At 35.4% G+C, this 144,179-nt stretch overlaps 5 protein-coding genes and 2 long non-coding RNA genes across 31 annotated transcripts in view; 4 read left to right on the top strand and 3 right to left on the bottom strand.

The window, feature by feature from the left end:
* LOC106874703 (importin-13) overlaps nt 1-49,497 on the top strand; it is a 64,188-nt gene extending 14,691 nt beyond the window's left edge. For all 7 annotated transcript variants that reach the window (XM_089350809.1, XM_089350810.1, XM_089350806.1 and 4 more), the window contains exons 5-29: nt 725-833; nt 3,832-3,930; nt 4,697-4,750; nt 6,522-6,594; nt 7,991-8,204; nt 10,015-10,099; nt 12,301-12,432; nt 13,426-13,506; nt 14,429-14,567; nt 15,680-15,729; nt 19,080-19,175; nt 20,066-20,213; nt 23,513-23,694; nt 27,405-27,431; nt 27,675-27,809; nt 31,217-31,363; nt 33,343-33,423; nt 33,890-34,027; nt 34,491-34,587; nt 35,093-35,145; nt 40,029-40,098; nt 41,369-41,427; nt 46,972-47,061; nt 48,308-48,489; nt 49,334-49,497. In XM_089350809.1, coding sequence (XP_089206935.1) covers nt 725-833; nt 3,832-3,930; nt 4,697-4,750; nt 6,522-6,594; nt 7,991-8,204; nt 10,015-10,099; nt 12,301-12,432; nt 13,426-13,506; nt 14,429-14,567; nt 15,680-15,729; nt 19,080-19,175; nt 20,066-20,213; nt 23,513-23,694; nt 27,405-27,431; nt 27,675-27,809; nt 31,217-31,363; nt 33,343-33,423; nt 33,890-34,027; nt 34,491-34,587; nt 35,093-35,145; nt 40,029-40,098; nt 41,369-41,427; nt 46,972-47,061; nt 48,308-48,489; nt 49,334-49,448 — 2,656 coding nt within the window. In that variant the 3' untranslated portion in view covers nt 49,449-49,497. The remainder of the gene's footprint in view (nt 1-724; nt 834-3,831; nt 3,931-4,696; nt 4,751-6,521; nt 6,595-7,990; nt 8,205-10,014; nt 10,100-12,300; nt 12,433-13,425; nt 13,507-14,428; nt 14,568-15,679; nt 15,730-19,079; nt 19,176-20,065; nt 20,214-23,512; nt 23,695-27,404; nt 27,432-27,674; nt 27,810-31,216; nt 31,364-33,342; nt 33,424-33,889; nt 34,028-34,490; nt 34,588-35,092; nt 35,146-40,028; nt 40,099-41,368; nt 41,428-46,971; nt 47,062-48,307; nt 48,490-49,333) is intronic.
* A 3,281-nt stretch (nt 49,498-52,778) lies between these two features.
* LOC106874713 (small ribosomal subunit protein eS12) lies at nt 52,779-63,434 on the bottom strand. The gene is made up of 6 exons (XM_014922540.3): nt 63,309-63,434; nt 63,146-63,178; nt 62,788-62,913; nt 62,443-62,545; nt 56,458-56,559; nt 52,779-52,897 (listed from the first exon to the last, which is right to left on the bottom strand). The coding sequence occupies exons 2-6, from the start codon at nt 63,160-63,162 to the stop codon at nt 52,835-52,837; spliced, it is 411 nt and encodes a 136-aa protein (XP_014778026.1). The 5' UTR covers nt 63,163-63,178; nt 63,309-63,434; the 3' UTR covers nt 52,779-52,834.
* Nucleotides 63,435-63,534: 100 nt separating this feature from the next.
* On the top strand, nt 63,535-70,531 carry LOC149136061 (uncharacterized). Its single transcript, XR_016241520.1, has 2 exons — nt 63,535-64,794; nt 65,021-70,531. It is a non-coding gene; the product is annotated as an uncharacterized LOC149136061 (long non-coding RNA).
* A 4,097-nt stretch (nt 70,532-74,628) lies between these two features.
* LOC106874699 (uncharacterized) lies at nt 74,629-84,115 on the bottom strand. 3 transcript variants are annotated; one of them, XM_014922508.3, is made up of 4 exons: nt 84,033-84,115; nt 82,721-82,863; nt 78,855-79,030; nt 74,629-75,841 (listed from the first exon to the last, which is right to left on the bottom strand). In XM_014922508.3, exons 3-4 carry the CDS (start codon nt 78,873-78,875, stop codon nt 74,978-74,980), a joined length of 885 nt encoding a protein of 294 aa, XP_014777994.1. In that variant the 5' UTR covers nt 78,876-79,030; nt 82,721-82,863; nt 84,033-84,115; the 3' UTR covers nt 74,629-74,977. The 3 variants fall into 3 exon arrangements, with proteins under 3 accessions (XP_014777994.1, XP_014777993.1, XP_014777995.1); XM_014922507.3 differs by having other exon boundaries at nt 83,934-84,078; XM_014922509.3 differs by having other exon boundaries at nt 82,808-82,863; nt 83,934-84,078.
* A 40-nt stretch (nt 84,116-84,155) lies between these two features.
* LOC149136060 (uncharacterized) lies at nt 84,156-91,440 on the top strand. The gene is made up of 3 exons (XR_016241519.1): nt 84,156-84,275; nt 89,209-89,352; nt 91,336-91,440. It is a non-coding gene; the product is annotated as an uncharacterized LOC149136060 (long non-coding RNA).
* Nucleotides 91,416-124,361, bottom strand: LOC106874710 (uncharacterized). Of its 8 annotated transcripts, XM_052967092.2 has the most exons (4): nt 107,080-107,526; nt 103,928-104,057; nt 97,271-97,432; nt 91,416-92,850 (listed from the first exon to the last, which is right to left on the bottom strand). In XM_052967092.2, exon 4 carries the CDS (start codon nt 92,694-92,696, stop codon nt 91,470-91,472), a length of 1,227 nt encoding a protein of 408 aa, XP_052823052.1. In that variant the 5' UTR covers nt 92,697-92,850; nt 97,271-97,432; nt 103,928-104,057; nt 107,080-107,526; the 3' UTR covers nt 91,416-91,469. The 8 variants fall into 8 exon arrangements, with proteins under 8 accessions (XP_052823052.1, XP_089206938.1, XP_089206940.1 ...); XM_089350812.1 differs by lacking the exons at nt 97,271-97,432; nt 107,080-107,526 and adding an exon at nt 124,224-124,361; XM_089350814.1 differs by lacking the exons at nt 97,271-97,432; nt 107,080-107,526 and adding an exon at nt 109,302-113,689.
* On the top strand, nt 113,713-141,795 carry LOC106874711 (uncharacterized). Of its 10 annotated transcripts, none has more exons than XM_089350821.1 (5): nt 113,713-114,677; nt 117,210-123,492; nt 128,964-129,019; nt 130,269-130,314; nt 136,404-141,795. In XM_089350821.1, exon 5 carries the CDS (start codon nt 136,756-136,758, stop codon nt 137,584-137,586), a length of 831 nt encoding a protein of 276 aa, XP_089206947.1. In that variant the 5' UTR covers nt 113,713-114,677; nt 117,210-123,492; nt 128,964-129,019; nt 130,269-130,314; nt 136,404-136,755; the 3' UTR covers nt 137,587-141,795. The 10 variants fall into 10 exon arrangements, with proteins under 10 accessions (XP_089206947.1, XP_089206943.1, XP_089206950.1 ...); XM_089350817.1 differs by having other exon boundaries at nt 128,964-129,052; XM_089350824.1 differs by lacking the exon at nt 128,964-129,019.
* The last annotated feature ends 2,384 nt before the right edge of the window (nt 141,796-144,179 follow it).

Raw genomic sequence — 144,179 nt, 5'->3', positions numbered from 1 at the left:
ATGGTTCCCTGCAATAGAACTGAACCTGAAACCCTGTGGTTGGGTAGCGAACTTTTTAAATGTTTCATTTTATATATGGTCTATCCTTTTTTTAAAACAGTAGGGGGAGATTTGGCTACTATTTCTAGCAGATAAAGTAAGTATGTGGTAGTTCCTTTGTTGGCTGGTCATGAAGGTGAGAAAATGATGTGTCCTGTCCATAGGGACAACAAAACAACCAGCAGCAGATGTGAACTAATGACACATAATTTGCTATTTCAAATAACCTCAATGATAAATAATGGTCTGATAGACAGAAAACTTCAGTTTAATTCATTTTCACACTTACATTGTAGAACTATCTGTCTTTTTCAACTAATTTGTAATTTAAACTATAAGTGTTGAATTTGAACCCAGGTTTCTCCAGAAGACCTCTCATATATTCATATATAAAACAAGCCATTTAGGGAGCCTCCGTGAAGTTGCTTGACTTACTAGAAATACTGACTAAATCTCACAACTCACATAAACAATGAAAGACACATTAGATAGACCACTAAAAAGACATGTTGGTTACAGCTGAAATGTTTTGATATCGGGTTTTCTAAAGAAGGTCTACCTGGTGCTAAGCAACAAAAATATATCAATATAAATATTTTTTATTTAAAAAAGAAATAGCAAAATATTATGTATTTCATTACATTATTTGGATTCTATTTTATAGTTTTATTGATTTATTTTAAAGGCATGAAGTTCCTCAAAATGATTATGAAACTTTGAAGACCAAGTTATTAGAAAAGATTATCGAATATGCAAATGGCCCCCGACTAATTTTTACAAGATTATGTTTAGCAGTAAGTAATGCTCATTTCATTTACTTAATACAGAGAGTGATTATGTTTCTCCTACTTTAGTTTAGGATGAGAGCTTTTACCTCTATTGGCAACCAAAAGTCACTCTCTCTCTGAGTGAAAGGAAGATTGTATGATGCATGTGTATGAATTGCAATGCTACATAGTAGTGTGACATGGACCCTGGATGCAGAGGATATGCATAAACTAGAGAGGAACAAAGCTGGTACACGCTGTTGTATGTGCAATGTCATTATACATGTTTGACAGTACATTAGTGTATTGGGAGAAAGTTAAGCATAAGAGTAATTATATGCAGTGTGTAAGAGAGGAGACTGCACTGATTTGGTCATATGATGCAGAAAATGTTATTAAAAAAATAACCATTTTTATGAAAGTCATGATCATCCAAATTGGGGGTGGGGGCAGAAATCTGTAGTTATGCCAACAAATTTGACACTTTTCTGGTGGAAAGGTTAAACTCCCTGCAATCCAGAGCCATTGAAGATACTGTTGTCATCAACTGACCAAGATTCCAAGCACTTCCAAAACAAAATTAGACATTACAGTTCTGCACTACAGATGACATCATTTAGAGCTACATGAGATATAACTGAGCCAGGATTCATGCAAACTTTCAAGGTCCAAGGTCAGATTTATCATCGGATTGGCTCTCTACTACCTCTGTCAAATATATCACCAGAATTCCTTCAAATATATTTTATGGGTGATTCTCAACAAGAAGGGCAAAAGAGGTGCAAGAACATTTCCGGCATCAGGATGAACATTGTAGTCTCTCTACAAAAGATGCTGCATAACAACAACAACCTGATCAGAAGCTTCAAGATTGCACTTGAAACAATTTCACCTGACTCTATGGATTACAAGGTAGTTATCAGATCAGACAAGAAATCATCTGCTCAACATGGAGGGAGGTTTCATGTGCCAGCAGCAAATGAAATAGCTGTGTTTCTGGTTGAGCAAGAACATGACAAGCGTGACATTGTCCTTCATTTCAGAGACAGCACATTGACAGACACAGTCTAACTACAAATGGAAGCTTCCAAAAATACCACACCCACAGCATTCTTCAAACTCTGTCAAGATGATGAATTTGCTACAAAACTGCTATACAATAAAGTTCCACAATTCTATACCTGGTACCAAAACAAATGGGAAAGACATGCACTTGGAGCACCCGCACATCATCTGGGAATCAAGAAATCAGACACATTTGGCAGAGTCTATGTTGTCCATCCCAACTACTCAGAGTGCTACTATCTAAGGCTTATATTACACCAAATCATTTACAGCTTTATGTACAGTTGATAACACAGTATGTCAAACATATCACCAGGCTTGCCATCTCAGAGGTCTTCTGGAAGATGATGCACACTGGGATGCCACTCTGACAGAGACACAAATGTGCAAGTCTCCTATGCAGCTGAGAAACCTCTTCTTGATCATGGCAACATGATGGGTGAGAATGTCTTCATTCCAAGGATACCTCTCATCTCAAATGATTTCCCCTTTCAGTTCAAGAGACTGCAGTTTCCTGTCAAACTTAGTTTTGCAATATCTATCAATAAAGCACAAGGTCAATCTCTAAAGGTGGTGGGACTTAACCTCCTTCAACCTTGCTTCTCACATGGTCAGCTGTATGTTGGATGTTCTAGAGTTGGTGATGAAAAGAACCTCTACATTCTCAGTGATAAAAATGGCAAGACAGAAAACACAGTATGAGGCACTTACATGAATAGTAGGTCCATGTCATATACAGAAGTGTCCATGTCATATACAGAAGTGTCCATGTCATATACAGAAGTGTCCATGTCATATACAGAAGTGTTAAAGTATTACTATTACACTTTCACTTTTCGCCTGACATGCATGAACGTATATCTGTGTGTATAAAAGTGAAGCAATGTGATACATTCGCTGTCTGTTTGTGTGTGTGAGTGTGTACTCCCCGCATGGCTTTCATTGTTTATAATCTGTACCTGTTTTTGGTTACAAAATAAGTTAGACAGACGTGTGTTTGTGAAATAAGTTAGACAAACGTGTGTTTGTATACATATATGAGTTGAAAACTTTCTTTTCACATTTCATTTAACGTCTATGTTCCATGTTGGCATGGGTTGGAGAATTGCATAGAAAGTTGGTATCTCAGCTACTAGCAGTTGAGACCTGCATAATCTAGATGGCATTTTTAAATTTCATTATTTTCTTTAACCTGGGCAACACTGGGTATTTCTTCTGCTAGTATATGTATATAGTGAGAGAGAGAGAGACAAAGGAAAAGAAAACATTGTTCAATATAGACATACAGAACAGTTTTATAGCTGAAAGATTTGAGGAAGGATGATTTCTATCATCACTGAATTAGTTAAGAACTCTGGTTCTCAAAGTGAAAAATACCAACAGCCTCTCTCCCAATACATTATTAGTTCTTCCCACCTCTCTGTATTAACAAATGTACTGCTTGTTTATTTACATTGTTTTAAATTTATCATGCATTATCTCATGGCTTCAAGATTTCGATGATGTGATTGTTTATTTTTAGAATGACATTGTAGAGCAAGTATGAGATGTTTGAACATGAAAGAGGCAGAATATTTTGGCTGGATATAGCTAGTTTAAATGCTAGAGGGTTACACAGAAAACAAAATAGGAGTTTGTATCTGTATAATTATTTTTTTCTCTACCGTGGTATTGGACAAGTTTAAAAAGTTTTAAATCATCTTCATTTATTGAATTTGGCAATGTTTCTTTTTCAATCTCCCTCCCACATGCACAACCACGTGGAGTGAGGTGTCCCATCCATGAGAAACATTATTTTAGAACATACCTGAATGCATATTTGTAACATATTACAAGGAGTAGTACTAATCACTCACCTGCATGGAATTTGGCAGTTAAATCTAGATAAATATATTTTATGAAGCTAGAATACATGTGTGCTAATACAACATTCTTTCTATTTCCATGTTTTCTTTTTTAGTTCTCCTCATTGGTGCTTCAAACAATACCTAGTATGTGGCCCAAGCCAGTCTCTAATCTCAGGGAAACGTTCAGTCAGTCTAATTTTCCTAATGTCAGTGTAAGTATCTTGAAGTTTTTTATATAAATAAAATTTATTTGAACGAAAGTGCAGGCATGGCTGTGTGGTAAGAAGCTTGCTTCCAACCACATGGCTGGATAGATCCTGAGAACCTTCATGGCTTGGGATAAAAATTGGCCCCTTTCCTTCTTGTATGAGGAATACCGAATGTCTTCATGCACTACCTGCCTGATAAAAACTCAGACACTCCCATGTCCCTGGTGATGGACCTGATTGACTTGTAGGGATTGTTGTCAATCATGACCTGGATCTCACCAAAAATTCAGTTCTTTTCTTATGAGAGTGAATTTTCTGAGCTGCTGTACCTTCGTAATCACCATTAGAACCATCCAACACTTTCCAAATCCTCTACACTGTCCTCAGATTGACACCCAAACACTCTAAGACGTTTGTATTGGAACTTCCATTGTGAATGCCAAGCAGTACAGCATGTCGTTTCCAAATTTCTGGCAGAGTGATTTGCGTCATGGTGCTGTTTTTCTTACAGACAGTGCCCAACTGTCCCTACTATATTGTGTAGTCAGCAAAATCAAAAACATTTTTAAAAAATCGCATGTTTGAAATTAAAAATATAAAATGCTGACAATTTACCCATTTTTCTCTCTCTCTCTCTCTCTCTATCTCTCTGTATATATACACACACACACACATACACACACATGCAAGTATTTATATACAAAGTTTGTTATTGGTGGTCAGTCTCATAAATAATGAACTGAAAGCATCTTTGTTCTTTGTTTGACAGGAATATAATTTATGTGAAGCTTTAATTGAAACTTTGACTGTTATTCCAGAAGAGGTATGTTTTTTTTTTACATTTTTATGTTATTTTCATTAACTAAATCTCTCAGATTTCTTTTCATTTATTTAGATTTTAAAAAAATCCTAGATTGATTTAAATAATCACCTAGGTATTCTAAGTCCCCAGAAAAACTGCTATATCCTTTGGTTAATCTACAAGAAAGGAGTGATTGAAGTAGTCCTTGTATATTTTTAATTCATAAACAGAACATAATAATTGATAAATCCAACAAAACAGCCAGAACAGTTTTTTTTTTGCAAAACACATCTGCAGTTATGGTTGTGTAGTCAAGAAGTTTTACTTCACAATCAAATGATGCTTGGTTTGATCCTATTGCACCGTATTCTGAATATGCATTTTCTTCTATATCCTCAGGTTACATGAAGCTTTGTAACTGAATCTAAATAGATGAAACTGCATAGAAGCCCATTCAGTTCTTAAATAGTAGGCATAATCTGTTGACCTGTTTAATACCACCAGTTGACCCTTTGACTCCTTTTGTAGAGTCCACTCATTTGCAAGCATCCAGACTAGGTCTCTAGTCTGAGTATAACCCATAGTTTCTTCCTCCTTTTGCCTGGCTATCTTCACCTCTGAATAGAGCATAAAAAAAGGACATAATGAACAAGGAAATAGTTTTATTTAATATGAAATATAAATAAAACTTATAATATAGTAATGTATGAGTCACGTCATCATTGTCATCATCATCATATATCTGTTTTCCATGCTGACATGAGTTGGACAGCTTGACAAGAGCTGGCTTCCCAAAGAGCTGCACCAAGCTCCAATTGTCTGTTTTGGCATGGTTTCTATGGCTGGATGCCCTTCCTAGTGCCAACCACTATCCAATGTTCTGGGTGCTTTTGAAGTGGCACCAACATGGATGCCTTATATATGGCACTTGTACAGGTGCTTTTTATGTGGCATCAGCACCCTTGAGCTCACATAACAAGGACCTCTTGGTAAATGAGGTTGTGGTAGATCTGCAAGGGAAACAATAAAGTTACATTGCAATTGACATATGGCTTCATACTTCAAAATTTAAAGTGTGTTTAAGTGAAAAAAAAAGTGGTGGTGGGGGATACAAAATGAAAGATTTATATTTTTCATCTAACCATTACTGTAACAGAACCTGTTATCTCAAACTTGCAACAATTTTTATACCAAATTTATATAAACCTGTATCATCTGTTCCACATATTATGCCTTATGAAAAGAGTTTTTTCATAGAAACAACATGAAGATCAATTTTACTTGCATAATAAGGAAGCATTATATATAAAAATACAATAACAAAGTACTAAAACCTCAGAACCTAAATGTAACTAAAAATTGAATATTTCCTTACTTTTACACTAAACACATTTCTCCAATTCCTTTTTCCTTCATAACTACATCACTATGGAACTCTTCTTGCTTGCATTTCACCACCATCAATTTATCTATTTGTAATTTGATGATAATATTAATTATGATTAAAATCTTTAAATTACCTGTACTCAGGCTAAATTTTAAAAATGTTATGGGCTAATAAATAAAAGCTAATGAGCAAAAAGCACTTTTAATTTTTAATGACAGTTTTTGAAGGAAACTGATCAAAGATGTGAATTCTGACAATATACTTGTTATAAATAACATATAATTCAAATTACTCAGTTATCAGATATATCCAATTGACAGAATACAAATTTGAATGTTTGTGTCATCTTCATATTATGTTTTTTCTATTTTCTTTCTTAACACAAATTCTATTATGTTCTATTAGTTTTTTAGTGTTTATCTCCCGCAATACAGAAAAGGAGTTGTAAAGAACTATCTCAGCAATGAACTTAAGGATGGTAAGATTTTAAATTTATATGAAAAGTTTATCAACCTAAAGCAAGAGTGAATTGAGTGTGTTCCATTTGATGTAGATTATTAAGCTATGAGAAATATTGGTTTCAAATTTTGGTGCGAAGTCAGCTACCTCTAAGGGAGTGGGTTGGTCAATTAAAATCCCGAAATGATGAAAGGTAGAGATGACCTTGGTGGAATTTGAACTCAGAACATAAAGACAGATGAAATGCTGCTAAAAATTTGCCTGGCATGCTAATGATTCTGCCTGCTCATCGCCTTGAGCTATGAGAAATATTGAATACGATTGAATTAAAGCACTAACTAGGCTTTGACAGATATTTGCATACATGAGACTAGGTATCTGCATGTAATAAGAATGGACAGTGCACATCAGATGAAAAAGTGAAATGACTTGACAGTGGAAGGTTCTCTCTACTAGAGGTAGATCCTAGAAAACTTAGAAAGTGTTAGGTCTCATAGAAGAGACTATTTAGGTTTGAGACGCAACTAGAAAGGTTGTATTACACATTCACGTGACCCAGGATTTAAATCAATGATAGGAGAAAATGCATGCTATACATGAATGAATGCAGTTACAGAAGTTTTTTCTTTGCACCTTTGAAACTTTCATTTTCATAACAACAGTATTTATGCAAACATAGTGCGCACATAATGTAATGACTTCATTAAATGTTTATGTTCTTTTATCATCATTATATATGAGAAAGTAATTTAGAACTATAGATATCAAATCTATTTAGAAATTCTTAAAGGGGAACACTATCTTTTTCTGCTATATGGCTGAAAACATGGTCATAAGTTCAAATTTTATTATAATACAGACAAAGAGTTAGATTTGCTTGAATTACCTCAACTGAAGACCTAATCTTATTTAATAATTATGTAGTTAGCAGTATCAGCTATGAAAAAAAAAGCATTCCAATAAAGGATAATGCTGATACAGAAAAATTTATGTAACAAGTGAAGATTTTCTTTATTTCATCTTTATGATAAAATATATTTTTTTTTTTCCTTTTTGAATATAACTTAAAGAAAAATAGTTTATGAAAAAGAAAAGAGAACAGTAAAGATATAGAGTTGAAATAGTTGTTGGGGCCTTGGGCAAGTGTCTTCTAATATAGCTGCAAGTCAATTAATGCCTTGTGAGTAAATTCGGTAGACAGAAACTATACAAAGTCGAATGAAAACTCTTTCACTTGAAAAACAAGTAATGGTTAGCAATATAAAGGATATCCAACTGTAAAACAATACCTCAGTAATATGTATTCACCTAACTCATGCTAAGATGGAAAAATGGACATAAAACAAACCAATGAATTACATTTTATGAACTGAATTTCTTTTTATTTAGAATATAACATTGTTTCCTCTCTACAGTAATTACATTACTTGAAAATTTAATGGCTTCTTCTCCAACTAATATGAAACTGGAAACTCTGAAATGTATTAATAGTTGGGCAGAATTTGGAATTCCACTTCATGAAGGAGAGGAGCTCATTGTACATCTATTTAAGATGATGCAGAATAGCGACCTGTTTGAAACAGCTGCTGATGTTTTGTGTGCCATCTTAGCACATCCAGATTCCCACAGGTAAGTTTTCTTTGAAGTTGATTAGCTAATAGAAGAAAAAAAATTAATTTAGACCAAGTAGTTATTAAGAGCTTCAATTATTTCACAGTTATACTGACTTAGGATACAGTATTGACTTATAAAGCATTTAATGTACTTCATAGTATGTTATGGTTGCATAACAAAATACAGTGTTCCTACAAGTAATTGAAGAGGAGACCCCCTTTAGTCATGAATGACCATGGGATTGCATCTAGAAAGTTACCCTCCGAGGCACAAGTCAGGGCAAGATTGTTTGTGGAAGGCTAGCAGTCGCCCATGCATACCAGCCTCCCTTCTCCACACCACTGATGTTATCCAAGGGAAAGGCAAAGGCCGATACAGCTTAGCACCAGTGATGTCACAACTCATTTCTACAGCTGAGTTAACTGGAGCAACATGAAATAAAGTGTCTTGCTCAAGAACACAACACATGACCCGGTCCAGGAATCGAACTCGCAACCTCACAATCGTAAGTTTGATGCTCTAACCACTGAGCCATGCACCTTACAAGTAATTAATATGTACATAACAGTGCACTGTGTACATAGCAATACTTGACAGGACATAATTATATAGGTACAGTTATGGTTGTGCAGTATAAGAAATTTGCTTTGCAACCATGTAGTTTTGATCCCATTGTATTATACTTTGTGCAAATGTCTTCTACTTTAGCCTTAGGTAGACTAAAATGTGAGTGAAATGTGATTGACGGCAAAGTTTTGTATATTGCACTTACCAAAAGATGTTAAATGCAACATCTCAACCCTTGAGTCATTTCTGTTTCATTACAGCTAAGTAAAGATATGTATACACTTATTGAGTTCTATTTTTCCTGTTTGTTCCAAGAAACGTGTGTGTGTATTTGTCCCTTCATGTCTTCATATTTAATCATGCTTGGGCTATGATAACATTTCTATCCTCCATGAACAAAAACTGGTGCAGCTCAGTGATTTGATGTGTGATGACAGAATAAAATACCTTAATTGAAAACAAATAAGGGTTGGCATCAGAAGGTGCATCTGTCCATTGGATAGTCTCAGGATGTCACATCCCACCCATATCTGCACAGAGAAGCAGACATGTGATGATGATTCTTTTACTTGTTTCAGTCATTTGACTGCGGCCATGCTGGAGCACCGCCTTTAGTCAAACAAAGTGGTCCCAACTCTTATTAGTTGTAAGCCTATTACTTATTCTATCAGTCTCTTTTGCCGAACCGCTACATTACGGGGATGTAAACACACCAACATCAGTTGTCAAGCGATGGTGGGAGGACAAACACAGGCACACAAACATACACACACATACACAAACATACACACACACACACATATACATATATATATATATATATATATATATATATATATATATATATATATATATATATGATGGGCTTCTTTCAGTTTCCATCTATCAAATCCACTCACAAGGCTTTGGTCGACCCGAGGTTATAGTAGAAGACACTTGCCCAAGATGCCATGCAGTGGGACTGAAACCGGAACCATGTGTTTGGTAAACAAGCTACTTACCACACAGCCACTCCTGATACTATGTATGCTATAAATCTGTCAGGTTTCTTAATATAAACATGTTTGAAGGTTGTATTACCTGTAAAACAATTTGTGTGTAAATGTTAGTTGTACATATAGATGTGTGTGCAGGTAGTGTGTGTGTAGTACTCTTGGGTTAATAGCGCTTGATAGTCATTGAAATATTGAATGGTCTTCTGTGTGTATATATATATATATGCATATGAATTACATGTTTATATATATCTGTATTTCAGATTTCCTTACACTGTACAGAAATTATTGCCCCATGTTATACAGCTACAGCCTGTTCTAAAGAGAGCCATTGATGAAAAAAATATTGTAAGTTATTGTTTGAGATTTTCTATAAATGGTGGTAAATTTGTTGGAAACTAAACCTAGAAGATTGAAGTATTGAAAGAAGAAAAGAATGAAGAGCGCCACTGTGAAAGGTTGCTAAATGAAGAGAATGAATGGGAGAAAGAGAGTCTGCTGAATGTCGATCCAACAGAGGGACCAGCTATCCGAATTGACAGTACCTTGGTAGATAAAGCAATTAAGGCAGGGAAAGCCCCCAGTCCATCAGGAATCACTGCAGAGATGCTTAAAATATCTGGCAGTGTTGGCTATAGTCTAGTCACCTGTATAGTCAATCAGGTGATACATGAAGGAGTCATACCCAATGACTGGTGTAGCAGCACCATAATCAACCGCTACAAAGGTAAAGGTGATGCATTAGATACGAATAATTACAGAGGTATCAAGTTGTTGGATCAGGTAACGAAAGTCACAGAGAGGGTCATAGCCCAACTAATTAGGGAGAGAATCAGTCCAGACGCGATGCAGTTTGGGTTTGTGCCAGAGAAAAGCACCACTGATGCTGTATTTCTGGTAAGACAGCTGCAGGAGAAATACCTGGCCAAAGATAAACCTCTGTATCTGGCCTTCATTGACATGGAGAAAGCCTTTGACAGGGTCCCCCGATCCTTTCTCTGATGGACAGTGCGGAAAATAGGGATAGAAGAGTGGTTAGTGAGAGCAGTACAAGCCATGTACAGGGATGCTGTCAGTAAGGTGATGGTTGGCAACAAGTACAGTGAAGAATTCCGTGTAGGGGTCCACCAAGGATCAGTCCTCAGCTCCCTCTTATTTGTCATAGTCCTCCTGGCAATAACAGAGGAATTCAAGACTGGATGCCCCTGGGGGCTTCTCTATACTGATGACCTTGCTCTAATAGCTGTGTCACTATCAGAACTAGAGAAGTTTCAGGTGTGGAAGCAAGGTCAAGAATTGAAGGGCTTTAGAGTCAACCTAGCAAAAACCAAAGTCTTAATAAGTAGGAAGGCAGACAAACCACGAATCCTTTCAGGTAGGTGATCCTGCTTAATTTGTAGAAAAGGTGTAGGTAGAAACTCCATAAGATGTACCCAGTGTAAGCTATGGACACATAAGAGGTGCAGCAATATCAAAGGAAGGCTAACCAGCCCCCTTGCCCTGACTGGCTTCTGTGCTGATGGCATGTAAAAAGCACCATCCGAACGTGGTCAATGCCAACACCGCCTTGACTGGCTCCTGTGTTGGTAGCACATAAAAAGCACCATCCGATTGTGGTTGATGCCAGCCCTCTCTGGTCCCTGTGCCAGTGGCACGTAAAAAGCACCTACTACACTTTGAGAGTGGTTGGCATTAGGAAGGGCATCCAGCTGTAGCAACATTGCCAGATCAGACTGGTGCCTGGTGCAGCTTCCTTTCTTTGCAGACCCCAGTCGAACCGTCCAACTCGTGCCAGCATGGAAAACGGACATTAAACAATGATGATGATGATGATTAATAATTTGCATTTACATTCATTTAGTATTGGATTTTTATTTTAATCCTTTTGATACCCATTTGAGATCATCCCTGTTTCTATGATACAAACTTTCTGTTTTAAAGTAATCTGTTAAGAAAACCTTCTGTCAAAATTTCGGGTTCATTTATTTTCCAAACTTCAACTTAACCCATTACCTCCCATAATTCTGTTAACTGGAATTTTTTTTATGAAACTTTGATTTCTAGCATAAAACAGCTTTAGAAACATGCTGGAATGATCAAAATAACATTTCAAAATAACATTTTAAATAGAAATAAGCGAGATATTGGGTGAAAAATTAGCAAACCTCATTTGAATATCAGAGAAATATACCTAGTAGATATAGCCAAATGGTTAGATATCTGTAAATATTGACAGATAATTACGAAATTTGTAATGTTTAAGTGATCTCATATGAGATCACTGGTAAGTATATTATTTATGAATTGTTAATTGAATCTATTGGCAAATGGTAGAATTTGTAGAATGCTAGAAAAAGTTCTTTGTTGTATTTGGTTCTATTCAAATCTTGATATAGTCAGTTTTCCTTTCCATCCTTCATGATAAAATAAGTGCCAGTGTTGTACTGGCCATTGATCTAAGTTAGTAATACCTTCCCACCAAAAATGTTTAGTCTTTTGCCTTTGTTAGAAATTACCATTTTGTAACTTGTAGGTTTTTTATCTTTTAGGAAGTCTGTAGCATAATCTGTCGACTTGTGGTGTCCATTGCTGAAACTCATTCCAAGTTATTAATTAATTCTTTCCCTAATGGAGATGATATACAGAAACAAAATTCTTTGAATCTCATGTATATGGTAATGGTATGTTTTCAAAATTTTTAACTTTTCAACATTGGTGATAGGTGTGTTTATTTTTCTGTCTTACATGTAAAATGTATCAAAGAATTTATGATGTTCATTAATGCAAGATTACACAAAGATATTTATACAAGTAATAGGTGCAGGCATGGCTGGTTGGTTGAAAAACTTACTTCCCAAACATGTGATCTCGGGTTCAGTCCCACTATGTAGCACCTTGGGCATATGTCTTTACTATCGCCCCAGGTCAAATAAAGCTTTGTCAATGGATTTGGTAGATGGAAACTGAAAGAAGCTCATCATGTGTGTATATTTATATGTGTGTGTACTCTTGTCTTGATATCATGTGATGGTTGTATATGAGTATTGCTATCATACAGGCAACACTGTTCATTTCTAGTCTTCTGTGGAAAACATGTCTGGCCATGGGAAAACATTACTTTGCTTGGAAACAGGTGAGGGTTGCTGGCAGGAACGGCATCTGGCTATAGAAAATCTGCCTCAACAGATTCTGTCTGACTTATGCAAGCACAGGAAAGTGGATGTTAAATGGTGATGATTGTGATTAGGAATGTCAAAATGTAGCAATGTCTAACTTCACTTTTCAATGATGGCAAACAAGCTGAGGAAGTGTAGAGTCATAAGGTCCCTTTTGTTGTATTTCACTGATGATTTATTGACCTCTCTAGTGCTGGTGTCAGTGAGAAAATGCACACAATACACTCAGTAAAATGGTTGATGGTAAGAAGAGCATTCAAAGTGAGCTTAAATTCCATGTATGAGTATTAGTCAGTGATAGTAGTAGATCTAAATAAGAATTAACTCAGAATATGATAACCTGTTCAATCCATGCCAGCATGGAAAGCAGACATAAAATGATGATGCTGCTGATGATAAGGTGTTGGTGTCTGTGGAAGCATCATCATCATCATCATCTAATCATTAGTATTCCATAAGTTTGTTTATATTTTGCATATGTGTTTTTTTCTTTATTAGGCTTGCACTGGTTTGCCTGGCTATTACCCTGTTGATGAAACTTGTAGTGAGCTGACCTTCACATTTTGGTATGCTATCCAGGTATGATTGTCATGTATTTCTCTCTTGAATTTCAGCAAATTAAATTTGAAATCTATTCCTCTATCTGTTTTTATTGAAATTCTTAGTTTAAACATTCTGGTAATTTTCTCTGTAAAACATTTAAGTTTATTCAAATAAAACACAAGTCCCTTTCACACAAAATTTTAATATTTTTTGAAGTTTTAGTACTATAATCTAATGACCTATGTTTCCTCCAGCATACAGTAGTTGTTTTTAACACCAGGTTTGTTCTTACCAAATAGTCATATGACCAAAAGTATTCAAGCTTTCACCATACTGTCTTTTTCTGTGTCAGGGATTTCACTGACTGGTGTTACCTTTACTTAAGACAGTAGGGTATGATTTGAGGGAGGTTTGGCTGCTATTTCTTGCAGTTTGAGTGTCTGTAGAAACTCCATCCTTGTATTATAATAATATAATAATGAACTTAATATTTACAGTTCTCAGGTGTGCTATAACTCACCAGAAAAAGTAACTAAAACTGCATGAACAGTACATAGAGTATGCACAGGAAGTGAACAGTGAATAAGTTTTTAAAAGAAAAAGACAGGCGTGGGATGCATTGGGTGTACTCTTGGCAAATTTCAGGAAACATGGAAGTTTCAAAGGAATAGCTAAAAAAAATGTAGGTAGTTTATTCCATGCTTCAGCAATTCTGAGCATGAAAAAATGTTTCCGAAAGTCATGGGTGCTGTGAAGTTATGATTAATAATCAGTTTGTGTGGAATATGTAAAACGTGTGATACTAATTAAAAAAACTATAATGGAAGAAAAATCAAATGCTTTTGTTTCTTTAATTCTTCTGAGGTTTTTTTATTTTTATAGATCATCTTTTCATTATTCAAAAAGTTTCTTAGTATTTTTATAAACTACCTAAAAGTGTTCAGTAATTTTTTTTTAGGATGAGCTAGTTGAGCTTGGTTCTGATGCTGATCCACAGTTGATGCCAATTTTTCGAGAAATATATTGCAAATTGGTTGAAGTGTTACTAACAAAAGTGCAGTATCCACCTGACCAGGAGTACAATTCTTGGTCAACAGGTAAGCTGTTTATTATCTTTAAGATTGAGGAGGGTGAAAAATAATGAGTTTTGGTACCTGCTTTTATATGCATCTCATTTAGTTTCTTTTAGCAATTAGACATTTGTTTCGTTATTTCGTTAGCTAAAAATAATTAATGCAATACTAAGTGCTAACTTAGTATATTTTAACAGATCTTCCAGATTTTCGTTATTGGTGTTACATTTTATAAAACATTATAAATCTTTAGCTTTCTAAATTTTGATGTTTATATATATGTTGCTACATTTAGTTAATAGTAGATGTTTTAAACATTTGAATGAGAAATATTTCGATTTGAAATAATGTACTGAGGTTGATAAAAGCTCTAGAATTATTGTTGTTTTTTAAACGTGTTTGTATCTGCACCATTATTGGTTTAATGTGCATTTTTATGATTTTTGTTGTTTGTTTTTATGCTATATGATGTTTCCATATCTGAACAATATTTTTATTCAATTGCTATTTAAACAATTATTGAGGTAAAATAATGGAATTCTTTTATATTATCACTTTACATTTCATTGAAAATAAATTCTTAAAGTGCCTGATTAAGCTGTCTCAAAATGTTAATTTAATTAAATGATTTCAGTTTTCTTTTTCTAAAACTTTATTTTCTACTTCAAAAATTAAACCTCTGCAATAAAGAAAACTCTGTTTTAGTGTATGTGAATAAATATAATTTCTAGAGCCTTTTATCCTCAGTTCACATTAAATTTAAAAAAAAAAAAAAAAAAAAAAAAGGGAGCAATTTTTTCAAAAAGAAAATTGCTACACTGTGCTATGCAATAACTTAGAATTAATTTGCAGAAAACAGAATCTTAAATTAGTGAAATTTTATGATAATTTATCTTGAAAGTTTGATGACAAAAACTCACTAAACTTTAGCATTCATACTTGTAAAAATAAATTATTAATGAATTGTAAAAGAGACTAACTTATATAATGTATATTTTGTATAAAGAACATTAGTCTTGATGTTTTATATTGAATTCATAGAAATTATTATAAATTAGTTCTTAATAAACTTTATTTATATTTTAGAATTTACATTTATGTTTGGTATTTATTGTTGTACATTCTATCCATTGTAGAACAAAAAGAACAGTTCAGGTGCTATCGACATGACATTGGAGATACTATGGTAATTTGAATTATTTAAAGCTGTACTAAAAAAATAGGATATGAAAATAGTGTTGTTTATTGTTTTTTATCTCACAAAAATGTCCAGTATTTTACATAACTCTGTGAAAATTAATTAAATTCCTTTTACAAGTAAATGTTGATTTTGTAACTTCTTAGAATACATAAGTCTAATATAAAAACCTTCTTTGAGATGAGTTTATTTATCATTACACTACAACTAATTTTTAGACATTTAGTAAAGAAAGCAGTTTTTAACTAGATTATTATCTTTATTTCCACTTCTGTTGATTTACAATGTTTTTCATTTTGCCATGATCCTCATTAATTTTTTTAATTTCAACAATTTTTTATGTTATTGTAGCAACGTGTTTTAAAAGAATTCAGTTATATTATTTATGTACAGAATATGTATTATGGGAATACATATAAAAGTATTAAAAGAGTAAATTATATATGTATGTATATATATATATATATATATATATATATATATATATATATATATATATATGTGTGTGTGTGTGTGTATGTATATATATTGTATGTGTAGGAATGCTTAAATAATGGCTGCATTTCCTATTATATATTACACAAACCTAAAACATATATCAAATAATTTCAAAATATCTTTATTTGGTTTGACTTCATTATTACAACTATGTGTGTGTGCACACGTGTTTGTATGTATGTTTTCTCCATCTCTAAACATATCCCCCCTCACACTCTTATGGGACACCCTATCCTTACCCTCTGTACTACTTATACCCACTCCCCAATGTTCACTGTGGGTACGCCCCAATACATTTCCAACACCATCTATTTCTCTCTGTAACTCTATCCCTATTTTCTTGTTCTACAAGGGTAGCCAAGTATCTCTTCTTTAGTAAGACATCTATCCTTGTCCCTCTATGATACTCTAATCTAGGGGTTGGTGAACCAGGGTGAATTACCCCAAGTGGGGTAAAAATGAAATTCTTGGGGGTAATGAGGACTCATTAGACATAAATAAAATTACATAAAAAACATGTTCCTTGTTGTGACAGGAATTTTCCTTCTGGTAATATTGCAACTGTCCAATGTAATGGATGTGTAAATAGATTCAATAAACCTTTTGAATTCAAAGAATCTATGATTTTCTTCCTTTTAAATCAAGGGAATAATGTTGACCCCTGCTCCAATCTCTGCTCTGACACACAGCCACTTCCCACAGTTCCACTCTCTCTCTCAATTAAGTCGTCTTTTGTCTTACAAGCTACTTGGCAACCCTCCTGGTATTGGTACCATGTAAAAAGCACCCATGCTGGTGCTATGTAACAAGCAGCCTGTACACTCTGTAAAAAGGTTGACATTAGGAAAGCATCCAGCCATAGAAACCATGCCAAAACAGACAAAACCTGGTGCCAGTGCTTGTCAATCCATCCAACCCATGCCAGCATGGAAAACAGGCGTTAAATGATGATGTTGATGATGGTGGCGGCGGTGGTGGTGGTGGTGGTGGTGGTGGTGGTGGTGGTGGTGGTGGTGGTGGTGGTGGTGTGTGTGTGTGTATATTATGATCACATCAGCTTTTCCATGCTGTTATGGATTGGATGAACCAATTTTGACATAGCATTTCTCCTCTTGTCATAATCCTTTGTCACCTTTGTAAGGTTTGGCATCTTGAGATCAACTCTTGCTTCTTTTGCCTATGTCTATTAGTCTTCTGTTTCCCAGGCCCTTTTTCATACTTCATATTCATGCCATTATAGTCTTCTTTCTTTTCCACTCCAGCAAATGCTTCAAATGCTCAGTTTTCTTCTCAATACACTTGTACTCTGTTATTCATGCAAGCTGACATAACAAATCTAGCTGTACATACCATTTTGTTTCTTTCCATCCTTTGAAAGGGTGATGAATATCTTCCACATTCATCATCAATGTCTAGTTACTATAATATATTACACTTCATACATAAGCATTACAGTCTGCTTTTCATTCAAATAATGAAGTCCTTTATTCTCAGCAGAGGCAATAATTAGTGGACTCTTTCCACTTTCCCTTACTTTGGCTACTACGCTTTTACAATACCCACCTCTACTGTTGATTAAGCCACCTAAGTAGCAGGAGCTATCAACTTACTTCTAACAAATCTTTTAGGAAATTAAGAGACTTAATTTCTTGGATGCTCTTACTGCTAGCTACTATTGCTACATATGAAATGTTGCTTTATCATCCTACTTGAGATCTCACTCACTTTCCCTGTATTGTTTCTGTGCTGTATACTCAGTACAGAGTTGTTGCTCTCTCTATGCATATCAAGCATTACCATTTCTCAATTACTAGTAATGGTCTGTTTTCTTACTAAGTAAAACTTTTGTCTTTGCTAAAGTGGTATTAGACTCCTAGACTGAAAGCTCTTCTTACATGTCAGGAACATTTCTTATGAATCTTCAACTGCTATGAGAACTAGCATGCAAGAGTTTCTGTAGACAACCTGTCTTAAATTTCTCTATTATAGCCTAAGGAACTATAATAAACAGGAGACTAAAGTTTCTTTATCAAAAAGAGGGCATGGGTGGTTCCCTACCAAGGCACAAATTCAAAATCTATCTCATTCCAGTTCTCTTCTGTATTAGCTTTGTCTAACTCCCTCTTCACTTTCATGACTTGGTCCTTTACTTTAATATCTGTAATTTCTAAAGTATTTCCTCTGCCTTGTGCTGCTACTCCAATTATCGAGGATACCACGTCACTGCAGTGCCTAATTAATTATGCAAGTAATCTGTGGAACCAGATATTTTCAGAACCTTGATGACAAATCCTGATAGTCCACCTGGTTTTTTCTTTTGTTTTGCCTTTTTGACTATACAGTAGTCAACCTCTATAATGGGCCCTCTGTTGGTCCACTTAAAGAAATTCAACTTTTACCCAAAAATTCTCCTCATTCTTCAGCTGCACATAGACGCATTTCATGCCTTTTTCTTCTCAGTACCAGCCAGGGCAAGTATGTTGCTTCCATTTCATATGCACTTTATGCCAGCAACATTCAGATTTACCTTGACACTTTGTCTAGCAATCCAAGTATATATACAAGCATACATATGTACAGTCTGTGTGGTGTAGAATTCTAAAACAAATGTTCGAGTTCTTCAGATATATTGCTTATTAATAATTAAATACTTACAATTTAGAACTTATAGTTTTTCAAGTTTTGAGTTTGCACTATCAGATTGCACTATAGACACTGTAAAATACTGAATTTTAAATCAACAATAAATAATGATAATAAAGAAAGAAATGACAATAATTTATCTCATCTACTGTTAATTGGTATATAATTATATATTTATCATTGCTTTTTTCTTCCAGATGTATTCTTTTACAATATTAAAAGATTTTATCTTGCCTTATTTATGGTCTGTATTGAACAATTCTGCTCAAGCTACTCATGATGTACAATGGCAGGTAATTACTTATTTTACCTTTACATTTAAATTAGACATTATCTACTTTTGTTAGTGTCAAGAAAAATAATCTTTCTACTAATCATCATAGGTTTTTTTGGTGTCTCATTTTGCCAAACTGACAATCTTGTGCCATTTCCTCCATAACACCCAGCATCCTGATATCTAACCTTACCACTTTTTCTCACATCCTTCTTGGCCTTACTCTGCCACCATTACTTTCCACACTCAGTACAAGTTAACTTTTTAACTCAGCACTCACTTTTGGACTTTTGTATTCCATGTCCGTAGCATCACTGTCTTCTTTTCTACATACATTAGTTGATGATCTGAATAACTGACAGTTTTTTCTGATCACATGTGCTCCAGATTTTACTCAAGGTAATAAGGCATGCATAATGAATCCTTTAGAGAATACTTATTTTGTTTGCCATATTCTAATATTTAAAGATTGTTTAGTCAGGATATTTTGTGAAATGAATGATTCTGTAAATTTAAATGTAGCCTACAGTTTACACTCTCTCACTGTTCCATCATTAAATTATAATTCACATTACTATTGCGTTATGTGTTGTATTATAATATCATAATGCTGCATGAATATTTAATGAATATATAAGGTGGTGAGCTGGCAGAACCATTAGCTTACTGGGCAAAATGCTTAGTGGCATTTTGTCTATTCTTATGTTCTGAGTTGAAATTCTGCTGGGGTCAACTTTGCCTTTCATCCTTTCGGAGTTGATAAAATAAGTACCAGTTGAGTACTAGGGTCAGTATAACTGACTTACCCAACCACCCGAAATTGCTGGCTTTGTGCCAAAGTTTGAAACCAATATTTTATGAGTATGTTATCTCAAGTTTCATACATTCTAAATTTGATTCTACTTTCAGGTGTTTGAAGGAATTTTTTTCATCTACAGTGCCATTGCTGAAAGAGTTGAATTGAGTGAGAAAACTTATTTGCCTGCGTTATTGAACTTTCTACCACAGTTAACTTTTCACCATCCAACACTTATATCAACCACATTAGCAATGATTGGTAAGTGATACTTGTAATAGAGGATAAACATTAACAAAAGTAATAAATATGAACTTCATATAAACTTCATTATTATCTATGTTTTATGTTCTAATACATGAATAGTTCCACACATTTAAAGGAAGAACATCAGTAAAAATAGTAAAATAGGAAATTAATCACACAATATGTTCTGTAACTGAAAGTAGAATTTCAAAGATTTTTTATTATGGAGTAGTTTTGGTGAAGCATTGTGTGGTGTAACTTTAACCCTTTCATTACTAACCCGGCTGTAGCCGGCCAAAAAAATTTTTGGTTCATAAGACTAACCCGGCCGTAGCCGGCCGAGCGTACCCATTGTTATTTAAATGTATATTTGAACCCAAATCTCGTTAGTATATTCGTTAAAACACCTGATTTCACTTTGCAAACAGTTGAGTTATTGTCTCCCACATTGTTTGGCGTGATATTTGAACTCAGTGAATTTTGGAAGATTTTTTTCCACATTTTTGCGGCGTTAATTTTTTTCAACTTTGAAGATGGAGAGGAGTTTCATGCTATCAAGCAGTGATTCCGAATTTGAAGGTTTTTCAACAGAAAATATGGAGATATCGAAGAAAAGAATGAATGAGCTACAAAAGCACGTGGTGAACGATAATGAATCGGATATTTCTGTATCCAAAACTGAAAACAGCGATTCTGAAAGCAGCGACGGCGACAGCGAGGATGATTTTACACCAGAAAAAGATTTTAAAAATATTTTTATCAACAATTTTTCTGAGGAAACAGGGTCTACCCATAGTCTTTCTCAGGAAGCGAAACCTTTAGACTTCTTTTTCATGCTTGTTTGAAATGATTACTGCGTAAACAAACCGTTACGTAGAATGTAAACAAACCGGAGAAAAAAGATAGCTCGTGGTTTCCTGCAACTGTAGATGAAATACAGGCATTTTTTGCCATAAATATTATTATGGGTATTAGACAGTTACCCAGAATAACAAATTACTGGCGCGATCAGGAACCTTTTGGCGATGAATATATTTCCAGTATTATGAACGAGTACGATTCGTGAAGCTGAACCAGTATTTACATGTGAGAGACACTAGCAGTACACCCCCCCTCCCAGTACGTGGAGAACTTTGAGACAAAAATTATGCAATAGAATTGATTAAGAACCCTTTCTTTAATTATGTTCCAAATATCACATTAATATTTTGATAAATAAAAAAGTTACAGGTGTTTAACGAGACTAGTCTAAATTCATGATTATTTTAGAATTTAATTGAAACTCATGAGGGGTGTATTTTGGTCAGAAATATAGTAACGAAAGGGTTAAAGGCCGGAACAATGCAAGAAAGTATAAAGTAAACTATAAAAGGAAAAGGAAAACAAAACAAAAGTTGCAGTTTTATCTTAAATTTCTATATCTGGGGGTTATGACCTTTCTTTATTATCTTGTTTATTCTCTTTTCTTATCATCTAGTAATTCATTTTACCTAAATGCAGCAATAGACTACATTGATAGTTTGGTAGGGATATTTGAGTTATATGTTCTTACTTAGTTTGTTTCTGAATGGAACCAGTGATCTCCCGTTGGTAGAAAATGGTTCAAAGAAAGTTTGTTGCCAGAAAAAGGATTTTCACCCCATAAATAAATTCTTTTCTACTCTAGGCATAAGGCCTGACATTTTTGGAGAGTGGGGCCAGTCGATTAGATCGACCCCAGTATGCAACTGGTACTTAATTTATTGACCTCGAAAGGCTGAAAACAAAGTTGACCTTGGCGGAATTTGAACTCGGAATGTAAAGACAGACAAAATACTACTAAGCATTTTGCCTAGTGTGCTAATGTTTCTGCCAGCTCACTGCTTTCACCCACAAGTAAATTATCAACCTTTGAGCATTTAAATTGGCCATATCTGGCCCAAATATTCTACATGTTTATGTTCAAATCAGCCAGGTCCAGCCTCTCACGCTTACCTTACAATGTTATTCTCAAAATAAGCAGTCACATCGAGAAATTATAGTTATAACATAATGCATGGTTAATTCAAAATAATGTGAATAATTAAGCATTACATTTGATAAAATAATTTGAATGCTAAAGGGTTAAACTGTATCATTTATAAATCATACCATCTTGTCTGATAGGTCAAGCTTAAGGAATTAAACCTGTCATATCGCTTTGTGTTCTGAATTCTAATCTCTTCTTGGCTATTTGGATGATGATAAACTTAACTCATTGCCTGCTTTAACGTGACCACCTGGTCTTTGGGTGTCTTTAATGGAGCATTGAAGTTAAATGTCCAGTGGTTTGAAAATATCTATCTTCCCTCTCACACACCAGTCATAGAGGCCCTGGAAAGGGTCATGAATACTACCCTTCCCTTTTGACTAAGTGAAAATTGAAAAAAGAAACCTGTATAACATTGTCAAAATTTATATTCTAAAATCTAAGCTTCTTCTGTAAAACAAGAAGATATTTCAGCACTGGTTGGTTGCTAACAAACTTCAAGTGGGACCTACATTGGAGCATTGCTTACATATTTTAGTCAGTACTGCTACTACATACCAGCAGTCTAGATTACATCTAAACTATGAACATTCGACTGACTGGCAAAGACTCATTCACCAACACAATACTACTACTGGTTCACAGACACAGTGTTTATTTATTCTCTCAACTTTACCATTCGTCATTTTGGAGTCAATAAAATAAGTATTAGTTGAACACTGGGGTCACTGTAATCAACTATCTATCTCTCAAAATTCCTGGCCTTGTGCCTATAGTAGAATTATCCTCTGTTGAGCTGCAATCTTCTGGAGTTCTCAAACTGAACTTCAATCACATCAACCTCACCAATCTGGGAAGACTTATAAAAGTGATAGACACTGCTTGCCTTTCCAAATGAGCTAACACTGGAGCTTCTACACGGTTGCTTGACCAGCTAGAAACAGCAGTGAAATTGTCCTCAGATTACACTTTAGCATCTCAAAGAAAAAAAACTAAATGTATAAAATAAACATTGAGATGATCATAGCTTGAATACCTTTCATCATAGACTTGTTCAGGGTCCTCTTGGGGTTAAGCAAGCAGCAACAACAACTAATTAAAAAATAAATTTTTTTGTGTAATTTAATTCATCATAATTGACTATACTACTATATTTAAGATGATCATTTGTGTAAATGTAAAACTATTTTTCCTCTCTCTGTCTAATATAATTTTTAAAACATACATGAAAGTAAAAGAAAAAATGTGAATAGAAAACAAAATATTTTCTTTTAAATCTCAAAATAAAAAATTCTTTCTGTTTAAGGTTCATTTGCTGAATGGTTGAACTGGAATCCAGATGTACTTCAGTCTGTAATTCCAATGTTACTTGAAGCCCTACAGAATCCTGAGGTTGTGACACCTGCCTCTTTGGCTTTGAAAGATGTTACAAAAGAAACTCGAGATCATCTTCCACCTTTTGCACCCCAAATTCTAACTGCTTGTCAAGTAAGCTGTTTTATGTTTTTTCCAGACTTCTGATAGTATTTGTTGAAAATCAGCTCTTGCTGATTTTCAACAATATCTGTTATTTATTTATTTAGGTACTTTGTTGAGGGAAATTTGGCTGTTGCATTGTGCAGGTAATGTAATTATGCAAACGTTTCCATGCTAGCTTGTGTAGAAACTCCTTCATTAAATTAAAACAGAGTCTCTCCCTCGTTAGCTTATGCAGAAGCTCCTTCATTTGCTGAATTTGCTTTTCTTGCAGTTGAATAGTTTGTACTGAGGAAGACATCTATCTATAGAGATTTTTGCTTATGTCAGTAGTTTATGTGAATATCCTAAATCAAAACAGAATTCAATTCATACAAATATGAAACACATTTTAAAATATAATTTCATACTTTTTTATATAAAGCTTTATAAAACTATTTTAAATGTTTAAACTGGAAGGGAATTTAGCAGAAAAGTAATGCATGTAAAACTAGCACAGAAACAAATTCCTAAATTTGTGCAATTATCTAGTTAATAGTGAGACTTCTATGAATGACTGAGGGAGGAATTTTACTCAATGATGGATGCCACTGCATTGTATACTTAAAATAGGAAATTCTGAAATTTGCTAAATCACTGGCAGTAAACATCAATTCAGTGTCATTTACTATATCTCACGTTGAATGTGAAGGAATATGGGAATAATTTCAGTTTATTTTTCATATCTAACAGATTTGAGGATGTATTAGACAGAAAAAGCTCTCATTATCCTACATGCTTATGAAGTCATGCACAAACTGAGTGAAAGTAGGGTGACAACCACAATGTATACAAACATGCAGAGCATAAATACTTTTTGCATGATTCTTAAAATGAAACGCTTGAAATTACTAAAAATAAACAAGCCTTTGATAGTTTTAAAAAGAAATATCTATCTTAAGCCTTCAAGATAGTGATATGCTGGCTTCATTGAAAGTGTTGTCCTTGATAGCATTTAAGCCTTCAGCTATGTCTGTCATGATACATTACAACATGTACAGATGTTACTCCTTTTGAACCAAATTCCATAATGTTTAGCTATGTCTCCTGCATACTTTCTTTTATACATTGATGATCTACTTTCTCTCACTGCTAATCATATACATTCTTATGAAGATGATACCCCCTTTCACTACTCCTTAACCTTCAACACATACATCATCTACATGTAACATAGATACCTCAAGCATCTAATGACTATATCATTCTTCTTCCTTAAACATCCTCTAATGATTAGATATCCCAAAACATCTCCTTATGAGCATAAACCCTACAACATTCTTTAATAGGGATATGACAACCTAGTCTCTTTTAACAGTACAAATGCATAATTGCCACACTATACCCATCTGGTGCAATACATGGTTAAAACTCTCAAAGTTACTACTATGCTATTTATCACAATCTCTGATGATCGCTCATGTGAATCTCATATATATATATATATATATATATATATATATATTTACCTGAAACATTGCCGCAATTGCACCACAAATGCTAAGCTTTCACTTCAAGACCTGAAGATGCTTTGATTAGTGGCTATCTACAAAACTCATGTGTGATTCACATTGAAGTACTCTACATATATCTTTGAATGCTGCTGTTGACACACACCACATAAAAAGTAAGCCTTTCTGTTGAATGACAAAGAGTCACTTACCAAAGCAGTGCAATTACTGGCTCATAAACATATTTGTATGTTCTAATATTGCTACAACAAGCCTTTATGAACTAGCATGCTACTTACTCCACTCAAGCCTGCCTGACAATTTTCTCATTCTTCATCTCATCACTCTTTCTTTGTCTCAAATTGTGCGCTAAATATTTTGATAACTCATCCTTGTTTGAACTGAAACTCTCTAAAATTCACTCCTACAAAGTTCTCATTGCATTTGTCAAGATATAGATGTTCCAATTGAATACATTAACAGTTTAGGAAGGCTTACAAATGTGATTGACTGTGGCCCTTCCCTCCTGATTAATTAGCAACAAAATAATAGAATAAAAAAAATGTATAGTAGATTTGAATTATTCAATCATTCATTGTTCTGGATTTGAAATAAGTAGCTTATTGAATAAATAGTTAAAGTAATTGATATGTGGAAAATGTGAACTAGCAGTTATTAGTAACTTCTTTGCAAGAAAATTTGTGCAGAAATACTTATTGAGATTTGTCATTAGGTTTACCTAACACAGTTGCTATGCATACCAAAGAGAGTTTTGTGACCTTGCTCTCCTTACACATGAGTAACACACAAGATACAACCCTCACATAAAACATTGACAAAACTGCTATCCAGAAGACTAGAGTTCTTCCTCAGTGCCAGAAAATACCTTGAGCCTGATCTGTTGCTTATCCTCTACATCCAAGGCAACATCAAAAGAAAGCTATTTAGCCTATAGGAAAGTGGTTATACGCCATTAGGTGTACACCCGCTTTCCTATATTAAATTCTAAATAATAACGGAACGCAGAACTCTGAACTATCAACACAACAATATTTATTTATGGAGGAAATAGGCTTGGTTGCTGAGACGTTGGAATGAGCTGTCCCCAGAGTTGGAATGCTGGAGAGACAGCTTGACCCGTCCATGCTCATGGCCGGCCGACCGAGAAAGAGAATGAAAAGAGCAGGAACGTTTAGATGTTGAATTCCACGCATGCGCATGAGACTCTTCCTGTGTTCCTTCCGGAACTATTCCCTGCGCATGCGTGGATGAAAGCGCAGTAATGGCGACTGTATTTTGGCGCCAAATGACGTCACTACAAGCCAATTAACAAAAACTCACTTATCAAGACACTACAACTCACAAACGTGTTGTATCTCCTCTTTACATCTTCTTTCAGCACTACAACAACAATAGCTACTCTATGAATTAGCAGTTTACATATCTCCCTTAATTATTTCTACCTTGTTTTTGTAACCCTCACTGTGTCTTATCTCCCAGATCCTGCACTATACACTTTACGAAATTATTCATCTCTAGGACTGCAACTCTCTGGAATTCCTACTCAGACGTTGACCTTCAAATGTTTAAACTGTGCATAAATCATTGTTTAAAACACTGCTTTTCTTTCATAACTCACACCATTTCACATAGGTTTGATAATTTCCACATAAAATTAATATCAGTTTTAACAACACATTCCTATAACATTGTATGAGACACAAGTACAATTCATATTAGAGTACTGCTCCAACAAATAACATCAAAATGCGTAACTCATTAGTAAAGGCTCATTAAGATACTACAACCACCATGACACAGTAACCTTAAAGTTGAAGTGGTTGTCTCTGGATAAAGCATATAACTTTTCTTACTTCAGTCTGCCTGTTTGACTACAGGTACTGCTTTTACTATCAAGTAGTTGACAGTAGGAAACGCATAAAGCTCTGAAACCCATTTCCCTTGCAATATGCAAATGTCCAAATTTACAAAACCATCCTAGTGTGGAAAAATGTATATAAAAGCTTTAAAAAAAAATCTATATCTTTATTAAAGAAAGATTGTAAGCTGCTGCTAATTTTTGCTAAGCAATTTAATTATACTAACCTTTTGAATAATTTGGAATAACATTAAACTTCTGTTATTATTTTGTTTTGTGCATTCTTATATGCATTTTTCATAGAAATTTTATAAGATTTTACTAAATCACTTTTGAAATTTTAATAATTTCAGAATGTTCTGGAAAGGAAAACTCTTAAGGTAAGATTTCAAATATTTTTATTGAGACATTTTACAGTGAAAACTTAAATATTCTGTAAAAATTAGTTTCAAGCTTCTCCTGGTGAAAAATAATCCTATGAAATTTGCTCCAAGTATTAATTTTTAAAATTCTAATTCTTATTTTCTCATTGATATTGCAATGCCTTGATGCTAATCAACACATACCTATATAGAATTGCGTCATATAAAACATTAAAATATGTTTTAAAATATTTTTTGCAGCCTAAAGAATTGACAAGAATGATGGCTATAACAGGACATGTTCTCAGTGTTCTTCAGTTCCAGGAGATCATGTTATATTTGGATAAATTGATCAGCCCCCAGATTCATGAACTTGAACTTCTAACAAAAGAAGAGGTGCAGCTACTTTTATTATTTTATTTTCAAATGTAATGTATGTATAAATATATCTTCATCATCATCATCATCATCATGTCCATGTTCCATGCTAGCCAGAGTTAGATGATTTGACAGGACCCAACGGGCCCTAGGAGTGCATCGTGCTCCAGTGTTTCTTTGGCATGGCTTCAATGGCTGGATGCCCATTCTAATGCCAGCCACTTCACTGCTTACACTGGATGCTTTGTGCCACTAGACTATGAACTTTATGCTTGGCAGATATCTCTCTCTCTCTCTCTCTCTCAAGTTTATAGCTCAGAGTTACAGTAGGTATTGTTTACTGGGAATGTAAACATCACTGTTTTGTTCAAACAGTGTGATGTGAAGAAATGTGGACTGCAAATATTCATGTGCACACACATAAACACACATGCACTCACTGATATACATATGCACACATACACATATACATGCATTATACTTTGTTTTTATTTCAGTCATTGGACTGTAAACCATTTATGGTCACTGCCTTTAATTGGTTTAGTCAACCAATCAACCCCAGTACTCATTTCCAGCCTAGTATTCTATCAGCCGCTTTTACTGTATCAGTAGGCTATGTGAATGCAAACCAAGCAACACCAGTTGTCAAGTGATTAAAGACAAATGCAAATGCATTTTCACACACACACGCACACGCGCACACACACACACACACACACACACACACACACACACAGAATGGTCTTACAAGCAGTTCCCATTTCCTAAATTCGTTGATGAACCATTGATTGGCCCACAGCTGTTGTGTAATACTCTTGTCTCAGCTATTGCTGAACCTGAAACCATATGGCTGGATTGAACTGCTTAACTATACAGGTATGACATGAACATATATATATGAGGGGGTGCTGAAACGTTCTTGGCTTTAGGGTCATTGCGAAAGGCTTGGTTCCAAGCTCTTTTACAGGGCTTAGAAAAACTAAAGGACTGCTGCAATAAATGTGTGAATTTGGGAGAGAAATATGTTCAATAAAATCATACTTAACTGATCTTCCTGTATTTTCTTTCGCCTAAAGCCAGGGACTTTTCAGCACCCCCTCATATATACGATGGGCCTTCTTTTACAGTTTCCATCTATCAATTCCACATACAAGTTATTGGTTGGTCTGAGGCTAAGCAGAAGATATTCACCCAAAGTGCCATGCCATGGAATAGAACTCAAAATAAAACCATGTTGTTATGAAGTGGATTTTATATCCACATACTCATTTTATGTTTGGATGTAAATTCTTATGAAGACCATATATACATATGTACACACACACATGCACACACACACACACACACTGTAAAAGTTAGCAGGTATGAGAAGTGAATATATGTTTATATAATCACATGACATCCTTAGGGTTACAGCCGTTTTGCAACCGTCTTCATGTAGTGTTAATTGTGGAAGAAATTATGTTTACATGTTTGCATTAATATGCATGCTTGGCACTTCTCTGTATTGGATTACTGTGGGAACAGTTAGACAAGTCCATAAGAGGAGCTTGGTGTGATAACCACATGATTCTCTGAATCCATACCTTACACTCCAAATTTATATATACGCACACACACATTATATATATATATATATATATATATATATATATATATATATATATATATTTACATACATATATATATATATATATCAAGGACACATATTCAAGATGTGCTAGGTATGTGCTGCACACCCATCAAAAATAGCAAATTCATTATAAATATTAATCTTACTCCTAATGGAAAACTTTTGTTTTATTCCTGCTTGAAATTTGGTGACATTGGGTGTGGCAACATACCCAATACTACAACCAATATGCACCACTGATATCTATCTATATATATATATATATATATATATGACATCCAACTGTGAAAAAAACCATGCCAAACAGACCTTACTAGTGTCACATAAAAAGCACCCAGTCCAATCTGTAAAGTGGTTAGCATTAGGAAGGGCATCCAGCCATAAAAATCATGCCAAAACAGACAGTGGAGCTTGGTCATCTAATCCATGCCAGCATAGAAAACGGATGTTAAATGATGACGACGATGAGGATATATCATCATCATCATCATTTAACATCTATTTTCAATGCTGGCATGGGTTAGATGGTTTGACTGGAACCGGTAAGTCCAAGAGCTGCATCAGGTTTCAGTCTGATTTGGCATGCTTTCTACAGCTGGATGTCCTTCCTAACACCAATCACTCCAAGAGTGTAATGGATGCTCTTTACGTGCCAGTAGCATGGGTGCTATTTACATAACACTGGCAACTGCTATGACTTGATTTACATGACACTGGCAATGGACAATACTATGATTTACATGACATTGGCTTCATAAGTCTTCTCAAGCACAGCATATTGCCAAAGGTTTCAGTCGGTTGTTATTGTCTCTGTGAGGCCCAACATTCGAAAATCATGTTACCAGCAACAGCCACAATTATGATTTCATGGGTGCCATTTACATGACACCAGCAACAACCATAACTACGATTTCATTCGGTTTGATGAGTCTTCCCAAGTACAACATATCGCCAAAGATCTCGGTCACTAGTCATCATCTCTGTGAAGCCCAACATTCGAAGATCATGCTTCACCACATCATTCCATGTCTTCCTAAGTCTACCTCTTCCACAAGTCCTCTCCACAGTTAGAGGTCAGCACTTTTTTACACAGCTGTTCTCACCCATACGTATCACATGACCATACCAGTGCATTCATCTCTCTTGCATGCCACATCTGATGCCTCTTATGCCCAGTTTTTCTCTCAACAATAAACTATTCGAATCTATTTTAAAACGGGGGGGCCACATTTTTCATTAATGTTTTATGTAGTGTTTTTGGTACGGAAAGACTTTCAAACTTCGTATACTTATCTATTTTGTGTTATAGAACAGAAAAATATTTTTGTATTCGAATTTATTTCATGTAAAAAATTGTCTTATTTCGATAATTTCAACCAATCACTGACAAGTATTCAGTTGTTTACATTTACTCCTTTGGCTGATTAAGCGATGTAAAGCGTATTTAATCTCCATACCTTCGTTTTATTTGCTTTTTTCATTTTAAATTTGCTTTAACCCTAACCCTAACCGTAGGGTTAGGGTTAGGGTTAATTGTTTCAGAATCGTTTGTTTATGTAGTCGGCACTTAATGTATATCGGCTGAATGGACGTCAGTGATTGGTTGAAATTACAGAAATATGACAACTTTAACATGGAATAACTTATGGATTTCTTTTTTTTTTTAAGAAGACTAAGAGAAAAAGATGTTTTATATGACACATTCTACCAGTGTTCCAAGTTTCAAAGTGTTTCGTTAATGAAAAATGTGGCCCCCGTTTTAAAAAAGATCCAACTATTCTGATTATTTTAGCCTTCCAAACCTATATGGGAAGCCATTAACCAAAAGCTTGATATGTTAAGTTGGCTAATTTCCACAATTAATACTGAGAAAACTGACTCTGAACAGAGTGTGTCTGAAGAGGCTGAGAAAAATTCAAAATCAAACCAACCAAATCCAGTAAGTAGGTCTTATTTCTCAATAATTTGTTTCATGCTATTTCTTCTGTCATTAATAGCATTTTTTGTACAGTAAAGTTGATTGCTTTGCACTTGACACACTGCCAGTGTTTGGAGGAGAGGAATATTGTTTGACTGCTTTAGTCTATCTCATATTCACAAACACTTACCATTGAATTATCCACCCTGCTGTGCCATCTATCTGTTGTTCTACTACTACTACTACTACTACTACTATAATGAACCCTGCATCTCAGAACATGCCGACTGTATATGAACTCTACCTAAGCACATTTGATGTACTTGCCATTAATTTGAACTCAGACATAAATTGTATTGACCTCATTCTGTTATGGTCCCCAAAAGAAGATCCTCAGTAAAACACTTACATTGATTCCTTAGAATAACAGTTAAAGTTAAATGAATCAATATAAAGTTTACTCTTTCTATTGAACTTGAGAAGATGTGAAATGAAGTTTTCCTGAATCAGTAGATAATTGTGACACATTCAATTATTTGATAATTTTTAATATTCAGGAAACACCCCCACCTCCATCTTTTTTTTTTTTTGAGCCGTTATAGATACATGAATGAAGAAATAGTTCTTGAATGAATATGATAATATACTTTATTACATCATTTTTATACTCATTACTGTTGGCTGAAATTATAAAGTACCAGCTTTCTTGCCAAATCTTGGGTCTCTTTTGGCATAGCTTTTTTTGAAGCTACACAATAACAGTTGTGCTTTGCACTAGGTACTTACTTAATTATATTTTCTCTGAAGATAAGCCACTTCCAGATATGTGGCTGACTTTCTGTTTGATAACACCAGTCAGGCAAGATTGTTCTTCTATAAGTATTTCATGATTGATAGATATTGCCCTGACTTGTGTCATTTAGAATTATCTAATCAGATAAATGGAGCAAATGGAAAGATAATGCCTTAGCAAGAATCAGTATGAGGTTAGGGCATAATTAGCATCAGATAAAGGCTTTATTATCTAATGATTTAAGGTTGGATATATTGGCATGGCTTTCTATTGCATTTCTTTAGCTAGTATAATGATGCATATTAACAATCATTAGTTATATCATTTCCCTCACTGCTTACAACAGTGGACTATCTTTTACTACTTACAGTTAGGCAGAGTGGTAAATGAAAGTTGAGTAATATTAAGTTAATAATTTGGCCAGTAAGCTAGTACCTTATAATTTCAGCCAGATGTAACATTTAGAAATAATATATCAGTCAGAATCAAATAGATTGTGGCAAATTAGCATAGAAGCACCACCACTTCTCTTTGACTAAACATATATATATATATATATATATATATATATATATATATATATATATATATATATACATATATATATATATATATATATATATATATGAAACAAATCAACATAAGGGTTTTCCTGAATGGGTTAATCAGTAAAATAATAAAATTTGAATCATATATAGTAGTATATTTTCTGAATAATTTTGAGCTTTCTGAATGATATCAATAAATTACAGAGTATCTTAGAATGGTCTTTCAAGTCTGTCAAAGATGTGGGTAAATCATACTTTTGATGGATTCTCTTTTGTGTTACATTTTCATACGAAATAATCTCTATAGCATTCGGTATATAATTTAGATAGTAATAAAAAAAGATTAACGTGTACAAAGATACATGCAGGATGAAGTAAATAGCTAACATATTGCAATTGAAAAAAAATTCAAGAAAAGAGTAAGGTAGAAAATTACTGACCATGAGTTCAAACATTACAATAGCCATTGTGTTGTATCTGGTACATAACTCAGCCACTTTCAGTTTCTGAATTATAAATCCCAGTTGAGCACTAGGGTCAATATAATCAGCTTATGCCCATCCTCCAATATTTCTGGCCTTATGCCAAACTTTGAAACCATTATTAATGTATTTATTATAGAATCATACTTATTTTTAATATTGTTGTTCTCTTTGTAGGTTCTAGTTATAATGCAGCATATTGCTCCAATATTGCAAAGTATATTAACAAAATGGATTGCAGATGCCACTGTGATTCAGGTAATGTATATTGTATCTTTTTTCTTTATAAGCATTATATAAGATAGATAATAAGTCAATCTTCTTTTCCTACAATTAAAGAAACTATATTACAAAGATAAAGCTAGAAAAGTAGGTAAGTTAAAACAAAATAGTGGAGAATTAACAGCTGAAGTTTAATACAATATTTAAAGTTATCTATCCAGAAAAGAAAGAAAAATAACAACAGCCCAAATATTCTTCATGTTTTAAGTTCAAATTGGCTATATCTGATTTCTTACACCTACCTTACAATGTCATTCTAAAAATAAACAATCACAGCATCAAAGCCTTAAAGCTCCAAGGTAATGATTAATTCACAACAATGTGAATAAATAAGCATCTGAATGCTAAAGAGTTCCGGTTCATGTTTATTGTTAGAATTCATTTAGTAAAATTTTGTAAATGAATTTAATCATCAATTTGCTGCTTTCTGTTTCTATTTCAGGCAATCTGTGAATTATTTAGGAAAGCACTTAGAGTTCTCATGGATGGATTTGCTCCAATAGCACAAGACACATTCCAGATATTAATTCACATATGCCACACTTTCCCTCATTCTTGCATCCTTAGCTTGGCAAAACATGTAAGTGTTTGTGTAGTTCCATTCATATTAACAACTTTCTTATGTAAATTTGTTTAAATATTGTTAATTTAGTTTTGCAGATACATTCACGTGATGGAATCTAGATAATGTATCAATTAAATATTTATTTATTTTACTTTTATCTGAATGTTTGATGTAATAGAATTATTTATTTAGTTGAAAAATATCCCACAACTACATCACCATGGTTCTTAAAATGTGCACCACCCATTTAATAATGGTGTGGCCAAGATGGATAGAATAAGCTAATGCATCTGCTATTATTTAAAAGAAGTGAAAACTAATGGAAGATATCTTATGAAAATGTAAATAAATCCTGGACTAAAAGTTGAGGCCTTTTTTCTTCCTCAAGTTTGCATCTTTTGCCTGAATTTTTATTCACAGTTTGCTCATGATTGGACACATTTTAAAATGTAGCTTATTTTGTTTATTTCTGTTGTAGATAATTTTAATGTTCCATCATAATGAAAGTCTCAAATCTTCAGTCAAAGAACTTTTAGCAGTTCTCACTTCTCAAAGTCTGGCACTATTGCAAATTGGTAAGTACAATTTGTTGTTTTGTCTTCAATATAATTTATTCAGTTGCATTTAAGTAACTCTTTAAATGGAAAGATGTTTTCTCTAATAAGATTTTAATTTATTTAATTATTTCCGAAATTGCTGACAAATATATTGTAACAAAAATTCATTTTTCTATATTAACAAAGAAAATTTAAGGGAAAAATTATTCTGATTAAGTAGCATCTGTTTGTGAGTGGATTCCTCTTTTCCTTAACTTTCAGAGCCATATAAGAAGAAGGTTACTCTGAAAACTGTTATAAGCTAATATTATATTGTTACATAAGAAAAATGACCACAGACTAAATGCTTGGGATTAATGAGAGTTAGTATATTCAGTTCAAATATCTTGGCACTATAAATGTTAAGAGCAAAACAATTTTTACATATTTAAAAAATGTAGCATTTTTGAGGCAAAAATTACTGTATGTCAAATGTGATGTTCCATTTTTAGCTTAAAATGTAATTACTGAGAATTGTTTTCAGAATTTCGAGAACATACTGATATTGTTGAAGGTCTTATGAATCTTTGGGCTCAGGTAATTTATTTTTACAGATATTTATAATTGAAATTTTTTATTTAGAAATACTAAACTGAAAATATATTAATCAATATGTAAAATGTAATATATATCTCATTTAGTGTAGTTAGCAACTCATAAATAATTTCTACTCAGAGAAAATGACATGAAACAAAGTTGTTTATCTTATGAAACATATTCAATATTGCTGTGAAGATTATTTTAGATTGGAATTTAAGATGATTGAAGTTTGAAGTCATGAACATCATTTGTTTAATGTCTGATTTTCCATGCAAGCAAGGCTTAAATGGGAATTGGTTTTGAGGATGGATTTTACAGTCAGATGCTCTTCCTGTTACTAACCCTCACCTGTATTTTAGATAAGGGATTTTTATTTAAATGCAAAATGACTGATGATAATGCTAACATCACACTACTTTGCCTGATAAGTGAAATATCAATATTTATGCTTATTTGCACACACACGTACATGTGTATGTGTGTGTGTGTATGTCCAACCCATGCTAGCATGGAAAGCGGACGTTAAACGATTTGAAGAAAAGCAACAAAAATTCAATAGGTTATAGCAGTACGTACGTTTCGTACAAACTTCATTTATTCATGTAGTGAGAACACTACATAAAATGTGCATTTTATGTAGTGTTCTCACTACATGAATAAATGAAGTTTGTACGAAACGTACGTACTGCTATAACCTATTGAATATTTGTTGCTTTTTTTCAAATTTTATTCACCAAATCTCTTGATTGTGTTTTTGGTTTTTACCCTACCAAATTCTGGTGCCTCAAACATTTTAAGTACCACATTTAATCTATTGATTAAATCTATATTATATATATATATATGTGTGTGTGTGTGTGTGTGTAAAAACATTTTTTCAGGATGAGATAAAAAACTAAGGCTGTGAAGATTTTAGAACATTTATAAATAGGTCTTACAGCTGTATCCAAGATATTTATTATATCCCTTCATCGGAGACGGTGTGAGAAAATGGTTAAGCATTTATGGTCTATCCATAGCACTTACTCAGCATTACCTGACACCTTTGGGTCTTATTGACACCATTACCTCTCATAACCTCTCTCTCTCTCTCTATGTATATATATATATATATATATATATATATATATATATATATATGTGTGTGTAAGACTGTGTGGAAAGAGGTTGTTCTTTCCTAAGGATATTTATCTAAGTGTACACCAGTTTAACTCCATATCAATTAATGATACTGGAAATTCCATATGTGCATATGTACTAGTGCTTATCAGTTGGTTCTTCTCTGATAATTAGTACCTTACATTCTTGAAATTCAAGTGATCACTATAGTTGTCACATATTTCGATCTGGGAGCTCTTCTATGCTGATGACCTTGCTCTAATAGTCAAGTCACTGCCAGAACTAGAGATGAGGTTTGGAAGCAAGGCCTAGAATCGAAGGGCCTTAGGGTTAACCTAGCAAAAACCAAAGTCTTAGTAAGTAGGAAGGCTGACAAATCACAAACCCCTTCAGGCAGATGGCCCTGCTCGATCTGTAGAAAAGGTATGGGTGAAAAGTCCATATGATGTACCCGGTTTAAGCTATGGACACATCATTTCTTTGAGGGTAAGGCTCGCTTGCCCTCTGTAATCTTTGTGGCACCCTTCACACCTTATGACATAAAGTAAATTCTTTGATGCACAGGTGAAGTTATTTTTTACAACAAAAGTGTGTCCTAACTGGAATTGTATATTGTTCCTTCAATGAGGTGGATGCAATCCTGCAGTTGGAACGACCATACTTTTTGATGGTGGGTGGTGGGTTTGTGTTGAGTAATTTTGCATTGGTGAGTAGGTTTTTTAGGGATTTGGGTTGTCTTTTGCTTTTTATTATTTTATGGGTTGCGAGTACTTTTTTTTAGGTGTGGTTCTTGACTCAGCTGTGGGATGTGTGGGATGTTCTTGTATATAATTGTGTAAGATTCTGCATTTCTTGGATTGTGTGTTGAGAGATATGGGAGACTATTTAATGTACTGTGAGTGTGTTTCAGTTTTCGTAAGTCTTGGGTTAGGGTTAGGGTTGTTTTGGCCCATTCTATTCCATTGTCAACTAATGATGTTGGGTAATGTCTTTCGAGAAGAATTGCCTTTACTTCTTGGAGTCTTTTATTTCGTGTTCTTTAATTTGAGACAATTGTACAAATTCTTCTTGCTAGGTTGAAGGGGATGTTTGTCTTCATGTGCTTTGGGTGATTGGAGGTGAACAGAAGGTATTGTTTGGAATCAGTTGGTTTGTAGTGGATATCGGTTTCAATGTTGGTGCCTTTTTTTATAATAAGAATGTCAAGAAAAGGAAGTTGGTCTTGACTATATGCCATTGTAAATTGGATATGGTTGTTGACACTGTTGATTAAGTTTTTAAAATCAATGAGTTGGTCAAGTGTGTGGGACCATAGAATGAGGCAATCATCCAAGTAGCATTTCCAATTCTCCAACAGGTATTTGTGGAAAGACAAGCCATATTTAGATTTGGATTCTTCATAAATTTGTCTAATTATTAAAACATTGATTTAATGATTCAGCATTAAGTGCTGCAACATGCATTTGCTGATCTTGAGAAAAACTCATCACTCTTCAGACTCTTGCCTTCAGTTTTCTACAATTCTCCTTGCTTGTGGGACTTTTTCTACAATTCTCCTTACTTGTTTCTGGAAAGATTACGTCATTTCTGTGTTTCTCCCGCTCATTCCGTAAAAATTTATTTGAAGGGAGCAGAAATTGAAAGACGAGAAAGCGAAAAGAACAGGAAAATTAAGTGAAAGATCTATGTACATCTATATAAAATGGACAAGCGCATGGACATGTGAGAGAGAGAAAGAGAGTGAAAAAAGAGAGATAGAGAGTGAGTGAAGGTGTGTGTCATGATAATTGATGTCTCTTAGCGTACACACACATATAGAAAATGTGACGTCATTGTATAACATGTTTACGATAGTTGATTTATGGAAAAGATGATAATGTTAAATTTTTGAAATGCAAATATGTGAATGGAAATTAAGTTTAATTTGTAGCTGAAATAGTACACTGAATCTTTTGATACCCCATACGTCAATATCTGTAACTCGGTTTTGGAATGCATAAGGAATATATATAGGACAGACTTCTTTCAAATTGAAAGTAATATCTCACATTACAATAGAGACATAATACTGAAATAGTGTAAGATATAAGAGATTGCTCTGGGCTCACATTAGGCAAGAAACTGGAAATTTTTTTGGCCCATGACACTGCATGGACCTTGGCTTTTGTATCTGACGACTGTTACTTTAAGTATTTTATTTCGATTTTATGAATATATGTATGTATGAGCCAATGAGGGAGACCCCTACATGGTAGTTAGACCTGGTAGAAATAGCAGCCAAATCTCCCTCAAAACACCCTACTGTCTTAATCTGACAATTCTGCCTATTATGTAGTTTGAATGAGAAACTGTAACTAAAGGTTAAGATTATTAACCCCAAAATTTGAGGCGTTTTAATAGCAATCAGTTTTTTTCTCTTTTTCGCATTGCTTTTCATGTCAGCTGTAAAGGTGAAGAGAGTTAACTTGGACGGTGTTAAGTAGTGGAGACGTTTGGTGATTCTATGTGGTGGTTACTTTTGACTGTTTCTCCTCAATAAGGATAATTTATTGTTGCTGTGTTTATGCCCCCAAAACTTAGCCGTTTAGCAAAACACCGATAGAATAAGTACTAGGTTTACAAAGAATAAATCATGGGGTCTGCAATCACATGACAAGGAAAACAATAAAAAGCTATGCTATTTTAATCCTGAGCAATGCTGGTTATCTCTGCTAGTAATAAATATATTGATTATTCTGTGTACACTTTCACCATTTTCTTTGTGTTGTTATATATATATATATATATATTAAAACATAGGGTAAAAAATCAGATATTAATTAATATCGATTTATTACCAGGAAGCTAGCACATTGAAAGAATCAGAGAGATTCAGAAAAAATATCTGAGATCTTAGGGGATTAAAGTATATTTTTATATATAACGATGACCACTAAAGTGGACATTTAATGTGCTAGAAGAACATCACATGTTGTGCTAAGTATATTATTAAACCCTTTATATATATATATATATATATATATATATATATATAAAAAGGGTTTAATATACTTAGCACTTAACACATTCACTCTCAAGGCATTGGTTGATGACAGTTGAAGACACTTGCCCAAGATGCTGTACAGAAATGAGCTTGAAATCATGTGGTTGGAAAGCAAACTTCTTAGCCACACAGCCATTTCTGTGTGTTGACTATCATAATCTAAAAGTATAAATTTACTGATACTCTTATCAAGCTTAATATTCTTGATTCACATGCTTTTTTGAATTTAGACAAGACACCTGTTTATTTTGAATTTGGTAATAGTTTGACAAGAACTTAAGTTAGCGATACCTTTTACCATACTGCATGTGATGTAATTTATTTTATATATGTAAATATTCTCAGTCTTGTTGTGACAGTTGTTTTTATTTAAAATCTAAGTCAATGAGAGCATGTGATTATAAATCAGACTATTACATTTGTGTTTGTTTAGAATGCCTTCAGGCCCAGTATAAAAGTAAAAATATCTTTAACCAGAATCAGTCTTTACAGCAAGATTAAGTATGTTTTTGAATACATAATGTACAAAGAAATACATACCAAGACTCATTCCATCTGACTTCTAGTTTTGGACAGAAAGTTGAAGTAGAAGAGAAACCTCAATTAATTTCCCATTTAATTCTCAAAAATGTTAACTGTCTCAAAAAGCAATAGGCAGATTTTTGTCAACTATTATAACATACTTTTTCATCTCGTATTTTGTTTTATTTCATTTTAGGTAATCAAAAAGTCTCGTCATTTGATTTGTGAACAAGGAAATTTTGACATTGACAGTCTATTTCAAACAGGTAAATAATCTTATTGAAATTATTACGAAAGTTAATATTACTTATGGAGGAATAAGCAATAAAATCCATACAGTGCATGTACAACAGTTTGCCATTATAATCCTACTTGTACTTTACTTAGTTCATGAAAGTTTGAGATTTTTTTGAAGGAAAAAAAAAAAAAAAAAAAAAAAAATCAGGCAGCAAGCTGGCAGAATTGTTAGCACATCCAGTGAAATGCTTGGCAGTATTTTGTCTGTCTTCATGTTCTGAGTTCAAATTCCACCAAGGTTGACTTTGCTTTCATCCTTTTGGGGGTCGGTAAAATAAGTACCAGCTGAGTACTGGAGTCGATGTAATCAACTATCTCCCTCCCCAAAATTTCAGGCCTTGTGTCTATAGCAGAAAGAATAGAATTTAAAAATTATATATTATTATTATAATAATACATATTTTTATTATATATATAATTTTTACACTGTATTGAAGCTGATTTCACAGAGTACAAAGTGATTTTGGAGAAACCCATTGACTTGCTGCTTGAGTCAACCTATCTGACTTTATTGTCAACTCCTTGTCCATATCATTGTATCGACTTGACTATCAGGTGTTGTTATACACTGCTGGTCATAACACCCTTACATTGTTGTAACTTTTTAATGATGCCACCCTATCAACTGAGCAGAACACCAATCTGTTGCAGGGTTACCCATTTACAGCTGAGTGGACTGGACCAATGTGAATTGAAGTGTTCCACTCAAAAACACCATGCACTGCTGGTCTTGGAACTGAAATCATAATCTTGTGATAGTGAGTGCAACATCTTAACCACTGGGCCATGTGCCCTCACTTCTTGTCCATATATGGATTAATGATAAGAACAACATCTAAGATAAAAAAAAAATACTTGCTTAAACAACTTGCAACTGTCAAAGTTTTTCAGAAGCCAACACACTCATATTAACTTGGGAAAAATGTGAAGAAAAAAGCAAAAGAAACCAACTTTGAGCTACTAAATGCCATCATCAACATTTAGCTTCTACTTTCTATGCTGGCATGGGTTGGACAGTTTGACTGAAACTGGTAAGCTGCACCAGATTCCCATCTGATTTGGCATGGTTTCTATGGCTGGATGCAAATATAATTTGTAATGGCAGTTTCAACTATAGATTATAATATAAATCATGAATTTGTACCTGAATACATTCAAAGGTTATTTTTTATTATTCATATTTATTTGACATAATTTATAATTTTATTTTTAAATTGACTATTCTTCATATATTTTCAGCTGTTCTTGGTCTTAGTCTTCCTGAAAATTTCACTGTTAAAGCATCATCTTATTTTTTAGTAAGTACCTTTACATTCATTTTTTTTTTTGGTGGGGGAAATCCACCAAATCAGTTAAATGTCTATCAATATATCAGTAGCTAGTTCACGAGTGTGTTAATAATCTTAATTTAGAAAAATAACAGCTCCTACATTGAAATCAAGATGTACACATCCAGGAATATGACATGTGATGGTAGAGATCAAACCAATTAAAACTATGTATAGATGTATATATTTTAAAAAATCACTTCATGTCTAAAAATGATATTGACATACTGAAAAATTATAATCTTATTGTTGTCATTTTAACATCTACTTTTCCATACTCACATTGGTCAGACAGAATTCAATGAGGTAAATTTTCTACAACTGGCTGCCCTTTCTGTCACCAACTTTCACCTGTCTCTAAGCAGAGCAAAATTTCCCAACGCCAGAAAATGTTTTAATGGAGAACTGGAAATGAATGACACCACTTGAATGTTGGTGATGTTCATTTACGACCACTGTGTGATGTCAAGACACGGAGACACAACCACATACTCATATATATGTACATGTACACCCACCATATATATATATATGTATGTATAAGGGCGGCGAACTGGCAGAATCGTTAGCACACCGGGCGAAATGCTTAGCGGTATTTCATCTGCCATTACATTCTGAGTTCAAATTTCGTAGTAGACGGAAGAAACTGAAAGAAGCCTGTCATATGTGTGTGTGTCTTTGTGTCTATGTTTGTCCTCCCACCATTACTTGACAACCAATGTTGGTGTGTTCAAGTACCCGTAACTTAGTGGTTTATTGAAAAAGACTGATAAAACAAGCACTAGGGTTACAAAGAATAAGTCCTGGGCTTGATTTCTTTGACCAAAAAAGGTGGTGTTCCAGCATGGTTTCAGTCAAAAATGACTGAAACAAGTAAAAGTATAAAAGGATATATATATATATACTAGCAGAAATACCCGGCGTTGCCCGGGTTAAAGAGAATAATGAAATCTAAAAACGCCGTCTAGACTACGCATCATCTTTATATATAGAGATGTATATACACACACGCACCCAAACACACATATATATATGTATATCAATATAAATATATGAAAGTCAATGAAGTTTCGTAAAAGAAGGTGATCATGTACATACTTTCTTGCTGTTGTGATTATAACACCTCATTGTAAACTATGTTCCTTGTTTTCCCTTGTGGAGCATATACAAATAGGTTTTTTGTTGCTGCCCACTCTTGAGCAGCCAACATACAGTTGTCCATGTGAGAAACAGGCCTCTTCCAAGAGAAGACCAGCTACAGACAGTGTTTGACCCTGATATTTGTTTATGGACATGGCAAAAGTCACACGAAGGGGGAATTGTAGTCTTCTGAATGTAAAAGGAATGTCTGCTCCTGATGGAGTAAGAGGAATTCTTGGAATAAAGACGTCATCCCCTTTTGCACATCCAGAAAGAATGGTAGCCTCGATAACGTGTGACATCATTTTCTAAATAATGCTCATCTGTTATGTTCGGGTTAAAATTTCATCAACATCAAAAATATATGAATTTTCATGGGAGTTATGGCCGTTATGCAAAGAATATAATTTCCAAATTTCATAAAGATCCATTCAGTACTTTTGACGTAGTTTTGGATAAGAAAACAAATGACTAATGTGTGTGTTTGTGTGCATGTGTATGTGTGTGTGATGGGTGTATATATGTATAGATATCTGTATGCATGTATATATGTGTACATATTACATGTACATCTATATATATATATACACATCTACACATATGTATACATATACATGTATGTATAGATCTATATATATATATACATATACGTGTACATCTATATGTATACATATACATCTATCTCTCTCTCTCTCTCTCTGAAAGTATTTGTCATTACAGTATCGAAATGGTGTACATATACATGTATATGTATACATATACATCTCTCTCTCTCTCTGTGAAAGTATCTGTCACTACAGTATCGAAATGTGATTGTTTCAGTTAGTGGAATAGTTTCATTTTTAAAGTGAAAGTATTTGACATGAGTGTTTTTGTTTCACTTTTGACACGTAATACTTAAATAGTGGAGGAGATATTATGTTGCTGTGGGCTCGAACTCTGCAAGAAGTTAATAATTTTTTTTGACTAAAACACAACTGGAACCCTAAGTAAGGCATGTGTAAAATTTGAATGAAATTGGTTGCGTAGTTCTCGAGTTTTAGGGATTCACATACACAGACAGACAGACACACATTCTCATTTTTATATCTATATATATAAAAATGAGAATGTGTGTCTGTCTGTCTGTGTGAATCCCTAAAACTCGAGAACTACGCAACCAATTTCATTCAAATTTTACACATGCCTTACTTAGGGTTCCAGTTTTAGTCAAAAAAAATTATTAACTTCTTGCAGAGTTCGAGCACACGGCAACATAACATCTCCTCCACTATTTAAGTATTACGTGTCAAAAGTGAAACAAAAACACTCATGTCAAATACTTTCACTTTAAAAATGAAACTATTCCACTAACTGAAACAATCACATTTCGATACTGTAGTGACAGATACTTTCACAGAGAGAGAAAGAGAGAGAGATGTATATGTATACATATACATGTATATGTACACCATTTCGATACTGTAATGACAGATACTTTCAGAGAGAGAGAGAGAAAGAGAGAGAGAGAGAGAGATGTATTTGTTTACATATAGATGTACACGTATATGTATATATATATATATGTATATATATATATATATAGATCTATACATACATTTATATGTATACATATGTGTAGATGTATATATATATATATATATAGATGTACATGTAATATGTACACATATATACATATATACATGCATACAGATATCTATACATATATGCACCCATCACACACACATACACATGCACACAAACATTAGTCATTTGTTTTCTTATCCAAAATTACGTCAAAAGTACTGAATGGATCTTTATGAAATTTGGAAATTATATTCTTTGGATAACGGCCATAACTTCCATGAAAATTCATATATTTTTGATGTTGATGAAATTTTTACCCGAACATAACAGATGAGCATTATTTAGAAAATGATGTCACACGTTATCGAGGCTACCATTCTTTCTGGATGTGCAAAAGTGGATGACATCTTTATTCCAAGAATTCCTCTTACTCCATCAGGAGCAGACATTCCTTTTACATTCAGAAGACTACAATTCCCCCTTCGTGTGACTTTTGCCATGTCCATAAACAAATCTCAGGGTCAAACACTGTCTGTAGCTGGTCTTCTCTTGGAAGAGCCCTGCTTCTCACATGGACAACTGTATGTTGGCTGCTCAAGAGTGGGCAGCAAAAAAAGACCTATTTGTATATGCTCCACAAGGGAAAACAAGGAACATAGTTTACAACGAGGTGTTATAATCACAACAGCAAGAAAGTATGTACATGATCACCTTCTTTTACGAAACTTCATTGACTTTCATATATTTATATTGATATACATATATATACGTGTGTTTGGGTGCGTGTGTGTATATACATCTCTATATATAAAGATGATGCGTAGTCTAGACGGCGTTTTTAGATATCATTATTCTCTTTAACCTGGGCAACGCCAGGTATTTCTGCTAGTATATAGATAAATGTATGTCATCATCATCATCATCGTTTAACGTCCGCTTTCCATGCTAGCATGGGTTGGACGATTTGACTGAGGACTGATTTGGCAGAGTTTCTACAGCTGGATGCCCTTCCTAACGCCAACCACTCAGAGAGTGTAGTGGGTGCTATATACACATATATATATATACACACACATGTAGACAATAGACTTCTTTCAGTTTCTTACTGAAGCCGCTCATAAGGCTTTGTTCAGCCTGGAGCTATTGGTAGAAGACACTCGTCCAAGGTGCCACATAGTGGAGTTGGGCCTGAAACCATGTGATTGAGAAGCAATCTTTTTAGCCACATGGCCAATACTATGCCTGCATAAAAATATGAATCATGCCATCATTCTGATGTATGGAGATTAGTACTCTTATCACTATCATCATTTCATTTTTTTTGTTTATTTGTTTTAGTCATTTGACTGCGGCCATGCTGGAGCACTGCCATTAGTCAAACAAATCGACCCCAGGACTTATTCTTTGTAAGCCTAGTACTTATTCTATTGGTCTCTTTCGCTGAACCGCTAAATTACGGGGATGTAAACACACCAATATCAGTTGTCAAGCGATGGTGGTGGGACAAACACAGAGACACAAACGTATACACACACATCATCATCGTTTAAAGTCCACCTTCCACATGCATATATATATCATCATCATCGTTTAACGTCCACTTTCCATGCTAGCATGGGTTGGACGTTTTGACTGAGGACTGGTGAACCGGATGGCTGCACCAGGCTCCAATCTGATCTGGCAGAGTTTCTACAGCTGGATGCCCTTCCTAATGCCAACCACTCTGAGGGTGTAGTGGGTGCTTTTACGTGCCACCAGCATGAAGGCCAGTCACACGGTACTGGCAATGGCCATGCTCAAAATGGTGTTTTTTACATGCCACCTGCACAGGAGCCAGTCCAGCGGCACTGGCAGCGACCTCGCTCGAATGATTTTCTAACGTGCCAGTAACGATCACGCTCAAATAGTGCTATTTACATGCCACTAGCACGGAAGCCAGACAGCTGCTCTGGCAATGATCACGCTCGGATGGTGCTGTTAGTGCTCCACTGGCACAGGTGCTGGTCATTGAATATGATTCAATTGTGATTTCGATTACACTTGCCCCAACAGGTCTTCGCAAGCAGACTTTAGTGTCCAATGAAGGAGAGGTTGGCATGGGTGCCAGTCGTCGAATTTGGTTCGTTTTCGATTCCAGTTCACTTGCCCCAACAGGTCTTCGCAAGCAGAGTTTAGTGTCCAATGAAGTAAAGATATGAATAAGTGAGCTGGCCACACTTCTGGCAGAGGTCACAGCTTATGCTCTCAGTTGGCTTGCCTGGTCTTCTCACATACTGCATATTTCCAAAGGTCCCTGTCACTAGTCATTGCCTCGGTGAGGCCTAAAGTTCGAAGGTCGTGCATCACCACCTCATCCCAGGTCTTCCTGGGTCTACTTCTTCCACAGGTTCCCTCAACCACTAGGGTGTGGCACTTTTTCACACAACTATCCTCATCCATTCTTGCAACAGGACCATACCAGCACAACCATCTCTCTTGCACACCACAACTGCTGCTTCTTAGGTCTAACTTTTCTCTCAAGGTACTTACACTCTGTCAAGTATGCACACTGACATTACACATCCATCGGAGCATACTGGCTTTGTTTCTTGCAAGCTTACGCATGAAGGATGCTGGTGCCATGTAAAAAGCACTTTGTAAAGTAGTCAGCAGTAGAAAGGGCATCCAGCTATAGAAGCAAAGCCAAAACAGCCTATAAATCCTTGTATAGCACCTGTCAAACCGTCCAACCCATGCCAACATGGAAAACGGACATTAAATGATGATGATGAACTTTACCTAAAAGCTTTTTTTTTTAATCATTTACAGCAAGAATTCTTTAGTTTTGCATGTGAAGTACCCTGGGTAAAATGTGTTATACAGAAGTATAGCAGTAACTTAATTGGACAGCTGCTAAAGGTGAGTGACAAAAAATATACATCTCCATTTAGAGTATAGTAAGACAACCATGTATTCCAACTCATATATGAAAAGTTTTTAACATCAGTTTTATGACAATTGTATGCTAAAATAACTTTTCAGTTTCATAAATTTTTGGCCATCATATTCAGTGAAGTAATAATTCTAAAATCCCCAGGTAGTTAACTATGGTGGTTAAACTGTATACTTTACAACCGCATAGTTCCATTTTCAATCCCATAAGCTACTTCCTTGTATCATAGCCTTTGCTCAATCAAAATCTTGTGAGTGAAGCCTGTCTGTCAGAATCAGTGTAGAATCCCATAAGGAGGTCTAATGTTTAGGAGAGCAGACATTCAGCCAAAAGGTCAGTAGCATATGGTTATGGAACTGTAGAACTTTCAAAATGGCTCAGTTCACCTAACTGTAAATTGATACCAAATTTAATTACTAATGTGCAGAAAGAGTTCTAAACAAACCATTGTCATAATGTATCAGTGAAGCCTTGTGAATATGAGTGTTCTTTGGAAACACCAGAAGTCAGATTTAACCTGATAGTTCCATTCTTAATAAAGTTTAGTTATATCTGATTCATTCTATAAACATGTTGCTGGCACTCCGTCGCTTACGACGTCGAGGGTTCCAGTTGATCCGATCAACGGAACAGCCTGCTCGTGAAATTAATGTGCAAGTGGCTGAGCACTCCGCAGACACGTGTACCCTTAACGTAGTTCTCAGAGATATTCAGCATGACAAAGCTGACCCTTTGAATTACAGGCACAACAGAAACAGGAAGTAAGAGTGAGAGAAAGTTGTGGTGAAAGAGCACAGCAGGGTTCTCCACCATCCCCTGCCGGAGCCTCGTGGAGCTTTAGGTGTTTTCGCTCAATAAACAATCACAACGCCCGGTCTGGGAATCGAAACCGCGAGTCTGCTGCCCTAACCACTGGGCCATTGCGCCTCCACTCTATAAACATAATGCCGAGATAAATGTAGTCTTTTATAATTAGGACTGAAAAATTAGTCAGAAGTTTCAATGCAAATAAAGTTTTGTTTACTTTAAATGCTAATTTTACAAGTTTCAGTTTTCCAGCTTAGCAGAGAATGTCGAACTTTTGCTACTGCAAATGTATGAACATAACAAGATCTTATTGCTTTTGTTTTACAAATGTGAGTCATCATACTTTATCAGATTATCTAACTACATCATTAAAACGCACTGAAAAATTGATATGATGTATTTCAGGGTATTGAAGGAGAATGTCCCAGGTCAGTTCTTGATCAATATGCTGATGTACTACTTGCCCTAAATAAACTACATATCGAAGAATTGACAAAATTCATGAACAACGTCATTTCCAGAGATGATAGACCTCTAACCAAACAATCTAAAGATCAAAGAAAACATTTTTATACTTGTGTTATAAGGTAATAATATTTTTTTCTTTTCGGGTTGACTTCTTGTTATTAACCATTGTTTCAAAAAAAAAAAAAAAAAGGATAAAAAACATATTTGTATGAATACAATATTTCAGTTATTATAACTATGAATTTGTTCTTCAAGAATATATTCTTTTGCACCTGAAGGTGCAGGCAAGATTGTGTGGTAAGAAGTTCATGTTAAAACCACAAACCACATGATTTTCAACCCATCTCATGACATGACACTTTGGATAAGTATCTTCTGTTATATGGTCCTAGGCTGATCAAAGCATTGTGAGTTGATTTGGTTGGCAGAAACTGAAACCAGTTGTGTATGCATGTGTATATACATATATATATATGTTAATGTCTCCTTGTTTTGACATCATGTGCTAGTTAGACAAATGTCAGTGTCATTCCTTTCTAATCAGTGAAATCATTATCCAGCTATTGTGTTGTTAGTGTTCAAAGAATTTGGGGGTTGTGTAATGTTACTTAGAAACAGATGTAAGTTAGTGTGCCTCAAATTTCACTTGGTGCATACCAGCCAAAAACAAAATTGATATTTGTATGAGAATCGTTGCAATGGCATCTCTGACATCTACCATTTCCCTGATTTTGCCTGGATTCACTCATTTTATGATCAGTATTCAATGAGGAAACATGCTAATCGATTTTTATCAAATTTTGTCGTATGAATTTTCCATGAATTATAATTTGAAAGTTTATATTCAGTAGTTTCAAAAGAACAAATGAAGAAAATAACATGCAATATAGAGTAATAATGAAAAAAACACCTTACTTTTAATAGTAACATCAATTTGAATTCCTATTTTGCTTGTCTTTTAAGGGAGAGAGTTAACAGAAGACGAGTGCGCGAACTTGTGAAAGAATACTCAATGCAGTGCCGAGGTTTATTTGGTACAGAATATGGCAATCAATGGAGTCAAAGTATCATGGATTGAATGATATTCAAAACTGTATGCTTTTTTTAAAGATAAAAACTTGTAAATATTCCTTGTCATTTTGATTTCTTAACAGGCTTTTAATTGGCCATGTAAAAACCTATTTTCACTGATCAAGTTGGCTTTAGAAGATTGTACTTTCCTTGTGAAGTCTAGTAAATCAAACCTGTGGTTGTCATATCTTGTGCTAAAGTTACATGAAGTCCCATGGTCAAAGATATTCCAGTCATATTTACTTCATCCTAGGAGTTGGGTGTCATGAAATTGCAGAATACTGAATTCAGTGAAGTTTATTTGGGAGAACATAGAAATTAAGCCAAGATAATTTCCAGAATTCCACATTCCATGGAAATTATTATATATGAATAGATTGTAGGCTAAAGTTTTGGAACACCTGTCTTTTCTCTGGGCAACACCATATTTTACTAACAACTTATGTTCCATATATATATGTTAGCACCACTTGTACTTCACCTCAAAATCTTATATATAATAAAATAGAATGCGTCTCATCAGTTATGCTGGTAGGAGAATAAAACAACAGTGTGAGTGAGTGACACTCAGAGATACAAAATGCAGTAAAAGGTTTTGCTCTTAATTTACTTTCTCTCTTTACTCATTTGACTGCAGCCATGCTGGAGCACATCGACCCTAGAACTTATTCAATCGGTCACTTTTGCCGAACCACTAAGTTACAGGGACGTAAACACACCAGCATCGGTTGTCAAGCGATGTTGGGGGGGACAAACACAAACCTATATATATATATACGACGGGCTTCTTTCAGTTTCCGTCTACCAAATCCACTCACAAGGCTTTGGTGGGCCCAAGGCTATAGTAGAAGACACTTTCCCAAAGTGCCACTGAACGCAGAACCATGTGGTTGGTAAGCAAGCTACTTACCACACAGCCACCCGTGCAAATCTTTATCATAAATTGTTTATTTCAACAATTTCACACATACCATCATTCAACGTCTGTTTTCCATGCTGGCATGAGTTGGACGAATTGACTGGGGACTGGCAAGGTTTCTACAGCTGGATGCTCTTTCTAACACCAACCACTCAGATGTAGTGGGTGCTTTTTACGTGCAACCAGCACAGGCGCCAGTTGGGAGGTGGGGCTGGTATCAACCATGTTTGGATGGGTCTTTTTATGTTCCACCAGCATGGGGAGCCAGTCAGGTGGCACTGGCATCGACCACAACTACAATTTCCATTATGATTTGATTTTACTTGACTCAATAGGTCTCTAGCATGGTGTGTCACCCGACAATTCAGAGGTACTTTTTAAATGGGCTGGTTATGCAACACCAGTTATCTCACTTTATTTGCTGGGTCTTCTCAATTACAACATATCTCCAGAGGTCTCGGTCTCTTGGCACTGCCTCTGTGAGGCTCAATGTTTGAAGGTCGTGCTTCCCCAACTCATTCCATGTCTTTCTGGGTCTCCCTCTTCTACGTAATTCCTTCCACTGTTAGAGAGTGGCACTTCTTCACACAGCACATGACAATACCAGTGCTGTTGTCCCTCTTGCACAACACATCTGATGCTTCTTATGTCCAACATTTCTCTGAGGGCGCTTACACTCTTGTGTCTGCACACTGACAGTACAGATTTAAAAATTTATAAAATTAAATCGTACTCATTTTCAAAATATCATTCCTATAACATTTTTATATTCATCTTTTTTTTTGTTTTAGTCTGTTTTTCCATACTTGTCTTTTCTGACACTTTTCCCATGTGCATATGTATATATAAACATGCGTGGCTGTATATAGAAGTTTGCAGCTCAACCATGCTCTGGCTGACCGTCTTGAGTGGATTTGGTAGACTGAAACTGAAAGAAACATGCTGTGTAAATACCTGCCTGGATGCCTTGCTCCCACCATCGCTGTTTGTTTATATGATACTTCGTGATACAATGGGGATCAGTTCATTTGACTAAAAGCCCTACATTACAGGGTTACAGCCTAATGACTGAAACAAATAATAAGGCAATAAAACAGACATTTATAGGAACCTTGAGTAAGTGTTTTCAACCATAGCCCAGGGTCAACTAAATCCTAAGTAGATGGAAACTGAAAAAAGCCCACCATATATGCGTCTCTATATCATCATTTAACATCTATTTTGCATGGGAAGGACAGCTGTCCAGAAGCCTATTGTGGCATGGCTTCTGTAGTTTGATGCCAATAGCATAGGTGCATTCAGGCAGCATCAGCATATTTTACATGTCACCAGCACTTGCGAAAGACAAGCCTGTATGTATGGATACAGTGATTTGACTAAGCTTGACACAGCAAATTGCCACAACTCTCATTCTCCTAGGCATTTCTTCAGGGAGGCCCAGCATCTAAATATCTTTTCTAACCACTTCATCCTGTCTTCCTGAGTTTACTCCCTCCCATAATTTGAGATTGGCACTTTACACAGCTGTCCTCATTCATAAGCATGACATGACCAAACCAGCAGTCTTCTCTCTTGCACATATGCCTCTCATATTCAGTCATAAGGCTATCAGTGTACAGGTGTTCCCAGTCTTGAATTCCTGCTATGGCCTGGAAGTCTATGGCAAACAAGAGCCCCCCCCCCCCCAACACTGAATTCATTGCTACACTTGCTACCAACCTTCACCTTACACTAACCACTCTATCTCTAGCCTCTGCATTGACCACCAAATAAAGGAGTAGAGGTTTAATTTTTTGGCCAAATATTTCTGCAGTTGCCTTACAAGGAAGGTAGCATGTTCTCCAAGGTACAAAACCCAACATCTCATCTAGGTTCTCCCAATTATTTGCACTATAGTCTTCTCTAACTTTCGTTACCCAGTCCAGCAGTTTGATACTTCTATAATTATTTGTGTAAGACATCACCTTAACCTTTGTAGCTGTTGATTATGGTACTGCTACACCAGTTGGGTAGGACTCCCTTATGGACAACCTGATTGACTAGGCTATATCCCAGAAGATATCTAGCAAGTGGAATTTGCAATAAGAAGACTCAAAGCGGGAACTAGTCATAAAAAATCAGGTATTTTTCTTCAGATGGTAATATTAGACAAAACTGGTCAATTGAATACAGCCTGCTATACTGAATAGAAGCAAAAGCACCCAAGACCAGAACTATACTATTCTAGTATTTTATGCTCCTTACACACAGCTGCTATCATTCCAGCAATTAAGCTAGTGACCCTGCTGCTGTACTGCCACATTCAACATGTAGCTCAGATCTGACAAGTATTTTATGGTGATTTGAATATTTTGCCACCGTAAGTATTTATCAAGACATTTGAAATACCAAGCCAAACTGAAACAAATACAGTGAAAGTCTGTTTTACAAACACTTTATTAACATAGCATATGCTCACAGAATGCTATACGCAGTTATTTCTTGGACTTGAAATATTCATTCAAAACATCAAGTGCTTGTGATTCTTTTCCATAGTCCTGAAATAAAAGAAATACCAAGAATTTAACTTTAAAGAACAAAATAGTCATACCTGCTGAGCAATAAGATGATATAGCATACAAAATTTACACCAAGCTGCAAATTATACTTTGTCCTACATTTTTTCTAACACACACAGATAATTTCATTTATCCAAGTCAATTGTGAGACAACTTTGCTTCTTCCAGTCTTATATTTAAGAGATGGGGAATTATGTACATTATACGCATATAAACAAAGGTTCCTTTAATTCCTACATATGTTTCAAAATATATGTGCACTCTACTCCAAAGAAGTAAGAGGTGGTGGAATTGCACATATATTCATCGTCAGGGAACCAACATATAGAAGCAAGACAAATGTGAAATGATACGGTTACGTATGAGTTATATTATATGGCCAAGTAAGTGACCATTAGAAACAAGAAAGCTTATTTACATAGAGTTATTATAGGAGGGAGGCTGTAAATGCTATACTAAAGGTTTAAATTAGATTAAAATAGGGAACAGCTAAATGGATCACAGTAAAATTAGTAAACAAAAGCTATAAGCTAAACAAGGGAGAAAATTCAGAGAATCCATCGTATATAATAATTTCTCTTTAAGGAAAAAAATTTAAGAACATACTGATTTGAAGCGAAGAATGTAAATATAATAAATAAAACAGCATAGCCTTGTGATATATTAAAATACGGATATTAACGCAAATTAATGGTAACACAAGGTACAAGATATTTTGTTGAGAAATAATAATATACATGCTTACAAGAAGATTGGGTATATTTAATTAAAGTTACTAATGGTACAAACACAACTAAAGTAGCATTACTGGGAAGGATTTACTTAACCAACTATAGAAGGGGAAAATAAAAGACAAGTGGCGATGGAGGCAGAAATAGATATTATTTAAGATTATATTAAAAGATATTATTCAGACAGAATTCATCAAGGATACCCCCATTGAATCTAGACTCACCATCTGGTGAAGCACTATCGGTGATTCAAGAAAAACTAGTGACAGACACCCATCTAAAAGAACGCACTTGTATACCAATAAGAAACTTGATGGAAATGTTGACCTTCTGTGTAGAAACTACCTACTTCAGTATGGACACTGATATATATCGACAGCAGAGGGTTTAGCTATGGGTTCGCCATTATCACCGATAATAGCCAATATATATATATATATATGCTAGCATGGAAAGCGGACGTTAAATGATGATGATGATGGAATACTTTGATAATGCAGCTTCAGGATCAACACCACTAAAACCAATCCTAAGACTGTAATATATGTTGATGACACCTTTATACTCTGGCCCAACCAGGAAGATGTCCAAGTGCTGTTAGATTATGTGAACTCAATGAAGCCATCCACACAGTTCACAATGGAAAAGGAAAAAGACAATCAGCTAGCATTCCTAGACGTATTGATAACATGCACCAAGCATGGATTCAGGACATCTGTATACCGCAAGCCCGACTTTCCTTGGACAATACCTCAACTTCAATTCCCACCATCCATACAGTGTAAAGAGAGGGATCACTCAGTGCCTAAAACATCATGCAAAGAATATAAATAGCGATCGTGATACCACAAAGAAACGGTCGAGCTCAATAATCTATCAAGCAGCAACTACCCCAAAAGCATACTATCCACTCCAATTATGAAGAGGGGATGAAACCAATAAACTGTCTACAGTCTGGCCACCCTATGTGAAAGGCCTCTCCGAAAAGATGCGTGGTCCCAATGACATCAGGACAGTATTCAAGAGTAATACAACACATTGCAAATATCTCAGAGTAAAACCACCGATAGAAGAGAATATGATCAAAAAAGGATTACTCCATGCTATGCAGCTGTGGTAGGTTATACAAAGTCGAAACATGCTGCCCCCTCAATAAGGGTAGATGAACATGGCAAAGCTGACATGAGGAGATATTGATAAATCGGGTACAGCTGATCATGTATGGAAAAATGGAGATCACCTCCTCCTGTGGGATGAAGTTAAAAAGAGAACACCACTGGAAAATATGAAAACTAAAATACAGCAGCACATATGCTAAGACACAACAACCTCCTAAGCAGATATGAGTTGCATATGGGAACCGGTATTAAGGAAGGATAGGAAAATATCAGACTTATAAGCACTAAAATTCACTCCATAATTTCCCACGGGCATATGGCGTAGCAGTTTAGAGTGCGGGCTACCAACCCCAAGATTCCGAAGTTTGATTCCAGGCAGTAACCTGAATAATAACATCGAAAAATACCTTAGGAATGAGAACGCAGATTCGAAATTCCCCCAAGATACCTGATGAAGGTTGGAGGGTATATAAGCCGAAACGTGTTAACAACAAACAAGATGAGGACAAATATCCGTCTATTGTAAACTTTACTTCTGCTATGTAGCGTTATTACTTTCTAGTAAAAGCTCAGTACTTCAAATACACATTACATATTGCCAACTATCAACGTCTTCAAAGCAATGTGTTGTTTTAAGGAGATATCACTATGCTACAAGTTTTAAGAGCCAGCACATATCCATCATACCTACCTCTTGACAATATTAGTATTTAGGCTGTACCTTCCTCAAGGGCCAGAAGAAAACTGAAGTTACAAGAAGTTATTCACAACTCCCAACATGTTAAATTCTGCCTTGTTCATATGTTAAATAGGACTTGCTTTATGCTTATGCAATAGAAAATAAGTCATAGTATGTTCAAGAATAAAGTATTTAACCAAGAGTCACTAGTCTTTTGTTCAATTCACAATACAAGAACCTAAGGTCAGAGGGAGCTAAAATACTCAACAATTGGATGAGTAATGTTAAGACAGTATTGCAGATTTAACCTGCAAGGAAGTCGTATCTTTGTATATTTCAAGTACTTCACTTCTTTCAACATTACATAACCAACAAAGAGGCGAGCTGGCAGAACTGTTAGCATGCTGGACAAAATGCTTGGTAGCATTTCATCCATCTCCACATTGAGTTGAAATTTCACCAAGATCAACTTTGCCTCTCATATTTTCAGAGTTGGTAAAATAAGTACCAGTTGAGTACTGAGCGTCAATGTAATTCACTCACCCCTCCTCCGAAATTGCTGGCTTTGTGCAAAATTTGAAATCAACATTACATATTCTTATCAAGACTATATACAAAACAATAAAAGCAACTCAATATCTAATAACTGATGAATTCCAGGAAATTCATTTACTTTCTAAAATCATCTTTCAATTATTTTTGGGCAAACTATTTCAATCATGACATCAAAGGCAATTCTTCACTAAAATTCAATTCTCTAAAGTAAGAGAAACAAATTTTCCCTCTCTCAATTAAAATGAACAAAATCATGGCTTTCAGGTCAAGGAGTTCACTTCACAACCACAGGACTCTGGGGTTGCAAATAGATCAGTGTTTCAAATAAAAATACCTAGTTATCTATCCAACACCTCCTTGAAACTTCATAACCCATGAAGCCACTGCTTATAAAACAGTATTTAAAAGAAATTTCCAAAAGAGGGTCAATATATTTGTTAGAATAGATTGCATTACCTTTACAACAACACAGCCACATCCATTCACTTTTCTGGCTTTACCTTCAACATCAATACGACGAAGACCAGCCCATTCGCCTAATTTCTTGCTGTCTTCAACCTAAAAAGAAAGACAAAATTTCAATGTGTTAATATCTATAAAATTAGCAAAGTTCAAAAAATTAGTAAACAACTATTTTCACAAAAGTCAATTTTGATTGAATCTTTTAGCATTTAAACCTATTTCCAGCCCAAATATTCTGTTTTATGTTCAAACTGACAAGATCGTGCTTATCTCACCCACCTTACAATGTCATTTTAAACAATCACAATATCATATTCTCGAAATTATGAATAAGCATTACATTTCACTTAAGCTGAATAACGGTTTAAATATCAGTCTTACTGTTTCTACAGGCAATACCAATTTTGTACACTTCTTCGCATCAACTGGGCTAGTTACTATAACCCTCAAAAAGTATTTCAGTAAAGAGAGCATCTTTCATCCCACCCAAACAACTCCATAGTTTAAAATATTACAACCAGAACATTACCAAACAGGAGGAGGCAAGTAAGTGAACCTATATAGAAATAAGGAGTAAAATATAAGGACGGCATGTTTTAGCTAGGTTAGACCTAATGATCACTAATATCACCAGATTGGATTATTCAAGTACTTCAGACACAACACATGTATGAAAACAAAGCATAACTTACTAGAAACTTCAGCTGAATCTCACCCTATCTATATATGTTTTAGATTGAGGCCATGTGAATTAAGTAAAAAGTTTCCAGTGATGAAAATGAAGACAAAATGTTAGTGGAGCCAACATCTAGCTACTAGCCTGCCCCAATATTCAGATACCTTGTGTAAAATTCACTGAATGGAATAAATTATGTTCAAGAAGAAAGCAATATTTGAGAGACAAAACTGTGTTGCAGTGAGATTATCTATTTTGCAAAAGAGAATCTCTCCACATTTTCCACTAAGCAAAATAATATTTTTCACCCTGTGACATATTTAAATGCTTCACTTCATGGTTGAAAACTTGGGGGTAACAAAATACAGTTGGGTCAGTTATTGCAATCCTCAATAGATATTTCAGAAGAGGGAGCATTTAGCTTCATCATATCCAACCATATTACATAGTATAAAACAATCCTTCAACCATGAACAATGTTACATATCAGGGGAAAAAAAAAAAAAAAAAAAAACTGTACATGTTAGAACATAATTTTTGTAACATATTCAAAGAAAATTTAGATAAACTTTATGTAAATGTAATGAAATAGATACATCTAAAGTGATTTTGTTACTCTACAATTAGCTCAACTGGGCCTTAAACTTCACCAAATTGGGAAATTCTAGTACCTCTATCTATAGATAGTACAACTATCTATACAAAACCATGTAACTCGATGGTAGAGGTTCTGTAGTTGCTTGACCTGCTAAGGATAGCAAAACCTTCTTTAAATCCCATCCTACTACTGTAAGAATACATTAGTCACATATACAATAAAAAGACACAAACGAAAGTAACAGGGCATTTCTGATCGTGGATTTACTTAATGAAGACTGACCATGGGCTAAACAGCCCCAACCACACAAACAAAAATACTTTCTATGCTGGATCAGATATGGAGACAAAATGTTAGTGGAGCCAACATCTAGCAACTAGCCTGTCCCAATATTCAGATACCTTGTGTAACTACCATTGTCTTAGTGAAAAATTCACTGAATGGAATAAATTATGTTCAAGAAGAAAGCAATATTTGAGAGACAAAACTGTGTTGCAGTGAGATTATCTCTTTTGCAAAAGAGAATCTCTCCACATTTTCCACTAAGCAAAATAATATTTTTCACCCTGTGACATATTTTAATGCTTTACTTCATGGTTGAAAACTTGGGGGTAACAAAATACAGTTGGGTCAGTTATTGCAATCCTCAATAGATATTTCAGAAGAGGGAGCATTTAGCTTCATCATATCCAACCATATTACATAGTATAAAACAACCCTTCAACCAAGAACATTGTTACATATCAGGGGAAGGAAAAAAAAAAAAAAAAAAAAAAAAACCCACATGTTGGGACAAATATTTTTTGTAACAGATTCAAAGAAAATTTAGATAAACTTCATGTAAATGTAATGAAATAGATACATCAAAATGAGTGATTTTGTTACTCTACAATTAGCTCAACTGGGCCTTAAACTTCACCAAATTGGGAAATTCTAGTACCTCTATCTATAGATAGTACACAAAACCATGTAACTCGATGGTAGAGGTTCTGTAGTTGCTTGACCTGCTAAGGATAGGAAAACTTTCTTTAAATCCCATCCTACTACTGTAAGAATACATTAGTCACATATACAATAAAAAGACACAAACGAAAGTAACAGGGCATTTCTGATCGTGGATTTACTTAATGAAGACTGACCATGGGTTAAACAGCCCCAACCACACAAACAAAAATACTTTCTATGCTGGATCAGATATGGAGACAAAATGTTAGTGGAGCCAACATCTAGCAACTAGCCTGTCCCAATATTCAGATACCTTGTGTAACTACCATTGTCTTTGTGAAAAATTCACTGAATGGAATAAATTATGTTCAAGAAGAAAGCAATATTTGAGAGACAAAACTGTGTTGCAGTGAGATTATCTCTTTTGCAAAAGAGAATCTCTCCACATTTTCCACTAAGCAAAATAATATTTTTCACCCTGTGACATATTTAAATGCTTCACTTCATGGTTGAAAACTTGGGGGTAACAAAATACAGTTGGGTCAGTTATTGCAATCCTCAATAGATATTTCAGAAGAGGGAGCATTTAGCTTCATCATATCCAACCATATTACATAGTATAAAACAACCCTTCAACCAAGAACATTGTTACATATCAGGGGAAGAAAAAAAAAAAAAAAAAAAAAAAAAAAAAACCTACATGTTGGGACAAATATTTTTTGTAACAGATTCAAAGAAAATTTAGATAAACTTCATGTAAATGTAATGAAATAGATACATCTAAATGAGTGATTTTGTTACTCTACAATTAGCTCAACTGGGCCTTAAACTTCACCAAATTGGGAAATTCTAGTACCTCTATCTATAGATAGTACACAAAACCATGTAACTCGATGGTAGAGGTTCTGTAGTTGCTTGACCTGCTAAGGATAGGAAAACTTTCTTTAAATCCCATCCTACTACTGTAAGAATACAATAGTCACATATACAATAAAAAAACACAAACGAAAGTAACAGGGCATTTCTGATCGTGGATTTACTTAATGAAGACTGACCATGGGCTAAACAACCCCAACCACACAAACAAAAATACTTTCTATGTTGGATCAGATATCGCAATCCACATTATACATCATTAAAGAGAGCATCATATCCAACACATGATTTATACAATTGTATAAAAGATTTTTAAAAATAAGCAAAACAACCAAGGTAGAGAATCTCCAAAAATGGAAATGCTGAACGTATCAAAGTAAGTTGCTGCCAATTAGTTACCCAAAAACTGCTGAAGACAGTGTTATCTTTAACCCTTTTGCATTTAAACCAGTCATACATTGCCAAAATATTCTACTTGCTTTATGTTCAAACTGGCCAGGCCTACAATATTATTCTAAAAATTAATAGTTAATTCATCAAAATCTCAAACTACAAAATAATGCACAAGTAATTCACAATAGTGTAAATAAATAAGCATTTCTTTTGACAGATAGTGTGAATGCTAAAAGGTCTATTCTATTGGTTATTTTTGCCAAAAACGCTAAGTTATAGGGATGCAAGCAAACACAGGATGGGAAGCTAGCAACAAACCCAACATGTCACCTTATAATTTCTACCTTTCAAAGTATCACCCCAAAAATCATCAATCAAGTCTGGGGGCCATTGTAGAAATTACTTGATAGTGAGAGATCATGCAAATATCTTTGACTATAAAATTAAATTCTTAATTCTAATAAGGTTCCAGAGTTACAGTTCAAACATCTTGGGTACCACTTGATCTACCTGGCCATTTATACTTTAGCATACAGACTAACCCATTTCACTGATACTACTGTAGATCACACGCTATAGTAGTACCCATCTTTGATTTATAAGTCAAATCAATCAGGTCTGACCTGAAGCTAAGCAAACTTCCAAGCATTTTGTACCATTTTCAACAACAATTGGGTCAGACACTGCAATCCTCATTCTATATTCAGTAGAGGGAGCATTTATCGTCATCATATCCAACACTACAGTAATAGTTAAGAAACACCCCGCCAAGTTATCACCAATAATGGGAATATTTGAAGCAACAGAAACCAGTATCAATCACTTGAGTAAGGGTGAAACAAACATTTTATTACATAAAATTCAATGACTAGTAAAAATAAAAACGGTTCACATATAAATGTAAGACAAAAAAACCCCAATGAGAAGCCAATCTTTATTAAACGTTCATCTTACAATGCTTGCATGGGTTAGATGGAATATCTGAAGTATTTTCTAAAACTGGATGTTCTTCCTGTTGCAACCCCACAGCAGTTTCCAGTTAAGGTTACATTCCCATAATCAGCTGGAATAACCTTGTCTTGTGTAACATTGCTCATTTATAACCATGACTTCCACTAGACAAGAGCACCTGCAGACACACAACGGGCTTCGGGTTGTATACACCTAGCCAGATTATTGCAGAAATTTGAACATGTGCAAACTGAAAACGAAACATTAACAGAAGCTATATGCAACTAGCATGGTCTAACAACCAGTAACATAACAGTAATTTTTCATCTTCACGAGGCTATTATAAGCAGAAAATGTTTGCCCAGCACAAAGCCATGACAATTTACTTGAGGTTGAGAAAGAGGGAGCGTTTATTATCATCATACTCAACAATTCTTTCACCTTGGAAGGAACATTACTTATACGGAGGTATAACCTTTCACAAGATGTGTTGCATTCATCATCATCATCATCTTGCTGAATAAACATCCATAAGAATTATGAAATCGCATACCAGTTATTAATCGAAGGTAGCCGGTTTAAGTGAGGGAGGTAACTTGCCCACCTCATAAAACAAATAGTAAGAAACGTATCACAAAAGTTATTTGGAATAAATTTACATCTGTTGCAGGTAATGTAAGTTACTCCTTAATTAACTTGCATGACAATTTTTGATAAAGTATTTCTTCACCGTCGGATTAGTGAGAAAAATTTGTCAATGACAGACGAGTTCTAATTACGAGGGCGATATACTATAACATGCCAAGCGGAAGTATTATGATGACGATAGTAGACATCTCTTTAAAATACAAAGAATGTGAGTTTGTATAGGCAATTTAACAATTAGAAATTTATGGCTGGACAGGTAATTGCAGTACTAATATCAGCTATGGTAGGGTGGGGGGTATTAAATATTACAAACCAATTGTTTAACACATAGAATCACAAGTTAAAAGCAAATATCAGCTATATATATATATATATACACACATATATATAATTATGCAAAGGACCTATAATCCTTTTAGGGATGTTTGCATCGTAGTCCTCCAGTTTTTACCAGTGTTCCGTGAAAAGCTAAATACGTTAGTTTTGCAATGATGGATATGGGTGTTTAAATTATTTATGAATGAGAAAAAGAAAATGGAGCAGTTTATTCAAAGATAGTTAAATCAATATATGAAATTCTTATCTCTACAGCCGTTTCCATAGTCAATTCAATTAGAGAAATTGGTAAATTAAATTTTCATATTTAAACTGGTTAACTGGGAGAATTTTCCAAAAAGTAGTTACATTCCAACGGGTTGGTTGGCCATGACAGGCTCGGACGTGTGTATATATATTTCCATGCATACACACCAAACTAAAATTTAACCTGAAGTTTTTATACAAATCCATCAGGTTTTACTCTCAAAAAAACTGACACAATTAGAGAAAAAAAAACTCATCAGACATTTTTAAAATCAATTTTAAAACCAAATAAACAAATAATTGCTCTTACTTTGAGGAGGTTGATACCATGTTCAGTGCAGAGAGCTTCGACTAGTTTAGTATAGCTGGGTTCATCTACACTGTTTGCCAAGATACACAAATGGGCTTTTCGTCTAGATGGGAGGAAACAAAAATAGTTTACAGACATAGAAACTATAGCGTAACACTTTAATAGTATACGCGAAGCACTCACACACACATCGATCTAGCAATAGAAACTGAAGAAAATAATTTTAAATAACAAAAAATGTTGAAAGAATGTTGACGCATGTATCATTATTTTCGCAATTAAATACCATGGAATCTTAATTTAGTCATCACAAATATTTAGACTAGGAAGAAAACTAAAACATACTTGTCTAGTGCTTTACAACACTGGCTGAGTCCTCTTTCTAAGCCATCGTGAATGAGAGAGGTCTTTAAAATCTCCTGCAAGGCAGAGTATAAGTCGAGCGAGCCAGCAGGAGCTGGGGCATCTTCCCTGTAAAGAGTAATTCATAATTATAGGTTGGTTATGACAAAGATCAATATGTAATAATTATATAAAATTCGTTTTAGCTATTTATAGTCTTTTAGTCAGCCTTTAAGTGAGTAAATGTAGTACTAAAAGTATTTTCAAGCCAAATAAAAGCATAAAAAATTCAAATAAACGAAGTATTAACATTTATAGCATGAGGAAAATGGAGGTAAAACAGGAATAAACGTGTACCTACCTTTCAGTATCAGACATTTTCTCGGGTTACTAACTGAAATTTATTAGAAAAGAAATTACAAAATAAATATTAGATGATGTTCTTTAGATGTAAATTATTAAATATTACGACGATGCTTAATAAACAATGAAATACATTAATAGATTGAACGAATGTAACATACCGTTCAATCCCGATCACAGATTCAAGAGAAAGGACAACTTCCTTTTTTGTGAGATGAACTATGGGTAAAACGGAAGTTACACATAGAAGCACGTGGATTTGCCATGTATTTTATGTAATTTTGTAAATACATAGGTATATTTTTTTCGTTTTCCGTCTACTATATTATTTTCCTGCTACAAATAAAAAATGTATTAAATATCACAAACAAACTAGCTCATGCCAGTGTGTTAACATCATTATTTCTGCGGTAGCCGAGTTTTGCTTTCAGCTCTCTAACGCTAAGGATACGAGAACACATGAAATCTACAACTAAAAAAGTTATAAGATTTAGTTTCACATAACGTAAGAAAGGCTATCGTTCAAACTACTTAGCTAACAACAGATCGCTCCATTTAAAACAAAGGTAAATAAATTTGACATATCATAGTTTGTTCGGAGGCAAACTGCGGATCGCGGGACTTTCTCAATGGCACACCTTACGAAAAATTACCTTGAATTTTTTTTAGTAATGCGGCCCGCTTCATCGTGAATCAAGTTTCAGGAGGTCGCTTTTTGAAAAAAGATTACGCATATCTTTCGAAGACTAGCAGTTACATTTTACTTACATCGCTAATTATATCTAAGTGCCCGAATTCCTTGTCCCCACCCACTTTTTTTTTTCCGGGCTGGGAATTAGGGGCAGAGGTAAAGGACATCGATCGCACCCACTTTCGGTTGTTTTTTTTTTCTACAGAAACCCACCTTTTCGACTCTCCAAGAAAAGAAAATCATCATTTCAAAATAGTGACATACTGTAACAAACAATTTTCACGCTGTATGCTTGGCTGAGTATAGATCTAATACGTTTGCTGTGAACAAATGATTTCCACAATTCCATGCCCCACTAAAAAAAAAAAAAAATTTTGGATCCCACACTCCACTACAATTTTCCTAGGCCCCACTGGTGGGGCATATGCCCCATGTTGGGAACCACTGATCTAATGTATTGAAAAGCAAAGTACAACAAAGGTTCCTAATTTTAGAATGCAAGAGGATACAAAATGGTAAAGACTCATTTTGGTCATGAATGACTGTGGAATTACATTTGCAAAGTCCTCGGGTCTATTCAATTTGACGTACAGATTTTTTAATTAATTTTTTTTTTAACTAAACACTTTGAAACTTTGGATACTGGTCGAATGTGCCATGTAGAACAGGGTTTACTTTTGGCGTTTTTGACAAAATTTTGTATTTTAGAAGTTATTTTGTGTTAAAGTTGTCGTATTTGGGTAATTTTAACCAATCAATGACGTGTATTCAGCTGAAAATAATTACTGCTGCTGTTTACGAACAACAAAACGATGAGTCTTTGACAACAGAAAACTGAAACTAGAAAATCTCCCCTAACAAAACCCTTCTTTAATAACCAGAGATGTTTTTATAGCAACATATGAGAATGTATCTATCTCTCGATCTGGACGGATGCTAGTCACATCGGCTCGCAAGTAAGTTGGCTTTTTATTTGACAAAAATTTTGCAGTTCTGAAATATTTCTTGTGGAAGAGGTGTATAAGACTATACACTTCGACCCTATTGGGTTTTTGTAATAGGAAGTGGCTCCTTTTGGAGTTTATTTCCAAAAGTTTTAATTTTTTTTCTCCGACTTATTTGCCATATTTCGTAAAACAAATATGGCTAGGCCTTTACACGTGGTCAATTTCCCTCTAATAGCAGGCAAGGAGACTGACAAGCAAGTCGTTCCACATGAACGAACCCAAGACGTAGAAACCAGGAATGCTGCGTTTACTACTACTACCTTCACCACATCCAAAAACTCTGCTGCTAGAGAAGTCTCGCCTGGCACCACCACCAGTGACAACAACAACAGGTCACCAGCCGTCAACACCGACACCACCACTACTTCAACAAACTCTGCTGCCACTACCACCACCTTTGAACCTGGCAGTACCAACACCACCATCAACAACTACAATAAGATGAACAAGACAAACAACACCACAACCGCTACAAAAAACATGTCTGCCAGCACCACTAAAATAAATTTCGCCCATGCAACTAAAAAAAAAAGAACAATAATAATATTCACCCCAAAACAAATTAAAGGCACAAAATCCCTTCTCACGAAAGATGGTGACACCGTACAAATACACATTCCAAAAGAAATAATCGAAAACACAAACAAGAAATACATAACATACAGACTGATCAACACGAAAACCAAGCGACCGAAAAATTTCACCACCAAAAAGATTGAAATTTGTCTTAAACCTATATGGCCCTATCAACACATGTTACTTGGGGGCGCAAGTTCGCCACCGTTCAAGTGCACTTCCAGAGCGAAGACTTAGCAAAGAAATTTTTCGACACTCTCTCTACACACAGATGACTTGGTGATGATACCGAGTTATCTTGGACAGAGGGTGACAGTAAAGAATGTGCCTTCACAAGTGGAGACGCAACGGATAATATCTGCCATATGCCTCGAAATGGAGGAGGCAAATATACTAGAAATTGCTACTGCAGAGGAGAAAAACTGGGAAGGGGGGAAAAAACTTGAAGTCCTCCTCCACATCACTGAAGAGGAGTCCCAAAAGATCCCCACACACATCCAACTGGCAAAGGACCACAAGTTGTATGTAGTGGTGGAAGGAAGGCAGCCACGCTGTTATGTATGCAGCAGTGAGGCATACCTCAAGGACAGTTGCCCAACCGTCACAAACCAAAAAAAACAAGGGCAACTACCAAAACCCACGAAAAAAACCCTACTACCAATATCACCATCAACACTCAAAATAAGAGAAATACCAGCAACACCGACAAATGAGAAGACAACAGCAACTGCAAGAGCAACAAATGAGGAAACAGGAGAAAAAAAAGAAAATTCCAAGACTGTCTCCCCCTCCCCCATATCACATACACCTCACACAAATAACAAGCAGCCAACACCAACAAAAACAGCAATACAACCACTCACACAAACACACACAGACGCTCACAATTTGCCCTTACCCACTTCCGATTCCTCAGAACTCTCATCGGAAGACGAAAGTAATGAGGAATAGCAAATAGCCCAAAAAGGAAGGAGGAAGAGGAGCAAAAAAAGAAAAGCAAACACCAACAAAGCAGGGAGATGCACAACTCCCGAAAACACTCCAGACACCAACACAAGCACACACAACAACAACACAAGCAACAAAACCCCAAAAGTAAACACACACACAATGCTCACTGCCATCAACACAAAAAACTCAGAGTTGATGGAATACATCAACACAAAAACAAACGAAACATAAAAACCAGCAACCACCCGCACACAACTCCGCCAGAACACATAAAAATTCTACACATAACACCAACCCTGCACCACACACTAAAATCCATTTTTCCCAAGGCAGTTGGCAAATGCCAAAAATACCTGGCGAAAAAACTGTACAGTGATCTCGAAGAAAACCCAAAAGAGGAGACACAAAAACTCTCGAATGGTAAGTGACTCTCTGTTCCTGTCTTCAAAATTTTAACACTCACATCAGAATTATGCTCATGATTGGTTGTGTAAATGTGCGTGGCTTGGGGTCCCCTTGGAAACAAGGGTACCTCCTAAACGACATAAAGTCACATAAACTAGAAATCATAGCCATAAGTGAGACCAGACTCCATGATCCGCGGGCCCTAACCTCCATGTTTGGCAGACAGTTTAACATTTATTTTTCTCCCTGTCTGCCGAGAATGGGCGGTAGTGGCACAGCAGTACTCTTTCGCAAGAGTCTGGATCTCGAAGTAAAGACAGTATTCATAGACCCGGAGGGTAGATTGGTTGTTCTGGATGTCGATGGCAGTGATGGGTGTGCTTTTCGACTCATATCAGTCTACGCACCACCTTTAACAGGTAGGCTGGATTTCTTTCGACGTCTAGAAGTATTCCTAGGAACGTCTCGTCCTTTACTTTTAGTGGGGGATTGGAATGTTACCTTGGACACGCATCTAGACTATGTGGGCAGAGATAGGAATAGACGGGAATGCAAATGCCTCAAAGACCTGCTCTGACGCTTTCAACTGTCTGACAGGTACCGACTCGACCACCCGAATGAGCCAATGTGGACATGGAGCAACCGCATCGGGTCGCCGAGATCGTATCTAGATAGAGTACTGTGTAGGAGAGTAGATAGAGATAGCGTAGGGTGTCCACAATTTGACATAGTCAGCTACATGGATCACAAACTTGTGACGTGTATGCTAGACTTAGATAAGACACATAGGCAGGGCCCTGGTTACTGGAAACTAAACGCGTCTTTCTCGTCGAGACAGGTTTTCAGAGATCGGATTAGCACGTTAGTAAAGAGGGCTTTGACGGGAGCCATCATCAATAACAAATGGTGGTTTGCCCTCAAGAGAGCAATAAAAGCAGAAGCGGTTAGGTATAGCAAAGCACTAGCCATAGACAGAAACAGAGTAGAGGGTGAGCTAGTTAAGAAGCTAGAAGTGGCATCGCATCCGACGTTTTGGTGGCAAGGTTGGCCCTAGACTAACACTTCAACGTCAAACACGAAGGGTGCGTTGTCAGGGCTAGGATGCGTGCTCTAAGGAACGAAGGTGTTGGAGCTGCTCGAGAGGCCCGGGTGGCGGAGGCGCGAACTACTCGAGCCAAGCAAAATGTGTGAGGCCTTTCAGTTGCACTTTGCTCAACTGTTTGGGATGAGTGGCAAGCGAGAACGCAGGGTGGACTTAAGTGCCTACCTGCACAGCCTGCCACGACTCTCGGCAAGAGAGGCGGAGTGCTGCGAAGGTGCCATCACGGCGGCAGAAGTGAGGGACAAATCTCCGGGTTTGGATGGTCTGCCCTCCGAGCTTTACAACTGTATGCCAGACTTGTTTGGAGACGTCTTGGTGGCGGTGTACTGCAACTGGCAGCAAAACGGGAGCATTCCCAGTTTTGTGAGCTGAGGAACTGTAACGCTGCTGAAGAAAGATCCAAACAAGGGGGACGTCAGAGATAACTTTAGGCCTATTACTCTGCTCAGTGCAGACCTGAAAATTTTGGCCAAGGTGTTAGCCAAGCGGTTGGCACTTGTCATCGAGAAATTGGTCGGCAAGGCGCAAACATGCGCCGTGCCGGGCCGGAGCATCCATGACAACCTCCATCTGATGGACTACATCATAGAGCGGGTAGTTAAGGAACCTGTCATGGGTGGGGCCCTGATCAATTTAGATCAATTGAAAGCTTTCGATAGGGTAGACCATCAATACTTGGAGGCTGTCCTCATAGCGGCCGGCTTCGGTCCCATTTTCCACGGCTGGATGGCTGCCTTCTACAGAGGCATCTGTTCGGTAGTTCGCGTCAAAGTGCATCTATCAAGACCCTTCGACATTGCACGTTCGGTCCGTCAGGGATACCCCCTCTCGTCGCTCCTGTACGTATTGACTCTCAAGCCATTACTGCGGAAGCTGGCGACGCTGAGGGGCATCCCGCGAGAGTTGGGATGCAGGACGGGTGTGTTGGCATACCCGGACGTCACCGTCGTAGTGTCTAGCCAAAAAGACATTGAGCTTGTCGGCGAGACACTGAAAGACTACGAAGCGGTAACGGGAGCGAAAATCAACTGGGATAAGTCAGTGAGCTTGCGGCTCGGCACCTGGAGAAGCAAGCCCATGCCGTCAAGCAGCGCCTCCGTCGTGGGACGTTGGACTGACGGTCCGGTTGATTTGCTCGGGGTCTGGTTAGGTCCGGACCGCCAAACGGAGAAGAACTGGGACAAGATAACAAGAAGGGTGGCCACTCTAGCCCGGCAATGGGCCGAGAGGAAGCTGTCCCTAAAAGGTCGGGCGGAGGTGGCGAACATGTACATCGCGTCTTTCATCTACTACCGCCTGACTGTCGTTCCTTGTCCCAACCCTACCATCACCAAGCTGGAACGCATCCTCTTCCGCTTCTTGTGGAAAGGAAGCGTTCCGATGGTTAGGCGATCCGTTTGCTGCCAACACCCGTTAAAAGGACCGGACATGCCGTGGTTGATGATGCGCAGACACGCACTGAGACTGCGACATCTCCAGCTCTACGTAGACAACGGTGAACAGGTGTGGTCGCCGTTTGTGCGGCACGCTTTCTAGCAGCTCGTCTCCATGACCGAACTGCAGTCATGGATCAAGAAGAGGCCAAGGAAGGGCGAATGGCACCGCGAGTGTCGTGTTGCTCTCCGGCAACTCCAACACCCGGGCCAACCTTGAGCGACTGCATCACAACTAACGCATTCTATAGTGGATTAGTGGAGGGAAGGTACAACGACGATGTCGGGGCGAACCTGGGCGTCAACGAGGAATACCTGACCCGCCTGTTTAAGACGACCTTTGGGCCGGGACCTATGGACAACTTCCAGAGATCCCTGGCCTGGCAGTGTTATCGAGAAGCACTACCCGTTCGGGATAAGCTCTACAGGCATGGCTCGAGAAACATGGGGCCGACCTGTCCAAGATGCGGGCAGAGCGATGAAACCGTTCTGCACACACTCGTACAGTGTCCCACCATTTCCGAGCTGTGGGCTTACGTCGAACAACTGCTCTCGCGTGGGACGAGTCAGTCTATCAACCGAGTCTATTGTGAATATTGTCGCACCTCCTTCCTTTAAACGGGAAGGAAGAGCTATTTTCATCGCACTTGTGGCTATGGCGAAAGAATGTGTATGGTGGACGCGTCTGAAAGGTCTAGAAACAAAGACTTTCCTCTCTGGGCAATCTCTGATCAACTTCTTCAAGTATCACCTGAAGAGGAAGGTGAGAGTAGAAAGGGAAGTCTTGTCTAGTGAATGCTTCAAAAAAAGATGGGTGAATGTAGCAAGAATGGCATGTGTGAATGACGGAGCCACCTTGAGCATAACCCTATAAAGGAGTAAAAAAATCCCCAAAAAAAAACAAAAAGGCAAAAGAGAGTCACTTACTGTTATAGTTTCTTCAATAACAATGACAATATTGACCGAGGTTACCGTGGTCTTTTCCGTAGGCTTTTCTTTCCACAGCTAAACCTAAACTGTCCTCCCCTTTTTTACATGAGAACATTACTGTGATACACGATCCCTATTGATCGTTATTTTTTTTCCGAATCCCTTTTGATCAAACTCCTCCCTTTTTCTTTCCTATGATCCCCCCCCCCCCCCAAAGAAAAGCTCTACATTGTATTTGTCCTATCTGTGTTGAGCCCTGTGTGGCTAATAAAAGAAATGTATCTCTCTATCTCTCTCTCTCTCTCTCTCACAAAACTGGGAATGCTCCCGTTTTGCTGCCAGTTGCAGTACACCGCCACCAAGACGTCTCTCTATATATTAGGCTCCAATCTAATTTGGCAGAGTTTCTACAGCTGGATGCCCTTCCTAACGCCAACCACTCAGAGTGTAGTGGGTGCTTTTTACGTGTCACCCGCACGAAAACGGCCACGCTCGAAATGGTGTCTTTTATGTGTCACCCGCACGAAAACGGCCACGCTCGAAATGGTGTCTTTTATGTGCTACCCGCACAAGAGCCAGTCCAGGGGCACTGGCTATGATCTCACTTGGCTTGCCGGGTCTTCTCACGCACAGCACATTTCCAAAGGTCTCGGTCAGTAGTCATCGCCTCGGTGAGGCCCAATGTTCGAAGGTCTTGCCTCACCACCTCAGCCCAGGTCTTCCTGGGCCTGTGTGTATATATTATGAATCTAGTAATGTCTGTGTATATATTATGAATCAAGTAATGTATGTGCTTGTGTGTATATATTATGAATCTAGTAATGTATATATATATATATATATATTTATTTATATGAGCAACACACACATACACACACGCACATATGTACACCAATTGCATACATATTTTTTGTACGCATACATGTTCGTATGTGTGTGTGTGTTGCCTGTATATCAACAAAACACACACACCTTGCCTTACATATATATATGGATAAATGATTTGAAATAAATATATTTTGGAAATGGCGATTTACGGTACAATACCTAGAAACGTGAAAATCAGACCACATGGGTTTGTTTACATCAATTCGGCAGAGATAGAGAGAGTGCGTTCTCCCTCTCTATCTCTCTCCCTCCCTTACACACATTTATCTCTCTTTATTTCTTTCTTTCTTTCTCTCTCTCCCTGTCTCACACACACAGCAACATTACACACACACACATGCTGCTCTCTCACACTAACAAAACAACTTCACATACACACCACACTTTCTGTCTGGCACACTCACTATAAAAAGATAGCGTCTATTTCTTTTTGGCAACATGTGTTTTGTGTGTAATGTTGCTGTGTGTGTGTGTGAGAAAGAAAGAAAGAGAGATAACTGGCATGTGTATGTAAGGGAGGGAGAGAGAGGGTATTTTTTTCTGTTTGATTGCTGCTTGCCACACAGACGCTGGCAAAGAAATGTTTCTCTCCTTCACCCTCCCTCTCACAAACATACAATTTCTCTCTCTCTCTCTCTCTCTCTACTTCAGCGCATACGCACAGATTTGACTTCGCCATGTCAACAAACTTCAAAATTGGTAAAAGTTTATCGATTTTTACAGGTATACGCGGATACCTCTGAGAGAGAAAGTTCACTAAAATGCACATAGGGTTATTCCGAATCTTCTCCTAAAATTGGAGCGACATGCGTGCTAATTTGTGGACGTGCATAAACCACATTCACGTACACACACACAAACATCTATTTTATAGATATTGATATATATACACACACACACACATTAATAATAGGCAGAAGTTACAGAGTGACAATGACCAAATTCGTGCTCAATAAGTGCCAATACACGAAACTTTCAGCTTTTGACTTACTCTCTAACTTCTGCTGATTATATATATACATACACATATGTTTAAAAAAATCTCATCACGCAATTGAACCAATAAAAGAGCCTCTACCTCATCGCTCGACATACTAAAAATAACAGCCAAAGTATCCCCCTACCTAAATCACACACCCATTGTATGTAATGTCCTAGATTATCCCTAAAAAGACGGTTTGCTGAAGACTGGAATGTCTTTGATGATAGGTTTGCAGTATCAGGGTTGATTTGAAGCTAAATAACAACAAAATTATTATTGAGACAGACCAATGACGGAGCCTGTATATTGTTGCATGACCTGCTAGAAAAAGTAGCCAAACTTTTTTTATATACAGAATAGAAAAATCTCTGACACATTCAACCAGTATCCGAAATTTCAAACTGTTTAGTTAAAAACAATTAATTTTAAAATCTGTACGTCAAATTGAATAGATCCAGTCCCCTTCCAAGATACAAGTCTGGACAAATTTGTTTATGGAAGACCAGCAGTCACTCATGCATGCCAACCTCCTCTCTTTGAGCCACTGATGTTATCCAAGAGAAAGGCAACGGTTGATACAGCTTAGCACCAGTAATATTGCAACTGTTTTCTACAGCGAATGAACTGAAGCAATGGGAAATAAAGTGCCGTGCTCAAGAACACAAGACATAACCCAGTCCGGGAATCGAATTCACTATCTCATGACTGACACTCTAACCACTGAGCCATGTGCCTTCACAAGAAGATATATCAGCATGTAAAAAAGTATGCTGTATTTCCCAAAAATAAAGCTGATTCTGCAAAACTGATGATCTATTTAGAATCAATACCTTAAATTGGTGTAAATATACTTTGTGATTAAGAAGTTCACTTTGCAACCATCTGATTTCAGGTACATTCCCACTATGCAGCACCTTGAGCAAGCAAGTGTCTTCTACTAGAACCCTGGGGTAACCAATACTTTTGAGTGAATTTGGTAGATAGAAACTGAGTGAAAGGTTGTTGTTGTTATTGTGTGTAGGTAGGTATGTAGATAGATAGATACACAGACAGATAGACAGACAGACAGACAGACAGATAGATAGATAGATAGAGAGAGAGAGAAATCTGTCTCCCCACTTGACAACAGATATTGGTTTATGTTCCTATAACTTGGCAGTTCAGCAAAAGAAACTGATAGAATAAGTAGCAAAGTACTGGAGTCAATTTGTTCAGGTAAAAATTTTCAAGGCAGTGCCCCAAATGACTGATATAAACAAAAGAATAGATAAATTATACCCATGAATAAGTCTTTTAAGGCAACAGAATTTTTTTTTTTTTTTTTTTTTGCAAATATAATGATTGTTCTCTTCAAGGGTGTAATTTTAATTAATTCAAAATTCTTAGTTGACAACACAATTATGCAAGGACCCATTTCCATTAACATATTTTTTAGAGCCAAGTAGAGGACTGATGATGTCATTACAATTATTATATTTTATATTCTAATGAATTCTTGCTCTTTGCTCTTCATTTAACAGTGATTCTCAACCAAGGTCCTTATGGCTCCTGAGGGTCCATATAAGATTTTCAGGGGTCCACGTGATAAAATAATAAATTGGGGATCCACAATAATACTTTAAGGGCCCTTGAAAAAAAATTGCTTTAGATGTATATATTGGTTTGTATTGGAAGAAAGAGCTAGATTTCTCTCTCCAACATTTTACATAGTTCAATCTACACAAGTTAATGTGTGAAAAACAAAACAGGAATTTTGAAAGAAGTTTCTATAAAACTAGTTTTTTAAACATCAAATGGCTATGGGGGCCCACCAGAATAACATAGCAATCAAAGGGATCCATAGATAAAAAATGGTTGAGAATCCCTGATTTAAATCATCAAGCTCTTTTTTAAAAGCAGCTAAGTGATTGTGGATATAATAAACCTTAATATTCATATCTCAAAAATGGTTATTAAAATTGGAGAGGGTGTTCTTTACGAATTCAAAGTAGTTGTTTGCCTTAATGGTTGCCAAAAGAGATTTTGACAACTATGCACAGGATACAATGTTACCCATTGAAGTCATGAAATCTTATATAAACTCTCTTAGTTAACTGCTTTAAGTTTTTCCATCCTCAGCCCAGGGAACATATTGCAAAAGTACACAAGATAGACCTTTGTTCAATGCCTTTAAGCTTTTGTAGTGAAATAAACTGATTTAATAATATGTGGTTGTCTTAATAGCATATGATATATTAATATTTGTTATATTATATCAAAATAGATCATTAATTAGAGCTGGAAGTTCAAAACTAATGCCACCTTTTGAATCAGTTACCCCCATTTATCAGGGATGAAGTATAAGTTCTAAAATCTACACTTCTGCATCTCCAAGGCTTTTTCACCAAACTTCTGAGTAGACATAAATTTCCTAATATCATTATTGATCAGATTATACCTTGCCCTATTCATTACCTTAAACTTACTTGTAAGATGAAAAGGTAAAATTATGAGGTGAAAAAGAGAAAACAGCTAGACAAGGTGTGACGCCATATTTTTTTTTATGGGGCATGAAAACTTTATTGTTATTTTGGAGAATAAAATAAAATAATATACTTGCATGATGTGTATTATTTTATAATTTCATTTGATTACACGATTTCCATTCTATGAATAAATTTTGTTTTCTGCAAACTTCACTAGAATATATTACATGCCAGAAATTCATTTATAGATTTAATACAGTTTAAAATCTATATTAAATAATAATTTTTGTTCCTTTATATAACAGTAACTTGCGAAGTGATTAGAAAAGTTCAATATAAATTTTCACTGTTTGGCCATTATTTTTGTTTATATTTATGATAATTTTTGTCATCATCATAATTATTCATCATTGGAGAATAGTTTCTCAAATCTTAAAAGCTCTTTCTTACTTATTCTATTGTCAAAATATTCGACGTAGGAAGGATTTTCATGGCCAAAGGTAAAACTCTCTAATTCGGTAGAACATCTACGAAAGCCAATGCCCAGTTCCTTTTCATCGATTATTTGTAGATTTATAGCCAATGAGGGTTTTATCTCAAAACTGTTCAACAAAAGGCTATATAATGAACTGACAGTTAGATATGGTCCGCCTTCACCAATGGATTCCATCCACTTAAAAAAGTTATTTGCTACTAATCGTATCTCACTATTGTTATAAAACTGAACATTCAATTTGCTTGAAGGTTTATTGAATATTACTTTCTTAATGTCTTTCATTTCTATTTCTTTTTTCAATTCTGGAAGAAGGTAAGTAAATTCTGTTTTTGTCTTTGCTTTCTTTATAATGCATTTTGAGAAAGTTCTTTTACAGTCATAAATTCTGATATCTGATTTAAGTTTCTTTTTCAAATTGAGTTCATTTCTTTCAATTCTCTCCAGTATAGATGGTTTACGTATGTATTTTGTTTTAGCATCTATAGAAAAGTCTGAAGCTTGGGGCAGAGATTTAAACTGGAGTTTATTAAGATTCTTCTGTTTTACTTTCTCTTCTGTTAGCTTGGTATGTTTATTGTTGCTATTATTACTCGGATATAGAACAGGAGTCACTCCACCAATATGATAATTTTGGGAAGAACAAGGTTTCAGTTCTCTAGGGTTAAAATCACCACTCTTTAATGACAAGTAATATTTTGAGTCTTTTAAGTTAGTACCAACTATATATTTCCGTTGCAGCTTGAGTAACATTTCTATATCTTTTTTTCTCTATAAACAGAAAATAATGATATTAATGTATATTATGTTTATATTTGTGTGTACACATACATACACGTTTGTGTGTACACATACATACACAAGCCAACATCAAAGGGAAGAAGAGAAGGAACAAATACCCTGGTACTCAAGGACCTACAAAATGTTCAAATTTATGTTAGGTTACAAGACCAGTCTTGATCTGAACCTGAACAAGGCACCTCTTAAAATGAGCTAGTTCTGACATATTGTGCAAAAATCTGAAGAGGAACTTTGTAAAAAACAAATAAAAAAAAACTTCAACACATCTTTAATTTTATATAAAAAGAAAATGATGCCTGTCAAAAGAAGTGGATGTCACTACCAGTAGTACTAACCATGTGATTTAATTCCACAAAACTGTTTGATAATACTTGTAAAGAAAAATGAACACCATTGGCTATATTACCAGCCACAAAATTATCCAAAACAGCCACCTACTGATGCCTATGGATAAGAGCTGAACTACATGACCATTTAAAAGGTATCCAACAACTGTATTTGCACCACAAACCAGTTTCTTGCAAGACAATCTTTCACAGAACAATCACATGCATAACAAAACACAATAAAGTGCATTATATATATAAAATATGTAAAAGGGACCTGTGCTGGTGACATGTAAAAGGCACCCATTATGATGACACATAAAAAGCAGCTACTACACTCATGGAGTGGTTAGCATTAGGAAGGGCATCTGGCTGTAGAAACCAAGTCAAAATAATGGTGCCATGTAAAACGTACCCAGTACACATTGTAAAGTGGTTGGCATTAGGAAGGGAATCCAGCTGTAGAAACCATGATAAAACAGACAATGGAACTTTGTATGGCTCCTGTCAAACTGTCCAACCCACATCAGCATGGAAAATGGACGTTAAAGGATGATGATGATGATGATATATAGCAATATTATATTTTCATTTTTATGTTAAACCAGATTTTAAACTTTTTAGCACTTTTTGAAAAGACAATTTCTTGTCTGAAGCATCAGTCGTTAAGAAATTCCTTCTTTCTAAATATTTTTAACAACTAGAGTTCATTGAGACTTGCGAATAGAATTTTCTGTTCCATTCAGATGTCATCATCATTTACAATTTCTTTTTCTATACTTGCATGAATTGGACAGTTCAAACATGAACTGATAAGTCAGAGGGCTGCACCGAACTCCAGTGTCTATTTTGGCATGATTTCTACTGCTGGATGCCCTTTCTGATACCAACCATTTCATCTGAATGTACTGGATCCTTTTTTTTTTTCATTGCACCAGTACTGGTAAGTTCACCAAACACTCACAAGACAAGACCCCTCATATGAGTGGAGTAGAGTATGTAATTATTTTTATTCATTATTCTTCTCATACTTCAATCTACTGTTTGTATCTAAAGCATTATTAGATTTAAATAATCTTGTTAACAGCAGTTGTGCTTTTTATAACAGCTTTTGTGTCATTTGGTATATATATGATATGTTTTGTTCATAATGTGGTATTACACACTAAAAGTAAACAGTGTAGGGTTTAATTTAATAACTGACTTTCTTCTGTTTTGAGATACTGCATACTTCAATATTTTACTTTGCATATATGCTGAAAGTGTATATACTAGAATATAATTATTAGCAGTATGTATATTTTTATTTGAGTAAAACATATATTTCAGTAACCACAAGCCTGCAGTCTATAATTTGCAATTTTATACATAGCAATATTATATTTTCATTTTTAGGTTAATGCAGGTCTTAGAAACTTTTAACACTATTTGTAATTGTTCAATTTCTTGTCTGAAGCCATCTCCAATCAGAACTGCCTTCTATGACATATTAGCTACTAGAGTCCATTGAGACTCATTTGACTAGCTCATAAAATTTTCTATTCCAGCCAGATGTAAATATTACTATGAATAAATCACATAATCCAGCTATATGTTGTAGAATTAATACTTGCATTTCTATAATGAAACCAGTAATGGTAGAGTCAGACTTCAACAAGTAATAATTGCCTTTCATAACCATCATCATTTATCACCAAAATTCTTCAAGAAGACTGAGAAGCGTTGATGATAGATTTAGAAACCTTACAGTTCCAAATAAATTGCAAGATCACATAAAGAAATGGAAAAATAACTTGATAACATAAAGAAATAACTTGATCACATAAAGAAATGGAAAAATAACTTGATAAAAAGTAAGCTAAAACTATAACAGTCATGTTTTCAATCCAACAAGTCTAAATGAATTGCTGTTTGCCATATTTACAAATATAAATACTATACAATAAAACAGTAGAAAAGGAAAATGGTATGATAGAATTCTAGAAAAAATTGATTAAGATGACAGAAACAGTAACCCAGAACACACAAAATATAGAAGAAATTTTACAGTTAAAGATAGAAAGTGAGGTTAGTCAGAAAGCAATTTATTTTAAAAATGCTTATCTTCAGTGTATTTATATTGTTAAAACTATTATAGCTTCCATTTGGCAAATATACATATGTACAAAAACTGAGCAACTACTCTCAGGAGAGACTTAGAGATATTCTTGAAAAAGTACTTTTTGCGACCCAAGTCTAAACATTCCGACTTGTCTCATGATGTGATAAAGTAAATGTTATGGGTGATAGCATTAAGCCAATGTCCAGTTCCAGATAGGTATTTTGTTGGCTAACTTAAACTAATTATGATTGTCACTCTGGTTTACTGCCTATAGGGTTTACTGGTCTACAACATGTCCTTAAGTTTACTATGGCTCTTAGGAAACAGGAATCATGTTCCTGCCAACAATAGTTTTGTTGTCCCACTATTGTAGAGTTGGCAGAATAAACACAATGTCTTCATAGTTTAGCATCATCTGGTATTGTGTGCAAAATCTTTGTTTAGAACATGTTTCAAGATTTTGCTTTTTACTGCCATCATCTTATTAATTTCATCAACCAATGTAATTAGTGTACCTTTGCTTCTTTGCAAAATGCACAAAAACTCAATACTGTACCTTGCATTTAAAGTTCTCCATAATGTGTTTTCTAAGGAAATGTCGAAACTAGTCTTTGCCTGCACTTTCGTTCTCCACCTAAAACTGAATTATCTTCAAGAAAAATTGTCCCATATATTCAAATGTCAATTTTCTGCTTTTATATCATGCCACACATTCACATGTATTTTCATTGTCTTGCATGCATGGAAAAAAAATGAAAAGAAAAAAAAGTGTCAGATTATTAATATTGGAGGATAAGAAACTGAAACTAAAAGTATAGTTAAAAGAAGTGCTAATGTTAGTTTTGAAAGAGCTAAACTGTGCAAAAGTGCCAATGTCACTCTGTCATTGATTACATTGAACTTGAAAAGAATAGTGGCCAATACATAAGTGTTTTCTTCTTATATATTGTCCATCCATCAGTGATAATGTCTGATGTTAACAAGCATAACCAATTCAGGAAAAACATAAAAAGAACAAAAAAACACGTAACTGTAACAATGCAGTCAGAAATTACAATAATATTGTTTGAAAAGATGTGAATATAAACTAATTCATCCACAATTTATGGCATTTAAGGCAAGTTAATGCAAGGGAAGGTGTTGATTTATGGCAAACACTAAAGTGTAATTTAAATAATTTAGAGCAAAGCAATATGAAAATAAATTGGTTTCGAAAATAATGTTGTGGAAAATGCCAAGCAGTTATACAATGACTAGCTGACGTACCCGGTAATTCCCGGGAAAGTGGGGCTTATCCCTTGGTTCCATTCTCATAATTGTTTCATTTATCCAAAAACAACAATACAAAGTATGTAGCCCTTAAAACGGTTTTTGTGCATTTACAGAGAATACAGAACTGTCTTACACAGGATCTTGTTTTTAGGAATTCTCAATAAGTTATGAATGCCAGAAAGTAATAGTTATCATGCTAAGCTGTTGTGAAGTGGTTTGTTTAGGAGAGAGAGAGAGAGAGAGAGAGAGAGAGAGAGAGAGAGAGAGAGAGAGAGAGAGTTGGTGCTGAGAGGCAAGAGAAAAGGTATTGCTATTATGCTGTGGTTAGTTGAAAGAAGTAGAAAGTAGAAGCATAAACATGTTAGGTGTAGGGACCTGTGGTGTAGCTGAAGTGAGAGACACAGAAATAGAGTAAGTGAATGTTGACTGAAAAGAACACGGGAATAGAAAGTAGCTATATGATTTTAAACGTCGTATAATAGAATACTGTGACAGACTATTATAATAGAAGTTTAGTTATTGTTAAAGGTTTTCATGTTCAACTGTTTTCAAATCTTCAGTCTGTCGATAGAAAGATGAATGACAATATATATCAACACAAGTTAAATCAAAGTAAAATGATCTTCCCAAATAGCTGTGGTTGTTACTTTTACCTTTTTATGTGTAGCAGTTCAAAGACTGAGGCCATGCTAGAGCACCATAATAGATTTTTTCTTTTTTAGTTATTTGGTTTAAATGTACGTTCATATTGTTAGAGTAGACAAATACGTACATCAACAGAAATATAAGTAGAATATAAGACAGGCTGATAGATATATAGGTGGGTATGTATGTATGTATGCATATATGTAGGTAGGTAGATAGATAGTCCCTTCAATACTACCCATGTGGATTTTTATATCTTCTCAAGAATCAAATGTTTCACAAAAATGGCAAAGGTAAAGAATACGCACACCCAATGTTTAGGGTTAGGGTTAAGGTCATGCCAAAAATGGGTGGTGTGTGTATTTTTTACCTCCGCCACAAAAATATACACTTTCATCATACAATTTTCAAAATGACCGTGGAATTTCCACGGGTACTTGCTAATTATATAGTATAAATTTAGCTGCACTTGGATACATCTCGTGGCACGCCAAAGTACTTGACGTAGATTGTAGAGGTTCTATCACTATCACACTTAATTGGTCACCCAATTTAAGATTGTTACCATCTGACTCTCGGATGCTTAAGTAGTAAAAATTTTTAAAAATCACTGCCCTTCTCGTTGATGTATACAACTGACAAGATGCTAGTGATGTACTTCATGTCACACCAAAACTTTTCATCTCCGTAGCATTTTCACTTTCAATTTGTAAGGCGTTCATATAAAATGCTTAGAGAAATCAGCTCTTTCTCTATACACACACATATATATATATATATATCGAAGATGTACTTGCATAGCAAGTGACCTGACCTAGGATCGTGTGCATCGTTTGTAAAAAAAAAACATAGATCTAAAAGAAGCACACTCTAAAATGTAGATCAGTATATATTAAAAATGGGGAAGGTCAATTTATGGGATTACTTTAGGTTTCCTGTTCATAAAAGGTTTAGCTTGATGGTGTATTGTCAGATCCCAAAAACCTGTTGGCCCATGACCTCTTAAAAATATTTTTAATATATACTGCTCCACATCTTAGATTGTGCTTCTTTCGGATTTGTTTTACAAACAATCCTTTTCATTCCCTGGCCAGAGTGTTTAATAGAGACCGCATGGTTTATGTTAAATAACTGACCGGTAGACCGTGCTTATACATATTTACGGAAACCACGAGTCTCTCTTAAATATGGAACAATTTGACCTCGGTTACTCCACTAAAAATATACTCACGCCATCCATCGGGATCTATTTTAAAACGGGGGCCACATTTTTCATTAATGTTTTACGTAGTGTTTTTGGTACGGAAAGACTTTCAAACTTCGTATACTTATCTATTTTGTGTTATAGAACAGAAAAATATTTTTGTATTCGAATTTATTTCATGTAAAAAATTGTCTTATTTCGATAATTTCAACCAATCACTGACAAGTATTCAGTTGTTTATATTTACTCCTTTGGCTGATTAAGCGATGTAAAGCGTATTTAATCTCCATACCTTCGTTTTATTTGCTTTTTTCATTTTAAATTTGCTTTAACCCTAACCGTAGGGTTAGGGTTAATTGTTTCAGAATCGTTTGTTTATGTAGTCGGCACTTAATGGATATCGGCTGAATGGACGCCAGTGATTGGTTGAAATTACAGAAATACGACAACTTTCACATGGAATAACTTATGGATTTCTTTTTTTTTAAAGAAGACTAAGAGAAAAAGATGTTTTATATGACACATTCTACCAGTGTTCCAAGTTTCAAAGTGTTTCGTTAATGAAAAATGTGGCCCCCGTTTTAAAAAAGATCCGCTGTACATCCGAATGTTGCTGGAAAAAATATTTTATAGTTCCATATTTTTAAGAGGTCATGGGCCAATAGGTTTTTGGGATCTGACGATACTTTTCTACTCTAGATATGAGGCCCGAAATTTTGGGGGAGGGAGCCAGTCGATTAGATCGACTCCAGTATGCAACTGGTACTTAATTTATCGACTCTGAAAGGATGAAAGACAAAGTCAACGTCGGCGGAATTTGAACTCAGAACATAAAGACAGACGAAATATCGCTAAACATTTCGCCCGGCATGCTAACGTTTCTGCCAGCTTGCCGCGTTTGGGTTCTGACGATACGCCATAAAGCTAAACCTTATAACCTTTTTGATGCCAACCCGCCTGGCTCTGTAGTACAAATGTCTTGTTTTCATAAGTTCTAAATTAAAATCTTCCACTAAACCTTAGTCACAATTTATGTTCTTAACATTAGCTTAATGATAACTAAGTTATTTTACTAAATTCTTTGTTATATTTTAAATTGAGAGAAACAGGGCATCTCAACAGAAATATGGTAACAAGAGGTTTAATGACAGGAAGCCCATGGTAATCCCATAAACCGGCCTTCCCCATTTTTAATATGTATATATATGTTTAGAGCAAAATGACATTTAAATCTGAAACAGTGTAAGATCGTAACTATTCATCTTTTTCTTTTACAAAAAGCACGTTTTATGGTAAGCTACCTTCTTGAGTATTTCAAGTTTATCGCATAATAATTCCTCTAAATATAATGATTCCGAATGTAAGTTTGTATAGCCTGGTAAACTCACTCTTTGATCGGTGGATTAAACCGTCTTCCGTTAGAAACAGCCTCGATGCGCCGCACCTGTGAAAATACAGCATTCAAACTAAAACAAAAAACAACTCACAAACGTCCATCTAAAACAGTGGTTCCCAACCTGTGGTCCGTAAAAGTAATACAGGGGGTCTGTGAGCTAAAATTTCATATATACATACATAAGGATAAGCATATTAAAAGGGGTTCGTGGGAAAACTCATTTAAATAAAAGGAGTCCTTGGTTGTGAAAAAGTTGGGAACTACTGTTCTAAAAGAAAAAAGGACAATGTTTAAATATATAAAAGAACAGGATGGTTACAGTCAGAATGTATTTGACCGTAGGTTTATCTAATCTGTGCTGACTTGGAGCTAACCAACAACGAAAATCTCGATCTCACCACAAGTTTTGATTATAAAAGATTTTGCCAAGAGTTGGGTTGCGTGAGGTTTATAATGAACTTCCAGGTTGTAGCTGTTTATCTCCGGGTCAGCCCTGATCGAGCAGACCTATCATTAAAGGCGTTCTAACCCTGACTATCTTGTCTTTTGAATACCAAAGATTACATTGTTAAATGAATTTTTATTTTTGATGGTAGTGTGTGAGTTGACGGATGTTTGACTGCCATTTCTAGCGATCGTCTACAGGATCTTTTGTCACCTGAGATGTAGCTTTGATCTGATAGTACTTTAAAATTGCAAATTAAAAAATTAAAAGTATTCTTATAAGATTTCTTGATGCCAATAATGGTACTGTAAATGTTTCTATCAATATTTCACGCTAGTCAGAGCCATCATACTGCTCTTCATATTCCTTAATTTTCATTAATGAAAATTAAAGCAGAAAATTTTTCTCTAAATCACTGAATCATTCCTGTCGCCCAGTTTGAAGTGTATTATATATTTTGGAAATAAAGTGTATATTTCGTCTAGTATGGAGCAGGAATCTTTAAGAAAATCGATCCGAGACGAGAAATTTAAGGACCTAGAAGTTTTTCGTATAGCTTTTATTCTGAATTCAATATTCACTTTGAAAATTTATCGATAAAGACATCGGGAATTTCAAAATATTAAAAAATAAACACAGGAGCTTAAATATCAATAAATTCCGCATCACTTACTTAGTGTTATTTGTGAGAGCAATTTATTTTTAAACTTGCGCCCTATAGCCAATTAATTGCAAGAGAAATGTGAAATTAGTTAAACATCCAGTTGCTTACCTGTAGAATAATATTATCAATAATAGAAAAATTGACATTAATATTTTATTTCGTCATAAGAAAGACGTTTTTCAAGCATAATTACGAATTACGTCACGCACAAACACGTGCAAGTAGAATCCCCACCATCACCACTAAAAAAACGACAAATAGATTTCCTTCCTCAGTCTTTTTGGTCAGCTCTGATCCAACGGAACTATAATCAAAGATGTTCCGTCTGGGGTTATCCCGTTTTTGTTTCAGGTAGAGTATATCTAGGGCTACATTATCTATTGTGTCTCCTTTTCGTTTTTCAAGACGGATGGCTGTAATTTCAGGGAAGATTGGCTATTATTTCTAATAGGTTGCGTGACCATACAGAACAGAAATTCCCACACCCTTCATTCATTATTATATCAAAGCACACAAAGAACGTTATTATTCAGTAGATGTAGAGGATCTTTTTAGTTTGACGGGCAACATTTTTCATTTATATTTTATGTAGTGTTTTTGGTACCGAAACACTACTTGTATATTTTGTGTTATAGAATAGATAAAAAATTTTGTATTCGAAGTTATTTCATGTAAAAAGTTGTCGTATTTCGGTAATTTCAACCAATCATTGACGTCTATTGAGGTGAAAACAATTAGTGCCGTGGAATGTAAACAACGGTGTCATGGGATCTTTTCCCTTGAATAAAATTAGTGCCGTTGTTTATATGACACATTCTACCAGTATCCCATGTTTGAAAGTGTTTCGTTAAGAAAACAAGTGTTGCCCGTCAAACCAAAAAGATCCGATGTAGATTTAATCTTGAGGAGATAAAAACCACAAACTATGTCATTCCATTTACAATAACATACTTCGATAAATCTAGATTCAGTTCTCTTTTGTCACCCAAGACAAAATCTAAGAATTACTTGTGCCTGCAGGCAGATCCGTGTCTCTCAATCAGCAAGGAAATTTCACCCTTTGATATAGTTTTGAATGAGGCAAAAACAAAAACAAAAAAAAACATTGGATTTTAAGGGATGCATAGAATAAGCACCTATTTCTTTGTTAGTACATATAAATTCTTCCTTACTATAGGCACAAGGCCTGAAATTTTGTGGGCAGTGGTTAGTCAACTTTATTGACCCCAGTACTCAACTGGTAGTTATTTTATCAATCGTGAAAGGATGAAAAGCATTGTCAACCCCAGTTGAATTTGAACTCAGAACGTAAAACTGGAAGAAATACCACTAAGCATTTTGCATGGCACAATAACAATTCTGCTAGCTTGTTGGTTACGCTAGAACTACTACTAACAAGAGTAAAAAAAAAGTTGCCAGCAATAATACTTATATAAGGTTCACTGAATTGTTTAGAAGTAAATAAAAAGCAGGTGTATTTTATTTGTAAAGATTTGGTTAATAAAAAAGAAATGGTGTGGTAAGAAGCTTGCTTCCCAACCACATGGTTCTGGGTTCAGTCCCACTACATGGCACCTTGAGCAAGTGCCTTCTACTATAGCCTCGGACTGACCAAAGCTTTGTGAGTGGATTTGGTAGACGGAAACTGAAAGAAGGCTGTCATATGTGTGCGTGTTTGTGTTTGTCCCCCCCACTATTGCTTGACAACCGATGTTGGGTGTTTACGTCTCTGTAACTTAGCAGTTTTGCAAAAGAGACCGATAAAATAAGTACTAGGCTTACAAAGAATAAGTCCTGGGGTCGATTTGTCTGACTAAAAGCAGTGCTCTAGCATGGCCACAGTCAAATGAGTGAAACAAGTAAAAGAATCATAATTTGACCAATGTAAGAAACAAGGCAGTTGACAAACTTTGCAATGGGAGAGAGTTATTTTCTGTAAACTCAATGCTTAGAACAACCAGAGGTGAAAATTAGTATCCTAAGATAAAATCGGCAATAAATGATTTCGATTTGCCTTTCAAAAGATTAGCAGAATGGCTGTAAATAGCATCTACAACAAGCCTTCAAAAAGGGTTTGTTGCTTTGAAAGAGTGATTCATCAACTAGATACAAATACAATGAAGTCTGAAAACAGGTATTTCCAAAAAATTCATGGAATGAATTGATATCCATGAACTCTCTTTTAGATTCTAATAACTCAGTATTTCTTATTTACCAACAAAACTTGGTATTAGTATACTTCACCTGCACCCACTTTTTAAACTTTTGCTTTAGCTTTACATCCAAATATGATGAGCTTACCTCATCATCATCATCATTTAACGCCTTCCATGCTAGCATGGGTTGGACGATTTGAGTAAGGACTGGCGAACCAGGCTCCAATCTGATCTGACAGAGTTTCTACAACTGGATGCCCTTCCTAACGGCAACCACTCCGAGAGAGTAGTGGGTGCTTTTATGTGCCAGTCAGTCAGTACTGGCAACGGCCACGCTCAAAATGGTGTTTTTTACGTGCCACCTGCACAAGAGCCAGTCCAGCAGCACTCTCAACGATCTCACTCGGATGTTTTTTCATGTGCCAGTAAGGTGATGCTGGTAACGATCACGCTCAAATGGTGCTATTTACATGCCACTGGCACAGAAGCCAAACAGCTGCTTTGGCAATGATCACGCTCGGATGGTACTCTTAGCACTCCACTGACACAGGTGCCAGTCATCGAATTCGGTTTAATTTTGATTTCACTTGCCTCAACAGGTCTTCACAAGCAGAGTTTAGTGTCCAATGAAGGAAAGGCATGCATAAGTGGGCTGGCTACACCCCTGGCAGAGGCCTCGGATTATGGTCTCACTTGGCTTGCCGGGTCTTCTCACGCACTGCATATTTCCAAAGGTCTTGGTCACAAGTCATTGCCTCGGTGAGGCCTAATGTTTGTTACACAGGGTACATCTTATAGAGTTTCTACCTACGCCCGCCTTTTCTACAGATCAAGCAGGGCCATCTACCTGAAAGGGGTTTGTGTTTTGTCTACCTTCCTACTTATTAGGACTTTGGTTTTGGCTAGGTTGACTCTAAGGCCCTTTGATTCTAGTCCTTACTTCCACACCTGAAACTTCTCTAGTTCTGATAGTGACTCAGCAATTAGCGCAAGGTCATCAGCATAGAGGAGCTCCTAGGGGCATCCTGTCTTGAATTCCAATAATAATTAAGAGGCAAGGCACAGTCCTTAGCAGGGATAGAATTACCTACAGCCTGCTAGAAATCACAACTAAATCTCCAAAATAGTTAAAATTTTGATAATTTGTTTCAAATTTGTAAATGTTTAAAAGTTATTTCCATTCATTTAGTTTAACTTTTCATTTGTTTGTTTTATGTCCACTTTTCTATGCTGGCAGAGGTTGGATGGATATTATCAGAGGTAGTATTTTTATGGTCAGATGCTATTTCTGTCTCCAATTCTTACCTGTTTATATGTAGGGGAGATTTCAATTCCACTTTTCTAGAGCACAGAACTACAGGAGGAAATGTAAATATAACACTTTTTGCTCAGACAGTCTTGTGCAGAAAGTGAAAATAGCAACTTTTACACATGCACACAAGTGTATTAATGCATGCATACATACATGAACGAATGATAGGCATCCATGCAGTTTCTGTCGACTTATTCTGCTCACATGCCATTAGTTAGCTTAAAGGCAATAGTTGAGGACACCTGTTTAAGTGTGATGCTGAAGGACTGAATCAAAATTCCTATGCATAGTCTTTCTTATAAAACAAAGTAGAGATTAAATGGTAGAGGTAATCTCTACTATTCATCGTAAAATATTTTAAGAAACTTTGTATCCTCTTTTCATGTAGTTAAAAAGCTGAAATTAGCAAGACTGGAGGATGCAAATATGCATATTCTCTAAGAATGAAATATGTGATTAAAATTGTAACAAACTGTATTAACTTCCTAAAATATAAAGGCATTGAATAAAAGATTTTATAGAAATGTTGAAGGATCTTAAAGTGGAATATCGGGATATCCTATCATTATGAAAATTCTGCTTACAGAATTGCACATTCACATCTACAGTATGTCCACTAATTTCAGGAAGCGGCCTATAATCCCACCCTTATAGCAACTCAGATAAATTTTAACAATTTTAAAAATTAAATGCCTCCTCCCCTCTCAAAAGAGTATTTTTTTTTGTCTTGCAAGTACAGGCATACAGAATAAAAGAAAAGAATACCTCGGCTTAAGTCGTTCTCAATTATACATCGGTTTCAAAAATAATATATAGAAAAATAAAAGTCAAGTTAAGTTATTTTACTCGACTTTACATGTCTGCCACAAATATTGGAATTTTAAAATCACTAGCACATAAAATCATGTTACTGTACAATAAATAAGAATAAAAGCATATAAAATCATATTAAAATACATATAGTAAATGTTAAGATACACACCATAAAGTAGTGTAGCTTAGTGAAGGAAACATATGATATTGTATGTATGTATTGGTAAATTTAAAATAATTTTTGTTTTTTTACTATTGCAAAATAATAATAATTACTGAATTTGTTTTTTTAAGCTTATTACAAACCACATTCATAAATAAAGCGTCCGCAATGTATGGTAAACACCATCAAATTCTATTGGTAAATTTTGATTACTTTTTCTTTTACTGTATTAAAAAATAAAAATTATTTATTTGTAAGCTTAAAATAGTTTTTTTATTAACCATGTATTATTGAAAATGCATTCATAAATAAAGTACAGAACTGGGAATGGTTATTATCGGTTTAGCCTAGTGACAAGTTAATTCATGTCTCCTGGAACCAATTAACATTGTAGGGTGAGGTATACCTGTACTTGGTGACCCTGTCAGTGCAGGTGCCACTTAAAAGCACCCAGTCCACACTGTAAAGTGTTTGGCATTTGGAAGGGCATCCAGCTGTAAAAACCTTGCCAAAACAGACCTTGTGCCATGTAAAAAGCACTAGGTCCACTCTGCTGAGTGGTTGGTGTTAGGAAGGGCATCCAGCTGTAAAAATCCTGCCAAAAGTTACAGAAATCTGGTGCAGGTTTCTGCCTGGCCGGCTCGTTAAACCGTCCCACCCATGACAGAATGGAAGGCAGATATTAAACAATGATGATGATAAAAATCACAATATGTGAAAAAAAAAAATTACATCTTTTAAAGAAATTGTATGTGTTTAAGGCAGATTTATCTATTGTAGCCACCACTGTTGGATTTAACTTTTATAAATGTATTGTTTGTTCATTACTTTTAATCACAGGTCTGTTCAAATATCATCCCTGAAAGATAAAAGACAAAGTTGACTGTAAGGATTTGAACTTATAGTTTCATTGATCTACTGCTTCTGCAATTCTCCTGTCTTTATTTTTCTGATATTAATACCAGCAAATTACAACTGAAAACAGTAAGATTTAAATGCTTTCAAATTTTAAAATTCATCAGAACACTTCTCCAACATGCAAACTTACTCAGTGAATACAGCATGTTTCAATTTTGCTTCTCATTCCATTTGCTTTTCTCATAGCTGCCAAGTGAATTAAAATAGAGTCAATATCTCAACAACATAAACCTTACTAAAACTCTACAACCATCATCTTCAGGAGGACCTTTATACAAAATCAATACTTTTGCTAATTGTTTAAGATGCCAGTGTAGTTGTGAGCAGACATAGACATCTTCTCAGCCTCAACACAGCAGAATAGCTATATTGTGACAGCTGGAGGGAAAGTAGGATAAGGACTCAATGCACTAGCCTACCTGAAAAGTGAAGTTTCAGTACAGCACCCGAAAACACACTAATTCTCTACGACATTCATTTCAACATTTTTATGTTCATGAAGACATTAATTATCCTAGTGACAATGAAGCTGCATTACAAAATCACAAACAAAAATTCTCTTCTGTTAAATTCTGATGAAGGCAAAGTTACCATTTTCCACAATGTCTAGCAGCAGATCAATCTACTGGCAAAGCAATCTGCATATCGACTACATTCAAAACTGAAGCATTATTTATAATCCCTTCTAGTGCATCATGCATTGACAAAGCTTTCCTTCAAACTCATCTAACCATATGACACAGTCACTTCCATTGCATTTTCCTTTTTTACTTCAATAATGTTTCTGAATTACTAGGTTAATGAAAGCACTCCTTATTTTGTCCTAAACTCTCTCTTTCTCTCAAGAGAGATAAAACATACACACAATCTCCCATTAAATTTGCAAATCAGACCTTCTAACATAGTATAGATATTAAACAAATGCTACCTGTTATATGATCTTAAGAGACATCTCTAGGATTCACACCACAACTCTATTTTTTTTTACCAATGAATATTACAGATTAAAAATAGCACTTTTCTTCATGAAAGAACAAATAATCTGTAATGATTCTACCTGGAAACCTTATATAGTCAAGAAAGGAAAGTTTCTACCTCCAAATACTTCAGATCTTTTAAATGCTCAACAAGGTTCAGATATATGTGGTCTGAACAATAAATATCCAGACTGTTGCCATAGTAACGAAGCTAAAGCATGCAAAGTGAAGCCACTTGGCACAGATTGACCTTGTACTTTGCTGTGCATGTGCACTAAGTTTTAACTTTTTAGCTAACTTCCACTGTTTACAACAGTGCTTGGAAGGAAGGTGTGTAGCGTGTGATTGTCACATTGACCATGACAGTGAAAGTTGAGCAGAAAATCTGCATCAAATTTTGCCAAAAGCATGGCAATACTTGCTCAGAGGCCAATGCAAAATTTTCAAAATGTTTCCATTGTTCTCAACACAATCAAGGAGATCTTGTGCAACTGAAATGTGAGTGTCTTTTTGGTCAGCTGAAAGCAGTTTTGGTACAAACTTGGCAGACATGTCTCATACCTAAATCTTCAATGATAATAGACTGAACTGAACTGTAACTAATCTGCACATCCTCTGATAACTCATGGATGGCAATTTGACGATTTCCACTCTCATGACAACTTTCTTTGTCATGGTCAATGTGACAATCACATGCTACATACTTTCCTTCCAAGCACTGCTGTAAACAGTAGAAGTGAGCTAGAATGTTAAAACTTAGTGTGCATGCACTGCAGAGTTCAAAGTCAATCTTTGCCAAGCAAAGTCCAGATACTTATTGATCAGACCTCATATACCTAAGTGGTACACCGCTCATATATGCAAGAGAATGCATTCATTACACTTACACATGTACTAGACTCCTAATTCTCAGTCAAGCTAAAACCTACTTCTCCCATAATCTCTGCTCTTTTGAACTTTCTAATTCATAAATTTTCTTCTCAGCTCATCTGATGCATTTACCTCTCATCATTTTATTATCTACATTGTATCTCATTGTAAACCCTGTATCCAACCTTTTCTCTCCAATTAGGTGCAACAACCATCTTGACATTGTAATTTAAGAAGAGTTAAAAATGTAGTTGTCATTTAAGAAGTAAAAGAAAAAAGAAATATTGAAGAGGAAATATTTAATGGATTTCTAAAGATAGATAGAAAAATCGTCTTTCAAGAATGTGTTTTCTTATGCAGTTTAAGGTTACAACTTTGTGAAAATTTCTTCCCACATATTTCACAGAGAAAAGGCCTTTCCTTAGTATGTGTTCTTAAGTGTTGTATAAAACGGAAATTATTTGTAAATTTTCTCTCACAAAATTCACAATGAAAAGTCTTTGAACATGAATGTTTCTGGAGATGAAATTTCAAGCCAGATTTTAAAGTAAATCCTTTAGCACAGATTTTACAAGAAAAAGGCTTTTCTCCAGTATGTGTTCTCCTGTGCTGTGTAAGATGAGAATTTTGTGAAAAATATTTTCCACAGACCTCACATTTAAAGGGTTTCTCTCCAGTATGTATCCTTATATGTGCACTTAAATGAGAACTACATGAAAATGAATCACCACAAATTTGACAATGGAAAGGCCTTTCTCCAGTATGTGATCTTTTATGAATTTTTAAGTGTGATCTAGAAGAAAGGTTTTTCCCACATATCTCACAGGGGAAAGGATTTTCCCCAGTGTGTATTCGTATGTGTTGTATAAGATGAGGACTTTGGGAGAAATTTTTCCCACAAACCTCGCAATGAAATGGTTTCTCTCCAGTGTGTGTTCTTAGATGTATACTTAAATCAGATCCATTAAAAAATTTTCCCCCACATATTTCACAAGAAACTCTTTTCTCTTTAACATGGAATCTTTTATGAGTTTTAAGCTTTGAAACTGTTGGAAAATCTTTTCCACATACGTCACAACATAAAATGTTTGCTTCTTGACAAGCTTTCATATATTCTGTATTAACAAGAGGAGTTAGAGAATTTTTTGTGAGTATCTTCTGTTTGGTCCACTTTTCCCTTTCATGCATTTCTATATGTTCATCTAAAACCACCTTTTCTGAAAACCCTTTACCACACATCTCACATGTAAAAGGAAATTCGTCCAAATGGGATTTAATATGGTTTCTAAGGTGAGAACTTTGAACAAAAGTTTTTTCACATGCACCACACTGAAATGGCCTCTCCCCGGTATGAATCCTTATATGTTGTATTAGATGACATTTTTGCGAAAAACTTTTACCACAAGTTTCGCAACTGAAAGGTTTTTCTCCTGTGTGTGTCCTTTGATGTATGTTAAAATGTGTTCTGTTTAAAAACCTTTTGCCACATGTTGAGCAAGGAAATAATCTTTTCTCAGCTTGTGTATCTGGTTCTGAAGATTCAGACTCTTGTGGAAGAAACATTTCCTATAAATTACTCTAAATAATTCCCCTTTGGTTTAATTCTCTCAAATGAACTTCAATGAAAATTATTATGAATGTTTTTTATCATTGAGATTATTGCAATTAAATTGATCTCGAACAGTTCCTGGTAATTTCATTTTCCAAAAAATATAACCTGCAAAGCAAAATTAAAATGAATGATAGCAGCTGTATATGCACATCAAAGATATATAAAGTGTAATTATATTGTAGCTCAATGCTTTTTCTAATGTTCCAGTTAGATTATGATAATACAAGATTTTTGTGCTCTTCTATAGTAAACATTAAAATATATTTCAACTAGCTAAATATTTATCTCACAAAAAGTTTCCCAAATTTTTTTTACTAAAATAGGAAATGTTTTGAGAGAAAAAAAACAAAACAAACTAGGAATTGTTTTGTAGCTCTAGTCCCACAATGTTTTTATTTATTTATTTATTGTAATCTGACAGAATAAATGACTGTCATTACCTTGGGTCTTTCGATTCCTAGACCGGGTGTTGTGAGTGTTTATTGAGCGAAAACACCTAGAGCTCCACGAGGCTCCGGTAGGGGATGGTGACGAACCCTGCTGTACTCTTTCACCACAACTTTCTCTCACTCTTTCTTCCTGTTTCTGTTGTGCCTGTTATTCAAAGGGTCAGCCTTGACACACTGTGTCACGCTGAATATCCCCGAGAACTACGTTAAGGGCACACGTGTCTGTGGAGTGCTCAGCCACTTGCACGTTAATTTCACGAGCAGGTTGTTCCGTTGATCGGATCAACTGGAACCCTCGACGTCGTAAGCGACGGAGTGCCAACAATTACCTTGGGTCATAAGAACATCAATAATGATTGGAGCAAATCAACTTGGAACCCATTCCTCTCCTCGCAGGAGAACTCCGGATTTCAATCGATTGAAACACTCGTAACTTTTTCCCAAAGTCACTAACTTATACTCTACAATACTTATTTATAGTTAGAAATGTACTTTGGGGATTTGAGAGTTAGGTGCAGGGCCGCCTGATAAGCATTATAGGTCACAGGGCAAATCAATGCACCGGACCCTAAAATATTTATTTAATGATCGCAAGCCACAAAAATACATGGATCAAAATTGGGTCCCGCGATATTTTCTTGCGTACATTTTAGAAGTGCAACCTTGTAACCCAGTGAAAACCGTAATAATCCTACTTAGATAATTGGTTCATAGAGATCTGAAATCACTCAGTTATTTTTGGGGCGGAAACGGACTATATGTAATCTGAACCTCCCCCCCCCCCCTTATTAATTTTTTTTACGGAATCCCACGTTTTAGGCTATGGAGATTCCGATTCTGAAAAAAAATTGTTTGAAACATTTCAATTCCCCCCCCCACCAACCAGGCTATTTACATGCTAGAAATAACAGCCAAATCTCACAAAACTAGTGTTAGGGTTAGGTTTAGGGTTACGGTTAGGTTTACCCTGTGGATCTATATAAAAACCGGGGTGGGGGGGATCGAAATTGAGATTTTTGAAAATTTTTTTTCAGAATCGGAATTTCCATAGCCTAAAACGTGGGATTCCGTAAAAAAAAAAATAAGGGGGGAAAGGTTCAGATTACATATAGTCCATCTGGACCATTTTTTGTCCAGAAAATTTTACTTTACTTGGTTTAACTAGCTATGAAAAGTTACGTGTCCTACCAAGAGGGAGGAAGATTATCTCAATGCTTTATAAACCGAACAATGCTTTATGAACCGAACTTGTCTTCGGGGTTTGTAAAATTATTACTTATATATAGAGGAAATAAACACGATGATATTCTAAAACTTTGATAATTGGAGACATTGCGTGTTTATAAGATAAAGTTAACATCATGTTCTAAAAAATATAAAGAGGTGTATCGAAAAACAAAAATGATTGGTAAAGAATAAAATTACAATAATACAAAAGCAAAATATCATTAAGTAACTGAATATACGGGCCAAAATACTGCTAACAACAAAATATAAGATAAAATACGCTAACATTCTATAGTTTTGTAGAAATGAAATGTTGGGAAATCGACTGACCATCAACATAAAAAGCTCGATCGTATAATGGACGATGGTGCTTGATCATGAATAAACAAATGTTTCAATTGAATGAAGGTGTACACACACGAAAGGTTTTTCTTAACTTTTAACAATGTTGTTTCTACTTTTCTATAAAGTAGAAAACGTGTTGGATAAACAAGTTTTGCAGAAGTCACAACATTAAGCTGGTATTCTTACATCAGTTAAGTTGCTTTTGCTTAATGAAGCGATAGAGTGCATAACAGCATAGATTGCTCTTTTAGTCAAGAAGATGATCATCGTAGTAAAAAAATATAAAATCTTCAGGAACATTACTTACCTAAAACGAGAGAAAACCCAACGAGGCGCTTATCAAGTGGTAAAATAACTATCACGTGTTAACGATAAGTTTATGAGAACTATGGAAGATCGAAATTGACAAAAGAGCTTATTTTATTTTTTACTAGTTCTACTCTATTAGAAATCTATAGATATGATTATATTTACCATTGTTGTCAAATAAATCTTTTACATGGGATTTTTTTTTTAAAGAAATTATATGTTTATTCTAAATTATGTTTAACATAGTAAATTTAATACGAAAACAGGTTCATAAAATGTCCATTGGTTTACGTTTTATCAGAAAGTATAAAAGAAAATTTCAGAGATGGTTAAGCTTATGATTTTAAATTCCATTAAGACTTATAAAATAAGTATCGTTAATATTCTGGTTTATTCCCTATTGATTATACCAACTTGAACATATAAGAAATATTTTTTTCCCTATCATTATTTTTACTAAATGTCATACAATATTTAGTTTTATGCCTTTCTATTTTGCATTAAATTCTTATCTTAGCTGATCTTACTTTATTTCCATATGATAAATATTCATGGCTGAAGGAATAGGTCTAAATATATCAAAGTAGTTATTTTGATGGTTCTCTAATCAACAAGGCATTATGCTAATTTTAGTAGGAGCTACCATAGTCAACAGCTTTAAGCTAAACTGTATTTTTTTTCTCCTAACATGAAACTTATGGATACTCCTGAATGCTTGTAATTGAAAGGAGCATTAAGAACAGGAAGGAGAGTAATCAGAAAAAGGAAGTTTGTTTAAGCTTTTTGGAGAAGCTGTGCAAAACAAGGATATGTTACTTCTTATGTTATGGGTATACTGTTACTGTTAGAAACAAGTGACATCTGACTGAACAATCCTATGATCAAAGATGCTTGAGTTCTGATCATTTCTTTTTTTTGTTTTTGTTAATATAGGAATACTCTGGCCAATGTGTCCTTTGTTCAAGATAGTAGGGAGTCATTTGAATGAATTTGACAGCTATTTCTACCCAGCTCGGCAATGCTAAAGAAACTTCCTTGGCTTATTCATGGGTATATGAAAATATGTGAACAGCATCTCTGGAAGTGGCCAGTGGAGGTGTCAGATGCATTAAATAGTTGGTCAACAGGCTTGCAGATATCCTGAGTATTGTGGTGGATATTAATGAAATTGCTGTAGTTGGTTAACCTCAGTCAGCCTGACCGTTCTATCTTTTCTATATTGATGACATTGTTAGCCATTGAGCTCTTATTTTTGTTTCTGAGGGAGATTTGGGAGCTATTTCTTGGTTTTTGAACAGCTCATTCCTTGCCAAGGTGATGTTTACAGAAATAATCCTATTTTGCATATATATATATCAGGTCATCCCATGAGTTCTGTCCAATTTTACCTTTTTTAAAATTGAATGAAATCTAATAGTATTTTAGAATGTCTAATGGAATTAAAAATTATTTTTATGCATTTGTGGACATTTAAACTAATTAAATATTATTTTACAGAATAATAGAATTAAAATTTCTTTGATTAAAACCCTTTCTAACATGGAAGTATCCAATGAAGTTGAAGATCGAATAGGATGTCCAGTTGAGTTTGATGATAAGCTTCTTGAGGCATTACTTGAAGAAAATCCTGCATTATCAGTTGAAGAATTGGCAATAAAGCTTAGTTCAAACCATACAACTGTTCATTGTCATCTTCAACAACTTAGAAAGGTTCCTAAACTTGAAAAATGTGTGCCTCATGAATTGTCCGAAAGCAACTGCAAATCCCGAGTTAACATCTGCTCTTCTCTCCATTCTCGCGAACTCATTTCACCCTTTTTGGATAGACTTGTGACTGGTGATGAAAAATGGATCTTCTATCAAAATGTTAAACGTTGGTAAACAGTGGCTTGGTAAAATGGAAAAAGCTCAACCCCAACCAAGAAGGGAACTTCATGGAAAAAAGGTTCTTCTCTCTATCTGGTGGGATTGTAAAGGAGTAATTCACTTTGAATTGTTACCACCTAATGCAACAATCAATGCTCAAGTCTACTGTCGGCAATTAGAGCGTTTGAACCAAGCTTTGAAGAAAAAAAGACCTGCTTTAGTGAATTGAAAAGGAGTGATGTTTCATCAGGACAATGCACGACCCCACACCGCAAAGATCACATCACAGAAGATCAAAGAGCTTGGTCAGGAAAAAATTCATGACCCACCTTATTCTCCCAACCTTGCTCCTTCAGACTACCATTTGTTTTGTAGTTTACAGAATTATTTGGGGGACATAACTTTTGCAAGCCAGGAGGAGGTTGAAACTGACATTTCAGAGTTCTTCGCTTTGAAACCAAAAGAGTTTTACATTGATGAGATTAAAAAGCCTGTAAGTAGATGGAAGGAAGTCATAGATAATCAGGGAAAGTACATTGATAATTAAATTTAAATATAACATTTGATCACTTGTTTTCTTTATTCAAAATTCGGACAGAACTTATGGGATGACCTGATATATATATATATATGTATGTATATTTTTTTTCAAGAAGTTAAATGTTATGGCTGGTCATAGAGTGACCATTAGTTTCACATTTATAAAGTACTTAACAGTATACACAACTCCTATACTGCTAAGTGCTTTATAGTTGCGAAAGCAATAGTCACTTTATGACCGGCCATAGCTTTAACTTTCTAAAGAATGTATTACAGCTCTAATGTGTGCTTCTTTTTTGGATATATGAACTACTGACAATATATATATAATATAATATATATATACAGAGCTGGATGTAAGTCCGTTAATCATTAATTAACGAAGTTAACATTTTTGTTAACAATTTAACTTTTAAGTTAAGTTTGAAAATCATTATCAGACTAATTAACTTCTATTACATTTAACTTCTGTTAACTCAAAATTTCATAAAACCTGGTAAACATTTAAAAGTTTCTATTGTTTTCAGATTGTCTTAGCATATTTAATATTGTACGTGTCATTCTTTCAACCCCGATACAACGCCACTTATTATTATAACTTGTAGGATCTCATTTGGCTTTGCCTGGATTTAAAACCAAAGCCACCTACTTGTTACTTGGAAAGACAGCGGGAAATTTCTTTGTCCTGTCAAGAGGGAACAGTAGTTGATGTGTTTCCACTTGATCCGTGATCTTGCTGAGGTGGATGTCAACAGAGAAAATATTGACTTCCATAAAATGGAAAAAATAAATGGAAGGAAAAAGTTGGTAAATATTTCGGTGTGAATGCAAATAGCTGATTCATGGTAGCAGGGCATGCTAGAAATGCAGCTAAATTTTTCCTTTTCTGGAAAAAGGAGTTGTTTACACATGATTTCGATGTCACATTTGTTGAAACCATGCAAAATAACCTGAGAAAAAAAAAAAACCTGCAAAACAAAACTCCCTTGGTGGGAAACTTCAAAGCCCCCACCACCCCTTCCACCTTTCTTTTCCAGAAAAAAAGTGGCTTGCGGCAGGTTTGAGTTCAGATATGTTGAATGCACCCAAAAAAACTGTGGAAAAAAAATTATTCCACACTGAGGTACGAAATATTTACTGAAAGAATAAAATCTTGTACCAATTATACCTGTATTTTAATTAATTCAAATTAATGTACCTCATCTTGAAAAGTGGCAAAATTTTTGTTAGTTGGGATAATTTTAGTAACAAATCAAACAGATAAGATATAAGGTAGTAAATAATAGCTGACTATATATTTTTGCTTGACTCAAATTGTGATACCTATAAGCCTAGTTAGCAAAATATTACTCAATGAGTAGATATCAAAACTTTTCAAATAACTGCTGGTTAACATTACCATATCCTCATTCTACGGAAATCGATGCCATATAATCTTTATTATTATTACTATTTACTTATGTAAGGTGGTGAGCTGGCAGAATCATTAGTGTGCCAGACACAATGCTTATTGGTATTTCTACTGGCTTCATGTTCTGAGTTCAAATTCCTCTGAGGTCACTTTTGCCTTTCATCCTTTCAGGGTTGATAAAATAAGCACCAGTTGAACATTGGAGTCAATATAATCAATTTGCTCCCTCCCTCAAAATTGCTGGCCTTGTGCCAAAAATTGAAACCATTATTATCTGCATACGTGAGGCAGCAGGTTGGTGGAATCATTAACATGTTGAACAAAATGCTTAGTGGCATTTTGTCCAACTTTATTTTCTGAATTCAAATTCCACTAAGGTTGACTATGCTTTTCATCCTTTCGGGATCGAGGGAATAAGTATCAGTTGATCACTATGGTCTTGTGCCTACGGTAGAAAAGATTATTATTGGTTTCAAGTTTTGGCAAAAGGCCAGTAATTTCAGAGAACTGGGTAAGTTGATTACCCCAGTGTTTGAGTGGTTCTTATTTCACCAACACCAAAAGGATGAAAAGCAAAGTGAACCTTGGTGGAATTTGAACTCATAACATAAAGATGGATGAAATGCTGCTAAGTATTTTGCCCAGCATGCTAATTATTCTGCAAGCTCACCACCTTGAAACGATTATTATTATTTATATATGTAAGGTGTGGCAAGCTGGCTGAATTATTAACATGCTGGACAAAATGCTTAGTAGCATTTCTTCCATCTTTACATTCTGAATTCAAATTCCACCAAGGTTGAATTTACCTTTTATCTTTTCAGGGTTGATAAAACAGGTACCAGTTGAGCCCTGGGTCTGATGTAATCAAGTTTCCTCTTCCTCTAAATTTCACACCTTGTCCCTATAGCAGAAAAGATTATTATTCATATATGTATATGAATTTATCTCAGGCCCAGTTAGCCTTCCACAGGAGCAAGCCTAAAAGTCTGTACGGAATACAGTTTTTGAGCTAGCACATTATAAGAGAAGCTGATCTGTCTGTCCATCAAAACATCTGTTAGAGGGAGGGGAGGAAGGGAGACAACCCCTATTACAACGTATATTTAGAAGGGGAGGAGAAGTTGTTGAGCATATCAATGTGATTGTTGTAGTAGGCTTGTGCTGAAGGCTCTATTTCATCTTGAATAGGTTGAAACCTGATAGCATAGTAACTAGTAAAAACTATATATACATCTATAGGCATGTGTGTGAATTTATGTTGTATGGTGTTTGATATACATGTATTTACCAATGCTGTTCATATACATGCCACTGGCCACTTTGAGTTATTTCTCTTAAACTCATTTTAGTTTAATTTATGCAAATTACCTAGCCTATAAATGTGTTCTATTCTTTTTGTATAAGTCTGTAGAGTAGAACAGTTGTTGAGCTGATGATGCCTATTGAGATAGAAATGCATGTCCACAATTATTCTCCTATCTCTAGATAACAAACCTGTTCTTTTCTTTAGTGGCATGTCAACTTTGGAGAATTCTAGGGTCTTGAGATTATCTCTCTTTTTCATAAATAGATGTTGATAATGACAGAAATGCATAGGAAGTTGATTCCAGTGTCAGATATAATGAAAGTAAATTACAATCATGTTGGAAAGTATTGGTGAATGGCCTGTGAGGTGAGAGAGCTGTATAATAATTATCTTTATTATCTTGTAAGATGGCGAACTAGTAGAATTGTTGGCTTGCTGGACAAAATGCTTAGTGGCATTTCGTTCATCCTTATGTTCTGAGTTCTAATTATACCAAGGTTGTCTTTGCTTTTCATCCTTTCGGGGTTGATAAAATAAGTACCAGCTGAGTGCTGGGGTTGATGTCACCAACTTAGCTGCACCCCCAAAATTACTGACCTTGTGCCAACATTTGAAACCATTATTATTATTGTCTTGTTCCTCTAAAGTGGTGAGTTTTCAGAACTGTTAGCATGCTGGACAAAATGCTTCAATCAAATATGCACCAGTCAAGTACTGGGGTCAATATAATTGATTAGCCCCCATCCCACTAAAATTTCAGGTCTTGTGCCTATAGCAGAAAGGATTATTATCCTGTCCCTCTTTGGTTTTTGTAGATGGCCAAGGCTCATCTTGTACATCAACATAACTTCTTTAAGAGTATGAAGAATGGAGTATGTAGCCATACAAGTAAGCAGAGACCTATGACCACTTCTGCCTATACCACATCTTCTATGCAATGAAACTATGGAAGTGAAAATAATTTCATTGTTGTAGAGACATGATACCATGACCACCACAATGAAAGGTCTGTCATCTGTGGTTTGAAGAAATTGCACTAAACATTTAGAGATGGAGAGCTGTGCTAGATGACCAGTATCACTTTCTCCTCCATGACTTCTTGAATCAGTGGCAGGCAGACAAAGATAGCTGGAAGTATATCAAGGATGCAGTGGGATAATCTCAATAATCTGCATAGCTTGTCATGCTCTGAGATATATACCCAAGAGTTTTGCTCAGTATCATCTTCCTGTTCACCACAACCTGATCACTGACAGAATTTCTCTGAGTGCCAGAAAAACCATTGACTACTCTCAATCATTGCCCAAAAGGTGGAACACTGCTGTATACAGTTTATAGAGCTACATGCAAGAGCTGGGTGCCAGAAGAAAGCCAGTGGCAGATGAGCTGTCTTGAAAAGGATTTGACAGTATTATGAAGGCAGTGAATTGCAAGAATCATTAGAGCTTTGGTAAAAATGTTTTGCAAGTTTTTTTTCCTGCTCTTTACATTCTGAGCTTACCTCCAGCCAAGGCCAACTTTTGCTTTTCAACTCTCTAGGGTTCATAAAACAAAGTAACAGTTAAGTACTGTGGTTGACTGCTGGCCTTGTACCTAAATTAGAAACCATTGTTATTGACATTATTACAGCATGAAGTTAGACATTATTATTACAGCATGAAACAAGAGTAAACAAGACTAAAATATCTTACATGACTTGTAATTACTGTATATTTGAGTTCAACTCACATATCTTCAAGGTTAATAGAATATTATGTCATCCATGTATTCATGTGCATTAAATTAACTGAAATTTTTCTTACATATTTGAGGTATTGTTCATATGTAAGAAGTCATTATCACTTTGATATGATACTGATAGGGAAACAATATTAATGCTTCTATCATTATTCTGGTCCACAGTAGGATTGAATGTAGCATTGCAAAGCTGAGAAAAAATTAACTATACAGTTCTAATGCTGCTTATAATGGTAGGATATACCCACCCATGGTACCATTTTATAGCTAGGTGACTTACATATTCAAATGTTTAGGTCATGTTTGCCAGCCAAGTTGGTGCTACATTTTTTGCTTTTCAATTGTATGCAGTGAAGGCATATGGCATGATGGTTAGGGTGTTTGTCACATAATCATAAGGACATGGGTTCAGTTCCAGGATTGAGTGGTGCATTGTGTCCTTGAGCAAGGCACTTCTTTTTCACATTGTTCCAGTCTACTCAACTGAAATGAGTTCCAGCTGAGTGCTAGTGCATCCCTCTATTTCTCTACTGTCACATCCTGGATGTTCTGTTGGGCCAAAGATGAAGAGCAGAGGAGGTTATATCTGCTTGCAACTTCATAGGCACGTAAAAGAATTTCCAAACCGTGGTACATGTTAACCAGTCATCATTTGTGAATAAGTTGGTAGCATGTACTATGGTTTCATTCACGAGTGATGGCTGCCTACACTGTTGTATGCATTAACATTGAATATTTTAGTTAACTTGAGAAAAAATAGTTGGTAGCCATAGTTTTATGGACTCTTCTAAACTGGAACATTTGTAAATGTAGATAATAAACTTCAAAGGAGTGTGTGACACAGGTTCTTGACAAAGTTAAGTGATTTCATTTCACTCTCACCTTGTGATTTTAATATCCAACCTTAATAAACATGTTAGAGAGGAATGGGTTCTATTAGGCTGACTTTTCCCAACACGTTAGCTGAATACAATCTTCAGTGATGTTTCAATAACTTTTAACAGCGCAGAATAACATCTCGTTTGGTTTTACTGTGAAATTTTGCATACCATTATATAATATGTTGCGTGTTCATTTGAGGAAATAATACAAGAAATTAACTTTTCCCTATGCTCATAGATGATTTGTTACACCAATTTATAGAAAAAGGGTAGGCTCCAGAGCACATTCAGATTAGTTGTTTGAGAATGTATTATGCACAACGTAATTGGATCCGTGATCCAAATTCCGTGTAATACTCAACCAATGTTCAGAACTCACATGATAGGTAAGACAACCAACCATTACAGATTATTATGCTGAGCCTATAAAAGGTTGATCGTCTTCAATATGCCATAATAAAAATTGGTCTTGCTATAAACTCATTAAAACTTGAAAGACATTCCCTGTGGTATATCTAGATGATATATTCACTTTGAATTGTTAAAGTTTTGTATTTGGGAAAACATAAATAAAAGAGGAGTTCTAGAAGGGTAAGGCTCTGGAGAAGTAAGATTGAGAAAAGTGTTTTGAATCTGGAAATAATGTTGGGATGAGAGACAGGTGCATCAAGCAGAAGTAAGTGAAGGTGACACATAATTATGATGAGCTTAGAAGAACATAAACTTAATACAAAGATTGCAAAGGTTTTAGCTGTGCCATATCAGTGAGTAGATGTGATGTAATAATGTGATTTCTTTCCCTGAGAGTTGATGAAAAAAAAAAGAAAAAAAAAAAGAAGTACTAGCTCAGAGTTTATTTTAAAAGAAAAACGCAAAGTTCTTTTCCATATACTGAAGAATGGAAAGATTGTTCTAAAATGAATTTACATGTGAACCGTAAAGAAAACTATTTGGAAGATAATTTCAGCATATGAAGAAGTAAATATTCTACTTTAAGGCTGAGATACGTTTTTACTTATAAAAAACTTTCATAACTATCTATATTCTTAAATGCTGAGCTTGCATGATAATTGTTACATGAAAATGGTAACATTTATTTAATACATACAAGTTTTAATAAGGCGTGAAAACTGTTAATTCCTAAAGGCATCTCCATTACTGGATACAATAGATTTATTAAAGATCTGAATCGACTCAACCTTTAATTGTATTCGCCTTGATTTTGGTGACGGTAAATCCTGGAAAAAACAAAAAACAAACAAAAAAAATTTATGACGGATGATATTTTAGACAAGTTAAGGTAAATATATACTCAAAAACACATAAAGCCTTTAGCTTAAAGTTTGACCCCTGATCAATTCTACTGTAATGATTCCTAACAGACTCATTTATTGTTTTACATCTCGATATCGTTGTTGATTACAAATATAGTATCTTGTTTTTAAAATTTAAATGCCAATTTAAGAAACCATATCGGAACAATAAGTAGGATAATCCCGGTTGCTAAGTTAGATTTATCTCCCTTGGACTAAAAAATATATTTTGGTTCTTTGATAACAGGTGGTGTTTATGGGTATCTATTTCTAAAGACATGATCCAATATCACCATTACTGGATACAATAGATATGATGAAGATATGAATCGACTCATCCAGGTGGTGGTGATGGAAACACCAGTTTCCACCTGGCGTGACTTTTTAACTCTGCCATCTTTATATTTTGCTTGTTTCAGTCATCAGAGTGCGGTCATACTGGGGCACCACCTTGACGAATTTTTAGTCGAATGAATGAACCCCAGTACTTATTTTTTTGTTAAGCCTGGTATTTACTCTATCGGCCTCTTTGCCGAACCGCTAAGTTACGGGGACGTAAACACACCAATACCGGCTGTGAAGCGGTAGTGGGGAACAAGGACAAACACACGCATGACAAGCTTCTTTCAGTTTCCATCTACCAAGTCCACTCACAAGGCTTTGGTCAGTAAGAAGCTATAGTAGAAGACCACTTGCACAAGATACCACGCAGTTAGACCGAACCCGGAACCATGTGGTTGGGAAGCAAGCTTTTTACAATACAGCCACGTCTGCACTATATGCTGATAATGTATTTACTGACTTTATTATTTCTCTCTCCATTTTTTTACTGTTTACTTTTGTAAATCATGTCTTTTTTCACTGAATTACTGCAAACATTCATATCAAGAAATTCTGGGTCGTGGACCTCCGGCTGTTCGACAATGAGGATTCAGTTGTTCAATCTGAATTGATGCCGAAGTGGATGAGCATTCCACAGATATGTACACCCTTGACGCAATCCTTCAGGCAGAATCAAGTTGTACAACTCAGAAAGTATCTGTTAACCTGAGAAAATGGCAATTGCCTAAGGTACCAAGTCAAGGGTTCGAACCGGAGACCTTATGGTTGCGAAGTAAACTACACACACACACACACACACACACACACACACACAGCTACCCGCCCACCATCGCAAAAGAAAATATCATCTCAAAACATTCCTTTCTACTACAGGCACAAGGTCTGGAATTTTTGCGGGAGGAGGTAAGTCGACTACATCGACCCCAGTGCTCAACTGATTCTTATTTTATCGATCCACAGAGGACTAAAGGCTAAGTCGGCTGAACTCAGAATGCAAAGACGGACGAAATATCGCTAAGCATTTTGCCCGGTGTGCTAACGATTCTGTCAGCTCACCGATTTGTATGTTTTAGACATTACGAATTTCGGAGTTAGGAAAAAAAACAAAAAAACTTAGGAGGGGTTAATTTTTTGCTTTTCTGTTGTAAATTTTCCGTTTTGACATCTTCAAAATTTTTTGTCGGGATTACGTTATGCAACAATTTTGAAAAATCCTAATCTCAAATGTTTATACGTAAATCTGAAGAAGGAAGAGGAGACAAAGGAGGAGAGGAAGAAGAACAAAGTGATTTAAATTTGAAAAGTTACACGGTGGAGAGGCAGACAACCTTTCTCATCCTTTTTCTTTTTTTTTTATTCATAATATGCAAAGCTAAAAACATACAAATTCCGAAGAACTTTGGAAACCCTTCCAAAGGTTTTGGCGCATTAGGTAATTTCTTTCTATTGTATGGGAGTTTCTCTTATTTTAATAAATACCGTATTTGATGACATAAAAGACACACTTCAATCTGAGCAGAGCTTATCCAGGAAAAAAGTTTTTAGCGCATTAAAGTTAGGTCTAACTTAAGGCGGCGAACAGGCAGAATCGTTAACGCGCCAGATAGAATGCCAAGTAGCATTTCGTCTGCCTTTACATTCTGAGTTCAAATTCCGCGAGGTCGACTTTGCCTTTCATCCTTTCGGGGTTGATAAAATAAGTACCTGTTGAGCACTGGGATCGATGTAATCGACTTACCCACTTACCCGAATCGCTGCCCTTGTGCTTAAATTTGAAACCATCAAATACGGTAATTATCAAATTTAGGTAGATTTTGACAGGTATTGATATTTTAAAACTCTCAATGTTGTACAAATATCCCATTTAAAAATACTTTTCTGATTATTAAAGTAGTAACGCTTGCAGAGAGCAAGTATACTTGTAATATTGTTGATTATTGTTGACAATAGCCAGCTGTCAACAAACACCAGTTATTCCTCCAGTTTCGACAAAAGTGAAAGTTTTTGCAAAGGAGGAAGCTTTTGATGGTACTAGTTAGATATTGATGCTTTAATTGTTTTTCCTTACATAGTTTGAAAGACAATAAGATAAACCAACAAGTTTATTTAAGCGAACATAATAATATTCATTTTTACACGCAGTTTTGTTTTATTTAATTTTTTAAAAGATATTATTTAACTTTTGTGGTGAATATATATAATGCCCACGAGGTCGGCATATGAAATATCTAAAGTGCTGTATATAAGGCAAGAACTGGGACACATCTGGTCATTATTAAGAATATAGACGCAGATAAATATTTAATATCTTTTAAGGGAAGATAGCGAAAAAGGTGTTTCCCTATCTATCAATTGTTACATATTCAGAGGTAAAAACTACAATTGAATTAGATTTCTCTGTCATCATTCATCATAATTAGGAGAATTAACCACTGATTTCAGTCTGGGAGAGAATAGAATAGCCTTGCGATGGTATTAAAAGCTTTCATTATTGTCGTTCAAGTGTCTTATATTAGCGAAGAATATATAGATCCCCCCCCCCCAGCTCAAATCAGTATTAGAATACAATTATAATCATTAAGTAAATAATTTAGAATTGTCTTACCAAAGAGTAAACCATTCCGGTATTATGAGTATAAATAGCATTGATCAATATTTCTTGTACGGAAGACCAGTAGTGAAATATTCGTTTCCGACTTCTCGAATTGCTTTTTAGTCTTTATCTCTAGATCAAACCATTTTGGTCAATACGATGAATTTTGTATTTAACTCATTGCTTTTCTTGACAAGAATTATCATCAACAATAGTGATTTTTGGGCGAACATAATGAAGTCAAAACCCCATCAACAAAAGTGAATGCTCCCCCACCATAATAATTACGAGTTCTGTTGTTTCTGAGTTTTAGACTTTTCTGACTATTTTAGCGCTACACTGACAAAGAATTTATTACACCAATTGCATCATTCATATTGTAAAGTTGTTAACCATACAATACGTACAATAACTTGAGTTTAAAGATGCATTTCTAATAATGCTGTTTAAGCTGGTAACATTTTCCTAAGCTTTTGCCAAAATTAAAGCTTAAATTAGAAAACATCGCGTGATTTTGTCAAATTTTACGTTATACTGGTCAAAATGGAAATTAATTTTGTTCGTTAATGAAAATTAAGTTCTGTACTCAAGAAGTTACTCCATTGAGTGTTTAGAGCACTAGTTTTCAACTGGGTCCCATATGGCCCTTGGGGGTCCATGTAAGATTTTCTGGTTAAATTTTATGTGCAATAAATTGCTTATACTTCTAGAATACACGAAATATTTTAACTTTTATACATTCCTAATAATATTTCATTATAAAAATACAGTAGGGCTTTTTTTTTTATATATATCGAATGGCTAGAAATGTAAAGTAGGAATGAAATGGATCCATGGACAAAAAAATAGTTTAGAACCACTGGCTTCATAGATCTAACCAGTATGGTGCTTAAAATGGGACGACTCTTGGGTGTAAGGATCGAAGGATACTGATACGTTCGTAGATATTGTAGGGTTTAAAGAAACCTTAGAGGAAAATGTGACTGAGTATCTAGTGTCTCATAGAGAAAGTATATCAAAGGAGGAATTAATGTTAGAATAAGAACAAAAAAATTCAAACTCCACTTAAATTGAGAGTAATGAATATTCTTTTCTACTCTAGGCACAATGCCCGAAATTTTGGGGGAGGGGGCCAGTCGATTAGATCGACCCTAGTACGCAACTGGTACTTTATTTATCGACCCCGAAAAGGTGATAGGTAAAGTTGATCTCGGCGGAATTTGAACTCAGAGCGTAAAGTCAGACGAAATACCGTTAAGCATTTCGCCCGCGCGTAATGAATACTGCTAAAGTGATGATACAGAGAATGTTTTGCATGTTTTTTACTGATAAGGACCCTAATCGTGAACGCAATACAAAAATTACAAACGAATTTAAAATGAGCTTAGTTCTTACCCTGAGCTGTACAACGAGATAATGTACCATAAATATCGAACAATTTCAGATGTTCATCGACCCTCGAGTAGATGTTGATGTACTATATGATAGAAGCAGTGACATTCACCCTGTCAATAACTCTCATTCCACTATCACCATCCTTCACATAGTACTCAACGTCTGTGTTAAGAACATATCCTATTACAATATTATGATTTTAAAAAAAATTATTGCTAGGCGTATTTGTCCTCAAATGTTATTGTGTATAAATATATTGTTTAGAAGTTATTTTTATACATGTAAGCGATCGTTTTGTTTAGTTTTGTTGGCATCACCACTTTACAATGTGAAAATCAATAGAAAAGTCAATTTCATGTTACGGGATATTTCGCTTGATGTAACATGGAAGATGATATATATATATATATATATATATTACTAGTAGCAGTCGCCATATTCCCTTTCATATTGGCGAACTCTGATGAACATAATGTTATATAATCGGATTGTTACCTAACACTCCGTTGTATTCCTAACGCGAAACCGATTGGTACGATCAGCCGTGATGGATATATGATACTGCACATTTCGGATTGTATGTATGTATGTATGTGCGTGCGTGTGTGTATTACTGGTAATATATATGTAGTGGAAATGGTGTAGCACAAGATGTTGAGATAGCAGATGAAATAGGCATGTGGACGACTTCAAAGTAAAATAATGGAAAAACATCGGTTTGTAGTTTAAATAATTTATTTAAACGACACTTGCATTTACTTGTATATACAAAAATATTTCACTACATCACATCATTACCAACTGCTTCGAGCTGGCGAAGAAAGTAACAGGGTACATACTGCGGATACGATAGGGTAGAACCGGACATGGTTTGTGTCTGTGTGTGCGTTGGTCATCCAGTGGTGTCTGTTTATGTTCTGCGATAGCGACTGTCGTTCATGTTGAATATCTGAGAAATTACTGGCTGGCTATCTCGTGGCGCGTCTCTCTCTCTCTCCGTCCCTGACTTGACTACTTCTCTCACTGACCGTCTGTCTCTGACAAGATTCTCTGACTGACTGTCCCTTGACGGATTACTGTATTTATAAAAGCCGTGAAAGCTAGAAGGACAGACATACCACAAAAGAAATTCCTACCTAAGTAGTCACCTCCTGTCCACTTGAACCTTAAATGACACGGCTGAGGTCGAAGGGAAACAATCCATCATAATTTGACAGGACAAAGAAATTTCTTTCACGCCTGTTTGATTAGTGGTGGATCAGACAAGCGAGAATCCTTAGATTCGGTTTCGAATCTCAGCTCGGAAAAAGGGAGTGTTAGTTTTTACACACACACGCACACACATATTAGAATACCCCAGCCGTCAATAAAGACGGAATTATTATTGAAAAAGTTACCCGAGGAAAGTTGATAATTAGAGGACGAGAAAGTAAATAAAAATGTCAAAATAACAGGAAAATGAGAAAATTATATTTATCACTCCCAAAATACTATACGGGTATGATTCACTGCAGAAGTTCATGAAGAACCACATTTCTTGTGTAGACATGAAGAGGCACTAACACATATTAGCCGTCTGAATTTTCAATATATAATTTCAAAGTGTTCCTAACCCTAACGTTAACCCAAATCAGACAATTTCACAGCACAGACTACTGAAACTGCGGTAGACAGCACCCTTTAGGGTGCTTACCGCAGTTTCAGTAGCACCAAAATTGCTTATGACTGTTGCGATGCCAGACAGATCATCTGAATTTATGAACATTGTGACACATCAAAAGATCGCAGAATGAACTTCTGGATACAAAAAAAATAAATAAATAAATAAACAGAACAACGCTGTTCTGTTTATTTTCAAACCCTGTTTGAAAATTTAGAGAGAAAGATTTTTATTGGTGTTGGCGAGAAAACAATCAGATCAAGCTTGAGTATGATAGCAACTTACTGCAAAAGGACTGTTCGGGCTACAATAATGGTGAAAAAAAAATCTCATAATTATTGCGATGCACGGCACATCGTCAAGATTTATGAATATTGAAACATTAGTTAAGCATTACGAAAACAGAATGAACTTTCAAATATAAAAGACAAACAGAACAACTAAATAGACATTGTTGAAGTAAGAAAGAAACATTGTTGGTTAATTTAGAAAACATCAAACTGTTTCAGTATGAAACAAATACAAAAAAAATAAACACAACGACTCCAGGTCGTGTCGAATGATTTAGAAAGTAAATCATATAAATTGGAATAGCTTCAGACGTTAAAGTGTTATTTACAAAAGAAGTATACATAAGAAAGAGACTTAGTATATTATACACACACAATGTATATAACATGAGAAAATAGAATTTACATGGATTCTTTGTTAACCACTACGATCGTTTCAATCCATTGTGCATCGGCTCCTCGTGGGCAAAATGTTGTACAGCTAGTTGGGGTGCATTATTCAGTGCAGATGTGCTTTGTCAGGTGATTTTTCACAAGGTACCTCCCTCATTAAACCCGATTTCGTTTAGTTCGGTTATAATACATTTTGTTATTTGCCTTTAGCTCGTGATGTGATTGGTTGAATTTTACGCAGGAATTGGATCGAAGGTCCAATCACGTTGCGCGTAATATATTTCAAATAACAAATCCTGTATGTGGTCTGGAGCCTCCTTTTCCATAAATTGGTTTGACAGATTATTCACGAATCAGAGAGGTGAGAGTTTTTTTTTCATCAAGACGAGCTATGCACATCCTGCTGTTTCCAGAGGAAAATTAATATATAACCAACGACGACCCAAGCTGAATTATCAAATGATGGTGAACAACAACCAACAGAATTTGTAATGTTTCTTGCTTTGATTCCGTGTACCACTTTACGAAGGAATATAGATGGTTTCTTTTGTTACTTCTACAAATGAACACGCAAAATATATTATACAATGATGTACATGTTTTTTTTATAGTAAAACCAAGTGTGGCTTTAACCAATGTAAAACTCTGTTCTTCATAGTCGACGGTTTTTTTAAAATTTGGGGTCGAGTAGCAGCCAAGAAACCAGTCTTCTTTCGGACTTGTTTATCTGTGTTTCCTATGGGCACCTCTAGTGTGTTTGACTATGTTTTCGCATTTATAACCTCTATTTTGGCAGAAACATCTGATACTTTCAATAATATGGGTTGATATTGCAACAAGATGATTGGCTCATATTCATGGAAGCTGCCTAATCTTTAGCTGCTAAACCTATACGGTTTCAAATCTAGGTCTCACTAAAAATCTTTATTTTTCATCAACAACTTTAACAGATCAGTCAATAATTTATTCTAATATATTCTCTTTCATTGTTCATGACTTCTTGCCAACGTTACACAAGCTTGCAATGCTTTGACAGTAAAAATCATCAGGTTTTGACTTGAAGAATTAATCGAACCACGTAGTCGTTGAACAAACGTGTCGCAGATTGTTGGAGAGCAACTAAAATAGGTAATAATCTGAAGGCTTTACATCAAGAGAAACGGCCAAAAATACATCAAGAAAATACGGCAGAGCTCTTGAATAGCATTTTCGGTCAAATTAGCGACATGAAGGTGTAGGCGCATTACTCCCCCTGACAGCGGGTAAACAAGCTGGCTATACAGAGATAGAAGGCGTTACAAAACATTAAGGTTCAGCCACATGACCTTATCTCTTCCACTTTCTGTACTGGGACCTCGAACTGTAAAGATGTGATCTAGCCTCTCTCAACACCCACCAGCTACAAGATAGGAGCATAGCACAGAAGACCATGGCCTTTACACACCAGCCATTCTATTTATCATCCCATTGTGTAATATACGCGTGGCCACAATAAACGTGTTTAAGTTGCAACCTCGCTTGTATGTTTTTCATCCGGGTTTACCACCAGCGAAATTACAGCCTTCTGAAAGTCATATTAGGTGGCTCATAACGACCTGCATCATCTAAAATGGTGACCTCCGACGTGAACACAGACTTCTAAAATGACAACCCAATGTGGGAGATGAACATATTCATCTGAAATGGTGACCACTGAGCGAATACAGACCAGTGAAGACGTATTCCCTTTTCTCTTTCGTGACGCAACCAGACCACCACTCCTCGCATAGGAATATGCTACCACTGATGTCTCTCGTCATCATATGGTCTTCTTCACCAGGAAAAATTTTGGTGTCATTTTCAAGCGGGGAAACTGCAAATCATTTTCCTCGGGTTGTAACCGAAAATACATCTTGGTCATTGGAAGACAGCGTTCCAGAGAATTTTCTTCTTGCTTATAAAAAAAAAAAGAAAAAAGGAAAAAAAAAATCATCTGGAATTTTCACAAGAATTCACATGGACAGAAAATTTTCCTACATGTCAGGTATGAGTTTCTTTCTCTCAACCACCCGGATTATCTACGCGTTGGCCATAATTTGTTCCCTATCAACTAGCAAGGATTTCTTCTATTTTCATCCTCTGCTATTAAAAAAAAAAACAAATTCCTAGTTCGTGGCTCGTCGCGTCTTCTTTTATCTAGTGTGTTTTGACTGCTATTTCTAACAGTGTTTCTTCAACCAGTTGTTCTTCGTGCCGTTCCGTTTTCCTACTGTCGTCCAAGATGAGTCATTTTCCTCTGCCTCAATATCAAGGAGATGTTAAGATGTGGTTTTCACAACAGGATTCGTTCTTCATTTCTTTTAACAATTCAGTCAGCACAGAGCAAACTCCACATCACTCTTACTGGCATTCCTTCTCCGCTTGCACTTTCAGTGAGAGATATGATAACAGGAACCCCACCGGATATGACTTACGAAACTTTCAAAGTCGAGGTTCTGCGGCGTAACTCACCCTCGGCTGAGAGTAAATTTTGCACACTCTTGCAGGATAAGCATCTCGGGGAGCGAACCCCCACCCAGTTTTTACGACGAATCCAAGAGTTGTCCGATAGCTCATATGAAGGACAGGCATTTGTCAAACAACTATTTTTCTCGAAGATGCCTTCTAATGTACAGTCGATTTTAGCTCCTATGATGAAACACACGGCCCTTGAACATTCGCCGCCTCCGCAGACAGGATTATGGAATTTTCTGGCTCACCATCCTCTGCTTCTTCATCTTCCTCTCGAGATTCTACTTCTTCTGCTCCGGTTGACATGCAATCCTCTGAAATCTGGTACTACTAAATCAGCATGGTCCCGAACGCGCAGTCGCGCGTCCGCGCTAGCTAGTCGTGAGTGGTCGATCCTAACCCGCGTGTGCAAATGAATGTGGTTAGGATCGACCACTCACGACTAGCTAGCGCGGACGCGCGACTGCGCGTTCGGGACCATGCTGCTTTAGTAGTACCCTGAAATCTTGTGGGCCGACGCAGAACTGACCCGCCAGGTTTCACGCATGTGTAGGAACCGTTCATCTTCAAGGCATCATTCGACAGGAAGGACCAGGCGTTGCTCCTTCTCGAGCACATGCGCACTTCCTGCGCCCTCAGTCTGCTGGTACCACAGGAAGTTCAAGGACCAGACCGAGAAATGTGCACAGCCCTGCTCCTACTCTTCTCAGGCAAACTAGGCAGGTAGACACTGGGCTCATCAGTTGTCTCCCTCATCGAGCGTTCTTTATCAGAGATGCCAAATTCTTCAAAGTCCTTTATGGTGGATACGGGTGTCAGTTGTAATAAACGATCGTGCGAACCAAAGAAGATGGCGACGAACGGAAGAAAGCTCCTTTTCACGCGCCGCACGGTCGAACACAAAACATGTTATATAACATGAGATGCGAGCAAGTGCCAGTAAAGGAAAGAGAGAATGACAGACAACCGTTAGATATATATAAAGAGTAAGTTTATTGAGGTAGTCAACTGTGTGTCTGTTTGTGCGTGCATGCGGCTAATAACACATACATAAGACAGGCCTTCTTGTACAAGAGTATGTATACAACATTATGAATGACGGACCGTAGTATAAGCAAGAGTATGTGTACAATATGTATGAGTACAATAATGTGTTTGTATGTGAATGTAGAATACAAAGCATAGAATAAGTGTCTGTAACATAGACTATAAGAGACCTGAACACAAAGATAGAGAAATACCAGTTCGTATAAGAGTTACACAGTTGAATGTCTGTATTCAGGAAGTTGTTGCCGAAGAGCAGAGCTGTGGTCTCACATGTTGTGTGTGAAGTTGAGCGTCGATGCTGGAGACCGGTTACTTGGTACAGAAGATTCTTGCAGGTTGGTAGCGAGATTCTCTAGTTTAAAAAAACATCTATATTCACCTGAAACTCTCAAGCCCTATCGACTTTTATTGATTTTTTTCCTTTTTATCATTATTCCTTGACTGAGTGATCAGTTTTAACAGATTAATCTTCTGATAGTTGAATGCACAACTTTTAACATTATTAACGTCGTCTCCCTCATTGGACACGAAACTCAGCTTGCGAAGACTTATTGGGGCAAGCGAAAGCGAAATTGTGATGGCACATGTGCCCAGCGTCGCCTTTCTGGCACTTGTGCCCGCGGCATGTGTAAGGACTTTCGAGCGAGATCGTTGCCAGTGCCCCTGGACTGGCTCTTGTGCGGGTGGCACATAAAATACACCATTTTGAGCGTGGCCGTTGCCAGTACCGCCTGACTGGCCTTCGTGCGGGTGGCACGTAAAAGCACCAACTACACTCTCTGAGTGGTTGGCGTTAGGAAGGGCATCCAGCTGTAGAAACTCTGCCAAATCAGATTGGAGCCTGGAGTAGCCATCTGGTTTCACCAGTCCTCAGTCAAATCGTCCAACCCATGCTAGCATGGAAAGCGGACGTTAAACGACGATGATGATGATGATGATTAACTACATACACACTGAAAGAACAATCCACAAAACTCTCTGAAATCTATAGGTACCAATAAACTGTAAATATAAATGCATGCTCGTATTTTGGGCCATGAATCAACTTGGTAAACTACCAAATAATAGATATTCAAGAAAAATGTTAAAAACATGGAATGTGAATCAGTTCCAGGACACAAAATGGGGGAAAAAAATAATAATCAATAATAAGCATTCGCATGAGTGGCTGTGTGGTAAGTAGCTTGCTTACCAACCACATGGTTCTGGGTTCATTCCCACTGCGTGGCACCTTGGGCAAGTATCTTCTACTATAGCCTCAGGCTGACCAAAGCCTTGTGAGTGGATTTGGTAGACGGAAACTGAAAGAAGCCCGTCATATATATATGTATGTATGTATTTGTGTGTCTGTGTTTGTCCCCTCACCATCGCTTGACAACCAATGTTGGTCTGTTTATATCCCTGTAACCTAGTGGTTTGGCAAAAGAGACCGATAGAATAAGTACTAGGCTTACAAAGAATAAGTCCTGGGGTTGATTTGTTTGACTAAAGGCAGTGCTCCAGCATGGCCGCAGTCAAATGACTGAAACAAGTAAAAAGAAAAATGTAAAAATAAAGAATGTATATATATATATGTGTGTGTGTGTGTGTGTGCATTTGCATTGCACACATAATTTAACTGTCTAAATTGAAGTATCAACCAACCAATTATAAGTTACTTTTCTTGAATACAATAAAATTTTGTATCCTGGCATATGAAGTTGTTTTCTAACATTTTTCTCTCATTATACATATATGTTTATATTAATTCTGTTGTTTGCAGCAAATCAATTTTTGTTATATAAGTGTGTGAATTGGGAAATAAATTGAAAAAGAAATGAAAAACCACTCAAAGATCTGAATATTTAATTAACTGATGCCAAATTTCATTGGATTTCCTTCTATGAAACATTATCTATAAGCAAGAACTGTAAGAGCTATTGGATAGAGATAAAATAGAAGTATATTTTATATTAGCTACGTTTCATAAAATGTAAATAAGTCTAAATCTAAAGATTATTTGCCAACATAACATGGCAGTCCTGGTTTAGGATGAATGTTGCTGTAATTTAGCCCCAGGAGACATTGTCTCCAGCTGGCTGTATAACACGATCTGTGTCCTTATATTTTCGAGTGGGGGTGCTAGATTCCCTTGTTTGAAAATATAAGGATACAAATCGTGTCGTATAGCCAGCTGGAGACAGTGTCTCCTGGGGCTAAATTACAACAACATTTGTCCTAAACCAGGACTGTTATGTTATGTTGGCAAATAATCTTTAGTCCAAAGTACTGTTGCTGAATATCTCATTGTGAGATTTACAAATAGTAATTTTCTAAGTCTAAATCTAGTTCTTGAAATTATGAAACTTTAAATCTATTATTATTGCTATAGACAACTGAATCCTGGACCATGAAGAAAGAGCTTCAAAATTATCTTCATGTTATATACATATCAGGCATCTGAAGGCAGTGAGCTGGTAGAATTGTTACCTAGCAGCATTTCTTCCAACCTTTTACATTTTGAGTTCGAATTCCGCTGAGGTCAACTTTGCCTTTCATTCTTTCAGAATTGATAAAATAAATACCAGTTCAACACTGGAGTTGATGTAATCAACTTCTATTCCCACTCTAAATTGATGGCTTTGTGCCAAAATTAGAATGAGCATCTGGCATCTCATGAGAGCTCAAAACACCTTTTGGCATAAGCACAGGATTTGCAAGGAGAATTATGGACTTATTCTGCCCCATCTCAACTATTTTTGTTCAATGTAAGGTAGCTTTACTGGTTATTGCAATAATCCAGAATGTCATATTAGATGTTATGTTTTAGAGACTTCTGCACCTAATAGAAAATGAAAACCACTCAACTATATTGATATTATTAACAGGTACAAAAGAGCATGAAATACCGAGGAACTATCAAAAGTGATGATAGAGATTCCTTGTGAAGTGTGGTGAAACATATTTTGGCTGTTTCCACTTGAAGTGGAAGAAGAGGAGGAAGAAGAAGAAAAGGAAGAAGAAGAAGGAAGAAGAGGAAAGCAAGTACTTGAGGAAAGTACTTTTCTAAAAATTATGAAAATTTTACTAAAATTAGAAATCATTTCTACTTTATGAATGGTTGGTGTTATTAGAATCAGCATCCATCAGGAAAAGTACTGACTCTATAAACCCATACATGGTCAAATTTACAGAACTATTCAACTCATGCTAGCAAAGGCAAACAAATGTAAAAATGTTAGAAAAAAAAGTATGACAATTAGAAAGAAAAATATGTGAATGCTTAACACGTATTTATTTTTTATGGCTTTATTTAAAAAAAAAAAGAGAAGTACCTATCACCTTTTTTGCAGGGTCTCACAGTCTGATGGAGAAAAGAGAGGAAGAACCCAAGACTTAGACAAGAGTCTTGGTATGATGCTTGCAGTAGATGGATTTGGCCAAAAGTACCCAAGAACCAAGTGATAGATTACACTAGGCATAGGCAATTATTTCAGAGAAGTTGGTCATATGAGGCTGCATTTATCTCATCTGGTGGCCACACTGCTAAAGGAATTCATGGTAATTTTTTTCATTAGGCATGCAATTTAGAAAGTCCTGCAATCTGCAGATTATGAACTAGATTGCAGTCTGGATTAGGCTATCAACCCAGAGCAGGTAGATCTATTGGACTTCTATATAGTACCTATCTACCCAGTTCTACTCACAAGGCTTAGATCAATCTAAGGCTATGGTAGAAAACATTGGCTTGTCTCACATTCAAACTGAACCTGGAAAATCACATGACCATGCTTGCGCACATAGAACTTATTGGAACAAATATGCAAGAACAATATCTAACTGTAATATGACATGAGAATCTGTCACTCAGACTTTTATGTTACATTTTTAAATGAATAGTCAAAACATGCAGATATTAAATAACTTTAGCTTTACTAATATTGTTTACATTCAATAATTACTGTTAAATGAGTGCATGATGGTAAATGATAAAAAGAACAAACAAAAATACATGACACAGTAACAAGTGTCATGTTTTTTTGTTTGTTTTTCTTATCGTTTGCCATCATAGTAAATGTGCTCATTTAACACTAATTATCAAATGTAAACTATGAACTCAAAATAGTAAAGCTAAAGTTATTCAATATCTGTGTGCTTTGATTACACAACGTAACAATTTTCAAAACAAAATTTGTTTATTGTATTTTTTTTATTGTTTATCAATCCATTTTTTCTGCTGATTCCAAAAATGAAATTAGTTTTTGTGTATCATCAACAGTTAAGAAAATATGCCGACTTTCAATGTTATTATATATTCGGTATTGTTATAATGTTCCTCTACTAAATGTATTTCTAATTTTCTCTTTCAGACTAATTACTAAGTTCTGCTACTTTCAAGATGGCTACTAGAGTATGTAAAAATTCTCCAGATACATTTTGCTATGTGTGTGGTTATTATATTGGAAAAAAGCAGGTATTACATAAGATCGTTAAAGGTGTCAAATTGTGGATAGCGTACAGACTCTATTTCAGAATACTCATGGGTGACCAGGACAAACCATGGGCCCCACATGTGATATGTGGAAGCTGTTGATCTACTCTAGAAGGATGGTTAAGATGTACAGGAAAGTCAATGCCTTTTGCCATTCCAAGAGTATGGAGAGAGCGAAAGAACCATCATGATGGTACAGAAAAGTGAAAGGAAGACAAGTTCTTCAGTATCCATCATCTAGAGCACCTGTCCCACATAATGATAGTTTACGAGTACCACTACCACCAGAAAATATTTCATCTGAAGAGTCAACAAGTAGCAGCAGCCAAGAAATGGAGGAAGCTTTCGTACCAAGAACGACTTCGGAGCCTCACTTTCCAAATCAGAGTGAGCTAGATGATTTAATCAGGGATCTGGGTCTTACTATGTCAGGAGCTGAACTTCTTTCATCAAGGTTGAAGGAATGGAATCTACTGGGGGAAGATTACAAGACATCTGTGTACCGAAAATGCCATGAAGAATTTGAAATTTACTATGAAATTATTAATGATCTGTGTTATTGTAAAGATGTGATTGGTTTGTTTACTGCTATTGGACTCAAGCATGATTCTGCAGAATGGCAACTGTTCATAGATAGCTCAACATGAAGTCTCAAAGCAGTGTTGCTCCACAATGAAAACAAATATCCTTCTTTGCCTCTTGCACACTCCATACAGAAGAAAGAAAATTATGATAATGTCAAAGAATTTCTCGACAAAATAAATTACGCTGAGTTCAAGTGGGATGTTTGTGGTGATTTCAAGATGCTTGCCTTCTTGCTTGGCTTATAAGGAGGATACACAAAGTATTCATGTTTCCTTTGCTTATGGGACAGCAGAGCTGATGAGGATCATTACAAGAGAGTACATTGGTCCCCACGAGTAGAACTGTTAAATGTTCTCAAACAGCCTCTAGTAGATTCCAACACTTCATATCAAACTCGGATTGGTAAAACAGTTTGTGAAGGCCTTAGATTTTAGAGGAGAAGCTTTTCAAGAAATTTGTCTTATGTTTCCAAAGCTATCTAAGATCAAGGGTGGCATATTTGTTGGGCCCCAAGTAAATGCAATGTTAAAGTTGAAGAAACTGGAACAAGCAATGACAAAAGTTGAAAAAGAAGCTTGGTGTGCATTTCGTGATGTAGTTCATGGATTCCTAGGAAATCACAAGGATCCTAATTACAAACGGCTGGTAGCAAAGCTTATTGAAAACTTCAAGAAAAATGGGTTGTCATATGTCCTTAAAGGTTCATTTTTGCACTCTCACCTAGATTTTTACCCTGAAAACTTGGGTGATGTCAGTGAGGAGCATGGTGAGAGATTTCATCAGGACATCGCAACTATGGGAAGAAGATACCAAGGACGATGGGTTACTGCTATGATGGGAGATTATATATTGTCTCTAGTCAGAAGAGATGAAAATATACACTCCAGAAAATCTCGATCATCAAAGCACTTCTTATCTTAAGAAAAGAGTCATCAAGGCATTTACAGTGCAGAGTTTTATTGTTTCTTTTTGTTCTAACTAATATTATACTTCCTAAATACCTTTCAATATATGAAAAAGTACTAAATGTTGTGTAATTATCCTTACAATATTAGAATAGATTGAACCAACAAAGTGCTGTAGAGAAAAGTTACAAATATAACGAGCAAATATGAAATTAGGAATAAATAAATAACTATCGATGTTACGTCAAAGCAAATGTGATTTTTGAATTTAGTGGCAAAAAATGCATATATGAACATGTGTTACATTGTGTTATTCATTTAAGAATGATTGCATATGTAAGCCAATTTGGTCTGATTAGGTCAGTGTTTCCTAAAGTTTAGCCTGTTTACCACAGGAAATGTATAACTGAATTTGATACCCAGGTGTTTTCTCATCTCATTTTCCAGCTGTATCTCAAGTTCAGAGTAGAAACCTGAGATCAGTTAAATACAAATGAATGCAGCAAGTATTTGATATTTCTAATTGTTGCATGTCTTTCAGTTTAACTTTCTACATTTCATAGAAATGGAACATCACACTTTTGACACATTCATATGCTAGCATAGAAAGCAGTCATTTAAACTTTTAGCCATCTTAAATTCCAGACAAAATACTATCATTAACCTTGCTTTAGGTAAAATAACTTACATGTTTCTTGTGAATCAGCTGGTATATCAAATGCTTGATATCCTGTTCATACATGATGCTCTACTGCATTTATCTTACTAAAATTGAGTTTCCAATACCTGGTTTCTGTACAGTTCTGATACTCCTTTTTAGCATAATTAATTATGCAGAATTGGCTAAAGGTACCTAAAAACTAGATGTGGTGTAAAATGATGGACAATCTTTTCTGAGAAGTGGGCAATATGAGACATGGCCCATCATCTGGTGGGACACACTACTAAAAGTATTCAAGGTAAATTTTCATTAGGCACACCATTCTGAAAACCCTGTGGTCTTCTCTTTCTGACAGTGTAATTGCTTATACAAAGGTACTATTATCAAGGTGGAATGTCTTTTATCAGAGGTCTGCTCATGTGACTTTAAATAACTGTTTAGTTGCACGTGCATACTGTTGGACAAAAGTTCTGTAAAATTGGCAATGGCTCAGAATACTAAATTCAGTTTTATCTGCACAAAAAAGTTTCCTGTGGTTAACTGGCATCCTGTTCAGGGAGCCATTTGCTTTCTTTTTCCACTTCACTTGATCATTATGCAAAAAGTGGTCTCAATGAACACAGCAGAAATGCAACTATCTGTATAATAGAGTAGAATTAGTTCCACACTATCACTATTCTGTTTGCAATTCAGATTACTCTGTCAGATGTAATGGTTATTTATTCATATTGCTCTGAATTATGCATTATCTCATAGCTGAGAGTTCAATGATGTGATTGTTTACTTTTAGAATGGCATTGTTGGGCATATGTGAGATCTGGATTTAGCCAGTTTGGACATAAAGCAGTTAGGCTGGATATAGCCAGTTTAAATGCTAAAGGGTTAAACTATATATTATCATGAAAATGTTGCATAGGATCATTATTATGTTCTAGTGGAAACCACCAAGAAACTTTCTCACTATTTGTTCCAATTCAAAAGTTATCAACCTGAGAAAGATGACACTTTGAAACTGGTCTTTGAATGCTTACCAAATTGTACATTTCATTCTCAAGGATCTACCAACCAAAAATAAGATCTTCCAATTCATGGAAGATACAAAAAAGTTCAACAACAGAAGCATCTAACTGTCTATTCTTTCTTTCTTTCTTTCTTTTTTTATCATTTTCTTATACATAAAGGGTTTAAGATGCATTTTTAGTATATTTTGGTTTTTTAGCTTCACACAGAAGCTTAAATTGATAAAATAAATGCTGTGTGGTTAAAGACTGCAGGCCATGGTGTGTTCTCTGGTGGTTTGCTTGAGGTCGTATAAAAGTTTTATGGTGCAAGTGATGTAATTTGTGCTGTGAATGAGTATGAAATACAAAATTAACAGGCATATACTGATTGTTATTTTTGTTACCAACAAAAAACGATTAAAATGTTCCAACAGATAGATTGCATAATGAACATGTAGCTTTTGAAGTGTATCTTAATTAAATATAAACCACAAAGCTGGAGGATTAGAATATAATTGTTGGCTATGCAACATGAATATGAAAGTCTAAGAACAAGCTTGTTTAGAAAGTGACAGTGGAGCATCAGTATTGACTGATATAAAAGAAATAGCTCTGCTAGAATTAATTTATAATGTATATGGATAGTATGCATTATGTGATGGGAATTGGTGAAAGAAGGCTTCGAAGGGAAAACAGATACAATTAATTATATAAAAATGTTTTGGCTGACAAGATTTGGAATGCAATTAGGGATTCTGTTGTAGAGACTGAGCAACATTTACTAATTTGGAATAAACTAATAGCCAGTTAATACTTTGGCCATTGATGAAGACTTGAAAAATATCTCATGTCTTGCTTTTGTTGTTAAGGCATACAGAAACCCAAAATTATAATTTACTCTTTTTTTCCCTGGTTAATTTACATTATAATGAGCAGCAAAAGTAAAATTTTGTTTATTCTAGAGAATTCTATTTTCCCCTAACCTCAAAATATCTTAGTAACATTCAAGTTGTCTGAAAGTCCTGTTTGTAGTAAATACTGTCACCCTCACCTCTAAGTATTTTCTTTTCTATAATTCCCAAATTGGTTTTTGCTGCATTTGTATAATGATTTTCGCCATTTTGAAATTTAAATTAATGTATTAAAAGAAAATATAATTACCACGTTTAAATATTAATAATACACTTTAAAAAAACGATATGCCAACTTGGAATTTATCATTCGGTCGAATCTATTGATGTGGCAGAAATAGAGTAAAATATTTTCATGATAATGTTCGCTAAAATAATTTCTTGAAGTGCGTTTATCATAATTTACGACGCAAATAAAATACATTGGAGAATAATAGATTTGTCATTTTCATTTATCACAATCTCCAAGACGTGTCAGCAAAATAATTTTATGCTGTTCTTGGTCTTCCGTAGATAAAGTAAACAACTACAACAACTACTATAACAGCTTAGCCTCGGACTCTCCTCGGAAACTTTCATACCGGTATTTTTACTGTCGTTATTTTCTTGTCAAATAGTAAGTCATCGTTTTGTTCTATATACTTTTTAAACTAGTGGCAATAATATGATTTGCATTAAATCCTCACGTTATTTGGTTGCTAATTATGATTTCACTCGACAGAATCATTCAAGTATCCAACAGAATTTGGCTATAATTGTGTTTATTAAAATGTCAGCTCCTAAGCGTAGTTCTGTAAATTTGATAAAGTTTTCTGTTTACTGTAGGCTTTGGAATTTGAATTGTTTTTTTCGTGTTATCTGTTTTATATATCAGTAGAAATGTTTATAGAGTAAGAAAGCGAAATATTTTCCTATTCCTTGGTGCCTTCTCCGAAGTGAAATATTTGTTTACAACTTGACCCACGGCAAAGCTTGGTCGTCCATTATATGACACCACCCACCCACCACCTTCACTTAAATGGTCAGCATAGCTTTATAATCATACATTCTCTTTTTCATTCGTAAATTTTCCGAATGATTAAATTTATGCAAATTAAATACGTTTCTCATAAAAATCGCCACTGAATGTATTTATGTCTGAAAACCTGTGTTTATTATTTTTCTTAAAAGTCATAACATAAACGATGGGCACTCACTTTGTGACATCCTCGAATGTATTCCAGCCATTATTGTTTTTAAGATCCTAACAGTATTTTCTTTCGAATTTATTTTTAAAGAATTAAAGCTTGAGTGAATATATTGAAGTTATACATCAAAAAGAAATTTAATATATTTACTTGCACTAACCTGTTTTTAAAGATCGAAGACTTTGGGTGTCAATGTAGTTGGGCAAAGTATATTTTTCATTGAAAAATATTTTAATATTGATTTTAAAATTGTTTCAGTTTTCTATTACTTGTGGGTCAGTAAAAATTTCAAGCCGAATCAATAGTGAAATTCTCTTCTCTTCGTGATATCCTTTATGACGTAAAGCTGATTGGAATTGAATGATACCTTGTCAACGAAATTGGGATTAGAAAACTACGTAACAAGTTCTAAAGCTTAACTTTAACCTGTGTTTAAAGATTATTCATTTCACGATTTGTTTTCTGGAGAGTTTGTCATTGTCGAACCACCAGGAAATGCCCTAATCGGGCCGCTGTAAGAATAGTACAAGTCACCAGCAGCTTTCTTCTGAAATTAGATGTTATGAGTTTATAAGAAATATTTTGATTCTAAGTTAGTTCAATTTCCATCAGCGTTTTTATATCTGATTTTTTTTTCCCATTTGAGAGAAGAAAAATCTAATATAGACAGTTCTCTCTTTTTATTTGCAATAGTTATTTACCAGTTTTCTAGATCCAAGCTAAAATATTTTGCAGTTTGTGGTGTTAACAGGCTGTGTCCCTCTCAGCTTGTTGCTCTTTCCCCACTAGTTCCATTTGTTATATTACTTCACATTTGCAGAGGTAGACAAGGAGTTTATCCTCTCGTTTCTCTGTGCAAAGAAAGTTTCTAGCTAGCTTTTCTAAGTCCACAATGCAAAGTGAATGGCATATTCTGCATAAGAATGTAAACAATGTATAAAACCCTCTTTCTTTCAGCAAAATTTACTGTGTGTATGAACTCTGAGAAAATTGTTTTGGATCAGAGTGTACATGTCTTATTTTGTAAGAATGCAGACTAACAATTTATCATTAATCATTGAAAGACACATCTTGTGGTTATCACCAAGACTAGTTCTTAGAGCTGTGGAAATTAACATGTACACAGACGAGGCAAATTCTACTTTCGGAATTCTAAACAGTCCTTTACCCATCTCACAAACCTTGAAGTGTCAATATAAATTAGTACTTAGCAATGACTATACAGTGTTCACAAGTGTGAGATAAATCTCATTTCTGGTTGGTACCAGTGTATAACTGGTATATTCTAGCAGCTAGGTGAACTGGGGTTTGTAGAATTAAATTCATTGGTCAAAGAACATTTGACTCCTAATTCAGATCAGTAGGTATGAAATCCAGCTTCCTCACTTGTAAGATTAATGTTTATCCACTACACATGAGACAAACCTGGCAATCATCCAGAGTGTTAAATTCTGGGGGTGCCTTACAAATTCCAAATAACTTGGACATAATTTCTTAATCTGATGAAAAACACAAAAACTTAGTAATAAAGAGAGCACGTGAGGACATTTCCAGAACAGTGCTTTAGTAGTAGCAGAAAACTATCATCATCAACTGAAGTGTTGATATAATACTGAATTAATATATATCATACATTGTAAGCTACCACTTCTGGTTGTCTTTGGCAAACAATTGTAAGTGGGAAGTGCACATTGCAAAGCTTACTCTAGCATTGTCCCTGGATGTACATTTGGCTGTTCCATGTATGAAGCTATTAAATTTTGCTCATTAACTCTGGAGCCATTCACTAAACTCTATATACCTTATTCAATGCCTTTTAGATATGCATAAATGAGCCAATGACCAATGGTTGCCTACAGAAAGATATCCTAAATGTGAAACTAATGTTCACTTCAAAGAGATGTGGATGTCTGAAGTTCCACCTTGAAGTGCAGTGTGATTTTGATATCAGAAATATTATACAGCAGATATGGAACTGCATATGTTAAATGAACTTGGAGGGAAAGTCTAACATAGGAAACAAACTGGTCTCTCCAAAGCTGCCTGTAAGCTTCTTTAGTCCCAGCTGAGCTATGAAGAGCTAAGGTTCAGTTGAACTGAAGGCATAATTCCTAAGTTGTTAGTAGACCACCACTTTGGTTTTTATTAAATGTCCTTCATTTAAAAGCTCCTAGTTCTTGTCACTCAACTCCTTTTTAATCAGCATAGTATCTGAGTGCCCTATAAGGGCCAGTGTTTGGTCAACTAGGTAGAGTTGTTCTTTCTGAATTACTGTAAAGGTCCAAAGCCTCATGGGGATGGGTGCCTTTTAATGAGGGTTCTCCAATCTTTCTTTATTTTCTGGCCAAGTTCAATCTTTATTTTTCTTACCCCTTTTTAGTATTTTAGTAGTTTTCCACTTATTTCCAGTTTCCATCTCTCCATAGTCTTGTGATAATGGGGTTACACTCTTAGCTATGGTCTCTGTTTGGCCCTTTGCTGGGAGGAAAGCCCCCACCGCCTCTTGGTGAGGTTGAAGTGATTTTTTTTTCACTCTTACTATCCTTGGAGTTGATTGATGATACACTAGAAACAGCTTCTGGAACCTGCTGCTGTTGTTTTCTATCATCCTCTTTCTTCTTTTGCCTTTCTTCAGTCAATTTTCTTTCTCTTCTAGGCAGTGAGTCCTCAACTTGCTCTTATTTCCACACAAATAGTAACTGGGCTTCTTGCTTTGTGCCATCACTTTGATTGCCTTCTGCTCTGTTTCCATAACAGTGTACAACTCTGGGTCTTCAAAGTCGAATGACATCAAGAGCTGCACGTCTGTGCAGACCATGTGGTGTTGGGTATCACTTGTATGCTCACCATCTGTCAGTGTTGTTGCAAAGGTGGCCAGCCAAATGTCTATGTCTGTACTGATGTCCCTGGCTATGTCCTCTACTTCTTTGTCATTGGTTAGATGTCCAATATTTTTGAATTCTCTTGATAGTAAAATGAATTTCCCCAAAATTTTTTGCATAATATAGTCTTGAAAAAAATATCTTCTGCACAGAACTCTGAAAATATAACTGTCTACAGTGAACAACAATAGTGGCAACAACAACAGCAGTAACAATAAAATAATGATCCTTTCTACTAAAGGATCAAAAGCAACATGCTCAAGGGTACAATGCAACCCAGTGCTTATTTCATTGACACCAAAAGGATGGAAAGCAAAGTCAACTTTGGCAGAAGTTGAAGTCAGAACATAAAAATGAATGAAATATTGCTAAGGATGAAAGGCAAAATCGATTTTGGTGAAATTTGAACTCAGAATGTAAAAATGGACAAAATGCCACCAAGCATTTTGCTTGGTGTGCTAACAATTCTGCCAACTTGTTGCTTTAATAGTAATAATAATAATTATTATTTCTGCTATATGCACAAAGCCTGAAATTTTTGGCAGGAGGGGGCCATTTGATTATATCGACCCTAGTACGCAATTGGTACTTAATTTATTGACCCCGAAAGGATGAAAGGCAAAGTTGACCTTGGCCTCATTTGAACTCAGATTGTAATGATGGATGAAATGCTGCTTCGCTAAGCATTTTGCCCGACATGCTAACAATTCTGCCAGCTTGCTGCCTTAATAATGATTGTTTTCTAACATAGGTACAAGACCTGAGATTTTTAGGAGAGGGGGCTGCACAGAGGTTAAGTTGATACTTTTAAACACAGTACTTGATACGTTATCTCATCAGCCCTAGAGTGATGAAAAGCAAGTTAATCTCAATGGAATTTGAACTCAGAATTCAAAGAGATGAGAGAAATACCGCAAGGCATTTTATTGAATAATCTAATAATTCTGCCCATGCATTGCTTTGGGATTTGAACTCAGAACATAAAGAGTTGACATGTATACTACAAAGCACTATATCCACTGCTCTAACAATGTTGTTAGTGCAGCATCTGTTTTGAGCCTGCAGGTTCATCAGGCTGGAATTCATTCAGATTTTCAAGGTGTTTGGGCAGAATATACAAAACTTTCTTTTGAATGGGATACTAGTCTTTTGCAGGGTTAATCTATATGTGCTACTGGTACAGATTTCCAGCTGAGTGTACTGGAACAACATGCTCAAGGACACAATGCAACCCAGTCTGTGATGAGAACCCACAACTTAACTGCTGTGTGCCCAGCATCCAAACTACTAGGCCATGAGCCTTCACTGCCAAAAGCCCAAAAGCATTGTTGAATAATAATATCCTTTCTACTATAGGCACAAGGCCTGAAATTTGGTGAGGTGCTAATTGATTACATTGACCCCCAGTACTTGACTGGTGCTCATTTTATTGGGCCTGAACAGGATTAAAAGCAAATTCAACCTTGGTGGAATTTGGACTTAGAACGTAAAGATGGATGAAATGCTGTCCAACTGGTACTTATTTAATTTACCATGAAAGGATGAAAAGCAAAGTTGGCCTCAATAGAATTTGAGCTTAGAATGTAAAGATAGACAAAATGCCACTATCATTTTGTACTTTACCACTTATATAAGATCTTTGATATAAATCATTTGAATTATTTCTTTTAGGTCATTTTTAATTATAAGTTTTTGAATGCATCACATCTTTAAATATATCAAAGCAAGTGGAAATATCAACTGTCTTTTTCTTAAACATCGTGACATTATGCAGAAACTTGATAGATTATAATCTTTGGAGCAGTTTGTGAAGAATTAATATTAGCAATTATTAACTCAAGTTTTTTCTTGCATTTCTGAATGTTTAATGAAAATATGATTTTTTTTTTGGCATTCCATTGTATGACAAAGGATTATAAGAGCTACTGAAATAAGCTTCTGAAATATTATAGAATTTGATTTAGTTTTTTAAAACTTCTCTTTGGGTATGCTATTGGAATGATTTTTATTTCTTACAGATTGTGGAAAGATGAAAGGCTGATAATTTTGGCAGGATTTATACTCAGAACTGAAGGTATTTGAATTGATCACCTGTTGTTCAGTTTAGGTCAGTATTGTGACTGCAAATCACTATCTTGCCTAACCAGAATTTTACAATCCCATTTCCTTTCAACAGATTGTGTATTGTTTATGGTTCACCAGATTCTGTGTTACTTCACAGCATCTCCAAGTTCCAAGTATAACAATTTAACAATACAACAAGGTTTTAGATGCACATCTAACATTGATAACTTTTTTTGTTAGTTAAAATGGTTTATGGTTAATTCTTCAACCACATATGAAACAGCATCATTAGACTTGTCAACATCGCTATTTGCTAAGTGCAGGTTATTGGGTAAAGGTTTATTTCAACATGTAGAGGTGGTTTCTGTTTCAATGGTAACTTTTCTAACTCTGTCATTATATAACTTTTTTTGTTACCAACCTATTTGGTTACTTTTACAGTTACCCAGTCATGCTCACTGATAGTCATTTACAAAGTTCCCTGTCTTTAATGGGGATAGATTGTTGGCTGATCTTTTAAAATAGATTTTAGCCTTTACTCACTCTATGAATAGACAAGGTTGTGAGATATATCAGATTTCAACTGGAGTTAACTGATGGACAATAAGGTTCTAGGTTTTAGACCAAATGGTGAACTAATGTGTAGTCTAAAAGTGTAAGATATGGATCATCTACTTTCAGTAGCAGTGATTTCAAAATTCTAACAGCTCTTTCTGATATGTCTAGGAGTGTGTGGGACCAGGAGTTCTTTGCTTGAAGTGTTGTGCTCAAACTTCTCAATATTGGAAAATACATTGAACAATTATCTGCTAAATTGCAAGTATATGTCTACCGGGTTTCACTGGAAGATCATGTCTTGTAAACTGAAATTAACAGTGGTTTGTGACTGTTTGTTTTTTGTGTCTGATGGTTCACTATATTCGGTGAACCTACTGTAGTAATTCACAAGAATGAAAAACTGAAAGTTCTTGTATATGAAACAATTCTGCTCTAACTGTTGATCCTAGCAATTCCAGTACTGGTATTGATTCAAGCATCTCTACTTTACTGGCTTCTCTGATGCTGTATACCCATACCACATTTGTCAACCAGTTCAGTGATATCTGTTGATATCCTAGGCCAACACATTAATTCTCTTTCTCTAGACGCTGCAAGTAATCTAAATAAATTAAGCATTTGTTGTTTTGTTACCAGAAGAACAATAATTTTGTATTTGTTGACTAATATTTCCCTGGACATGTGTTAATTTATCTTTGCAGTTCCAGAAACTTGTAATAACCTCTGGTAATAGACAGTGTTTTTCAGGTCAGTCCTGTTCCAGAACTTGTACTTATTCAGCCAGTTAATTATCATTAGCAGTCTCAGCTTTCATTTCTGCAATTTTTGTGTCATTCATCATTGATTTTAAATTGATTTGTTGGTGACAAATCAATTTTAAACCAAGTTGTCTGTCGTATGAGTGAAAGACTAGTGTATCTGCAGTTATCACTTCTTCCTTTTGTACATATTTTAATGTGCAATCATACTTGCACAGTCTATACATAATTTTCTGCAACCCTGGAAGAAACTTGTAAGGAGTTTGTGCAGAATATTTACAAGGGTTTATGATCTGTCTCTCCTACGAATGAGAAACTATACACATGCTTGTGAAAGGTCTCAGCTCCCAAAACTACTGGGCTTAGCTCTTTTTTTTAATTTTTGATTGGCTGGAGTCAGTGACATGGATGCTTATGCAGTTGGATAGTTTGCTTATTGTGAAACTGTGCCAACTGTGAATTTACTTTCATAGTACAGACTTTACTATGTCAAGAGGAAATAGTAATAGTCATTCTGGTTCAAACATTTTTTGCTTGACTTTAGCCTGTTGTCATGCTTTTGATCTTCTGTAAACTTTCTCAGAGGTTCTCATTTTCACAGATGTGGAATAAACTTGGCCAGGTATGTCACCATGCTTAATAATCTGACTCCACTGGAATCAGTAAACAGTTGTATGAATAGCAGAAATTTTATATAGTTGCAGTTTTACTCCTTTGGTTAGCAGATATTCAACATATTTTACTCATGTAACTCAAAGCTAAGATTCTTTGAATTCAAGTTTTAACCGCTGTCTCTATATTGTAAAATAGCTTGTTCAACCTTTGATTCATAAAACATCATTATATTGTCTATAACCACAAATACACATTGCATACTTTCAAACAAATGTTCCAAAGTTGCTTGGAACAACCCAGAAGTTGGTTTCACTTTGAAAGGAAAACTGTTGTTAGCAAATCTTGCCTATTGAATTGAATGATTTGCTACTCTTCTCTATTTATTAAATAAGATATCTGTGCTTTCAATACTGTGAAATCTTAGGAGATAGCATTTTAACTGAAGCTTGCAAAATTGTATGTATGAAGTAATATTTATTTCAAGTAGCTCAGTTAAAATCTATTGAATCAAGGCTTATGCACAATGTATTATAGTATTTCTTTGGATTTTAGTTCTTGTGTCACAGCTCCTCTTAATGCTTCTGGAATCATTCAAAGGCACCCGCAAATTTTTTCTAATACATTTTCGAGACTTCATGTTTTCTGTTTTAAGTTCTTCAACCTTTTGAAGTAATTCAAGACTAGTACAATTTTAACTCCAGTCACTGGTTTCTTAAATTAGACACATTTGCTATGAAGTACATAAAAACAGTACAGTCTCTGTACTTATACCACTGGTCGTTCTACAAGTGTCACTATATGATCTGAAAAGAGGTTTTTATTCTATATTGGTTATGACTTTCAATAACTGTTTAGAAATTGTCAACGGTAACATTGCATTATGCATATGTGCCTAACACAGCCTCATGTTTAATACTTTTAACTGGCACTATGCATACTCATTAAGAGTTGTCCCTGTCTAGTATGTCAATAAGCATTGTATCTGTTTTCTTAGGATAATTAAATTATTTGATTTTATGTTTATTTTTTGGTGGAGCAGCATACATTTGCAAAATAGCCTGAGTTACCACATTTATAATACTCTTTGTGATGTAAAGGACAAAACTGAACTCCAAATCTATGACCTGCACTAATTTTTATTTTTTAAAAAATTTTTATATACTTATTTGGGCCTTTCTGACTGCTTTGTATTTACAACATCTGTGAGTACTGACATATTCAAAAGCAACTACCTTGGGCTTCTGTTGCTTCCTTTTGGCTCTTCATTACAATAGCTACAGCTTTAGCCAGTTCAAGATGATGAGTTTCTTTAAATTTGCATCTTAATGAGATGTCATCCAGACTAAGGATCATTGTATTTAAAAGCAATTGGCCAGTCAAATTGCTAAATTAACATATATGTTTTCTCAGACCTGTTAGATATTCATCAATATCTCTATCATGCTCTTCAGAGTAAAGGAACCTGTCCCTAGCATCAAAGAAATGAATTTTAGGATCACAGAAATTGTCAACATTTTCTCTGGCATTCTCATATTTTTAGTAAGGCCTTTTAATATTTGAAATTGCCCCAAATATCTTTATCTTGTTTACCAACAGTGTGTAATAGTAATGTAATTTTAATTTTATCAGCTGACTCAGTCTTCTCACTAACCATCAAAAACTCTAAACCTCCTTGAATAAGTGCTATTTGTCAGGCAAGTTAACAGCAGAGATAGAGTTAGATGCTAAGAGTTGATATTTACCAATTTGATAATATTCATTAACAGTCATTAAAGTTCATCAGCAAGATTAAAATTCATTTGTAACTCTCCATTAACCACATTACTAACAATGAAAATAGGATCATCAAAGAACTATTAGCGCATGTAATATATATATTGATGAAGTCACCAATTCAATTCAACCAATATTCCTGGCACCATATTCTAATTGGGTTAGTATATGGCAGTAATTTAAGTTACACATCAGATTGTTCACCTCTTTTCTTAAGTTGTATGTAGTAAACTCACTTTATTGTTGCCCAGGTTTTCTGTGTGTGTATATATTATACAGCATGTGTAAGGGAAGACAACTTTATTACAAGGAAGACCACTTGCTAATGGTTATTCAGTCAGTTGTGGGTTTAAGAGAACATGGCAAGGTTAATTGCTTACATGGTCCTTCATTGGCTGAGCGTTTGAATTTCATTGATGCAATTTTACTAAATCTACCCATCAGTCTCTTCTGTAAGATGTTACTGATGTGAAGTATCTTGGATATTGTCACTATTAAATATAGTACTCATCTTTTATAGGCAAGATGTTCTATTCTATCAAAAAAATGGGTGAGTGTAGTAACTTTCAATGTAGCAGAGAACAGTTTTCTTCTTCACCAAAAATGATTAGGGAGCTTCTAAGTGGTCATTTGTCAACTAGAAATAACAGCCAAATCTATCCTAAACCACACCCATTGGCTTACAAAAAGACAGGATACATTAGATAATTTTTCTTAGCAATCACCAAACTACATATGATACCTGTTTTCTGCAAACCAGCTAAACTGCATACTCTTTCCATCCAGGCTTTTTCTGACACGTCCCTTCCTTCTCTCCTCATTCCCATCATGCCTAATTTTCTAGGTCTTTTGTTAAACACATTACTCATAACTATCTTTCAGAACTAGCCTTATAGAAGTCACTTTCAGCCCACATTTTACCCTTTAGACACTTATGTACAGATATTCATACTGAAATAAAGTGCATTTTTCTGACTAGTTCAAGATAGGGCCTTCAACAGTCGTAAGTCATGGGCATTGGCCCTCATTTAACTTATTTAAAAAGACAATATTGTAATTGTTGTTTTAGATGGTTTGAGTTTTATTGAGGACCAGTTACAATTTTGATATTTTCAGATTTTTGCATAACATGGTATTGAGTTGAACATTAAATGATCCTGAGTTCATTGTAAAACAAATTTATTAATCATTGGGTAACTGTAGTTAATATCATAAAATAGTTATTTATGAGGATATTGATTACAGTTATAATTTGCTAATGTAAAATAATTAAATTAACTGGGGTATTAAAAAATTTCCATTATCATTTAAAATTGCTGATGAAGTTAAGATTTATTCTTGTATAAAAAAAGTCATTCCAGAGGCTCCATCACAACCAATTCCAGCCTTTGAAGAGATGTTTTCATGTGTCATCATTGACTGTGTTGGGCCATTAACTAAGACAAAATTGGAAAATCAATATCTGCTTACCATCATGTGTGCCTCTACCCAATTTCCAGAAGCTATCCCACTGAGCAACATTATGGCCAAGAACATTTTAAAGTCACTCATCAAGTTCTTCACAACTTTTGGACCCCCAAAAGTGTTACAGTTGGACCAAGGTTCCAAATTCATGTCCAAAGTTTTCCAGCAAGTTTTGTACGAATTAAACAGCTATCAGGTTGCATCCAGCGCTTACCATCCTAAGCCACAAGGTGGCTTGAAATGTTTCAACCAGACATTAAAAAACATGATGAGGGCTTATTGCACTGAACACTCCAAGGATTGGGATGAAGGAATTCCATTGTTGTTTGCAGCATGAGAAGTCGTACAAGAATCCCTTGGATTTAGTCTTTTTGAACCCATCTATGGTCATACTGTTCATGGTCCTCTGAATCTCATGAAGGAGGACTGGTTAGGAGTTGACGGTGTTACATTAGCCTACTAGATTGTGATAGACTTCAAGACTACATGGTGCATTGGAGATGGTCAGGCAGAACCTCAAGTTATCTCAAGATGACTTGAAAACCTGGTCTGACAAGAAGTCAAGAAGTTGTCCATTCAAGCCTGGTGACAAAGTTCTGGTGTTACTACGCATCCTCAGTACACCGCTACAAGCCTGATACTTTGGACCATATACCATCAAAAATAAAATCTCTGACCTCAATTACATTGTCTCAACATATGACTGAAGAAAGTCTGAACAGTTTTGCCATATCAAAATGATCAAGCCGTATTATGACCGTAGTGTTTCAGAGGTCCAAACCGTCACCATAATCGCTGAAGAGTCAACAATAGACAACTTTGCGGTTGATGACATCCACAGACCAGCCAAACTCAAGAATTCAAATGTTCTACAAAAATTGGATGACAAATTAAAGCATCTTAAAGATGATGAACGCCTGGAGCTGATTATGGAGTATCCCCAGCTGTTCCCTCATGTCCCAGGAAGGACCAGTGCTATTGAACATGATGTGGCCAGTAAAACAGCACCCATACAGAGTCAATCCTATCAAATTATCTCAGATTAGAAATGAGGTTAAATACTTGTTAGATAAAGAAATCTCTGCTTTTGTAACACCTGATGGTTTATACCAATACCAGGTTATGCCTTTTGGCATGAAGAATTCTGGCACCACTTTTCAAAGTTTGATGAACCATATAATCAACGGTTTAGACAGTGTATACTCATACATTGATGATGTACTTGTCGTGAGTAGTAATTGGTCTGACCATGTCAAACAAATACGATCATTCTTTGATAGATGTTCCGATGCTCAAACGAGTAAATTTGTTAAAATCAGAATTTTGTAAAAGAAAAGTCATTATCTAACAAATAGTGACTGGAACTCACCATGTTTACTTATATCCAAACCAGATGGTTCAGTCAGATTTTGTATAGATTTTAGAAAAATAAACAATATAACCAAAAGTGATTCATTTCCTATTCTTCGTATTGATGATTGTATTGACAGGATAGGAAAAGTCATCTATCTCGGCCATAAGATTGGTCAAGGTAAAGTCAAACCTGTACAAGCCAAAGTGGAAGCCATTGTCAAGTATCTTGTACTTAAAAGTAAAAAGGAAATAATGAAATAGAGTGGACATTCAAAACAGGCCAGCAATATTAGTAATTGTCATTTCCTTGTGAAATAACATTTGTATTGTATAATATTGTATATTTTGTACCTTATTAAGTGTTATTGTAGTAAATTTCCAAGTAGCATTTTAACTTTAATCTGTGTGTTTGTTTTCTTTAAATCTTGAACGTAACATTAGACATATATAAGGGTAGTGTTTAATAAAAAATGAGTATTCATCACTAAATAACTTACAGAAAGAAAAATTGCTGTAGCAGGTATGGAATTGTTATTATTTAATCTCAGTTCAACCCTTATTGAACAGATCTATTACCAAAATCATTCTAGCATTATTCAATGTGTCCTTTAAAAAAGAAAATGACTGTGATTTTGGGGGAAATTTAGATGCTATTTGCTAATTGAACAACTATATAAGCTTTTCATTGGTACGTTTCTATTTTCTGTTTTTGGAAGTTTAAAACAGTGTATTTCCTCTTGTTTCATGTGTATTTATAATTACTATACTATGCAGTTTGTGTTGAAGAAAACCTATTATTTTGTGTGTGAACATCTGAAATTGAATATTATCTATTGAATGGCTTATTGGTATTTATTTATTGTTTTTTTTCAGAACTCACAAGTGAAGACAGCTTATATCAATAGATTTCCAGTTTTGTGGAATATGTTTGAATTTCACAATATTGTATGAAAAAAAAGGAAACCTAGTTACAAACTAAGAGTTAATGTTATGGGATTATACAGTTCAGCCAAAGTCATTTTCTTAATAAAAAAGAAAAGACTGAGAGTTTGTCAATTGTAATTACGTTTGTGAAAAATTGATTAAATTGAAGACCCTAGTTCTAAAAGTGCTTTAGTCACACGAAAATTAATGTGACTTAAGCACTTTTAGCAATAGGGTCTTCAATTTTTATTTAATGTTAAAAAAATTGACCAAAAGCTTTCTACTGCATATTTGAGTGCACATGGAAATTTGCAATGGAAAAGATTCTTTTCACAGCGAATTTGAAGGAAAAGATTTACCCTTGAGATCACATGAGAAAAGTAATGAGAGGTCATCAACAGAAGAATTACATTTTCATTGTGAGACATGTGGCAAAGACTTTTTAAGAAACATCAATCTTACAAGACATATGAAAATACACTCTGGGGAAAGGCCATTTTTCTGTGGGGTTTGTGGGAAAGACTTTCTAGAGAGCTCCAATTTAACTAAACATATGAGAGTACATACGGGAGAGAAACCTTTCCACTGTGAAATTTGTGGGAGGAATTTTTCTCACAGTTCTAATCTCACCCAACACATGAGGACACATACTGGTGAAAGACCTTTCTCTTGTGGAGTTTGTGGGAGGGATTTTTCAGATGGTTCTACTCTCAACAAACATCTTAGGATACATACTGGGGTAAAACCTTTCCTCTGTGAAGTATGTGGCAAAGACTTTTCTCAAAATTCTTACCTCACACAACATCTGAGAACACACACTGGAGAGAGACCCTTTCATTGTGAGATATGTGAAAAGGATTTTTCTCAAAATTCACATCTAACAAAACACATGCGAATACACACTGGAGAAAGACCATTTAGTTGTCAAATGTGTGGAAAGGGTTTTTCACAGAATTCCCATCTAACAAAGCATATGAGGACACATAATGAAGAAAAACCATTTCACTGCGAACTATGTGGGAAAAATTTTTCCCATAATTCTAGCCTTAATGTACATATGAGATCACACACAGGAGATAAATCTTTTGAGTTTCAGATATGTGAAAAACTTTTCCAGATGGTTCCAATTTGAATGATAAATGAACATGTGATTTTGTCAGGTTTTTTAGGGATGAAAGTTGTGCTTTCAAATGTTTTAGGAGAGATCTTTCTGTCTTTTTTTTTTTAAATATTTGGAGTTTTTTTTCACTTGTCCATTAAATTACACATGACAATACTTATCACACATATATATGTTATTGTAAATCATGCTCAAATTAAAACATGTACATATGCACATACATAATCTGTGTACAGAGAGACTAACCAAACAAGACAAAAACAATTTTAATGAAAGACACATATACGCACACACTTAGCTGCTCACACACATTCTCAAAAGTGTAAATATATAATAATAAACCTTAGTATACCCAGGTTTAACAGATCTGGAGCAATGAGGTGATGAGCTCAAGGATACTGACAAAGGGACTCTGACAAATCAAATGATTGATTAATTGTTCAAATGTTTAGTTAAACAATCAATTAGTTAATTGGTTAATTAGTTACTAGAAAAAATTAAAAGAAGTAAAATATAATGTGAGCATGCATTTTTATTGGCAAAATGAACCTCCCAAGACACAACATATTTTCATTTTATCATCAAGTTATAGATACTTAAGTTTTCTATTGCTCAACTCAAAAGATATATGAGCAATGTATTCTTTTGCTTTTTTCATTGTTAAAATGCACACAGGGTGCATCAGCTATTTGAGATCAAAATCTTAATTTAAAGAAAACAAAAATTATTTATTAGAAAAAACAAATATATTTTCATAGAATTTGGTACACATTCTTACATATTTATAGTGAAAGGCTATTCAATAAAGCTGCCATCAGCCTCAATTACTGCCTTGATATGGCTTCTGAAATTTCTAAATGCATTGATCAGGTGATTATTATTCATGTTGGCCATAACATCCTTAGGCCAACAGACATCAACAAATCCTTGGTATCATGGGCAGGTTTGTTGGCTTTCCTCTCATGGTGCCCCAAAAGTAATAGCCCAGAGAGTTTAAATCAGGAGAGCTAGAAGGACAAATATTAGGAGTAACATGATTATGAAAATTTTTGGTCATCCACTCCTGTGTTATGCAATCTGTATGAAAGGGAGCAGAGTCTTGCTGGAACATGTACACCTCCCCTAAGCAACTCTCTTGATCCAAAGCTTGACAACTGTCTCTATTGTCGCGATGTCAGCTGCCACATTAATCTTAATATCTTGCAGGAAAAAGTGAGAAGGCATGACATGGCCCTCATTTCTCATGACTCCCAAAGACCTTCACAGATGATGGGAACTTGGTGTGCATAACAGTGAGGACTTCAGTAGGGCTGGTACAGAGCTATCTATCATTCTTCCTATTTACTTTTGGATTTTGGACAAAACTCTTCTCACCAGAGCATGTTTGGCTCCTTGGGTTACTTGAGTTTGTTCAGCAAGTTCTTCAATTGACTCAGATAGTTCTCCTGGTTTCTATCAGACATGAACTGCTCTGTTCTCATAATATAGGATTTGTATCTGTCTTTGTGCATCACACATCAATCGTTGACTATGGCACATGAAAATGATTAGTAATGGCCCTCATTGACTTGCCAGGATTGTCATTGATGATGTCCTGGATTTACTGGACAAACTTGATTTTTCTGACAATGTATGACAGTCAAGAATGTCTTTCTTTTGGCCACAGAAAATATTCCTGCTAAAAGCAAGGAGCTCTTTTCTTATTTTAAACATGAAGGACCTGGTGACATTTAAGGTTTTAATCTTAGATCCCTGTAGTTGGCAGCTAGGGCAATGAGAATGGTATGCCTTTTCATTATTTGCAGTAAATTCAAATTCTTCCATGTTGAGGCTGAAAAAGAAGAGAGATATTTAGTTAAAGTCTGGGCCACTTATTGTTATTAAAAGTTTTCTTCTTAAATAGCAGCACATCTACAAAACATTTGAAGATATTTTCAATTTATGAATTGTAACTTCATGTATTTCTTACATTTTATTTAAAATCTGTTTATTCACAGAATATGCAATGACCTATATACTCTCTTTTACTTGTTTCAGTCATTTGACTGCGGCCATGCTGGAGCACCACCATTAGTCGAGCAAATCGACCCCAGGACTTATTCTTTGTAAGCCTAGTACTTATTCTATTGGTCTCTTTTGCCGAACCACTAAGTTACGGGGATGCAAACACACCACCATTGGTTGTCAAGCGATGTTGGGGGGACAAACAGACATACAAACATATACACACACATACATATATATATGCATATATACGAAGGGCTTCTTTCAGTTTCCGTCTACCACATCCACTCACAAGGCTTTGGTCGGCCCGAGGCTATAGTAGAAGACACTTGCCCTAGGTGCCACGCAGTGGGAATGAACCCAAAACCATGTGGTTGGTAAGCAAGCTACTTACTACACAGCTACTCATGCGAATGCTTATTATTGATTATTATTTTTTTCTTCCCCATTTTATATCCTGGAACTGATTCACATTCCAGGTTTTTAACATTTTTCTTGAATATCTATTATTTGGTAGTTTACCAAGTTGATTCATGGCCCAAAATATGAGCATGCATTTATATTTACAGTTTATTGGTACCTATAGATTTCAGAGAGTTTTGTGGATTGTTCTTTCAGTGTGCATGTAGTTAATAATAATGTTAAAAGTTGTGCATTGAACTATCAGAAGATTAATCTGTTAAAACTGATCACTCAGTCAATGGAATAATGATAAAAAGAAAAAAAATCAATAAAAGTTGATAGGGCTTGAGAGTTTCAGGTGAATATAGATTTTTTTTTAAACTAGAGAAATACTATTATGTATTTCATATACTAAAAATTATTACTTGAAAGAGAAAAAAAAATCTATATTTATAATTGTGATAATGCATTGTCTAGCATAGCTGTTAAATCTCTATAAATTGCTGTATCCATAATGTTTGCTTTTAAATTTCTTTCATTATACACACTGTAAAGTGGTTGGTATAAGGAAGGGCACCCAGCCATAGGACTCATGCCAAAGATAATATTGGTGCTTGATGTAGTCCTGTGGTTTGCTAGATCCTGTAAAACCACCCAGCCCATGCTGGCATGAAAAATGGATGTTAAATGATGATGATCATATAGAGACTGCTTTTGTTATTTCCTTGTTTCTTCTGCTATTAGAAAAATAATATAGAAACTTGTGCAGTGAAAGAATAAAGTTATGTTATGACAGAAAGGTACTTGCCTTAAAATATTACGTTTTCAATTTCCACATATGATGACATGCAAGAGTAAAATGTTTTTAATTTCTTTATACTTTTTTAAGTTAACATGTTCAAACAAAGAATTAATATTTTATTGGACTAAGGACTCAGGATTATAGGTTCAAAACAAGTAACTGAAAAACAAGGCAAAATATAAACAAATCAAATTTGCAATTACATTTGTGGCATAAATTTCATGCCGAAACTAAATGTGTCTATTTTGAAATTTCATATATGGTAATATTGATGAACATTTCCAAAACTGTTTTGGTGAAATTGCCATCATAATAATTAACTTCTGCAAAACAGTAACCACTATATGAATTCCAATATTATTGCACAAGATTGTTTTACTAATCTCAGGAATATACCTGTTATGTTATGTTATTACATATAGGATTTTATTTGCATTTGTACCATTAATATTTTCATAGCTATTGTCTTTTTCAAACCCTTGCCATTATGAAAAAAGTAATTTGTTATAATTTTGCTTTTATGTTAACACTGAAATTTGTAAATCATTTTACCCTATTTTTTTTCAAGAACAAAACAAAAACAACAAAAATAAAACTAGTTATTGTACATAACTGTTCAGACGATATATAAATATTTATTATAAATTTTATTTGGCAATGGAGGAGTAAATATTCAAATATTTTCCTGTGATTTGGACCAGTGAAATGCAATGGAGCAATTTATGGGACCATAATAAAAAAGTTCTTGTTATGAGTTGTTTTTCATGTAGCTGTTCTTGAATAATGAGAAGTTTCATAAGAACAGGTACAACTGTTAACTTTTATATCTTTTATCTCTTAACTATTTTTTGTTAAGTAACTGCTACATCTTTGCTATTGGATGGTTGTGAAGCTTTATTGTATAAAGGTATCAGCAGATATCATCAAAAGCCTTAAGGTGATATTTGAAATTTTAATAATGTATTGATGATAGTAGTATATTAATAAAATAAAATAAGATATATTCTCTTTAATTGTTTTTTCCCCCCTTTATTTTTTGTTTGTATGTGTATGTTTTGCATCTGTAAGAAATTGCATTAAAACTGTATTTCAAAAACTTCTGAAAAAAAAAATTGGTGTTCCATAAATAGTTCATTTATGATCTATTAGAATTAGAAGTATTTCAGTATTTAACATTAAAAAACAACTTCTAAAGCAGAAATTGTGAATAAAAATGTCATCTATTGATATATGAGTGAAAGAGTGGTGTATTGAATGATGTACAGAAAGTAATTCTTAATTAGTTGAACCCCCCCCCCCCCCAGTTGGTTAAAGAAAACAAAAACCTAGTGGCAATTCTTAGTAACTCTCAAGAAAATAAGAAACTACAGTTAATTTATATGCTTAGAAAGAAATCTGATTTTCATAGGTAAGAGACCAATATAGACATGTTTCTGTCTATTAGGCCTCATCATAATATCTACTTAGGTCTACTTGTCCAGTTGATAAAAGGTTTTACATGTAGGAAAAGAATTCTGAATAATTATTTGCCAGAGATATATATGATTTACACTTGAACACATACAAGTTTCTTGGAGACATTGCTTGGCATTTCAAAATATTTTCAAATAAAAGTTTTGTATTGCCAAATCATAATAATGATTTCTAACAAGGCCTTAATTTTTGAGGATTGGTGTAGTCAATTAAATCAACTTCCATTCAAGACAGGTATATATTTTATCTACCCCAGAAGAAAGAAAGGTCAACCAACTTTAGTAGGATATGAAATCACAATGTAAAGAAGTATAGCTAAATACTACAAAATATTTTGTTTGGTAGATGCCCCTGGGAGCTCCTCTATGCTGACGACCTTGCACTAATTGCTGAGTCACTATCAGAACTAGAGGAGAAGTTTCAGGTGTGGAAACAGGAACTAGAATCGAAGGGCCTTAGAGTCAACCTAGCTAGAATCAAAGTCCTTATAAGTAGAAAGGTAGAGAAAACACAAACCACTTCAAGTAGATGGCCCTGCTCGATTTGTAGAAAAGGTGTAGGTAGAAACTCTATAAGATGTACCCAATGCAAGCTATGGACACATAAGAGGTGCAGCAATATCAAAGGCAGGTTAACTAGGAAGTTAGTTTTTGTATGCGGCAGATGTTCAGGTGCAATAAACACTGTAAATATGCAGAAAACAACTTCTGTCTCATTCCAGGGAGAAAAACTAGAAGTAGTTGATAGCTTCCACTATCTAGGTGACCAAGTTAGTAGTGGGGGTGGGTGCGCTGAAAGTGTAGCTGCTAGAATAAGAATAGCCTGGGCAAAGTTCAGAGAGCTCTTACCCCTGCTGGCGACAAAGGGCCTCTCACTCAGAGTAAAAGGCAGACTGTATGACGCATGCGTACGAACAGCCATGCTACATGGCAGTGAAACATGGGCCGTGACTGCTGAGGACATGTGTAAGCTCGCAAGAAATGAAGCCAGTATGCTCCGATGGATGAGTAATGTCAGTGTGCATACCCGACAGAGCGTAAGTATCTTGAGAGAAAAGTTGAACATAAGAAGCATCAGTTGTGGTGTGCAAGAGAGACGATTGCGCTGGTATGGACATGTGGTGAGAATGGATGAGGATAGTTGCGTGAAAAAGTACCACACCCTAGCGGTTGAGGGAACCCGTGGAAGAGGCAGGCCTAGGAAGACCTGGGATGAGGTGGTGAAGCACGACCTCCGAACATTAGGCCTCACCGAGGCAATGACTTGTGACCGCGACCTTTGGAAATATGCTGTACGTGAGAAGACCCGGCAAGCCAAGTGAGACCAAAATCCAAGGCCTCTGCCTGGGATGTAGCCAGCCCACTTACGCGTAACATTCCTTTATTGGACACTAAACTCTGCTTGCGAAGACATGGTGAGGCAAGTGAAATCGAAATCGAACTATATTTGTAGGAACACTAAACTCGGCTTGCGAAGATCTGTTGAGGCAAGCGAAAGCGAAATCATGATGGCACCTGTACCAGTGGAGCACTAAGAGCACCGTCCGAGCGTGATCGTTGCCAGAGCAGCTGTCTGGCTTCCGTGCCGGTGGCACGTAAATAGCACCAGCGTGATTGTTATCAACGTCGCCTTCCTGGCACTTGTGCCAGTGGCACATGAAAAGTCATTCGAGCGAGATCGTTGCCAGTGCCGATGGACTGGCTCCTGTGCAGGTGACACGTAAAATACACCATTTCGAGCGTAGCCGTTGATCGTTACCAACGTTGCCTCCATGGCACGTGAAAAGACATTCGAGCGAGATCATTGCCAGTGCAGATGGACTGGCTCCTGTGCAGGTGACACGTAATACACCATTTCGAGCGTGGCCTTTATCAGTAAGACATCCGAGTGAGATCGTTGCCAGTGCCCCTGGACTGGCCCTTGT

This window comes from Octopus bimaculoides, chromosome 4 (assembly GCF_046866305.1).
Source record: "Octopus bimaculoides isolate indiv1 chromosome 4, ASM4686630v1, whole genome shotgun sequence".
Taxonomy (NCBI): Eukaryota; Metazoa; Mollusca; class Cephalopoda; order Octopoda; family Octopodidae; genus Octopus; species Octopus bimaculoides.
The sequence above is the reverse complement of the archived record's forward strand: the minus strand, read 5'-3'. Positions and strand labels throughout refer to the sequence as shown.

Coding starts and splice junctions, on each gene's coding strand:
- LOC106874711 (XM_089350820.1), top strand. CDS start 136,756: ATGGAAATTTGCAATGGAAAAGATTCTTTTCACAGCGAATTTGAAGGA.
- LOC106874699 (XM_014922508.3), bottom strand. CDS start 78,875: ATGGAGAACTTTAAATGCAAG. Junction 75,842..78,854: donor TGGAGAACTTTAAATGCAAG/GTACAGTATTGA, acceptor TTCTGTTTATAG/AGAAAAAAAGATATAGAAAT.
- LOC106874713 (XM_014922540.3), bottom strand. Junction 62,546..62,787: donor TGTTGTAAAGCACTAGACAA/GTATGTTTTAGT, acceptor CCTCCCATCTAG/ACGAAAAGCCCATTTGTGTA. Junction 56,560..62,442: donor ATGGTATCAACCTCCTCAAA/GTAAGAGCAATT, acceptor CTTTCTTTTTAG/GTTGAAGACAGCAAGAAATT.
- LOC106874710 (XM_089350812.1), bottom strand. CDS start 92,696: ATGTTTCTTCCACAAGAGTCTGAATCTTCAGAACCAGATACACAAGCT.